Genomic DNA, 113,870 nt, shown 5'->3' with positions numbered 1-113,870 from the left:
TTTGACATGCAAAGTTTTGATACACTTTGTCTTGTTCTTCTTCATTAATCAGAGCATTAAGAAAAAGCTAGTTAACCCTAAAACTTGTAAGGTCTTGGACTGGAGTTGTGTTTTCATTTTCACAGAACATTATATTAGACAAACAGGCCATGACAGATACTTCTTTTGCAACAGGAGAATAATTCTGCACCTTGAAATGTCAGCTATTTCCTTTAGTGCTCTAAAGACCGGAAGAATCCAGGGCTTTGTGTGTGTAATTATATAATTTTATATTTAATTAGTTTTAATTGCCCCACCATCCGACTAGAGAAAACATAACTCTAAAAACTTGGCTTAGCAGGTTTTGGTTAGTTTTTAATTGAAGGCTTTGGCCCAGGAACCAAAAACATTTTGTTTTAGATGATAATGTTTGCTCAGTTGGATCAAGCTGTACGAAAAACAAATGTGGTCCATTAAAACATGCAGCGTAATTTATACAGTAAAATCTGTATTCAGACATAATTACCATATGATCACAAGTTGGGTGATATGCATTGGTTCCACAAACATGTAAGTTAGAGTCATTTATCTTATGGAGGAAGAGTATGTAGTTCTGGCATTTTATCTAAAATAGAAAATAAAAGTAAAATTTACATAGTGTAGTGGATTGCATCTGAAAATTTCCTGGTACCTCAGCAGCAAACAAACAAATCCAACAGACATAAATGAACTTGCTTTTACTTTGTTTATTAAAAAGAAGCTTGATACTGTAGCCATTTTCATTTTAGTAAATAACTTACAGGGGAAAACAGAAGTTCCAATCTTGTCCTTTCCTCTATGAATACATTCCAGTTGTCTTTCCTGTGTAGCAAACCAGTATTCCTAAAAGCCAAAAATACATGTAAGGTGGTATATCACAAATTTTTGCACCCCCACCCCCAAGTTATGTATAAAAAAGTCCCTAAATAATCCTAACTTTGAACCTACTGGGGTAAATAAGCATGTTTTTACATATCTCCATAACATGCAAGGCATAATAAATAACCTGAAGAGAGGTACTGCTCTGCTTAAAAAAGAAGATTCTGTGATAAAGTTTCAAGCCTTGAAATAGTAATACTTTTATACATTTAAAACCAGAACATTAAGTTCAAATTAAGAAAACCACAAGCAAAGTATCTTTTTAAAGAAGGTATGGGGAAAAAAAGAAACATTTTAATTTACCCTAGCTATTTCTCTAGAAATATTATTCAAGTCAAGAGCAAATACTGCATCTCTGCCTCCAACAAATAAAGTATTAGTTTCTTTATTCACAAGAAGAGTGGAAACATTGGATAATGATTCTTTCATAAAAGTGTTTATAATTCCAGCTGCAAAACACAGAATATAAGTTATTTTAAAAATATTTATCACTAGAATCACAGTGTTACATAATAAAAATTCCAGATTGCAAACAAATTGTAACAGAACAAAGGTAAAAGCTTGTACACATTTTCAGAACATTTTCTAAATAATACATAAGTATTTGAATAAATGCATAGGTATTCTTCTCCCAATTTATTACAGGAAACTAAACAAAGCTGTTATTATTATTTCCTATAAACCAGAACCTCCAGCTACAGCAATTACTGTTCAGGCATTCCTCACTGTCATTTGGATGAGTGCATCCGCAACATTTGAGGTGAAACAGTCCATAGCATTCTTTCTGTGCCTAATAAAAAATAAACTCCCAACACTGTGCTGTGTTTCTGCTTGTAAAATTCCTATTTTTCACTTACTTTGGTATTTTACTGTTTTTCTGTGAAGGAGTTCCCAACAGATGCTTTTGTCTCTTTTATTAATTGCAAAACAAGATAAAGGACAACCTCAGTGCTGCCCATTTTCAGAAATTCAACTAGAAATAAATTTCTCCCAGATTTTATTCCTTGCCATTAAATAACTACTGGCAGTAATTTCTTTACGGTACTTGAAAGTATCCTGCGAAGGCCCTCCAAACTAAGTTTCTGTAGTCTTCAAATGTTTTCTGAAACTTGTCAAAATCTCTTTCATTTTCCATTCAGTTAACCACTTCCAGCCATCCTAAAAATTAAAAGCAGTTTAAGTTCATTGTAATATTTGATAAGATAGGTAATATTTGGTATTCACTGTAGTATTTTTGTAAGAGTTGTACACATGCCCTTTTACAAGACTTTGTAGCTATTACCTATATTTATACTAATTAGAAGTAAGACACTATGACGGCAATTCCAAGCTATTACCAGCAAAACAAGCTTTCTGCTAGGTCTGCGATTCTCATTTGCAAGCAGTGATGTTTCAGATTTTCTGCAGGGTCACTAAGCACTATTTCACAAACAGTAAGAACAACTGGGAACATTTGCAGCAGTCAGCTATTTTAAGTATTTAAGAAACACCATAGCTAAACCCACTTTATTTACAGTAATTCACCAGGTTTTAGATATATGTTATATAAAAATAATATATATACATATTAAATCAACCATGTTAGGAAAGAAGAACTTCCATTAAGTTAATTAGAATCAGTTACTCTTACTCTTGGAATATTGGCAGTCCATCTAAATGAGCATGCCCTCCAGCCAATGCTAGAAAACTTAACAAAATTAAAGCTAGGTAGTTGTCATCTGCAATTACAGAAACCACAAAGCCAGATTCCAAATCTGCTTTCATAAAGAAGGGAATCTCTGCTCTTTCTGCACTTTCATCTGTAGGGAAAAGCCCACAGCTGAGGAAAGCATTTGCATAAGCCAAGTAAAATAGTGTTTGGGTTAGAATACTTTTAAATTACTGAATCAGGTCGGAAACTTCAGAAAACTATTGAGTAACTTGTTAGCCCCTGTACTGCAACCCAGGGTGTGAGTCTGTACAAACAGATGTTGCCCATGTGCCAAGACACTTTCTTGGCCAAGAGCACCTATACCCTAGGATGTATGATATTTGAGAACAGACTGTTTTGTTTTATACTCTTCTGTGACCAGCTCTGTTCACAGCATCTGGGACCACTGGTCCTGGCAACAACAGACACCAGGAGTTTGCAGCTATTCTGTCCCATCACATCTTTATTTCAGTGGACAAATCTTAATTCTGACCCTGGATTCCCACTGCACATTTTGCTTTAACCCATCCCCTGACGGGTGCTTTGGACTGCGCATGTGGTGCAGTGGAACAGAGGCGGCCCAGGCCTGAGGGACAGGAGGCATGCCCCTCACTCATGGCCCCAGGCTCCCCAAACGGCACCCCAACCCAGCATCACTCCCCTGAGCCCCCTCACCCCTCGGGGGGCAGCCCCCACACCCCCCCCACAGGACCCCACCAACCAACACCGCCATACCCCAGCCCGGCCACCAGCCCCACTCCCCTCAGCCCAAGCACTCTCAAAATGGTGGCGCCGCCCCAGCCCCACTCCCCTCAGCCCGCACACCCTCAAAATGGTGGCGCCTCCCTCAGCCCCAGGGTAGCACATGGTGCTGCCCACCGGGGCACGCAGGCCCTGCAGATAGGTGGAGCCACCCTGGGGCAGCAGGACAAAGACAACTCTGGTCCCGAGGGCAATGCCCCAGACTTTCCCCTGCCGGGGATGCCAGAAGCGGAGCCACGCACACCCCTGGGGGAAGGTCCATTCGGTGCCGGAGACTGGTGGGAGAGATGGGTGCTGTGAAACCCAGGTACCGATCTCCCCAGACTAGGGGCTGTGTTGAGATCTGAGGGGAAATGGGCACAAACACATTCTCCTTGTTTCATAGTAAAGTTTGTCACACCTGCTACCTGAGGGGAAACCGGTACAAAAATTCTTATTTCATAGGAAAGCCAGTCTCACCTGCTAACTGAGAGGAAATGGGTACAAAATGTCTCCTCTTTCATAGTAAAGCCCGTCTCAGTCGCTACCTGAGGGGAAATGGGTACAAAAATTCTCGTTTATAGTAAAGCCAGTCTCACTCGCTACCTGAGGGGAAATGGGTACAAAAATTCTCCTCATTTCATAGTAAAGTCTGTCACACTTGCTACGTGAGGGGAAATGGGTACAAAAATTCTCCTCATTTCATAGTAAAGTCTGTCACGCTTGCTACGTGAGGGGAAATGGGTACAAAAATTCTTGTTTCATAGTAAAACCCGTCTCACCCGCTACCTGAGGGGAAATGGGTACAAAATTTCGTTTCACAGTAAAGCCAGTCTCACTCGCTACCTGAGGGGAAATGGGTACAAAAATTCTCCTCATTTCATAGTAAAGTCCGTCACACTTGCTACGTGAGGGGAAATGGGTACAAAAATTCTCGCTTCACAGTAAGGCCCATCTCACCCACTGCCTGAGGGGAAATGGGCACAAACACATTCTCCTTGTTTATAGTAAAGTCTGTCACACCCACTACCTGAGGGGAAATGGGTACAAAAATTCTTGTTTCATAGGAAAGCCAGTCTTGCCCGCTACCTGAGGGCAAATGGGTACAAAAATTCTTGTTTCTAGAAAAGCCCATCTCACCCACTACCTGAGGGGAAATGGGTACAAAAATCCTTGTTTCACAGTAAAGCCAGTCTCACCTGCTACCTGAGGGGAAATGGATACAAAAACTATTGTTTCATAGTAAAGCCAGTCTCACCTGCTGAGGGGAAATGGTTACAAAAATTCTGCTTTATAGTAAAGCCCATCTCACCCGCTGACGGGAAATGGGCACAAACACATTCTCCTTAGTTCACAGTAAAGTCTGTCACACCCGTTACCTGAGGGGAAATGGGTACAAAAATTGTTTCATAGTAAAACCAGTCTCACCTGCTAACTAAGGGGAAATGGGTACAAAAATTCTGCTCTTTCATAGTAAAGCCCGTCTTACCCACTACCTGAGGGGAAATGGGCACAAACACATTCTCCTCGTTTATAGTAGTCTGCCACACACTCTACCTGAGGGGAAATGGGTACAAAAATTCTTGTTTCATAGGTAAGCCAGTCTTGCCTGCTACCTGAGGGCAAATGAGTACAAAAATTCTCCTCCTTCATAGTAAAGCCCGTCTCACCTGCTACCTGAGAGGAAATGGGTATAAAATTTCTTGTTTCACATTAGAGCCAGTCTCACTTGCTGAGGGGAAATGGGTACAAAAATTCTGCTTTATAGTAACGTCTGTCACACCCACTACCTAAAGGCAAATGGGTACAAAAATTGTCATTTCATAGTAAAGCCCATCTCACCTGCTACCTGAGGGGAAATGGGCACAAACCCATTCTCATATCATGGTAAAGGCCGCCTCACCCGCTACCTGTCCTAGCATTTGTCTCCTCTCTAGGTCATGGTGGCGGGACCAGCACAGGGAAGCTGCTGCCGGTGTTCGTCAGGAACGCTGGCTTTCTTGTGTCAAATGACACCCCTAAACAATGGACCATCTTTGTTGTTTATGTTTTTTGTGATTTAGGGGAAATGCATGTAAATTACACAGGCATGTGGGTGACAACTGATCTGCATCCTCTTAGGGACTTAAATTTAACAACCTGGATTGAACAGTAAAATAAACGAAGGGTTTTTCTGCTTGGTGTATGCAACAAATGGGAACTCTGCAGAACTCCCCTCCACTAACCTTCCTCCTGCTGACATCAGTAGGTAACGCACAGTAACTGGTAAGGCATCAAATAAATCCAGAAGTTACAGATTCTCTTTACATTTTTGTGTTGTGTGACCTCTTAATGGTCTCCCATTTTAGACTGTTTTTCAGAATTCTTATTTCTCATCCAGTAATAGTTCCGGTTTCTGAAATAGGTCTTGTAAACTGTTCAAAGATAGAACTTTTGTTAACCCCATGAATCAAACAGTCTACAGTGAACTTCTGCCAAAGGGGCAGCTGTTTTAAAAATTGGATTTTATTGCTTTGTGTTCACTGTTTTACTATTGCTTTATTACCTAGCGGCAGGATATGAAATACGATTTCCCCTTCAAAGCAAAGTCTTGCCTAGGAAATAATTTTCAAGGAAATTAGCACAACCTTCTAATGACATGAATTAGGCACAAAAAGCTGAAGAGAACACAGTGTGCTACCACTTTCTTAAACAGCAGTAACTTTATTGCCCACAGATAATGCAAACATTTTCCACACTTGCTGAAATTCAGCAAGTTACCTACTTAACAAGGTTCACAAAAACTATTTATTTCAGAAGTACCCTATTGTTCTTTTGAGCATATTCTCATTTAAGGTGTTTATTATTGCTCAAATCTACAGTCTGGTTGTGATTGGCCACTCAGTCGTGAGATATGCAGACTTAAAGATCATACAGGACTTTCAGGAATTTGTTTTTAATTAGAAAATACACCTGCCTATAGGATAGAAAACAATCCAAAATAACAATATTTGAATTTCTGAGTCCAGACTTTCTTTGGGCACAATACATCAGGATTAACTTTAAACCAGAACGGAGTATCAATAGAAAAAAATACTGTACATTGACTTTGAGAAATAACATCTCAGCACAGATTTAAGTGTTCACACTAAGGATGCTATAGTGTCTTCTAAAAAACCCAAAAAATAAATAGGAAAAACATCATTGGTATTACACCAAAGAAAAGTTTTGAAGGCAAAAAAAATGGAAACATCTCTATTAGTCCAACACAATTACTCCAAACAGTATATTATTGACTGTAGTTCTCTTACTCTGTTAGGGCACCTCCCCCAAAATGGGGATCTCCTCATTTCTCTCCAACGAGAGCAAATGTCCTTTCTTCTAGAACCAGGTCCTTAAGTATCGTAAATTTTTGAAGGAAAAGGAGGAAAAAGGTGTAGCCAGGGCTTGGACTTGCCTCTGTAAAACTTTTCCTAGCTGTCAATGTAAAAAGCAAGGGACAGGAGACCTGGCTGGTATCTTTCACAAACAAACACTCTCACTTTACCTCTGGATGGAAGGCAGCTGCACAAGTGTTAAATTTCAGTTTGTTGCAATTTCCCTCCTCATATCCTGTCTAAAAAAGGAATTTGAATTTAAAGGCAACAGTAAACCACACACATATGTAAAGAGAAAGTTTTGCTGTTCTAGTCAGTACACCAAGAAAATCAGAGAGACAACTAATTCCTGGGATATGGGAATAAAGGGTAAAATTCTTGCTTTCTGACTGGGGCACAACGGTTTTGACGTTCATGTGGAAAGTAACACTGTCGTGTATGGATTTAATGCACTAGAAGCCACATGAAGAAGTAACTAAGAAATGATTTAGTGGGTATTCTCAACAGAGACATTTAGCAGCACAGAAACAGAGGGACCTTCCTTCCCTCACACACTATAAAATCCTGCTTTACACTAATATAACACTGCGTAATCTCAATTCCACTTGTTAGTGCCATAATGATGCATATCTCTTACAAATGGCCAAATTCACAAGCAAAACATTTAAACCAGAAATTGTTTAGTTCTACATTTATTGCAGATATTAAAAGATTAACAATGCTAACATGTTTACTTACACTAAAAAGAAATGTCAGTTATCCAATAACATAAACATCTTATTGTTACTAGCTTAGCACTACTGCCAATTTGCACGGAACAGAAACTAGCAAATTGCTCTACAAGATTAATGGCAAAAAACAACCAAAAGACAGTAGACACACCACTGAAGTTAGTTAAAATGTTCACTGAAGCTTGCAGTCTTCATGGAAGAGAGCCTGGAACTAAAATAACAGAAAAGAAGCTAGTAAACTTTAAACAAGGCAATGTATCTGCATAACAAATGTTTCACATGTACAAGTATTTAAAATTTTCAAATCAGAGCTGCCTGCAAAAGCAGGTCAAAATAAAAGGAAATTCCTTTTGCAAAAGGAGTGTAAGGTCATCTCTTGGTAAAACAAGATAAAAGTGGCAAATGGTTACCCACTTGAGAGCAACACTGGAATCTCAGCACCAGTACTGCTCTGCTGATATCTTGTCCAAAATTAAAGTTTGGCACAAGAAAGACAGACCATACTACAGTCATCCAGGGTAGCAGATTAAGATTTTCCCAATGTTCACCTTTATTCTCAAGACAGCATTATACTCCAAATTGAATTGCACTCAGGAAGGACGGTACCATTTTCCAATCTGGGTACCAACAATTCTCCCAGATCAGGCGAGCAGGTGTTTAGCAAATGCACCCCGAATGGTACTAGGCCCAAAAAACTCCGGTTAAATCAGAGCAGCACAGAATGCTGATCTGGGTCCGAGAGAGTGGATTTCAACCTAGTGTGAAACTCCACTTCGCCTTGTGCCTTTCTGCAAATAGTGTATCATATGATCAAGAATCCTTGCAAAATGTAAATGTGAAAGAAGAGGTGAACTAGAAGTTTGCAGGGAAATAAAAATGGTGAACAGCAGCTTCATCACTGAAACTAAAAGAAAAGCTACACCCTTTTGAGTGGGTCTGAGAAATACATGAGAGGCCAACAGTATTGGTTCCAGAGTGCCATTCTAAACCAGACTGGGATTGATAGATCTCCTTTTCAAAAGGCTTGAGGTTTCACACTGTGTAACTGCTAATTAGGCACAGGAAAGAAAGAGGGGCAGCGAAGAATACACTCAAATAGGAACTTAACAGGTAAGCATACACTGCCACGCACTGTAATTGATGATCTTTCAAGTAGCCTGTGGTCCAAAATGTTTAAGGATTTTAAGCATCTCCAAGTAAAGCCTATGAGAAATGTCTGGGCTATCAGATGTCCTTAATCAAGTCTGACAACCAGATAAACTTGTTTGTCTATAGCCTTCATGCTTCAACTTCTTGTAATGTAAAGGTGAAGACACATGTGATGTTCATGGAAAAACAGAACTACCGGTGTATTTTTCTATACCTGCCATCGTGGTTTTATTTGGTGATTATGTGCTTCAAGGCAAGTAAAACACAAAATCACAAAAAAGTGATCAGAAAATTACACCACGACATGATTTTGTTTCTTACAGTTTCAAAGACCCATACAGTAAAGAAAAAAAATTGCATTCATAAACTAAAACTGATCGTTACAAGCAAGGAAAAGTTTGTTGCTATAGAATGAAAATGAAGACACTCCCTTTCAACCAGCAGGGTTTTTAATGGAGAAAGAATATAATTTTGTTCTTTAAACAGCAGGCACAGGCAAGTTGATAACTGAAGAACACACTTTCTTGCATAATTGTCAGTTAGGAACTTGAGATGCTGCCACGTTACTGTGGGGTGCTATTAGTGGTGTACTACAAGCTCTTTGCTCTACAAAGAAGCATGGTGCAGGATGGAAACATCAGCAAGACAGCACTCACTGCTAGTAAGCAGAACATGCGTCAGCTCAAGATCAGCTCTTTAAAAAGAACTTCAGTGAAGCAGGTTTTGGTACTGTAACATTCAAGTGAAGACTTCTGACTAGTTTTAGAAAGATAATGATGGAGAATGAGTACACTAAAAAGTGTGATATTAAATTCTGTCACTTTCGGTAACCCAATCACAGATCCCTTATTAACGTGCAAGTCAGAAAAAGATGAATGTTTATTTGTGGTAACACTACTAAATCTTTCATGTCTTCAGAGCTGCTTCACCAAGCAGTTAGGCAATGCTTTTTGTTGAAGTACAGTAGATGAATCCAGTCTTCTCTTTCATTAAGTTCTGGAATAGTCCCTTAAAAGTACAAGCTTTTTGTCTTGTTTCTTGGGATTTTTCAATAAAAGACCTTCTGCAAAGCAAGTATTTAATAGAAACAGAAATGACTCTCTAAACTGATGGTCTTATAAAACTGATGATCCACTTCCAGATGACTTCTGAATATCTGACTTCCAAGTGTTTTCTTCAGTATTTTCTGCAGACACATGAATTGCACCTGGTCATGGCTTGAACTTCATTGAGAAGAAAAGAAATTACTCAAGAATTTGTTGGAGAAGAGCTGCAAATTTGTGTAAAAACAAAAAGTACACTTAAAAGTATGTACTACTTGTTCATTACAATGAAAAACCTTAGCAGCCGAGGTTTTCAAGGAAGAGTTTAGTGTTCTCAGACTTGGATGAACTCAGTTATTCATCCTACACTTAAAAGTTTAGAATCCTATACAAAATAAGCATGCAGGCAGTGACTCTTCATCAAATTGGCATGTGGAGGAAAGGAAACTGCTTTATGCAGACTCCAGAAGTAGATCAGAAGATCAGCCCATCAACAACATGTAGTATAATAAAAATCTGGACTGCCTTGCAAGAAGATCTGAATTTGAGAAGATTCTTGGTTTCAGAAAGGATCAGAGCCAAACCAGGCTAGTCACGTTTTTCATGTTGCTTATTCCGTTTTTGGGTAAGCCATCTCATCACAAACCAGGCAAACTTGGCCAAAAAGAGAGGTAAACAGGCACTTCCGAGAACAAAATCAGTTGTTTCTTCCTCAGAAGATGACATCCAAGTTGTTAGCTTGCACAATTAAATACAAGACTAACTTTAATCTTGGAAAATGTTTTAATACATTAGTATTCAAGTCCACTACTATAGAACAAAATGTTCTTCATACTGGCATACTCTGCCGAAGATCTTTCACACAGCAGCCTTTGCATATCCGTGCACTTTCTAGCGAGCGAGTCTCTTATGTCAAACCTAGAAAGTAAGATTGGGGGTAATTCAGCAGTTCAGAGCAGTTCAACGTAGGTCTGGATTTTCATGAAATGTTAAGAAGCCAGATATACTCATGGAAACAGTACTATTTTCTTGGTAAAGGAAGACTTAAAAAGCCCTGGTATTTTAATGTTTGCAGGAATTCATAAACCAGACGTGTCCATTGCACATACCTATTTACTTGCTCTTTTCTGCCTGTACATTTGTATCATTCTTTGACGGAAAACATCAAATGCATCTTCTTTATTTTCTTCCCCTGCAACACCCAAGCCCTCCCCTGCAGAGGTAGCACCCCTAGGGAGTAAAATGAATAGTTAGAACACTCTGTTTCTGTTACATTTGACAATGTGCAGAAGAGATCTAAACAATAGCTTCCAACATAGACACAATTCAAGTGGAAAGGAATTCTGCTGCTTTTGGGGGAGAAGGGGAGCAGAGGCTTGGTATCTGGCATACCAGATCAACTATAAAACAATTCCCACCTCCCATTACACATGCAAATACCCACCAGAAGAAAATGCTCCTGTGATATTAAGGGAGCAGTGAAGATACAGTCATCTGACAGATAAAATTCTTACATGAACTTTAACCACTTCATTCATGGCAGATAGGATCCTCTGTCAAAAGATGGCAAAAACTGCCTCATTTCTTAAATTTCAAAAATGACAGAAGCCAGAAACTTCAAGGAATGAGTAGGAAACACCATGTAACTCTGGATAAAAGATAAAATTTTTACCAAGGGAACACAATGCTGCTTGATTAAAACTAGCACCCAAAGCAAGCTGAAGTCTGTAGGACACACACTATAGACAAAACCTGGAGCTTCTGCCCCTCCAAGAAAAATGAGTCATTAACTCATCTCTTCATCCAGACAAGCCAATAGAAGCAGACAGGCCTCAACAATATCAAAACAACTTTCTGGCCTGGAAGTAGATGGAGAGGATGACCCACAAGAATGCAGAGACATAAATAATTACAAACCATCTCTTTCTCCAGGCTATGTGCATAGAACATAGACACTACAAAGCTAAGAGTAATGAAACTTCTGCCACAGGAATGATCCTCTGTGCCAGTTTTATCCTCCAGGTCAGTTACATTAGTATTATCTAGTAAAGATTTCATTACATGAAGTACAAAATTTTTTTAGATTGCACCACATACTGAAATTGGGATTGCTATGCTATCAGGGTGAAATTTGAGGACCTAGAGTACAACAAAGAAAAATTATTCTTATCCAATTTCTGTAATGATAGGTCCACTTAAGCCAAGTAGCTTGTTGTGCAACTCTGAAATAACATTCACAGACTCTAAAAAGCAAATTCAACTTTACAGTCCACAGCAGAAATGGTGCTGTTTTCCAAAGACCTCCCAAACCTTTGCTTTTTTCCATCTTTTATAGTATGACCTGTTTGAAGCACACTCTCTTCACTTGCTGTTTTCATTACACAACAGTATGTTTTTTCTATTTACACCATAGTTTCTCTTCTAGATTACTTTCAGAATAAAAAACCCAATCAAAGACATGAGATTACTCAGAGGAGGGTCTGTCCCATACAACGTTCTGCCTTTGAGTGTGGGCTAGGTTTTTTGGTTTTTTTAAGCACTTTTTGAACGGTAAAATTGGTCAGACTCATAGCTGTGACAAATTAGTTCTCAAGACAGAGAACAGCTCAGAAGACTAACATGAATCTCCATTTAAAATTTCTGGACCCATCATTTCCATGAGTTGTCACCATGCGATTCACGTATTTTTTACAGTAACATAAATAAAAATCTCAAACCTGCAAATATGACTTGCTCTCACGCCAAAGACAAGTTTTAAGCTTTCCTAACAAAAAAGGGTCTCAAGTTTCTTTGTGTAACAACTGATGTGCCTGAATACATCAGTTTTCACCATCAGCGTTAGATAATGATGAAGGTATGCTCTACACTGGAACTGGAGTGTCTCCAATTATTAATCCATCCCCTTTTGCTCAGAGAATGAGATTAGACAGCATGTGGACTTTTAAACAAGTCATCAATAGAAGAGTTGGTAGTTTTCAAAAGGGGAGGAAGGAGTAGAGGCTACAGATTACTAAAAAAAAACCCCTGCAGTATCAAAGCAAATAACAAGAGAAAGCAAAATGTTAAATTGCACTGGTTTCAGCCTGAGATTGTTGCAAAGTATTGTCCAAAGAACAACTTTGATGGGAAAGTAAAGAAGTGCACACTGTGAAAATAATAATGGAGTTCTCTCTACATTACAGAAAAGGTCAACAAGTTTTTGTAAGAGGTACAGAAAGCAGTTCTTCACTACTCTTTGCAGGTGTCTTTACAAGAGTGACACAGCAATGGACTCAAGCTGAAAAAACTATATTACCACATATTAAAAATGCAGTTATTTGGCCAGAAACTATAGAATGTGGCAGGCCAAGTGTCAGATCAGATATAATTAAATAGCTCATGATCAGCTGTGCAGTGAAAGTTGTGCCAGGAGCTACAGAAACCAAAAAATTACTCATATATTTGGTCTCAGTAAGTTTTGGGGTTAAGAAACAAGATTCTAATGTAAGAGAGCTACAGGTGAGGTAAGTTGCTTTCTCATCCATTTGCTGCTAAGAAGGAAATACAGAAAATACAGTGATGGCCACTGGATCACAGGGAGCACTAACAAAAAAAGAAAGCAAACAACCAGAAGTATCCCACCAACTAAAATGACCAGTACTGTCCGAGACTTGAAGAGAACAAAGAAATCCCTGGAAAAAGAAGACTGTTAAACCACAGACTACAAGTGTGGACTAGAAAGCTTGTTATATGGGTTCAGAGACGAATAAATGGTTTCTGCCTCCTTATGCAGCCAGGGAGTTGAAGGAGGTAGTATCCAGTCTCTGTGCTGGCAGCAGTGGACACCGGATACAGCAACTTTAAAATACAAAATGAAGATTCAAAACCAAAACTATATTTTAAAGGAAAAAACACACTTACCTTCTGGCAGATGCACTTACCTCTTTCAGTATGCAATGGAATGAATCACATAATTAAGAGTGAAAATAAATTTGTTGCCTAAACCTAGGATACTGTGTACGGCATTCTCAAAGTCTATTTATATATTATGTACCTGGTGTGGTAGCAAGGAGATTCCCAGGATAATACTATGTGTTAGGTTTTTTTAAACCTAAATACACCAAACAACAAAAACCACCTCCTGAAGAACAGGGGCACCCATATATCTTTATATATATTTATATCTACACCATTCACGCTGCAGCCTTCAGTGATGTCAAACTGGATGGCAAGAAACAGCCACCTTCCACAGCAGACTGCCCAGCTTGGCCAGAAAAATGCGTGAAGTCTCCACGCTCAATTCTGCTGAGGCCAGAGACCAACGTCAAGACGGAAACAAAACATGGAACTAGCCACATCTAGGTGGGTCAGATAAACACAGTGACTATTAGAATCCCAGCCTTTGCCACAGCTGTCAAATTTCTGTAGTGTGTTCCCATTACATACACTTTTACAGGCTCTCTGATTCCTTTTCCTCGTGTACCAAGGCCATGTCCTTCTTGCCAGCCCATCTTCTGAAGCATCTGGAAACCCACATTCCTGTTTGTCAGTTTCTTGTGTGAAAATTCTAAATCTTTTGGTTTCTATGGTGAGGAAAAAACAGGAAAACAAAGGGGTTTTTTGTTATACAGGGAGATCATGTATTAAAAATCACTCAACCCCACGCACCACCCCCCAGCTAAGTGTGTTTGAATTTCTGGATACACAGAAATATCTTCTAAGCAGCACTTCATTAGCAACACAGAAAAAGTCTATCAAAGACTAAATACCTGACTTGTCAGGTTTTTTTTTTTAAAAAAGTATGTATTTCAGGTTCTAAAACTGTTTAACTACATTATCACAATAGCAAAAAGTACACCTTCATATTTTATAAGGCAGTTATGGTTTTTAATAACAAATATTGAATGATTTGATGACTGAATCCCTATTATAAATACAGAAGCAGTCTGTAACATCGTAGCAATTTTGGACAATTACAACATATTTTCCAGACACTGATTTCTTTATTATTATTTTAAAATAGAATACAAGATTAACACACAACTTTTCAACAGTGCTCCAATCACAAAATGTTTAATTTTGACACAGGTAGTTAAAAGACAACAGGAGCCACAGCTCTCCTCAGATTTAGCCCAGTCTTTTTCAGGATCAGACTCTTCAGGTCTTAATTGGATTTTATGACAATGACACATTTTCAGAGGCTGTCTCTTGTAAAGAAAGCTGATTCTCAGAATGCAATAGCAAACCAGAAGAGTTATTTACCTTCTTCTTCTTTGTAACTGGGCAACCACGAGGCCTATCATAAGCAATTCTGACAGGTTCATGCACTGCAAGTCAAATCAAAGACAAAATTCAGCTGTAAAGAAAAACAATTTTAATACAGAACGCCAAAAGCACATCTCAAGTGGGACTTTCAACTCAATGCCTTGGCCTAAAATCAGAAGCAACAACAAAAGATCAGAATAAAATAAAATAAAAAAAAAACCCCAAACGGTAAGACTTTTTTTTCCCCCTCCACCACAGAAAAGGTAATTACTACATGCATGTGTTTAGTTTTGGACATATCATACCAGCAACACACTGATGGGTGGTATAGTGTAAGGACTTCAGATTTTTCATTTCCCTGAGCTTCTGTAACACTCTGATACAAAATTCCGACTGGACTTAAATGAGGTTATTGTATATCATTTTTTTGTGATATTGTATATCACAAATTACAACCTTCACCAATAAAAATCATTATGCAGAGAAAAGACATTTGTTAAAGTAGCTGCAGAGAACATATAATCAGTTTTAAGCTACTTCTCTCTCAATTCTTAGAACATCATGACCTACTGCTGCTGTAGCCATACTGACAGGCCAATCCAAAGTCTAAATATATTTAGTCAAACACTCCAAATATATTCAGTGCTATACTTAAGTCTGTTAAACCTTCCATACACTGATAAAATAAACCCCACAACAACTACTACCATGAGTTTTTTAAGCAGCAGAGAGGGTAACATTCACATATACTTAGAGAATATCTGAGGAATGATGTTTGATGCAAGAAAATAGTTCAGGAATGATGTTTGATGCAAACTTTGCTATTGCACTGCAGTGCAAAGACCGTTACACAATTTACTCAGATTCTCCTTTGTCAGTTGAATGAACCCTTAAAGAGAATATTTTGTTCATTTTTATATTAAAAATTTTAATTCTTTTAGTCAGTAAGTCAGTAACAAAGTACATAAAAATCAGGAATTCTGTACTTACTGACACCTACAAAATATCTTTGAAGTAACACTCACCTTTTGGTTCTTCTATGAGGCAAATCCTTTTAGATGCAGGAATCATACCAACTTTCAGAGACTTGCTGCTGATTCGTTTGCGAGGAAACAGGGCACCAGGAGCAGGAGTTGATGCCTGTGTCGACAGATTTGGTATACCACCATCAGATGAGGTGGCTAGCTGCATTTCACCTGTTGAAATTTCCTCTCCTGTTTTGGAAATCATTTCTTCAGCTAGGTTTTCCACACTTCTACCTGCTGACATGTCATCCTCTTCTCCCTCCTCTGCTTGCTCCATTTCCATTTCTTCCAAAGGCTGGGAGATATCCTCCTCAAACTCGGCTTCCTCCTCATTATCTTCTTCCTCCTCTTCTTCTTCATCCTCTTCCTCTTCTGAAATATCCAAATTTCTCTCTTCAGGTTTAGCACTTTCCCCAGTATCAGTTGCTTCTGACACAGCACTGAAGTTAATAGATGGACATAACTCATAGACTTTCATTCGGTAAAATTTGAAAGCAGAACTGTTACGATCCTGTAGAAACCTGAGCAAAAATTACAGTGAAAGTAACATCAGAATTTATTTTTTTTTTTAGCTAGATTAGAAATAAATCTCTTTATTAATTTTAGAATGGTCATTCCAGGTGTTTTTGTAAAACTGCAGGATTTCCTGACAACATGTACTAGGAACACCAATCATTCTCAATTCTTACAGACTGCTTTTTACAACACAGTTTGAGAAGTCCTGATAAAGGATTCAGTACAATTATCTTCATTATATAGATGGAGAAACTAAGAACCTAGCTCTGGATGACCCAGAAGCAAACAGCAGACCCCAGAAGAGAATTTCGGGTCTTCCAAATTTGAGTCATGCAGTTTATGTGGAAATAGGTGTATTGATTCTGAGAGACAGAAGAGAGAACAGAGCTCCATTTTTGTTGGCACAGTATGACTAAAAGAGAAAAACCTGCTAATTTACACTGGAGCACTTAAAAAACCAACAAGATTGCAAATAGTTTGGCAGAACACTGTTTCAAGATGCAAGCTGATTACTTAGGATATGAAAAAAACAAAAAACCACCACGTATATCACCACCATATATATCAGTGCATGTATGCATTTGGGAGAAGTGTCTTTCTTTCTTGGGTATTTCAGATATTCACCATTAATGGAGGTGCTGAGCAGGACAACAGGCAGTATTGCTCAAAATCCTCTGTTCCTAAACACATTGAATAAAAGCATACATCTCAACAAACAATAAAAGGAAATACCTCCTTAGTAACTGTTTAGATGTATTTTGATTTTTCTTATCGGCCCATGTACAGAGATAAATGTGTGGGTTACTCACCAAAGGTCTGGGTTATCTGCACTGTTGTCTATGCTGAACTGCTCAATTTCTGGTCCTACCTGAGCAACAAACTTGGCAAGCTTCTCAGCAGTTTCCATTGTTTTAGCATCCACTGCAAGAAACAGAATGCTCGTCATCTACAGCTTCATACAAAATCTGCATTGCTGGAAGGTCAATACAGCTAAGAACTATCTTCTTTAGCAAAATAAATGATTTTTAAAATTTCCAGCAGAACATTCTATACAGTTCTTTTCTCATGTAATTTGCAATTGAAAAATCTAATGATGGATCTTCACTTACCGTCAGGAAACTGAGAGGACAATGGTGGGAAAAGTTCAGGCGGTGCTAATAAATCCTCGGAATCTGCCCTTTCTTCTGCTGGCAGAGAGACCTCTGAACTGGTAGCACATTGTGAGGATGAGGCTGTATCGAGGGAAGAGTTCTTCTCAGACAGGCTGGTTTCCGATACAGAAGGCTTTGACTGGACTGAACCTTGAAGATGCTTGTCTTGGTGCTTCAGCGCTGTACCAGCTGAAAGCACAGTCTGTGTCCCTATGGTTGCTCTCCTCACCCTCCTTCCTCGAATACCATGCTGTGTGAGAATTCCAAGCCTTTTTCTTTTAAATAGCCTTCTCTTAATACTTGCGACTTTCCTGGCATACAACATGGCCCTGACTGATTCTGTTGCAGATTCTTCTAGTGTTCTGCCCTCACCACCCGCTTCCTTTCCAGATGATGTCCGCCTTTGCATCTCTGATAACTTCAGTCTGTAATACTTGTATTCTAGACTATCTTCATCAGACAAGAACCTAAATAAAACCATATAAATAAAATGAAAGCCTAAGCTGAAAGCACCAACTAATCTCAAATTCTCAGATCAGAAACTCGGTAGCAATCGATCCTTTTTTCCAGGGGTATACATAAGTTGCTACATTAATGTTAGCCTGCACACGTTCTTCTCAGAATAACAGCCATCTCCACTTCTAAAGCAGTAAGTATGCCAAGCAAATAAATGATGGAGGGTTTTGACATAAATCATTTGTCTAGTAATTAATAAGCTACGCTGCAATTCACATGTGAGGACATACTGTCATATTAAAAGATCATTATGTTTGGAAGTGTCTCAGCTTTCCTTTTCCAACATTATTCCTAGAACGCAAGTTCCCTAAATCTGTTAACTTACTCTATGTTTATATCAACTACATGTGCTTACTATTTTCATCTCGTAAATGTAAATTGCTTTTAAGGTCTTGTATTTGGATTGACATAGAGTCATTATTGACAGATCAAAAGGAATGCGACCTATTAGACAAAAGAGAAGCAACAGGACGATTTCCAGGGATATCAGGAAGTATAATTAGCTTAGGAAACGTTTTCATAAAGTATGATTAAATATACAGTAGGCTTTGCTCTTACACCCATTGAATGAAATACTGAATTTAATTAAACCTATTCCAAATAACTTAATCAGAGAGTAGTGTTACAACATACTGTTCAAACACACCTACCAATATTCAGGACAGTTCTTTTGAGCATTTCTCTCTTTGGCAGACAAGGTTCCTGAAACAATGCTATTCACTAGCTGTTCAATTGTCTCTACGACTTTTCGATCAGCTCGCTGTGGGGCTGTAGGAAGAAACAAAAAGCAGTCATTGTATTATCCTCATCAACGGAGTATCAGTATGTTGCCTTTTTTATTCTTTGACACACTGACATTTGCAATTTTTCAACATATTAATACAAAATAGGCTGCACTTAATACTACAATAAATTAAGGAAACTTCAGAAACTCTGTTTTCTCAACTCAGCTTACATTCCAGAACAGTTTATAACAAGAAGCACCATGGTTTAAAAAACTTTGCCATCCTGGGCAAGTTAAGCCATCCTTTAAAAGGCAATTCCTTATTGCACCAAAAGGATTTTGTGCAAAGTAAGTCTGCTTGAACACTGCTCTGAAGGGGCGAGTTCCAAATTATTAGCTGTTCAGTGTCAGTGCTGCAAGACCGCCCTGCAAAAGTATCTGAGGTTCAAGCAGGAAACACCTGAGCAGTACAGTAATGAGTAAGAATGCTTTAGAGGGTGAACTAGATGGCCTAATACAGTGGAGGAGACAGTATTCCTATGGATGGTAGTATATAAACAACTTGAAAGAAATATGCCTGCAATCTGATATAAGTGCTAATGGTAACATCTCCAACTTTGCTTATATGCAAATACTTACTCTGTGATGTAGCCAGTTACAGCTGTGGTGCTGGCCTCCCTACCTCGAAGTTGTGAAGCCGGAGGGTAGGGCAGCTGACGCAGCCAAGGGCACAAGGTGAAAATCCTAGTTTTAAAGCATAAGCACGTGCAGGAGAGGGGAGGAAGGAGACATGCTTTCATCCACAAAACTGAAAGCGATTGCTACAACAGATATATTTACTACCTGCCTCAGCACTGCTAGGGGTTTACATGGAATTCCCAGAGTTAGGAATTCCTGACCTAATGAAACCATAAAAATGAAGACAAAACACTAGCAACAACTAAAGAAAGTATATACTGCAAAGTGCCTTACAAGTTCACTCACTTTTAACTTTTGTGTCAGGAGAGGGTTTTTTAAGCTGTGCTGTGGACTCTGGCTCAGTTTTTTTCATCTGAATTGGATATCCACTCTTCTCCAACCAAGCCTTCAAGTTTTCAATGTACTCTCTTCCAAACAAAGTTGAATCATCAAAGTTTGGGAACAGTGTTGGTGCTGGAGCCATTTCCTGGAGCCCTACAGCTTCAAGTATTTTCTCTTGCCTGAAAACAGATGCTAGAGCAAAGGTCTGACCCAGAAGAGCTAAGGACTTACGACACAGAGAAACAGTGGTCTCAAAAGCACTTGCCATTTCTCTTGGATTACCAAACCCACTTGTCTTAATGCTCAACTCATACGCATTGCAGGCCATAAGTAGCGGTGTAACACCTTTCAGTAGGCGGTCTTGTAGCCTCATTATGTATTTATCAAAAGGTTTTATTATTTCAAAGAAGCAGTTCTTTGTTTTCACAGCACCTTTGTCCAATAGCATATTTAAAAACTCATTGTCCACTTTGGGAGTTTTCAGAGCAGCATGTTGTAAACTCTTGATAGTAAAGAAACAATAATCTCTGTGTTCTGGCTTTAAGGAGCATTTGAACGAAGCAAGCATTTTTGCACACGTTTCTGTCTCTAGCTCGAAGAGAGCTCCGAAGAGCCGGGAAAATTCTGCATCGTTTTTTATTGCATGAAACCCAGCCCATTTTATAATTTCTATTCCAAATGTTGAAAAAATGTCTGATTTATCCACAAGGTCAAAACTGAGATTTCTGAAAACATGCGCGGGCTTTGGGAGCCTGAGGATAGGTCTCTGGGTTGTTATAGTTGGCCTCTGATTAGGTCGCGGAGGCAACTTTTGATTAGGGCGCTGGACAGTCACTGGCCTCTGGTTTGGTCGTTCAGCAGCTTCTGGCATTTGATCAGGTTGCATCGCTGGCTTCTGATCAAGGCTCGGTTGCAGTTTTTTAGTGTTCCATTTCTTTAGGGGAGTTTTGATCTCTCCTTTGAATACTTTAGTTTTAACGGCACCCCTTGTAATACGCTTTCCTCGCAGAGCTCTTCCCCTGCCAATGCTGCCCCTCCGTATTGGGGGTCGGAACTCACTGTCAGCTTGAATTCCAAAGTCTACATCATACTCCTGATTTTCCATGTTGCCATATTCATCTTCCATGAGTCCCGGTGATCTAAAATCACCTAAAATATCTGAAGAACTAAAATCAGTTTCATGTGGTCCAGTGGATTCCCAAGAGTCAGGAGGGCCATAGTCCTGGTCATGAGAAGCCAGGGCCCCATACTCCCGGTCATGGGAAGCTGGGCGTCCGTATTCCCGATCATGGGAGGCTGGGCGCCCATACTCCCTATCACGAGATGCTGGGCGCCCATACTCCCGATTATGTGAAGCAGGACGCCCATACTCCCGATCATGAGAAGCTGGATGCCCATACTCCCGGTCACGAGATGCTGGACGACCAAATTCCCGGTCACGAGACGCTGGGCGGCCGTACTGTTCATGGTAGTAGTTATCTTTCCTTATGAGAGGACTAGTAGATCTATAAGAAGGTCCTGGATAGTCATCTCTAGGGTCTTCAGTCCAGTCATCATGTGGATGGTGCTGGGCGTTGTCATGAGTGTATCTTCCATCATCATGAAAACTGTCTTCATATCTTGGTCTTGGGATTGGCCTTGAATGAGCTGCAATGATAAAAACATAAATACACCGAGGGATTGCAAGCGGTATTAAAAAAATTTTTAATAAACACATTTAGATACCTACAGGAGTCAACATATCATAACTTCTGAAGAACAGTACACATCTCTAATTTTAGGATATTCCCATTTGCTTTCTTACATACATTGAATAATTCATAATAAGTAAAAAGCAACAAATTATTAGCAATGCCTAAACCGACGTTACAAAAAAATTTATTAAAACTAACTCACTAAAGCTGAAACACCAGTTCCACTATAAACCCCATTTTATACTTGCTCACAACCTTCTCAGTCTAGGAAGACGCTAATGCTGTGCAAGTAATGCTTCCATTCAGATTTCTTGGATGCAAAAATATGGAAAGCATGCACTTTCTGTTTCCACACTGAATGGTGGAATTCCACAGTTGAACAGAAGACTGTATTTTCTGCAAACTCATACACAATTATCTAAGACAACGTTAAAGTCAGAGATACCAGAATTGCCTGCCAAGTATCCAAGATTCCCTATTCCCTAATTCCAGTTGTCAAATTCAGGAAGTACAGAATAGTTGAACAAATTAAGTACTTAAATAAATGATTTCTCCGGAGCTTATACAACATTAAAAAAACAGAAGAGACCCCATTTTAAAACTCTCAATTTCCTATGAATGTAATCCAAGTTATTTTTCTAGGCATTTTATATACCCAATATAGAAGATAAAAGAATTTGCAATCATGTTTTGTATATGTGCACCAAATTAAAGTCCTGCCTTCAGCTTTTCCTTCGAAACTAACACAAAATACAAAGCCTTCAGATGCACTCCTACACTTATTTAACTTATCAGGTATCAACAGAATTCCACCCTGCAGCGGTGCCTCTGGAGAGCTCCCTGAAATGGGACCCACTCCCCAGCGCAGCCTCAACAAAATTCCTTTGTCTGAAATTTGGGTTTTTTGCCTGGAATTTGCATTCCACATTGGAACAGCATCAGTCATACCAAGCTATTAGACTCTTCAATAAAAATGGACGTGGAAAAACACCGGCACAAGTCCACGTTTGTGGCAAACCCCGGGAAATGGAAGGCACGGAACGTGACAGAGCTGTCACCAGAAGGGCTAGTTTAACCCGCGGCACACCGCGCCCGGGTTTCCTTACCTTTGAAATGATGGATGGTGTCCTCTATAGCATCGCTGCGGTCCATGCGGTACCTCTTCACTTTGTCCTGCACCACAGCATCGAACGTCTCCCGTGTGATCCGCCGGGAGGCCATTTTCATCCTGTAGCACAACAGCACAATGCGGTCCCTGCCCGGAGCACGGCCGCCGGGGAGCGGCCCCCCGCTGCCGACACCTTCCCGGCCCCGGAGCCCCACCGGGGCTCGGCCCGGGCGGATCGCCGTGAGTGCGAGGCGGCGGTCAGCTCCCCCCTGTCCCGCGCCCGGCGGCCCGGCCTGAGGCGAGCGGCAGCGTGAGGGGCAGCCGCGCCCGCTGGCGCCCCCCGCCCCTCACCGGCCGCCCCCCGGCAGCCCGCCGCCCCCCGCTGCCACAGCCGCAGGCACCCACCGGCAGGAGGCGACGCCCCTGGCCCGCCCCGCGGCCCGCCCCCGCCGCGAGCCGGCCCTGCCCTCACCGAGGCGGCGCCCCCCGCCCCGGTCCCGCAGCCTCCCCGCCACACGGGAATCTCCCAGCAGCCCCCGCGGGACGCGGCTCGCCCCGCCCCCCAGCGCCGCGCCTGCGCACCGCGGGGGCTGCCGCCACGCACGCGCGGCCTCCCCAGCCCCCAGAGGCGGGCGGTGTCGGGGCAGCGCTGCCGTGACGGCTCGGTACTCACGGGGAGGGCGCGGGCCCCAGTCGACGGCGCGGTAAGCAGAACAGGAGCGGCTCGCTGCTTCCCGCGCCGTCGGCGGGGCCGCGGGGCACCCGCTACCGCGCAGGCCGGGCCCCGGAGCGTGCGGCGTAGTGCGCCTGCGCGGGAGGCGCGGCCGCATGCGCAGTTGGATGCGGCGGGATCTTTTTCGCGCCGCGTTTTTTGGAGTGAGGGGTGTTAGCGCGACTATTTGCACTGGCGCATGCGCACTGGGAGGGCTGGGTGGTGGAGGGCGGGGCCGTTCCCGCCCCCTGCGTACGGTGGCCGAGTGGTGCCAGCGCGGTGAGCCCACGGCTCTTTGTCAGGCGGGAGGAGCCCGTTGGGGAGCGGCGCTGCAGGCGGCGAGGGACCCAGGTGGGTCGTGACGAGAACCGAGGCCCGTTATACGCCCGGGAGCTCCCCCGCTACCTGCGTCCGGTTCCTGGGCCCTCTCTGCGGCAGAGCCTCCCCGAAAGGCCGGGGAACGGGACCCACCCGACCGGCTGGGCCTGCTGAGGGGGGTGCGGGGGCGGACCGGGCCCTGCTGTGGTAGGGGCTCGGGGCTAGGCCGGGGGGCGCAGGGCCGTGTTGGCCCTCGAGCCTGCAGTGTCTCAGGGCCCAGCGTGCCCGGGCAGGCCGCCCACCGTACCCCTGCGGCAAGCGAGGGGCAGCGGGAGCCCTGTCACGTTAACACACCTCTGCAGCAGAGCACTAGCAGCTTCCCCAGCCAGATCCTGGGCCTCTGAAATTTCTCCTTAGCTCTTTTAGTTGCTCTGTTTCTGCCCATTAAAAACCACCAAAACCACTTATCCCTGTGAACATGTATTTTTGGGTTTGAGTTCTTGCTTTTGTTTTGAAGCAGAGCAAGTCACTACCTTTGGTTCAGGTTAGCATTAGAAGGCTTTGCACCAAAACTAATTGTGGACTGTCTTAATGACAGGGTAAGGAGGCGGTTTATCCCATTCGAGTAAAATGGGATCGAAACAGATTGCGCAAGAAACGTTTGATGATGCAGTGCAAGAAAACATTACAGAATTTGAAATGGATCCAGAAGAAGCTGTGAGAGAAGCTGTGCAGCAGTTTGAGTCCCAAGGTATTGTAAATTCATCTGCTTCTGCAGTTGAGATTATTACAGGCTGAGGTTTTACATATCTTAACTGTTAGTAGAACCTGCATGCAAAGATTGATCCTCCCGTATTGAAAAGAAGCCTTTGTGAAGTGGAACATAGATACCATTAATGCTAACCTAGTTTTGTGGAGTAATTATGACTGAAAAAACTGCTTTGACTGAAACTGCAGGGTGCAGTTTGGTCAATGAAACTAAATGTTTGGGGTTTTTTTCCTTAGTTGACATTTAGCTAAACTGATGCTTTGTTCCAGGCGTATTTGACCATTACATTAGAGCTTTAGTAACATTTCAGCATCTTTGTGCATTGATCCATGCTTTGCAATAAGTTCATCTTTGTTTGCTGTGTTAACTTGACAATTTTTACCCAAGCTCCTGTAACTAATATTAATCTTGGTTTTGTTTTTCCTTTTAGGTGTTGATCTAAGCAATATTGTGAAAGCTGTGCGACAGCCTGCCTCTGAAAACGGTCAAAAGCAAAAGCACGAAATTTTGCTGGTAGGAGCACAAATTTCTGTTGTCTTCTAAGGATCACAGTTATATAATAGTTTAAGTAATAGACTAAGAATAATGAGATATCCCTTCTACTTCTGCCTCTGCCCCATTTCTCTGTGAGCTCTTCAACAAGCAGTTAATCCCATCTGTTTTGCAAACTAGCAGTAATATAAAAGTTCAGAGAGCTAGCTTGCGCTTTTCAGTGGAAGAATCGGTGTGAGTGCAGAGTGCCAGCAGAGACTGCCTTTTGTGACTTGGAAGCAGTTTCTGCTGTTACCAGGTAAACTCAAACGACAGAAGGACTTTAATGAAAGGCATACAAGTAAGCTAAGCGGTAGCTGTTAGCTAGCTCTTCTGAGGGTAGATGAGAAGATTGAATACAGTCCCTCGTCAGTAAGAACATAAAAATACTCATGCACACCACTGACCCCTGTGAAATGTGCTGGTTGGGCCCAGTTCACCCACTACTGGTCAGACTGGCATACAGAGGTGGCAGAAGTACAGAGAAGCCTCTGTTCCTCCAAGGGTCCTGTGCATGAAGACAAAATGCTGCTTTTTAAGACAGCTATTTCTTAAATATGTCAAACTAAATTTATAAGATGACAACCATTATAAATAAACAAGTTTGACTGTGAAGAACTGCTCTTGTTCCTGCACAGTTCAGATCAGAAGTTAACTCTCGTTCTCTTCTTTAGACTTTAGATTCCCTTGGGAGAGCTGTTGCTGACTCTGATCTCGCTGAGATGGCCGAGCAGCTAGTGGTCTTCACTGATCAGTGCAAAGAACAGCTGGCTTTCCGCTACCTGGCTGGGCAGAATGGTGCCTATTCTGTGGTGTTCTCTGCCTGCCAGTTGGCTTCAGGAGACAGAAATTTAATGCTGAAAGCCTTTTACACTCTGTCTGCCATCTTGGATGGGCAGCCAGACCTACTTGACTCTGCTGGCCAGGATCTGCTGTTACAAACTCTGCAAGAATATAGGGAGGATGCAGAAATGACACTGGCTGGGATCCGATGCATTCGGCATGCCTGTCTGAAACACGAGCAGAACCGTCAGGACTTCGTGAAAGGTGGAGTTCTGCCACTTCTGACTGGAGCTATAGTCCAGCACGGAGACAGTGCTGATGTTGTCCGAACAGCCTCCTCGGCGCTCAGGATCATGACGTTTGATGATGACATCCGTGTGCCCTTTGGTCATGCTCATGATCATGCTAAAATGATAGTGCTGGAAAATGATGGGTTAAGAGTCCTCATTGAAGCTGCAAAAGGTAAAATTAACCCCATAATTTTGAATCATCTGTGCCTTCTTATCTGAGAACTGTGCTTTGTCATAACCTGAAGCTCCCCAGAGATGATTCAGAAATTTGCTACTAAAATTATATTTAATTCTGTGATGAATTGTGCCCCGAGAAAGAAAAATATGACTGCTCCAGAGGCTATCAGCAGCACCAGGGTGGCAGTTATCAGAGCTATTTGTCAGTCTGTCAAGGGAGTGTTTTACAGCCCAGTGCAGGTTTACAAGCACTTTATTCCTGCTGAGGTACTTCGTTCTTGCCGAGAAAAGATACTGTATCAGTCTAGGTGGAGAATGCACAGAATGTCACCTGTGCTATTTTAATACAATAAATGTAATATACTGTTTGCTTTTTTTTTTTTTTAAACGAAGCAAAGTAAAGCACCTTGATTCTGCAGCACCCCTCCTTGCTTGTAGTCACTCCATTCATCATCTCTCCTCTACAGCATTCACAGATAACTCCAGTGTTCTCAGTGAACTGTGTGCCACCCTTTCTCGCCTTTCTGTCAGGAATGAATTCTGTCAAGAAATTGTGGACCTTGGCGGCTTAAATTTTATGGTGGCTCTGCTGGCTGACTGCATCGACCACCCGGTGAGCGATACAAAGTGTACTTGGGAGCGGAGGTAAAGCAGCAGGGCTTGCTTTTCATTTTGAAGTCCTGGCTGTGAATGGGCCTCGGACTGTGCATTATTCTAGGGGCAGTTGGGGTTGAAACCCAAACACTGATCCCCATTTACAGCCTTATATACAGAACTAGGTTATATGTGCTCTCTGGGGTAAGAATGTGTCCATTCTGAGCCCCTTGCTCACAGTTACGTCCTCAGTCCTCCATGAGCAGAGCTCTGCTTGCTCCTAGAAGAGCTGAGCTTCTGGTTTTCCACTATTCTAGCTAGAAGAGATTCAAGAGGATTTAGATTCAAGTCCCAGAGAGTTGATGTTTGATTCTTTAAGCTTCTTTAAAAACCTTGGCCAAATTAACAAGATTCCTTACTACTCTGTCTAGCAAGAAAGTATGACTGAGTATAGTGTTGGTCGTTGTAGTTGAGAATTACAGCTATTTGCATGAAGTTGCTGCTTGGCTTTCAGAAGTCTGTAAAACACTGCCCAGCTTTCTAAGCTGTTTTTTCTTGATGAACGCAGGATGTGGTGAAGCAGGTGCTGAGTGCCATCCGAGCAGTTGCTGGTAATGATGATGTGAAAGATGCCATTGTTAACGCTGGGGGAACCGACCTCATTGTGCTTGCTATAAGCCATCACCTTGCCAACGCTCAGGTATGCACCAAAGTGGCTGGTGAAGTGGCGCCAGGGCTGGGAATGGAGATCAGGTTTGGGCTGTATAATGTGGCAGCGTAACTTGTCTTGCTTGTGTGGGGGAACAACCCAGAGCGTTGCTCTGACCTATGTTAAACAGCTTATGCTAAGAGCAGATACGTTCTAAGTAGAGTTGTTAGATGATTGCAACTGAGCAGTGTATTAAACCTTTTAATACCTGGTTGTTGTAGAGGGGTTAAGTGCATGGTTTGGCAAAGATTTGTGTAAATTGAAAGGTATGTCCACTTTAATATATTAAGGGGTTTTCTTGTTCCCGAATCAGATGTGGGATACAGTGTTCTACACCTCTGGGGTGTAAAACTTGATTTACATGCTAGAGAAGCAGGATATGTCAGTGGAAGAAATCTTTAAAAAAAAAAATATTTTTTTTGAAATTGACAGAAAAAAGGACAGCCTTTTTTCCCTGAAAGCAACATTTTAAGCCAGTGAGTGTTTCTTCCCCTTTGTCTTGCAGATCTGTGAGCAGGGTTGTGCAGCCTTGTGCATGTTGGCTTTGCGCAAACCTGAGAACTGTAATGTCATCATGGAAGGTGGAGGGGCGTTGGCAGCTCTTCAGGCTATGAAAGCACACCCACGGGAAGTGGCTGTACAGGTATGTGCCTTGGAGTACTTGATTATTCAGGACTGATGTTGGCAGTGTTCACTGTTTCACTGGGCTTGTGTCCTTTACTTGACAAATACCAAAAGGTTCTGAGTGTGTTGGGAATGCAGCATCTAAACGCAGGACTCCCTACATGTGTCATCCTGATGGGATCAGAGCAAAACTTAGTTTGGGTTTTAAATCCACCTGAATTCAGGTTGAAGCAACTGTGGAATGCTGTGCTTCTCTTCTAGGCATTACTTTTCCTCCTCCTTGAAAGAGTGGGAGGAGGATAGGCTCTTTCAAACCCAGCCTGTGCTATGATGATATCTGTCCTATAGGAAACATTGCCATCTGTTCCCAGTGTTGAATAAAACACCTACATGGCAAGAAGTTAGCCTCTGGTTTTGCATGCGAGTCTTGGTAGATTCTGTGTCCACCTCTGTGCTCCCCTGAGCATTAAAATACTGTAGAAAATATTTTCTGAAAGCGTAGTTTAAGCTAAGTGCCAGGGAAGGTGGCCAGAACATCATACAAGGGTGTGGAAAGGTGGGTCTGCTCTAACTGGAGAATTCTGTCTTAGCATTATTTAAAGATTGGTGTTTGAGATTTGCTGGTCTTCTGACAGAAGCAGGAGGCTTGGTTGTATAAACTTCAGTGTGAAATAGCATCCATACTTTTGTCCATGGATTTTATACTTCCAGAAAATAATTTGTGGAGGTCTACAGCATCTCACATTGGCCCAGAAAATATTCTTTCAGTTGGAGCCATCTCTGCTTTGTGTGCGCCAGCATCCTACGCAGGTGGTATTTCCCAACAAAAGAAGCTAATATCTCTGATTTACCTCTTTCCTCAGAAACAGGCTTGCATGCTGATCCGCAACCTGGTCTCCCGGAGCCGGGACTTTTCTCAGCCCATCTTAGAGATGGGAGCTGAGAACCTAATCACAGAAGCTCGTGCAGCACACAAGGACTGCGATGATGTGGCCAAAGCTGCGCTGAGGGATCTTGGCTGTAAAGTGGAGCTCCGAGAGCTGTGGACAGGTCAGAAGGGAAGCCTAGCTCAGTGAATCGTCACTCCACTGAGCAGTGGAGCTTCAACACATCTATGTATGTGAAGTCTAAGGGGGGAAACCAAGTGGCGTGAATTAATTTGCAGTTACATTGAACTGAAATATCTGAAGCAAATGCCTGGCTTGTGAGGCTGCAGTGAACTTTGTATTGGGAGCTACAGCTGAAATGGCTTTATGCATTCGCAGGCTGCAAATCAACTCTGTGTAGTAACATTCCCCGAATCATCTAATGCCTGAAGATGATTTGCTTCCCCCTGTTGTTATGTATGTTCCCCATGTACAGAACGGGGTCGTTCCCACGTGCTCTACTCTATACAGTAAGAGCAAAAGTGGCTCTTTTCTGATAGGAGTTTGGTATGTACTGTGGCAGCTGGTTCAGATTTGTTCCTCTGCTCTCTGCCAACGGAGGCTAGCAGTCTGGTCTGGTAACAGGATGGATGAGGAGGAATCCCATCGCTTATGAATGTGTTCTGTCCTCTTGTACTGTTCTACTAACTGTCATTTACTGCTGACCATATTCTGTGTTGCTGCTTTGTTTTGGATTTTTCAACCAAGGTAACATTTTAAACAAAAGCAAAGTAAGGATTTCAGATAGTATGGGCCAAAGCAACATAACCTGATGATGTTGCTGTTTGCATCCAGGAGGAAAGTTCACGTTCCTCTTTCAGTGAGATGAGCATGCTGGGGACTGGTAGCGAGGATGGTAGTTTCAAAGCAGGGATAAATGGGCAGTGGTACCACACAGTGGGAATCCAGCATGGGGGAGCGCAGGCTTTGGCTATCTCTTAGCAGGGTTGCACTTCCCAGAATCCAAGAGTGCCGTAAATGTACAAGAAGGCTGTTCACCTCGTGGACTGAAGACAGCTATGGATTTGGGGGCGGAACAGGGGAAGTGAAACATCCAGAACGGTTCTGTAGTCTCAGTTAAAGGCTTCTGTGTGCCCCAGTTCCTTTGCTGGGCTGTGTTGTTACCAGCCCTCTCTGATGCTGAACCTTCCTCCTGCGCTGCTACTGATGTACTTGAGTGGATATTTTCTAATGTGATACTCTGTAGAAATGTTGACCCTATAAAACATAAAAGTGCTACAAGGGTGGTTGGCTCTTTACGGAGCCTTTTTGAGGCAGGAAAAGAAAGGTGGTGGAAATGCCTCTGTTGACTTTAAAGCCTCCTGCAGCCCTGCGCTATCTGCCAGCAGATAGCAAAGGTCATTGTGTTCTCCAAAGGCTTCTGACCCCGGAGAGTGTTTGTGCGATGAGAGGCTCCTGGGTCGCCTCCCTTCTTGCTGTGTGGAAGGCTCGGTGTGTTTGAGCAGTGCTCTGATCCGCCGGTGAAGGTGCCCCGCTCCTTTGTGGCAGAGCGGGCAAGAAGAGCTGGTGAAGAGCCCCTGAGGTCCCAAGCCCTGCGGGAGAGCCTGATGGCTCCGGGGAGTGTGTTTGGTGGAGCCTGGCTCACCCAGCTGGCTCGGGGGGGGGGGGGCGGTCAGAAGTGGCACTGAGGCTTAACGTGGTGCTGCGAGAGAATCAGAAGGGGGGGGGGGGGTCGCTCCACAGTGGCAGGAAAGCTTAGATTAATTTTCTTTCCATTTTAAACAAGCGGTAGTGTAATGCTGAGCTTCTCTGACCTGCAGCTGCCGGGGTTTAACCTCGGGTGGAGGCATGGGGAGCAGGCAGAGCGGGGCGCAGGGCACGCAGCCATGCGGGACGAGGCTGGGGCAGGGCACGCTGCCCCGGGGGACGCAGGTGGAGCCGGGCAGGGCCCTGCGCGGGCTTTGCGCGCTATCTGCGTGCCGCGCAGCGCCGGGCGCACCCCACCTTCCCCACCCACCCCACACAGACCCAGCGCTCCGCCCCCGGCCGCGCTGCCCTCCTCTTCCCCGGCACCGGTTGGCTGGTTTCCCCGTCTGTCTGCTGCTGCGCAGCCACTCCCCGCGCACGGTACTGCCCCTGGCGCGGCGATTGGCCAGCCGTCAGGGCGGGCGCCGCCTCCCGCGGGTGCAGCGAGGGAGGGGGAGGTCTGGCGGCCGCAGGGAGACAGCGGCTGAGGCGGCGCGGAGCGGAGCGGAGCCGGTGAGTGCGGGCCGGGCCCGGGCCCCGGGCGCCGCCGTGGGCAGGCACGGCCCCGCGCGCCCATCGCCGTGGCCTCGCGTCACAGGGCCGGGCGGCCCGGGCCGCGCTGTGTGTGCGGGGCCGGGTGACATTGCCGCGGCCTCCCGCGGGGTCACCGCCGCTTCGCCCTCCCCCCTGCCGCGCTGTCCCGGCGGGGCTCGGGCTCCTCCGCCCGCCGCCGCCCCCTCTGCCCGGCGGCTCGGGGGAGCGGCTGGAGCCGCGCCGGGGGCCGGGTGCCGTGCTCGCCGCCCGGCTGCGGCACAGCGCCGGAGGCCCGGCCCGCCCCGGGTCGTGCTGCCCCGCTGCCCGGCCCCTGCCTGCCTGCCCTGCCTGCTTGCCCGCCCCCTGTCTCCCTTCCCGGCCCCTGCCCGCCCCGCTGCCTGCCTGCCCTGCCTGCCTTCCCAGCCCCTGCCCGGTCCCTGTCTCCCTTCCCAGCCTCTGCCTGCCTTCCCGGCCCCTGCCCGCCTGTCCCGCTGCCCACCCCGCTGCCCGCCTGCTCTGCCTGCCCACGCTGTTGCCCACCTGGCCTGCCCTGCTGCCTGCCCTGCCTGTCTTCCCAGCCCCTGCCTGCCCGGCCCCTGGCCGCCTGCCCCACTGCTCACCCTGCTGCCTGCTTGCCCTGCTGCCTGCCTTGCCTTCCTTTCCAGCCCCTGCCCAGCCCCTGCCTGCCCACCCCGCTGCCCTGCCCGCCCTGCCTGCCTGCTCTGCTGCCTGCCTTCCCAGCCCCTGCCTGCCCACCCTGCTGCCCTACCTGCCCCACTACCTGCCCAGCCCCTGGCCATCTACCCCTCTGCCTGCCCTGGCTGCCTTCCCAGCCCTTACTTGCCTGCCCCGCTTCCCAGCCCCTGCCTGCCTGCTCCACTGCCCGCCCTGCCTGGCCACCCACCTGCCTTGCCACTTGTCCTGCTGCTCCTCTTGCCTGGCCCTGCCCCCCTGCTGCCCTGCCAGCCAGTCCTGCTTCTCAGGTTTGAGGCTGGTGTCTGTCGAGCGCAGCGGGCTCCTCTTCCCTTCCAAGTCTTTTGATCAAAGATGAGTGCGTGTGTCCAGGTGCGCCCTTAGGTGTGAGATGTGATTTTTGTTTAGTTTTTTTTAAGTTGATGTGAACCTGTGAGTAAGGCACACTTGCGTTCCTCTGCGGGGGGGTAGGTACCGGGGAGCGTGGAAGGTGTTAAATGCAGTTCCCTTGATGTCTTCTATCCTACTTCAGCGTAAGAAAAAAGTTGCAGAGCAGGGGTGACTTTCTTGCTTTACCTTCAAATGTGGAAATGGAAGAAGTGTCTCGTCTTGGGTTTAAATCATAACATAAAAAGACAGATGGAAAATGCTGGAAATTATTGTGCAGTATTAATAAACACAGTGCCACCTTCTCTGCTGTATGCAAACGTGTAACTTACTCACTGCAGGCGTAGCAGTTGGTGCTGCAATTGCTTTGTTGACCTTAAACCTGCACTGTCCTGAAGTTTGGAGGAGTCAAAGATCTGTTTGTTGACTGTGTTTTTCCTGTTGGCTGTTAATTTAGCAGACTGCATGGAGTGGGTTTGGAGCCTGCTGTCGCTTGGCTCTTTTTGTATTTGGTTCTTACGCTTCATGGTCACATTAACTGCAAAGCCTTTTCTGGAGGTTGTGTGCTCCTCCGGTGTTTTTCTGTGGTTTGATGACTTTAGAGAGTTTTGAAAACATTCTGGTTTTTAAATGACTCTAGTTTGGAAGAGGGGTGTGTGTGTAAAGGAACAGAAGAGATGTCTGTGGGTGTTGGAAAACAGCTGAGGGAAGAGGGACTGTGTAATAAGGGTACCAGAGGGTTGGTATAATCATACCAACAACCTGTGGGTGAATGTATTTTTAAAAAATCATGTGATTGGGCATCTAAAACACCAGGGCTGGATTCTAGGTAGCTCTGAGCATCCTTACATCCTTCTAGAGCTGTGGATGCTCACACTTTTTTTTTTTTCTTTCCCCCAGCATGTCAGAATCATTATTTAGGATATCTGAATGTTGGTCTTGAGGAGAGCTGCTGCGGAGGTGGGGACTGGGACTGCCCTTGGTGTTGGGTGTCAGCAGGAGCTCCCTGGCCCAGGTGATCCTTCAGGCTGGGGAATTTTAGCTCTTGATAGCACAGCGGTATGAGTCAGGAGCTGCGATAATTTCTTGTTCCTTGATCTGCAGCTGTAGCTAGTACACCGACTTGGGCAGTCCCCATTGCAAGTGCATGTTTCGGGCATAGCTGGTGTGTTAAACTTGGCTTCAGGAAGTTACATAAAACAAGATGAGCACCAACGCAGCCTTGAGTGTGTGGTTACCTGAAACGGATGGGCTTGGTACAGGTCAGACAGGTTTGCTGTTAGAAAAAAGCTCAGGAACCAGCAAGAGTCGTTTTCTTCTTAGTGACTTTGCTGCTGATTGTAGGAAGATGCATTCAGGTTTGTACTTCTCTTAGGTGAAACTGATACCAATGCTTCAACTTTGCAGTGTTGCTGTTTTCCAGGTGATAAGTAAGTATTCCAGGTGGCGTTACATTTTGTGTTGTATGGAAAGGTGAACTGAAATGCAAACAGCTTACTCCAGCTCACAGAATGAATGAGTGTTGGAGGAGTTCTTTGCATTCCAGTTGTGCTTTAAATCCGCTACTCCTTGCTGTTGTGCAGTTAATGATGAAGGTGTGTCTGTGCCATGTGTAAGTGCTGAGTTACCCTAAGGTAATCAAACTTAATTGAAATCTGCAATGCTTTGGCTAACCAGAGTTGGTGCTTAACTTTGCCTTAATTTTTGTGTGGCTCAGAGTGAGTACAACAGTGAGTGGAGTGGGCAGCTCACAGTCTAGCATGACTCCGTGCAGCCGAGGTGGAAAGTGTTGCTGTTAGGAGATGACACCTGCCTGGCACGCTTGTGGGTCGTTGTACTTAGTGATGGAAGGTTGTAGTTCTTTATTTTCCCTTTTTTTCTTTGTAGGCAATGTAAACTGCTGGGGTTTTAGAGCAGAAATTGTAATCATCCGTTACTGTGTTGGAACAGCTCCTGGCAAAGATTGCTCACGTATTGATTGGGGGTTGCTTGTGTTCCAAAGAACCTCAGTTTGCCATCAGAAATTTCACCCATGTTGGGATCTGTCACTTTGGGACCTGTGGTAGCATTCAGATGAATGTATCTGGGAACGACTGATGGGAGTTAACGGTTGGACTTTAAGATCTTAAAGGTCTTTTCCAATCTAAACGATTCTATGAATCTACAAAAGCTTATATTTCGTGTGCCTGTGGGAGGGCTGTTGTCCAAGAGGTCGTGTATAATATTTTCTTGTTGTGTCTTCCTCGTGACATTATCTTTGAGAAATATTTTTTTTGAGAGGAGTATTCAAGCTGGGAGGATGCTTGAATATGGTTGTTGATTTGTTTGGTTTTCTGCCTTCTGTTCCTAAGGGAGGTGATTGCTGCCTGGCCAAGGAGTGGGTTCGGCGGAGGCCCCTGTGATTCACTCCTCTTGTTGAAGTGCTCTGTTCTCCCTCAGATAAAGCTGTTATCTGTCTTGCAGATAAGAACTGGTCTTCAGTTTTTGGCTGTGGAAAGCATAGTTGAGGTGTTCCCAGCAACAGTCTTCTTTTAGCAGCTGAAGAATGAAGCACTGTTTTTTTCTTGCCAAGATTTTCTCTGTTCTGTGGCTCATGCCTGCCTTCCAAGCCTCGTTCAAAATGCAAGTCACCTGCACTCCTCTGAATAATACAGCTGGCTTTGCTAGCAGAGGTTTAGATTTAACCATTTCTCAGTGTTCGTTCAGCAACTGGCTTAATTAAAGTCAGATAATCTAAAAACCACGTGAAGAATTGTATCTTTATCCTCAGTTTTATTGGCAGACTTGAGTTATATCTGGCTGCAGGAGGCAGGAGGAGCGTTTATTTTGTACTTTGGAGCTAAGAAAGGATGTCAAAAAATTAAACTCTTCCAGATACTGTAATTTAGTGAGTGTTCTAGTCGGTGATTCTTTAAAATCACGCTAACAGTTTCTGTACAGACCTTTAAAGGAAGAAGTGCAATGCACTGTTCATAGCTAATATTTTGGGGTCGGATTTGTATGCAACCGAAAGATGAATGTGACTGAAGAGTTGAGTCTGCAGGGCATATCTGGTTTTGATTTTTAATGGCTTAATCAAACTGGAAGGCAAAGATGGACCTCAAGGGGCCATCTAGTTATAGTTCATCCCTCTGTGCTGAGTGTTTCAGCCCTTTTTTCTGTGATTTTCTGCGGTGCTTTTGCTCCCAGAGTGAATTTAAGGCTGCAGTAATCTCAGCATTTACCACATCTCTTTCTCTGTCAGGCTCAATTGCTCAGTTTAACAATAACAATTGAAGGAAACCTCATTGAGCAACTTCCCAGGGTACTGTTTCACTTCAGACTGCCTGGGAAAATGCATGAAAATTTTTGCAGGAACTCTCTTGGTTTTCTTTTTTCCTAATTTAATTATACACTTTCATCAGTGATGTTAACGACATAATAAAAAAAAAAAAAAGAATTAGGAACCAGCTAGCTGTTGACTAATGAGAGAAGCTGGCGTATCTGAATGGAGTTATACAAATGACTTTACCTGAATGAAATTGAAATTCTCCCCCAGAGGTGATCTGTGACTTCAGGTTTGTATCACAATAACGTCTGTGGGCTGTAAGTGTATGGTCAGTGCTGTACACAAATTTAGGGAATAAAAAAAGTCTTCTACGTTTCTGTGTTGTTTTCTCTTCTGCCTTTTGGTAATGATTAGAGAGAAGCTGGTAGCAGGACTGTTTCTTCAGCCTATCTTACGAACACAGCACGTCTTGTGGTCATCAAGTCACAGCAGCTCCTGCCTGCTCCAACACTGTGGCTTTGCCATTACCTGCCAGGGCTCTAAACTACTTTTATAATTACTCCTGGGGTTGTCCGAGGAAAAAGCAAACATTTCTCAGCAAATAGCTGCTGTTGCGTTCAGATCGCTGACGGTGCTGTTTGCTTTGCAGCGTGTCTGCTCTTCTTGCTGGGGAGATGATACTCTTTCAGAAATCTTAGTGTTTTGTGACAGGTCTAAATTCCAGTGGAGAATATCAGACAAACATGTTTTTCAGTCATCATAGAATTGTTTTGGTTGGAAAAGACCTTTCCAACTGTTCACCTCACGCTGCCAAGCCCACCACTAAGCCGTGTTACAAGCCTCCAGGGGTGGTGAGTCAACCACTGCCCTGGGCAGCCTGTTCCAGTGCTGGACAACCCCTTTCAGTGAAGAAATTTCTCCTGATAGCCAATCTAAACCTCCTCTGGTGCAATTTGAGGCTGTTTCCTATTGTCCTGTTGTTTGTTAATTGGGAGTGGAGATGACACCTCGCTACAGCCTCCATTCGGGCAGTCGAAGAGAGCCATCAGGTCTTCCCTGAGCTTCCTCCTCTCGCGGCTAAACCCCCTCAGCTCCCTCTGCTGCTTCTCACCAGGTGCCCCAGCCCCTTCCCCAGCTCTGTTGCCCTTTTCTGGACACACTCCAGCACCTCAACATCTTTCTTGTAGCGAGGGACCCAAAACTCAACAAGGTGTTTGAGGTGCAGCATTCCCGATGCCCAGTACCAGGGGACGATCACTGCCCTGGTCCTGCTGGCCACACTATTGCTGACACAAGCCAGGATGCCATTGGCCTTCTGGGCACGCTGCTGGCACTGGCTCATGTTCAGTCAGTTGTTGACCAGCACCCCCAGTCCCTTTCCCACCGGGCAGCTTCCCAAGCCTGCAGCGCTGCGTGGGACTGGTGTGACCCAGGAGCAGGACCTGGCATGGAGCCCTGTTGAACTTCACACAGTTGGCCTCAGCCCACCGGTCCTCAGGTAGTTGATAAAGATATTAAACAGAACTGGCCCCACTGGGGAGCACCATGTGTGACTAGCCACCCACTGAGCTGAACGGAGTTTTTCACCCAGCGAAGGGTATGCCCGTACCAGCCGTGAGCAGCCCATTTCCCCTGGAGATGCTGACAGAAAGCTTAGAAATAACTAGATTAATAGGATATGGAAAACTTAGAATAATTAAAACTCTCATTGTATGTACAAAATGAAGGTGAAAAGTTCAGAGCGAGGGAGACTACTAAGCCTTCATCCTCAACGACCACCACCAGGAGACAGTGCACAAGCACAAATGGGAGGAAACTTATGTTAATGACTTCTCGGTAGACTAATTATCCTAACCCAACCTATTCTCAGGCATCTACTGAATATGTATGAATGTATACTTGAAATCACACGTGCACAAAGAAGTCGGGACAGCAGGTGCTTTCGGAATTATCCACCCTGGTGCCCGCCGGTGAGTTAAACATACCTGGTTTATAACCTCTCCTGAGTTATAAAGTTTAATTCCGCACGTCAGCGCTGTGGGAAATGGTGTCAAAGGCTTTACTAAAGTCTAAGTAGACACCATCTGCAGCCTGCCCCCCATCCACTAAGCGGGTCGACTTGTCATGGAAGGAGACCAGGGCAGGCAGTGACTGACAGGTTGCGATGACACGTTGCAAGCCAGTCTCTGGGCTGGATGCCTGTTTGCTGCCTACACAGTCCCATGAAAACCCTGATGCCTGGGTCTGCTTTTGTGGTTAAAGTATTTTGATATTAACAGATAGTTTCTGGTCTCCCCAGGTGCTGGCATAATGGGAGTGGTTAGGATGCCAGGGAAGCCTGGAGAGGATGGGCAGTGTGATTCCTGCCTCCTGGAGCTGTGAGTGCTGTGCAAAACATTCCTCCTTCCCGCTGCTCTGGGAGGTTGGTGGTGGGGATCCACCTTGGGAAAGCACGTGTGTGGCTGGTAAAATACATGAAGGAGGGATTTCAGGCAGGCTGTGCTGTAATGATGTGAAGTCAAACTTTTAAATTAGGTCTAATTTTTAAATCTAGATAATAATCTGCAAGCCTTTACTTTAGCAATGTGATTTTAATTGTACACACCCTAGCTGGAGTATTTGTGCTTATTGCTTGGTTGTGACGCTGGTCTCTGAAACTCGTTGGCTCTTCTGCTGAAGATCTAATTATCTTAAGACTCTGTAACTTAACATATGTTCAAATGAAATAGCTGAAATACAGCGTCATGATTGGATTCGCAACTGGCTTGGACAGCCAGAGCTGTTTTTTCTCTGAACCCCCACTCCCCTTTGGGCAATGAACTGGCACCTGCCTGTAAGACATTCTTCCTAGCAGGATGCTTTTATCATCTGAATAACTTGATTCTGTCTCGCCTGTCCTTTTAATCAAAATCACCACCAAGAAAAGCAGAATGTCTGACTTGTCAGAGAGTCAATTTGACAGCTTGATTGAACTTGCTCAGGTATTCATTAAGTGCCGCTAGAGAGAGCTGGGAGAAAGGAAAGGAAAGACTAACAATGCTCTCGTTTTTAATGTGCAGAGCATATTTTGTGCGCCTCCTGGTATGCAGGGAATGAAACTTGCTGTAGCGCACAGATGTTTCTACAATTGCTAGAACACAGGCAGGTTACCTAGAAAGAGTCCCAGGACTCAAAGAATCATCACAAAACAAACCGCTGCAGCTAAATTCATCAGTTTAAGGTGCCACTGCCAGAAACAAAGGGTTGAGCTTCCCTGTTTCTCAACTTGGTAAATAATCATTGGTCTGTGACTGAATTAGCATGGCTGAGTTACAGGCAGTGTTTTCTGATGGAGTTGAAACTGGATGCTGGAGTAAGTGCTTTGTACTTTCAATAAACTAGCATGAATTTTGTTGAAAAAGCACAGCGTATGTTACTCATTAAACCTCTTTAACTTTTGAACTCGCCTTTGCCAGCAGTTTTGCTTTCTGATTACATATTCTCTTAGGGGAATGGTTTGCTCTACAGCGTGTAGTACTGAGGCGTCTGGATCCAGATGTGTGACAAGGACTTGGGTAACTACAGTATAAATAACACAGAAGTGTGTTATAAAAAAATAAATCTAATCCGCAGCTATTTCTTTCTTGTTGCCTGTGGCTTTGTAAACATAAGTAATGACTGTGTGCCGAGCTATACAAAATACAAGGATTTAAAAAATATCCAGCTGCTCCATGTTGGGTTTCAGTGGATTACTTAATGAGCGAGTCAGATTGCTGTATATGCAAAATAATGCCTGGCTTCTAATGGGCAGGCGCTCCAAATTCACAGCAAAACTTTAAAGCAAAGCTTTGTTCTCTGTGGCTTTGGTGTGCGTAACTGGTCATAACAGCCAGAATGTGGGTAATAACTCCCGGACATCAGAATCCAGTCCAGCTCCAAAATAAAATACGGATGCATTACTTTGCAGTGAGCAACGGGAACAAAAATAATAAACATTATTTTTACGTTTAAGCCTCTGCAAGTTTAGAGCCTATATTTATGTAGAGCATGTGGGCAGTTTTAATGTGTAAAACTGAGCATATAGACAGGTGTTTGTAAGATATGGGCATTCGGCACTAAAAATAAAAAAAGAACATGTCTGAACAGGATCAAAGAGAATATTGTTGAGTAAATGGGTATCATCTTTATGCATGTGCACGCTCTAAAATAAATCCAGGCTTAATAACATCAGTTTAGTTTTAAAAATTTCCTTTTAGTCATCTCTTTCTCAATCATCTTTCAAAATCACGTTTTAAAATAAAGTTGCATATTGCATTCCTAAGCTCTTTAGCATGATTTCTATTTTTGTGGGTTTATTTTTGGTAGAGATAAATCTGATATTGTGACCTACATTTCTTTATTTGAGACAGCTAGGGGTAATATCTCTACCTGCAATTTCTTTCATGCTTTTGCTGAAAGGCATTGTTTTACAGTAAGTCTTCCAGGTCCATAAGATAAGAAGGAAAAGAAGTAACTGCAGGTAGTAATTAGAAATAATAAACAGTCTGTCTTCTTCAAAATAATTTGATGAAGTGCTCTGCTCCGTAGTGTTATGAATCCTGTAAGGAGTAAGACCGTAAATACAAGGTGTTGTTCATGTGGTCTGATGTGACCAAGCTTCCATCACAGAACTTTTCAAGTGCAAACACCGATGCTGTTTAGGTCATGCTTTGGTCTATCAGATGCTGTCTTTCATTAAAATCTTGAGTTATTACTCCCTGAGCAATATCCTGCAATATCCTCCTTTTGCAAACACCCTCAGGAGTTGTAAACACATTGATATGTGTCTTCCCAAAGCTCTAGCGAGTGATGTCTGGCATTAAAGATACCAGGTGTGTTTGTCCTCCTTTGGACCGAGTGCGCGGGTCATGCATAGCTTCATCATCACAAATTGGTCATGCACGAATACAGACAAGGCTGATCTGCCTCTGGCTTTGCGTTAATATCTCTGCTGCAACCAAGGGGTTTGGAAAATGAAGTCTGGCACTAATTTATGAGAGCAATGTGGGGAGAAAAAAATAGGTCAGCAAGTATGAAAGGTGCTGACAAGCATATAATATCTAGAGAGTGTTAAAAACAAATAATAAAATCGTCTTCAGATGATCTTTCCAAGCTGTTGTGCCTGAGGTTTCCTAGGCATCGGAGGGTGGCAAAGGTGAAGGGACTTGCTGGGGAGCACATGAGAAGGCTGGGGCAGAACTGGGGACGAGTTTAGGAGTTCAGATTTCCTCACACTACATTGCTGGAAAGGAAGCTAACCGTGGAAGCGTGGTTCTTGGAGCAGGCTTGTTGCTTCGAAAACTGATCCTTGGACTTATGGACCCCATTTGTGAATAGATTCAGAACTCGGAGAGGCACCTAAAGTTTTTCAAACTTTAGCTCTTTCCTTTCTGCATATTTAAGGATGAAAAAAACCCCACATCATAAAAAGCAGAAACAATAGGAAATTAGATGCTAAAGTGACAGCTTCTCGATAGTCTGCAGCTAACATGAGACTGACCTTGCCTTTCATGAGGCAAGTGAGACCATGTGTCCCAGCAAGGGACATCTGTGCAAACTGCACTGCTCGCCAGCCACGAGCACGTCTGCGTTGCAACTGTGGAGAAAGGGAGTTCGGCAGTCACTGCTGTGCTGCTTTCAGTTGGATCGCTAGCGTCATCAAAATAGCCTTTATGGCACGTGTGAGGCATTGGATCTGGCTCTTTCCTAAAATAACCTCCAGTTGCTTGTGGCAGGCTTTCAGGACTTACTGCTGTGACTATTTTTTTCCATTTTCCAGGGCTGGGTTTTAAATTTCTGTATGCCTTCTCCGATATCTAGATGCTCAGTGGTCAGAGCTGAGTAGCAAGCAAAATCCTCACTGTAAGTGATGGCAGAGGTCAGAGCGGGATCTGGTTCTTCTCTCTAGAAACTGCAGATGTTTTGATGTTGTCACTTGCAGCTGAGTTCCCGGTGGGCTGAAAAGAGTGAATATGATTGATGCAGTTTTTAAATAGCACCAAAGTACACACACACGCACGCGTACGCTTGCACCTTGAAGGAGGGAAGTGGCACCAGGATCCTGGAAATGCTCCTCACCTGGGAACTTGGGAGAGGGGTTTTCATCCTGAAAATGGCCCTGGGAATAGGTCGCTCCCCCTTCCTCTACAAACTTCTTATTTCCTGCGTATTTCCTACTTTTGACACTAACTCTTGCTTTGTTCTTGTTTGCAATTTAGGAGCTGTAGCTCTTCTGCCCACTTGCAAGTGCAACTGGTATGGGTAATGGTGTGAGAGAAGGTCAAGTGGATTTCAAACAGCAGGATGTGGAGCCAGTTACATCGACCCGTCTTCCGTCAGAGGTAAGAGCAGATCGGTGGGTGTGTGCAGTGGCTTTGAGGGAAGAGCTGCCTGGCTGCCGTCCAAAGGAAGCATCTCAATGGGATTTGAGCTGCGGAGTCCTGAAAGAGTTGCAGTGTATGTGCAAGGTACATAACGTGGAACTTTTGCTTTCTCTGAGGACAGCCAAGCAGTTCCAGCCCTCTGGGAAGGGTTGGGCATCACTCACAGCTGACAGGCAGGCAGGGCTGCGTTCCTTGTTCAAGGTTATGTCTTGTTATGTCTTTTGTGGCAGGGCTGGGAAGAGAGCCATAAGTCTTGGTTTCTCTGCTCTTGCTGGAGTCTTGTCAGAAACGCTGGAAGAGAAGGTGACACTGAACCTTGGCCTGATTTAGACCAAAACGCAGGCTGAAGTTCACACAGCACTAGCGCTGCCTTTGCATGGCTACCCTTGCGTTTAGCACCCGACAGGCAGAGACTGGAAAGGAAAATTGAACCGAAGCACGTATTTTGGTAATAAACATTAACTTCTTAGTTGTGAAACATTCCAACAAAAAAAAAAAAAAAGTTAACTTCTCCATGAAAACACAAAGCATATCAAAAGTTAACATTCTTAAGCCTTGTCTTGACTTGTCTTTCAGAATGTAACCTTCACGGTGTTAGATTTCAAGTCATTTACTTGCTTTCTGCCCATGTGTTATAAGAAGATAGCTGCTTTATAAATATGAGCTGTGGCAGGAATGTCGATAACAAAAATACTTCCATTTATCGTAGTAGGAAACCTGCCTTGTTTTATTCTTGCAATCTTGGGAACATTGTGGGAATAGGGCTTGTGTGTTACTGGAAGGGCAAGAAAGCGGCTTACCTTCTCTACACGCCTAAATCATGAGGAAGTAGTGGCTTAGCCTTTAGAAGTCTTAATAGGGAGAAGACAGTACATGTGAGAGGTGGCAGACCTTGGAATTTTGCCTCTTGGCAGCCAAGTCTACTCTTTGTGCTTCGTGATCTGACCAGGAATTTACTGTGTTTAAAATTTTGAAGATAATTTTGACCCAAGTCCTTGAGAGGGGGTAAATGCTGCAGCAAAGGTAAAATATTACAACTTTAATTTAGGATTGACTGTGTTGTACTGAACAAAGCTTTGTTCCAGGATAACCAGGAGAAAAAGAAAGTACTCAACTCCCTGATGTCTGGTGCATTGGCTGGTGCTGTTGCTAAAACTGCAGTAGCTCCACTGGATAGGACAAAAATCATGTTTCAAGGTGAGTCCCAGCGGCTTTTGCAAAATGCTCTTATTGTTAGCAGAATCCAAAACAGCTTCTCTGATGTGCTCAGCCAGCCTGTTCTCCAGTGCACTGCCCTCCTTCAGCCTACAGAGACCTGGCAGGGTGCAGACAAAATAGTGATGTTACCATGATGAATCGAGCCTAAAAACCTATTGTTTGATTCTGGGTGGGATTATTGCAGGTGTCAATCAGCTGTGCATCTGGCCCGTACTCTTGGACCCAAGTCTCATGGTAGTCAGCAAGAGTTTTTCAGTCTCAGTGTAATGCAGATACACGTATTGCTGGTTAGAGACGATGCCTCGTGGCTCGTGAACTTTGGCTGGCCGTGTGTGTTCTGCAACATCAGGGAGAGTTTTGGTGTGCAAAGTAAATCGATGCCGTAAGGACAGGGATGGTTGGCAACACTCCCCATTTCTGTGTCTGTTCAGTTTGGAAAAATAAGGTGGGGAAAAGAGCAATATGAGGAGATGTGGTGACACTGGAGGGAGGTAATTGAGCTGTTTGAGTTTCTTGCTGAAGGCTGAATGCCAGGCCGTGCCTGCTCGAATGCATGCAGTCTTTTTTACTGAGGGTTGCATTGTATTGCAGCTGAATTGTTTTGGTTGGAGTTGAAGTCGAGGATGAAAAGTACCGCAGGAGGCATTGACGCTGGTGTACCTGGCTTTGTATTACACAGCTGCCCTTTCCGGAACCTGTAAAGTGTGTAACTGGAAACTAAATTCATCTAATTGGAACTGAAAATTCTCACTTGTTTAGTGGGATTTGGGATTCAGCCCCATCATGAGCTCTGTTCCGTTCCCCCGTTTCAGTGCAGGAACTGTCAGCCGCGCTAATTGTCCCAAAGGGAAGCATGCAGACTGCTAATACAGTAGACATTTTGTGAAGCCAAGAATTTTAAATCTGGTTGATGTCCCAGATTAAATGAATTGGGGAGGTTTAATCTAATCCCTGGATGACATTTAATTTTGAATTGACTTTCATTTGACATGATTTTCATTCTCGGCATAGCAGGGGCTGAGGCCTGGAATAGCAGGGATATAGATCAGGGAGTTCAGGCTGTAGGGAGCTAAAGCCTGGGCTGGCTGCAGGCTGGGATCGCATCTGTGACCAGATGCTTGTGCAGCAATGAGGACGTGCTGTGCTTTCTCACCAGAACAAACACTGGAGTTCATCTAAGGTTGGAAATGTCAGGACCAGAGGTGAGCTGGAAACTGCAGAACTGGCGTGAGTCAACAGCTGTCCGTATAAATCACCTTTAATTTGTACGGGCGTACATTTAGAAAAAGACCTGTTTGGTTTGGCCCATTAAACTTGATGCAAAGGATATGACTAAAATGTGCCCGTGCTGACCAATTTCGTAGGATCTAGCTCTCCTGAAGGTTTTTACTGTGGGGCCTCTTCCCTGGCTGTGAAAAGGGAAAGCATCTCTGGGTCGTGTGAGTGTAGGAAGGTTGTCCCTCAAACTAGAGACTGAAGAATTTTCCTGTGGGAGAGAGAAAGAGCTCTTTTCTGTTGCAGAGCCAGCTGCAATTGGTTATTGAGGTGTTGTTATTTCTTTAAAAAAAAAAAAATGTTGAATTGCATAAAGGAGCAGTGCGGTGAAAACGTATTTGCATGTGATTGTTTGATACACTTGAGAGGTTACAAGTCTCAAAGGAGTTTGAAAGAAACTGCAATAGACACTTAATTGGAACCATATTTCACTAGCGTTGCTGTTCAGGTTTTAGCCTGGGTTTCCTTCCTGCTGTAGGAATGTTACAAAACAGAGCTGCTGTATGCCAAATAAATCTTGCTTCCAAATGCCTTGTGTATTACATAGTTAAAGAGATGCTGTCAGTTTGAATGGATGCAAGAAAAGAAACGGAGTGTTCGTTTGAGTTTTGCTAGGATGAAACCATTCTTGCGTGGAGCCTCGCTAAACAGACCCGTTCTTTGCTGGATTCTGGCATTAGTCTGGAACCTGTGCACAGAAGTGGTCTACTAAAATCAGCGGTTGGTGCAGTTTTGATTTTTGTAAAATGTATTTTTGATTTATTCATTTCTGTTTAGTGCTTTAAAGTAAGAAGCATGACACAAACTGAGTGTTTTTGTAACAGTAGGTGGAAAAACAAACTTAGGTGCTAAAGAGAGTTTGGGAGCACTTACCAGTGGAAAGTCTTTGTTTATGATAAAGAATCTCTATTTTCTCTTGCATTAATTCTTTTGCTTCTGTCTTTATCCCTTAGATAAAATGCCTGTATGGTTTATTTGATCCATCTAAATGTATTGCAAGACCTAATGCTCATTTTTTCTTTTTAGTGTCTTCAAAAAGATTTTCTGCCAAGGTGAGATGATATGTGTGTCTCCTGTTGACCTGAAGTGTTTGATTAATGGCCGTAATAGCCCTAACAGCATCTTTTGTTTGTATTTATTTAACTTTCTTGCTTGGATTTTATTGGCAGCACTAATAGTGAAGGAGCACGGAGGGGAAAGACTGGAAACAGTGTTGTTTATAATACTCCTTAGGACAGCGCTCTTTCATGTTCATGTTCTGGCCCAGTGCCTGGCACAGAGGGGTCTCAGTCCTCGTTCGTACTCCAGGTTCTACCTGTGACATGGCAGTAAATGTTGTGGCATCGTTCAGGGGTTTGTTTCCCTGGGCCCGCTCCTTCAGCGGTTGCTTTCTTCCCCCCCAACCACACTGGAGTTGTTTCAGAGTATATAGGACATTTGAATTTGGGAGCTGGTGGCTGTCCCGGCTTGCTGAATGTTTTCATGCATGTGCATTGCGGCTGCTTCATGCGTGCTGTGCTAATGTGTGCAATCCGGGCGTTTCTGCCTTACACTAAGAAGATTTATTTGGGTGGAGAAATGGTCTGTGCAAACAGCAGTCCAGCTCTGTGCCTTGCCCTCGGAGGGAAAATGAAGATGTCTTGAATCTAAAACTCTGGTTTCCTGACTCTGGTTCTTTTTTGCTTTAATGTATCTGATTCGGTCTCCCCAGAGAGGACGTTTTAGTTGTCTTATTGTGGAGTCAGGGTCGCGAGCATAAACAGCTGATAGCAGATCACTGTGGCTGGGGTGGGAAGGAGGATTTGGAGAGGTTAAGCTATAGGGTCACCTTTTCCCCCTCTATTGTTCGGACTTCCTCTTATCATGATCTCCCCATCTGACCTTTGATCCATTGCCTGCAGGAAGCCTACAGGCTGATTTATCGCACCTACCTCAATGAAGGCTTCTGGAGTCTCTGGCGAGGGAACTCAGCCACCATGGTCCGTGTGATCCCTTACGCTGCCATTCAGTTCTGCGCGCACGAAGAGTACAAGCAGCTCCTGGGGAGTTACTACGGCTTCCAGGGAAAGTAAGATGCAGTGTGGCTTTGGTCCTTGCAGAGGAGGACAGAGCAGTTTGTGGGACCAGAGATGTAGGGAGGGAGCACGTTTCCCTGCGTTGTGCAGGCCTGCTGAGTTGAGAGCTCCGTGGGTACCGAGGTGTGCTGGCCCCTCTCATGATGCCTAGGCAGAACGGGATGGGCGAGGGGGCTGAGCAAAGGGCCGGGCTCCTCATCTTGCACAGGGGAAAGCTTTGTGAGAAGGTGACCCTATCTTCTAGAGGCGTGAGCAAGAAGTGGCCTAGACACTGAGTTAGCGCTTCCCTGTGCCGAGAGCGGGCAGGCAAAACAAAGAGCTTTTCTTTGCAGGAGAAGCAACAAGATCCAGCCTTGCGCTGTTACCTGAGCCATGCGCGTGGCCTGAGCCTCTTGCTCTTGGGCATGTAGAGTCTGAGACACCCCCAGTCAGCCTTGCTGCCCTCGACAGAGGTTTTCTCAAAGCCTCCTCCTTGAACGGCTGTGGCAAACCACAGCTGCTCCAACCCCCACCCACCCACCTCTCTTCAGTACACAGGCAGGGAAGGGATTCGGTAGCAGATAGAGTAGAGCCATGCTCAAAAGCCACGTAGTATTTCCATCTCCAGGTGATCTGTTTGGTCTCTTCTCTCACCTTACTTTAGAGCGCTGACACCCTTTCCTCGATTCATTGCTGGCTCTCTGGCAGGCACAACGGCTGCCATGTTAACCTACCCCTTGGATATGGTCCGTGCTCGAATGGCTGTCACGCCGAAGGAGATGTAAGTGCCTAACAAAAGCAAGTACAAGCACCCCGAACAAACACAGAACTTTCTTTTTAAGGTCAGATGATTTTGTTCCCATTTTCTGGGTCACTTCTTGCTCGGAGCCTTTGGTGTAATAAACCTCTTACTGCTGGGGTCTGAGCACTGATTAAATGACCAGAGCCCTGGTCAGTCCAGGGGCTGGAAGGAGATCGATACTGAAAGACCTCACTAGTAAAACCTGCGTGTTGGTTCTTGAGGAGGCCAGCTGGCACGGTGCCTCCGCGAGAGATGGAACAGCCAGGATAGCATGTGGCGATAGGGCTGTAGGAGAGCTGGTGACTGGCTTCTCCGGACTGAAATCCCTTCTGAGCTGTTTGCTGAGCTCAGAGCCCAAATAATTAACTGTTGATCCTTCAGAAAGTCCTGTTGGAATTATTACTGGTGTGTGCAGTCACTAACCAGCGCAGATTTGGTTTTCCTGTGTCCGCATGCTAGGTACAGCAATATTGTTCACGTCTTCATACGAATATCCCGAGAGGAAGGATTGAAGACATTGTATAGGGGATTTACGCCGACCATCCTTGGAGTGATTCCATATGCTGGGCTTAGCTTCTTCACCTATGAGACGTTGAAGAAACTGCATGCAGGTAAAGGCAACTTGGTTTGCTTTCGAATGAAACGGTGTAGGCTTTTGGCCGGTTCCAGATGTTTGAATTCAGCGGTACAAGTCCTTTGCCTGGCCTTGAAGCCAATTGCAAAGTTCTGTGCTGGTGGAGCCTGTGCCTCTGTCTCTCTGATTCCAGGCTATGACGAAGGCAAGCCGCAGATAAGCAGTATCTCAGTCTTGCAGAGGAACAAGGGGGTGCAAGTCCTGGGTGCAGAAGGGCTGGGTTACATACCGAGTCAGCTAACAACCAAATTGGGTACAAAATCTCAGGAGCTCAGGCACTCAGCACTCCCTTTGGTTCTCTGCCCACTTGCCCTGAGTCACGTGTTTATGATGAGAAGCTTTCTGCCCTCTGCTACTTTCTCTTTCCCAGATCACAGTGGGAAATTGCAGCCATCCCCTCCGGAGCGGCTTTTGTTTGGTGCCTGTGCAGGCTTGATCGGCCAGTCAGCCTCTTACCCCCTGGATGTGGTTCGCCGACGCATGCAGACAGCGGGGGTTATGGGACACACGTACAGTTCCATCCTTCTCACCATGCAGGAGATTATAAGAGAAGAGGGACTAATCCGTGGCTTGTACAAAGGACTCAGCATGAACTGGGTCAAAGGTCCGATTGCAGTGGGAATAAGCTTCACAACCTTTGACCTGACGCAGATCCTTCTCCGTAAATTACAGCACAGCACTAATGTTGAAAGGTAGTAGCTTAATCCCCACAGCCCTTGCTGGGGAAAAGTACAACAACGTGTAGAAAGAGCAATGCTAGCGTCCCCTCACATTGTACATGCTCTCCTGCAGCTGAGAACTTTGTTTGTTCTGTTGTTGTAATTTTTTTCTTTTGAATGAGCCTCTGAGTTTTATGGAAACCTCGACCTGAAACTAACTCTTTCCTGAACAAAATTCTTACGGTTCTGCAGAACTGAGTCCTCTAAAGCAGCTGCCTCACCCTTCTGTTTTACTCTTTGATACCGGGAGTGGAGCCTCTCAAACAAACACGTGCTGCTGCTGGCTCCTCACCTGGGCTCTGTGGGCAGATGAAGCGGTGGATGATGAAAGAGAGGACTCGGTGCTGTTGGAATGAACCCCTGGATCTGGGAAGTGACTGCTGCTCCTGGTAGGCAGTTTTGAGTTACTGAACATGTGTTAGCTGGAGGCAGCGTGCCAAGTGCAATATTCCATTTAGTCTGTCGGGAGTTGCAGATTCCTCTGACCTGTAAGCATCCGTCTCCATAAAACAGGACGCAACAGGATTTAACAGGTCCAGGTCACTCCTTTTGTTCTGGAAGTTGAATGTGAGCTCCGGCTAGAAATGCTGCCCTTTTCCCAACGTTCTTCTCGTTTCTGGGTTGAGTTGCGTAAAATCTCGCTTGCTTGCAATGTTCCTCTGAGATTACCAAAGACTGTAGACAGCAGGGGAGGAAAGTTCTGAGCAGTTTTGCAAATCCAATTCTCATGTTTGTTGTCAGTGTTACTGAGCAGGGGCTGTGCCCGGATTCACGAACAGGATTGAATCGAACTGCAGAGATGCTTTCGGGCTCCCCGAACCCTTCCATTGTTGTCACGGTCTTCAAGGCAGCGTTTTTGGGGGGATTTGGCAGGCTGTAGCGTTGATGCACTAGAAAAGGAGGCGTCGCGTAAAGTTGAAGCAGTTTTATCCTTCAGTATTATTGTCGCTGCTTTCTGCACAATGTGAGAACAAACGTCCCGCAGGTGCACGCGTGACACAAGCGGCGCCATCCTGCAAGGCATGTTCGCGTCTGGTGGATACAGCCTAGTAGTTGACTCAAGCTTCTGGCCCTGCTTCGGAACAACTTGGTTGTCCTTTGGTGCCTGCTGTGTAGGTTGTGTCACCTCTGTTTATTAGTCCACACCTAAGCCTACTTGCTTTTATTCCTAGAGTTCTTCTGGACCGACTGGGTCCTTGGGAGAATGGGCAGCACAGCTGGTATGGACCCTGCAGAAATTATATCTAGTGCCAATCATTTCTAGTTGCAAGTTGAAAATGAATGGGGAAGCACCTTTCAGCGTTTCTGTTTCAAGTGGGTTTTCAGGGAAAAGGAGATTTGAGGGTGGTTTCGGTTTATGTTCCATTCCTCTGTTAAATTGGGAGTGCAAGAGAGGTCAGAGAAGCTTGAGAGTTCTCTGAGATTCGGATTACATAAACCAAGATTAAAAATCCCTTTCCAGCTGATATAGTCTGTAATGTATGAAAGGAAAATAAGGTATAATTTAAAAGCTGTCCTTTCCTGGTGTACGTAGTTTAGCCGTTGTAGTTCGAGCTTTGTGTCATGGCTTTGTTAATGGGAATGGAGGGAATTGCACAATTGGTAGAAATAGCTTTCTCCTTTCTTTTGTCTTTGCACTTGTTCTTTGGAGCATAACTTGCTTCTAATGCCAAATATTTCCCTAGGAATTGAGCACCTACACTTCCATTTTGTGGACACGGCAGAGAGCCAGCGTACTGAAGTATTAGCATGCGTGTTGTTCCCGGAACACGTGCGATACTGTCATGGTTGTGGCTGGGCGGGGTATTAACCTCAGTAATTTCTGCCTCCAAGCCCACAAATGATGATTTCCGTTGTGAAACTTGACTGCAGTTGCCGATTTACCTTGTAATTAAAGCAATGTTAGGTGGTGGTGTTTGAAGAGTCTTTAGAAACGATAGCCATGAGTTCTCTATATTTTTTGCTCCATTGCTAATGGAAGATGATCAGTTGTTCTCTTCGTTGGGGTGAAATTCTGTTGAGTCCTTTGCGAGAGCTCTGATTTCTTTTCTCCAATGGAGAAGCCAATTACTTCTGCTCTTGTCTTTATCCCGTCTGGCCCAGTGAGGAAATACGAAGCCAGTTGCATCCTACCACTGGGGTGAGGTGCAGAGCAGCAGCTAGGTGTGCCCGCAGCCGACGGCGCGGACCTGACCGTGCGTACAATGCGTAGCGAGTTCTCTTGCAGCTTGAAGGGTGCCGGTTCAGAGCGCGGCCCTTTCTGCACAGCCGGTGGGTACTACCTGAGGATGGTCTCCCTGGCTCCATAGCACGGTAGGTCCTCTCGGAGGCGAGCACAGCAGAGCTTGTCTTACGAGGTGCTGAGCATTGCTGAACCCCTGTGGCAACGGAGGTGGCTTGATGCCTCCTGGGTCCCAACTGGGAAGGGATTTACACTGGATATGACTAACCGCTTGGTTGGGACCGAACGGGAGGGCACAGGGTGCCGTCTGCCGTGTCAGGGGTGCAGCTGGTATAGTACCTGGACAAGGAGAAGTCTGTGGAGGAGGCAGCTTCTGGTTGGCTGGCCCTGGCATCGCCCACCGTGCAGCCAGAGCCTGGCAACTCCGAGGTGAGAAACAGGACCTGAAGCACAGCCAGACTTGGAAGCACTGGGCTCAGATAAGTTGTTCCTTAATTAGCAGCTGTACCTGATTATAATTCAGTGGAGTTTTAACCAAACACGTTTTTCCAAGTTTTGCAGGCTGAGTGTTTGTTCAGAGACAGATCTTTGAATTCAGTCTGTAATGGTTTTGGTGCTTTTGTTTCTTGGACAAAAGTGTTCAGAGTAACTATGTGTTACTGCTTTGGGTTGGTTTAAATAGCTTTTTTTCTTTTTTTCTTCTCTGGTTTGAATGTAGAAAAGGAGAAAACAGAGTGTTCTCTTCCCTTCTCTTAATCCTTGCATGAATTGAGGCATGTTCCAGATCTCTCTGCTGCCTGGAATGAGTGCCCAAGGAGTTTGGGCACACTGGTTTGGAAAGGGAGGGTGTCTGTGTGCTGGCCAGGAAGGTCTGTTGCCTTTAGCTCTGAGAACAGAGACAAGTCTAACAGGAATATTCTCTAGTCCTTTATTTCTTTAGAACTTCTTTACTACCACAGATTCTCCTATTTTTCATCTTATTCTTCTCAGATTCCTTGCTTTTATTTTTAAGTCATTGTTCCTTAATGCGTTACCGCCAAACATTAATTTGTGCTTCCCCCCCCCCTTGTCTGCTCTCCCTCCCTTCCTGCTTCTGCACCTTTAGTCCTGCACTAGCACTTCGAGAAAATCGGGTCCGATGAAATGCATTCAGAATTACAAACCCGCAGCTTTGAGAGCGATACCCAACCAGGCATCCCACTCACAGGCGGGGATGCTTATGGCATGGGGCAAGAACTTAAAGGCATTAGGTGATGGGGCAGAAGGGTTTTTGAAAGGTTCTTGAACTACTTGTCCAGCCTAGCGCCGTCGCTTCTCCTAGCTCCTTTTCTTCCCAAGCTGTGAAACGCTGCTGCTTCTCGCCGTTCCCTCTTTGGGCACCTCCGCGTGATGCCCGCTCTCTCCGTGGAAGTGGCTGCTGGCTTGGGCAGGTGGTTCTGGGAGAGCTGGTCCTTCTGGGATGCTCAGTTAGGGGACTTGCACGTGAAAGGTGGGATCTGAGCTGGCGTCTTGCAAACCTGTTTGCAAACAGGCCTCTGCCAGTTCCCCGGGAAGGTGCCAGTGGTTGGCAGGACTGTGGTGGAAGGATCAGGAGAGGGGTCCCAGGCTCCTGAGGCATGAAGTCCCTGGAAGCCCTGGGGTGGGATCAGGAGAGGGGTCCCTGGAAGTCCTGGGGTGGGCATCGGTACTCCACGGGAGCTCTCCGAAAGCAGTTTTGTAGCTTCTGTGGGAAAACAGCGGTACTTCTGGTAACTTCTTGCCACCGTCCACCTGGAAGGACGCGAGCACTGTTGTCTTTTTACACAAAAAGCAGATGAAAGGAAACCTTGAGCAGAAGCACTGTGGCAACCCCGAGCGAGTGTGGTGCCAGGCCTGGGCGGGCAGGAGGGGAAGGAATGCGGTGTGGAATACTTCCCATGCCCTTCTCCCAGTGCCTGACTGGGTGCTTGGACCCTGCAGGGAGCCCAGGGTGCGCTACGGACCCCCCCTACCTGGACTGGGCCAGAGGAGGAGGTGGCCTTCCTACAAACCAGCCTTTTTTTATTATTATTTTTAATTGTAGGGGCTGATTCCTCCCGCTACCCCCGTCTCCCCCGTAAATGCCGTGTGCTGCAGGGTTTCCCAGCACTGTTCACTGCCTGTGTGGTCTATGCATATATTAGCACAAACACTGTTAAATGCCTTTTGTCCAGACGTGTCCTCACCATCGATGTGTGTGTGTATGCGTGTGTGTCAGTTTGGAACTGCTTTTCTTGGATCTGGAGTTCTATTTTATTGCAGTGAAGACACTTTGTTATATAATGTTTATATATTTTAAGATTTGTGCCAAGAGAGGATGTATATTTAATAAAAAATATAATTGACTTTGCAGGCTCTCTGAGGGTGTCTCCTGTTCTACGTTGCTCATAAGAGAGGGGGGTCTGGCACATCCGGATGGGTTTATCGAGGGGCTAAATATGGGGGAGGTGGGGGCTGTGGCTTGGGGGGTGCCTTTTGTGGGGCTCACGGTGCCCCCAACCACTGTGCACGGGTCATCGCTTGGAGCTTGGCGTAGATGCTGGGAGAAGCTTGAAGGATGGCAAGCAAACTGGGGCTGGCTGGAAGTCTGTGGTCCCTCCGGAGGCGGGCAGCGTTGTCCCCGTCCCCAGCGCCGCACTGGGGGACAGGGACGGGTGTGCAATGGCAGCAGGTGGCACTGTCGGCTCAGGCATGGCCCGGCAGCTTCCCCGAAGTTGGGGACCCCCAGCTGCTGCTCCGCTCTTGGGGCTCTCGGCGCTTGCAGCTGCGATCCTGGTCTGGTGCGGATGCGATGCTGCGATGCCCTGCAAGGTGGGAAGGTCTCAGCAGCGAGGACAGGGCCAGTGCAGTGACCCCCCCTGTAGCCCACTACGGGCACGCTGGGGCGGAGCTGATGTCCTGGCTGTACCCCAAGGGAAACTGAGGCCCAGAGGCTGAGACTTGCACTAAACCTTGCAGGAAGAGCGTGGCAGAGCTGGGCAGCGGTCCCTGTCCCCCTCCCCTGGACCAGCTGCCTCTGGACCCTGCCAGCTGAGGGTCAGCATCCTTGCCTTGGCCTTTCTGCCTCCCTCTGCACCAGGGACCACCCCCCCGGGTTCCTTTGGGCTGCCAGCCACGGAGAGAGCTGCGAGTAGGAATGTCCTGCTGTTCCAAGCAGGAGCAGCTCTGTGGGATGCAGGACGGCAAGGGGGGGGTGTGCCATTTTGGATGGAAGTGGGGTGGGAAGGCAGGGCTCATGCTTCCCCCCCTGCCAGGGCACGAGGAAAGAACCCCAGCCCTCAGGTTCTCGCCAAGCACGGCTCGGCGGGAGCAGAGGTGGGTGTGCAGTCAGTGGGCACAGGCGATGCTGCGCCAGAGCTGGGTCATCGCAGGAATTCCCGGTGCCAGGCCGAATCCTGGTGCCAGTGGAGCCTCTGCAGTGACAAAACCTCTTGGTCCCAGCTGCTCCCCTCTCTGCAGAGAGCACGGCCCTTGGCAGAGCCCTGCCCATACTGTCTTCTAAAATAAAGCAACAGAAATAATTCCGGGCTGAGGAAGATGGGGGGGCCCTTTCACTTTATTTGATGTGGCCCAATTTCAGTGCCTGTGGATCTGTCTCCTGCTCTTGGCTAGTCTATCAGTCATTGTCCCCGCCTGAGAGGGTCACGTCTGGGCAGATCTCAGGGGAGGAACTGTCTGCATGTCTGAATGCAGCACAACCCCTGGCCCTAGCAACCATCCTGCCTCCGCACAGGCTTCCCCCAGCTCAGCCCCCGGCTGCTCCTCCGCATGCTCCGGGAAAATTAGATAAATGAGCCATCAAGGCAGTCGGACTGGCTTCTAATGGGACGGCGCAGGCTGGAACAAGTCCCTCTCTGTCCTGGTCCTGCGGGAATCGCTTCTTCCTTGCACTTTTCCACCCGTGTCTTGGGGACAGTGCTGCTGGAGCCAAATTCTTCCCAGCCCTGGGCTGGTTAATGGTGCTGCTCTGGTTTCCCCAGCTGTTGGCAAGAGGGGAATTCCCCTGTCATTTTTTTTGGCAAAAGGGCTTTTACTGCATCCACAGCTTGGGTGACTCGGGAGGGCTGTCCGGATTAGCCCTGTTAACACCAGGCAAAGGGCTGCCTTCTCGCCTCAGCCCTTAGCAAGAGGGAATTAAGACCATTACAAGGCTATCAAAAAGGATCAGAGCCCCTCTCCCTTTCTCTAAGCAGCCCAGACCTGCTAATCCTTTTTCATGCAGCCAGACTAGCACCCACCGTGCGGTGGGGAAGAGCTCGGCTGAGCTGGATGAGGGGCTGCGTACCCCGTGTGTCCCCCCCCTGCAGCCACCATTGGGCTGAGCACTGTGTTACCAGTCCAGGTGCGATCCCAGGGGGAGGAAGGGCCGGGAACAGGCACCAAGTCAGACTGCGATGGGGCAAACGCCAGGTCTGCTCTCGAACGCAGTGAAGCCCGACGGCGGGGTCTGTGCAGGTGCTCAGCCCCTTCCCCTTGCTGCAGTTACAGGGGGCTTTGCTGCTCGCCCCCCTGCCCCAAGGCAGCCACCCTCGCACCATTGGACCCCCTGCCCTGCTCCAGGAGCTCCAGGGCCACAAAGCACAAAGTAGCTGCTTTTAGAGCAGCAAACTACTCTGGGGTACTTCTTTATTTCTGAAACAGCCAACAGCCAGGGCTGCTGAGCCTGAGGATTTCACACGAAGCAGAGGGATGACCCCAAGGAGCTCCATCCCAGCTGGCTGGAGCAGCGACCCTACAAAAACACCCTTGCCTGCAGCTGGTGGGGGCAAACGCTAGGCAAAGCAACCCCCAAATCTGTGCTGGAGAGCTGCGCCACCACTCCAACCCGGCCATGAGCTCTGCACCACGGAGGGGCGATCCCCACCGGGTCCCCTGCCCGGCACGGACTGCCTGGGCTAGCAGGAGCTGCCGCCCTCCAGGGAAACACGGCGGCAGCGTGGTGTCCCTGTGTCCTCAAAGGAAACACAGTGGCAGAGTGTCCCCGTGTCAGCTCAGAGCAGGCAGCACTGAACCCAGCCATGGCACTTCAGCTCCTCCATCACTGTCCGGGGCCAGGAACGGGAGGAGGGGCTGGAGCGGCGGCAGGGTGAGAGCAGGCACGGTGGTGATGGGCGGCAGGAGCGGGTGATGCCCGCGCTGGCCCAGACACATAAAACCTATAATGCCAAGACCTGGAGGCAGAAATATCCCCACGTGCGTGTCCATGTGTGCCACCAGCACGTGCAAAGGGAGAAACCAGCCAAGGCAGGAGCAAAGGGACCAGCAGCCAGGGCACCAGCTGTGCCCCAAGGCACATCCCAGCTACCTCCCAGTCAGGAGGCTGCCAGGTACTGGTGGAAGTAGAGGCCGAAGAGGCTGGTGACAACCTGGCAGGCAGCCACCCACCAGGTGAGGAAGGCGAAGAGTCCACGGAAGAAGAGAGGGGTGAAGATGGCACCCAAGATGCTGGTGATCTGCTCCACCGCAGCACGCACATCCTCCCTGTCCTCGCCGCTGGGACGTGGCGGTGCTGCGGTCGCTGCCGGAGGGAGGGGAAGGGGGTCTGGGTACAGCCCCCACGAGTGGTGCCCTGTGTGACAGAGGGGACAGGTCCGTGGGGGGCCGGTCCCCGTGCTGCAGCCTCATCCCTGTGCTACAGCTGTGCTGGTGGCAGAGTCCCAGCATTGCTGCGTGCATTCAGGTCGTGCCAACTGCAAACTGTGTCTTGAGAGCCTGGGGACGCCTTGGATACTGATGGCTTGACGATGACTTGCCGGTCTCATCCTGCCCCTCCTGAGCCCCCCTGTTCCCCCCACCGCCTCCTTACCCAGCGTCTTGAGGAGCAGCGTGCAGTGGAGGGTGAGGATGATGGGCCCCAGGTACTGCAGGCTGACCACGGAGACGTAGCAGTAAATCCTCGTGATCTGTGGGCAGTGGGGATCAGCAGGAGGCCGGCGGCCGTGCCCGCACCCCCGCTCCTATCCCAGCTCTCGCATCCGGACCTTGCGCTGGATCTCCAGGATGGTGATGCGCCCGGCTTCCTTCCTCATCTGCTCCACCCAGCGCTCGGCCAGGCCCAGGTATGCCTGGAGGTGATGGCGAGTGACAGCCAGGCGCAGCAGGCAGAGGCCGACGATGGTCCAGAGGCGCGCGGTGTTGTAGGCAGAGTCTGACATGCTGGGGCAAGAGGAGGGGGCTGTCAGGGAGATCTCAGGGTCCAGAACTCCCCTGTACCCCAGAAGGTAATTGATGGAACAGGGTGTGGTGGTGGTGGTGAGGATGGGGGTGCTACTGGTGGTGGAGGAGGTGGACTGGTGTGCCCATGCCTCCGTTTCCCCTCAGGGCAAGGATGCCAGGGCACAGAGTCAGACCCGCTGCCAGTGCCCCACTTACATCTGCACCGTCTGCTTGCCCATGGGCGCGTGGAGCAGGAATTCCCGTGAGATGGGCTTGATCCACATCACCACCACGAGGACAGGCGCCAGGAAACTCACGTGGAGCAGGACCCTGTGGCAGAGCCATCAGAGACCCCCACGCAGCCTGGTGCCCCCCCTGGGCAGGGACCGATCCTCACCTATGCCCCCTTCACCCTCTCCCATCACCAAACCTCCTCACTGCCCTGCAGCTGCAGAGCCAGGGGGTCCCAGCCCCAAGACACCTGCACCGACCCCCCCGCCTCCTTCCCCACCCATAGATTTCACCCAACTGGGTCAGGGGCTTGTCGGCTGCCATCCGGAGAGCATCAAGGTGTGTCTGGGCCAGGCGCAGCCCCGGGAAGGTCAGGCAGGCACCCAGGAAGGAGCACAGGGCCACCAGCCCCAGCTTGAAAGCCAGCTTGGCGAGGGGCAGCCTGTGGAGAGAGAAGGTAGCACAGAGGGAACATGGGCTGGCCCCATCCCTGGTGGTCCCCGGAGGGGTTCCCCACCCAGACCTCCAAAAAACCTCCCCAAAACCTCCATTTTCCTCCCTGCCCAGTCATCAACTCACGTCCACTCCCAGCCCCGCTGCTTCAGGATGCTCTCCAGGTTGCTAGTGACACTGGCCAGCCCTGTGGGGAGCGACCCCACCCATCAGTGGGGTGCACACAGCCCTCAGGGACCCCCTGCCCACCCACCTCTCCCCATGCCCCCTCACCCACCGGGCTCGAGGCCGAACTCCAGGTAGTCCTCGCGGATGACCAGGGCCACCATGGCGAGGAGGAGGAAGAAGAAGGCGAAGGTGAGGCAGACGGAGCGCTCACCTCCCTCCTCTGAGCGGAAGTAATGGCGCATCACCATGAAGAAAACCTTGCTGCGGGCGAGGGACGGCTGTCAAGGAAACCAGGGACTTCGGGGTGTCCCCCGACACTTGTGGGCCCCCCCTGCTCATTAGCACCTTGTAAAGCATCTGCATCATTAGGCCACCGCCTCCTTCTCTGGGGGGAAGGCTCTCATCAGGCACCTTTACAGCTCATCAGCGAGTGGCTTATAAATCCGTAAATTTAAGATTTCCACCACAGCTGGGTTTTAATGGGGAAAAACAAAGGATGGCGGGTTCCTTCTCCGGCAGCCTGGACCTGGCGGGTTGTGGCAATTGCACCCGGCAGAAGGATACACGGAGAAGATGACTGTCAGCAGGCACCAGAGCACCCCGATGTTCGTCTCCTTCTGGGGGTCCGCCAGGCAGTAGTAGCCCTCGGTGAAGATGTACACGGCGGTGGAGTAGACGGCAAAATCCACAAACCACTGGTAGTCCAGGAAATAACGCAGCACTGGTGTGACAGAGGGACACGTCACCGTGCTATGGAGATGGACAGCGGGGGTCCTGGGCACAGCCAAGGGTCCTGAGTCCAGGGCAATGGTGGGTGCTGCGTGCGGAGGGAGCGGAGGGTGCACAGGGGTTACCGAGAGCATCCACGGCGGTGATGGGGCTGGTGTCCAGGCGGAGGTCGATGTCCCGGGGCACAGAGAGGGGCTTGTCATCCGTCACGCCATTCATCCTCCTGCAAGGGAAACCCAGGCTGGGGACGGTGGCCAACGAGCTACTTGTCCCCTGCGCCCCATGGTGCCAACAGCCCTGCGCACGGCCCCAACTGTCAGTGCCTCACATCCCCAGAGGCGACCCACAGCACTCTGCCATGACTTCCATTATCACCAAACCAAGATATTGATCATTTGAAGTCCCTCCTGCCCGCCGAAGCCGCGAGCTGAGCTGACCTGTCCCGCCGGGCCCTGGGGCGCTGCTTCCCTGCCAGGGCGCAGAGCTCCTCGTCCGAGGGGTGCTTGTAGCGGTGCAGGCTGGAAGGGAGCCGTCGGCTGTCAACGGTGCCGGGGGGTGTCCCCAAGGCCCCCCCGGGAACAAGCAGGGAGGGACGGGCCACGTACCTGCCGTTGCAGAGGAGCCAGCGAGCAAAGGAGCAGTGTGGGGCCATCTTCTGCATGACGCTGGCTGCCAGCAGGCTCAGCACCACCTGCACCCCCATCACCGCCTGCACCGGGGGCACCCGCAGGGGCTGACCCTCGCACCCCAGCTCCCAGAGCTGGGGGGAGCTGCGGACACCCCCCCAGCCTGCAACGCCGGGGCTTTCTGCTTCCCCCAGCCCCTGTCCCTGCTATGGGACAGCCTGGGGGTGCATCCCTGAGGCAGGCACCCTCCGGACATGTCCCCCCCCCGGGTGTGCAACCCCTGGGACATGCTGGGCGTGCACCCCCCGGCAGGCACCCTCCAGGCACGCACACCCCTGGGACAGCCCAGGAATGACCACTCGGGCACGCACCCCCCCGGCAGGCACCCACATGCATGCACCCTCCCCCAGTCGTGCAACCCCCCGGAACACCCCCGGGCATGCACCCCCCCGGGCATGCACCCTCTGGCCTTGGACACCCCGGGACACTCCGGGCATGCACCCCAGAGCATGCACACACCCGCCGGGCTTGCACCCCCCTGGGCTTGCACCCCCCGGCACAGCCCGTGCATGCACCCCCCCGGGCTGACCCCCTCCCGGACAGCCTGGACACGCACACCCCAGGACAGCCCCCCCCGGGCAGGGACCCCCGGCCCGCGCTCACCATGCCGGGGTCAGTGCAAAGGCGGCCGCAGGAAGCCTGGCCGCCGCCACCGTCCCGTGCCGGCCAATCCGCCGCAGCTCTCCCTCTGATTGGCAGCTAAGCGACCAATGGACAGGCGGAGTTGGGCGGGGGCGGGCCCTTGACGGCGCCCTGATTCCGCTGGCGCTGCCTCCTGGGAGCTGTGGTCCCGGCGCGCCCTGGGACGGCGTGTCCGAGTCCCGGCTGCGCACGGATGGGGGGGCGGATGATGTATCATATACATGGATGTGTATGCCTGAGCCTGGCTGGACCCCAGGTGCCCACCAGAGCCGCTCTGTCAATGCCCTCCTCAGCTGGACAGGGGAGAGAAAACACAGCAAAAGGCTCGTGGGCTGAGGTGAGGACAGGGACATCACTCGGCAGTTACCGTCACAGGCAAAACAGACTCGACTTGGGGACATCAGTTTAATTTATTACCGTTGAAATCAGAGTAGGGTAATGAGAAATAAATGCAAAACTTAAAAACACCTTCCCCCACCCCCCTGCTTCTTCCCAGGCACAACTTCACTCCCGATTTCTCTCCCTCCTCCCCACCAGCAGCGCAGGGGACAGGGAATGGGGCTGCGGTCAGTTCATCGCACATCTCTGCTGCTCCTTCCTCCACAGGGACAGGGCTCCTCACGCTGTCCCTGCTCCAGCGTGGGGTCCCTCCCACGGGAGACTCCTCCACCAGCTTCTCCAACATGAGGAGTCCTCCAGTGGGCAGTGGTTCTTCCTGAGCTGCTCCAGTGGGGGTCCCCGGGGGGTCCCCAGCCTGGGCTCCTCCCCACGGGGCCACAGGTCCTGCTGGGAGCTGCTGCAGCGTGGGCTGCCCACGGGTCACAGCCCCCTGCCCCGGCATGGGGTCCTGCCTGGGCTGTGGGGGGGAAACTGCTCCCCGGTGGGCTCCATGGGCTGGGGGCACAGCCTGCCTCGCCGGGGGCTTCCCCTTGGGCTGCCGGGGAGCCTCTGCTCCGGTGCCTGGAGCCCCCCCGGCCCTCCTTCCTCACTGACCTGGGTGCCTGCAGAGCTGCTGCTCTCGCATATTCTCCCTCCTCTCTTGCACTGTTGCAGGTTTTTTCCCCTTCTTAATACTCTATCCCAGAGGCACTTCCACCATCGCTGATGGGCTCATCCTTGGCCAGCAACGGGTCTATCTGGAGCCGGCTGGCATTGGCTCCATTGGACATGGGGGCAGCTTCTGGCATCGTCTCACAGAAGCCACTCCTGTAGCCCCCAGCCACCAAACCCTTGCCACACAAACCCAGTACGAGCCCCTATGTACATAGGCACATGCATGTGGGTGTGCGTTTGCACCTGACAGGCCCCTTCAAGCTGAGGCTGTGCGATGCCCACCCCTGCACCCAGCCCCCGGGCACTGTACTTTGGGGACAAAGGAGGGCACAGGGGTTTGGGTGGCAGCAGCTCCATCCCTGTGGCCTCCCCATCCTCCTCCACCCTGGCCCGGGGCTGGCTAAGCTGGGACCTTCCCCTCCCTGTGCACTCCCTGGAGCGACGATGCCACAGGGCTGTAACCATCCCACATGCCGTGTCCTTTTGCCCATGTCTTCCTTGCAGGATAAATGGGATCCTCTCCTGCATTTCTCCCCCTGTTGCTGCCCGGCTGCATCTCCCTGTGAGCACCAGAGGAGCTGAAGCTGGATGAGGCCAGGGCAGAGCCCACCGGGTGCAGCATGTCCAAGGTGACGGTGGATGGTGGATAAGGGGCTTCGGTGCCCACCACGGTGCCAGCACCTGCATCATGGTGGGGGTCTGCAGGCTTCGCAGCTGAGCTCAGAGATATTTAGGCTGTGCCAGCCCTGTCCTGCAAGGAGCACCCACTCACCCTGACTGGGGGCTCTGCCGGGTGCTGGTGGGTGTCCTGGTCCAGGCAGGGTGCTGGTGGCCCCGAGGGGTTGCCATGGATATCGATCTCCCAGGTGACGGGATGCACTTCCCGCTAGATGTCGCTTCGGCCTGTGCCCTGAGCATCCCCCGCGGGTTGGGGTACACAGGCTTGGGGTGCCACATCCTCCCCCATCCCCAGGCACCCCTGGAGCGGCCTGGGCATGCAGCCCCCTGTGCCCCCTGTACCAGCCTCAGCCAGGAGCTGAGCAGCCCCTCCACCACCAGCAGGGAGAACTCAGGGGCTGGGATGCCAAAAAGTCCCCCCAGTTCCCCCAAAGTGGCCCAATTCTGGCTGCCAGGTGCCCACAGCTGAGCCAAGCCAGGGTTGGAGGGAGAAACCTGCTCCATCACCTTTGCTGGCTGGGCATACCTCATGACCTGCCCACCACCACCCCAAACCCCCAGGGCCCCCCAGCCGTTGCACTGGGGTACAGCACTGGCCACAGGGGCTGCACAAACTGGTAGCTGTGCCTCTCTGGAACAAATACTGGGCCCCAGGATCCTCGCAGCCCCCACAGCGTCAGCTTTCAGCTCCACCGAGACACAAAAAAAAAGGAGGGAAAGGTGGAAGATGGATGCTTGGAGCACCCCCAGCCCGGCTGCCCTCCCCCAGGACACAAAAGCCCCTTTGAGGACTGATTTTACACCGCTCCTGCCGGGATGCTCGAATTAGCATCAGCAAAGGGAGCTGCCGCGACGGGTGGTTGGCGATGCTCCTGTAAAGTCATCAAATTAACGGGGTCCCCGGTCCCGTGCCCGGTGAGGGGGTGCCAGGCCCAGCATGGTCCCCGTAAACACTGGGGGACGTTTCCTCGGTGCTGGGGCTTGGCAGCCACAGGGCACCCACCGAGCTGGAACCCATCCCATCCCGTGCTGCCGCCGGTCCCGCAGCTGGGAGACCCCATGGGCACCGCAGCCGGGGGGCGAGCTGGGGGACCCGCCACCTCTGGGCGATGCTGGGGGCAGCTGGCATGCCAGGAGCCGCTCGGTGCCCATTCCTCCCCCAGAAGTTTCCCATTTTGCACAAAGGCGGCGGCGGGCGGCGGCGGGCATTGTCCGGGCTGCATCGCATTACCCAGGGCTCCCGGAGAAATCACTTGTATTTCACGCTCCATTGAGCAGCTGCCTGTATATATTTTCTGTGTTGCACTTTTAGCATGACAAAAGGAGAGGGCCTGTGAACTCCTTGCTCTTCAGACCTCTCCGACATGTCCCCTGAGCGGAGCCCCCCTCGGTTAGCATAACAAACTGCCACGCTCCCTCCAACGTGCTCCGGCTCCCTCCCAGGCCCTTTCCCCCCGGGTAATTTAATGTATAGCTCAATATTTGGGCGTCTGGGTCGCTGGCAGCGGCGGGCGAGCGCGTGCGGGGGGAGCTGGGAGGCAGGGGTGTCGGCAAGGGCATCCTTCCGCGCATCCTCAGGGAAGCCAGCCTGGCCCCACGACACCTACAGCGTGCGTAACTGGTCACCAGCAACACCAGTGGGACCTCACAGCGCTCCCTGGGGAGAGGGCTGAGCCCCACTGGACCCAGCACTGGCTCCCTGGCTCGGGCATCCCGATGCCAAGTGAGCAACCAGAGTCCCCAGCCTGTGCCGTGGCGCTGTCACTGTCCCCTCTCTGTCTGCTGCTGGCGCTGCAGATCTCCAGGCTCTATTTTTGCCTTGAAATTTGATTTAAAAGACAGAAAAATGGGGGCTGCGGGGCTGGAGTGAGTCTGGGGACCAGACCCGCAGCACTGGAGCAACCAGTCAGTGTGCTGGGAGCTGGTGGTGTTGGCTTGGTGTTTGTCCCTCCCGTCTCCCCCTTTCCCCAACCTGTCCCACTTGTCCCCTGCCAGGGCCACCCGTGGGGAGCCCTGCGGACCAGCAAAGCAGGGCCAGACCCAGTTCCCAGTCTGGGGTGGAAACAAGGAGAGGAAGAGGGAGGGAGGGCAAGGTGAGACGTGCCTGTCCCCACGCTGGCCAAGCCTGAAGCTGAGCTGCTCCTGTCTCCCCCCAGCCCAGAGGGGACAGGACATCACCCCCCCAGGCCTGAGATCCCCTCCCCTCCTGCTGCTGGGAAGGGGAAGGTTGGCCAGGCAAAAAGCTTGACCTGCTGGGAAGGAGACACACACTGGACACCGGGTCTTGCAGGGATTTGGGGGGTCCTCCAAGAAAAAGGGGCAAAATTCTTCTCAGACACCAGTGGCACATGTGGCTGCGACACAGCTGGGGGCTTTGAACACCTTTAATGCACATAATTTTTTTTTCTCTTTCGCCTCGTTGAGCTGCAGACCTCGTCCTCCCAATGCCTCGGGCTCGGCATGAGCAGCTCTGGGTCTTTCCAGCTTCCTGGAATGCCATCTCACGGTCCGTGCACCTCGTCTGGCAGCAAGGTTGGGGGGGACCCCCAAGTGTGACGTCCTGGGCACGTCTGGCTTCAGCCTTGGGGCTGCTTAGATGGGAAAGGAGGGAGCAAGCCCTTACCCCGGGGGTGGGAAGGGCATCCGCACAGATCCTGCCCGCGCTTCGAACCGAGCCTTGGCTTTTCTCCAGCCTTCCTGGCCACCCGGCCCCCACGGCATCCGCTCACATCACCTGTTAATGGGAGAAACTGGTGTGAGCCCAGTCCCAATCCGGTGAGCATTGGTGCTGAGTCCCTACGGGACGGCCGGGAGGTGACTGTCACGACCATGCCAGCTCCCTGCCCCAGGGATTCCTGCTGTCCCCACAACCACAGTCCCCAGCCCGCCGGGCACCTGGGGGTTTCTACAGGGCTCCGACTCCAGACTCCAGCAGAGGGGACAGGCAGGACTTTGGGATCAGTCTGTATTTAAGTGGCCGGTGACACCTTGGGACATCCTGAAAGAGGGCAGGTGACAGCAGGAGCGGGAAAAATGAGTGTCTAATGGGGAGAAGAGCCCCTACGCGGGTGGGAAAGGGGGTTGTGTCCTGCAAAACTCATGCAAGACCTTTAAGGCCATGCTCCCAAAGCAGTGAGTGCCTGGGGGGCACCTGGGCACTGCTGTGGGGTTCACGGGGTCCCCACCTCCCCCATTCCCACCCGCTTCTCCAAAACATCCTCACCGAGCCAGGCTTTGTGCCAGGTCTCTTGGGAACAGGCTGACCCTCACGCCGTCCCCGGGGCACGCGCTGGCACCTCTTCACTCACCTCCTTGTTGCAGCCGGTTGGTTGTAGGGGGTTCCAACACCCTGGCTGTGGGGTGCAGCCCACAGAGCCCCCACTGCGCTGCCGGGCAGCTGCCTGCGGATGAACATAGACGGCGTTAGCTGCTGTCTGCACCGGGGCTTCCCCGCCACATCACCCTGCATTCACCCCTTCCCTTATTCCAGTCTCCTCCTGCATTTTTCCTCTTCCCCAGGGCTGTACCCCTCCCCCCACCCCGCCCCTCCAGCCTTCCCCCCTCACAGCTTTGCAGGGTCTGAGCCTGAATTTGCTCATTAATTGGCCAGTCGGGGCATCCTTGTGTTCTCCCTTCACGTTCAGCCGTCGGTGTTGCTTTATGGGGTGCTAAAGCTGCGCTGACAAGTGCTGCATGGCATAAATCCCAGAGAAGTGCCTGTTCTCGCTGGCTCACCCAGCCCTGATCCCCTGCCAGGGCTCTGTCAGCTTTGGGGGTTCAGGTCCATCCGCCTCCGTGGGGTGGGGAATCAGTGCAGGTCCTGACATTTCCCCCAGCCCCTCAGACCCTGAGCCCACCGATGTCCTCGGTGCACCATACCACGTGCATGGGTGCCCACACAGGGCTGGGGAATGCGTGAGCGTGTTTGCACGTGCCGAAGTTGCCTGATGCTCCAGCATGAATGTCACTCTTAGAAGATCTCCTCCCCAATGCTTTTATGCTTGGGTTTTGCCAGAGCCTGGCTGGGCAACCATCTCTGGGATGCCAGAGCCCAGTTGGGCAACCATCCCTGGGATGCTGCAAAGCCACTGGGGCGCAGGGAAGTTGCTCACTGCTGGAGGGGTCTGCTGCAAGGCCAGGCTCCCAGCAAACCCACCACAATCCCATGTCAGACCCTCTTCCCAGATCTCCCTCACCCCTTCCCTGCGCCAACAGTGCCATGCCTGCGCCCCACCTCAGAGAAGCCTTGCACGGGGGATGCAGGTGCTCCCAATCCCCCTTTCCCGGGGGGCTGCACTGCTGCCTTACGGGATCGGGGGCACACACAGAGGCTGCCCGCACTTTCCGGGAGTTTGGGGTTCACTATGGTGCTGGCTCTGCCTCCATGTAGCCAAGGGGGTCCCCATCTGCCCCCCACGTCCCCTCTCTTGTGGGGTGAGACCACTGGAGCTGAGTGAGCATCTGTGCAGTGCCCGGCGCAGGGATGGCCGGGGCTGGGATGAGGAGCTCAGCAGCTCATTCCATGCGATGGGAATGGGAAGGGCCCAATCCTGCTGCAGCACACAGTGAGTTTGCCGTGCGCAGTGAGAACCACCGGCATTTTCTCCTTGCTCCAACATGGGGGCAAGACACGAGTGACCCCCGGGGAGTCCTGGGGCAATTTATGAGCCCAAACCTGGGTTTGTGGCACAGCTCAGCACCACTGGGGCCACTGCCTGGGGGATATAACCTCCCTGAGATGGGGCTGTAAGGGGAGAATTGGGGTGCCCAGGGGGTCCTCCCTCCTCCCCTGGCTGCCCTGCCCTCACCAGGCTGGGAACAGCTTGAGTGTCCAGGCAGGGAATTCATTTAAATAAATTTCCATAGGGATTAATTTTGCCCCTTCTCCAGCAGTGTGGTGGAGGCGAGCACACGTGTGTGTGCATGAGAAAAGCTGAGCCTGTTTTGGGGGAGCTGGGGAAACGAGGAAGATGGGGGGTACCATCCTCTCCCCACAGCCCCATCCACCCTCACTGCCCTTCATCCCTTCATCCCCAGCTCCAGGAAGGTTTTCAGCCCATCCTCACCCACAGGCAAGCCCAGCCCAGCGGGTGCTCGGTGCCAGAGCTGCTGGTCCTGAGCAGGGGGGAACATTGCCTACAAATCATCCAGCACCCCAAAATTCAAAACTTTCCAAACAGAGCTACAGCGAGCCAGGAGTCAGCATTGGGTGGCCCAAAATACCATCAGGAAGAGAGATTTTGGCTGTGCGTGAAGAAAATCCACAGGATTTTCTCCCACCAGAAGCCCATGATGCCCCCCCCAGCACCAGGAGCCTTGTCCTGGCTGCAGCTGGGTGCTGGGTTTGCCCTGTGGGTGCCTGACTTGGGTCCTTCTACACCAAAATTCGACATTTTTGCTTTTTGTTGCTCCCTGAGCAGTGCACAGGGAGGCCAGGCACAAACCCCTGGCAGGGCAGGGATGAGGAGGGATGCAGCGGGGGCTAATCTGGCACAGGGCAGAGGGGGTGCCCCAGGGTGCCACCCAAAATTCTGCTGCCGAAGGCTCCCGCACCACTGAGTAATTCTGCCCACAGGTCCCCCTGAGCTCTGCCCACCCGCAGCCCCGGCAGCTCCCCCCCCCCAGCCAACGGGGATATCTACGCTGGGAAAAGCACTCCTGGAGCGGCCGCACAGTCTGGATGCTTGGAAATCCCAGGAGCCAATAATCTCATGATGCTTTTCAGCTTTTTCCAGCCCTCCCCAGGACCCCTGACACGGGGAACACTCTTTCAGCGAGGAGAAATTATAAACACCCCCCCCTCCCCGTTAAATGAGCGCAAGAGCATCTAAATGACAGATGCGGGTTTTTTTCCATTCTGCTTAGGATTTGGGATTCAAAGCATGAGACGGATTCAAATAACCGGGGGAAATAAATCAGGGCTAGTAAACACTTGGAAACAAGCAGAGCAATAGCTATTTTTGGCTGTCAAATTTGGGAGGTTTTAAGGCTCCTTCAGGGCACGAACTGCTGCAAGAATTCGTTAGCGCTGCAGCAAAATAAAAGCACGGCGAGAAGGGAGAGTTTCCTTTCTCCTCCCAGGGAGATGGAGACGGGCAAAACCAGCAATTCCAGGTCTGCCGGGAGGCTCGCACTACAGAAATGCTGCTTTTGGGCTCTGGGGTGGAAAACAGGGACCCTGGGAGATTCCTGGAGGGAATGTGGCCGTGGAGGGTCTGTCCCAGGAACCTGCCATCTCTCCCAAGCCAAGTTTTTTTCCATTGAGGCTGGAGGGAGCAGAATTAAACCAATTTCTTTGAAAATGCCAAGCGGAGCGCAGAACATCACGGGGATTGTTTGAAAATGAAACAATCCCCTTTCAATTTGGATTTTCCACCGGAATCCCAATTTTTCAGTAACTCACACGTGCCTTTGGGAAAGCGAGGCTGCTGGAAGGGCAGCTCTCGCCATACGGTGCCAGCCCCCGCTGCCTTGGGCTCTAAAGCACCCACCTTTGGTGCTGCAGCACCCACCAGCACCCAGCACTGCCCCAGCATCCTGCACCTCGTTTGCTTGAGTTCCTTAAGGCTCGGAGATTCAGGGAAGCAAGGAAAGCCCTCAGACCTGCTGGCGGCTGGGCTCGTTAGTGTAATTTTGGAAGCCTGGGCTGCCCCACAGCTGGGCACAGCTCTGCCTTTAAACTCCAGGAGCTCCAAAGCTGGGCTTGTAGGGGATGGGGGTGAGATTTTTGGGGTGTGCAGTGTACCCCAAGCTCTTTATTTTTTTTTTTTTTCTTTTTCTTTCCTCAAGAGACCCTGCATGCTGCACACCTCCTGTTCCCAGGTAAACTGACCTTGCTTTGTGTCCCCAGCCTGGCTGGGAACCCAGAATGGGCACCCACTGTCCATCCCAGAGTGGGCAGCCCCTGTGAGTGCTGGGTACCTGGCCCACGGGGCAGCACCCAAATAAATTGAGCTGAATTATAGTTTAAGGCAAAGCTCAGCATCAGCATGGAAGTTCTCTGCTCTTTGCCATGGAAACAAGCGTTGCTAAGGGATTGCTTAATAAGGAGTAAAATATTCTAAAAATCTAAGTTTATGTGGCAGCAGGATTGAACCCCCCGTCCTGGGCAGGGGATGGGGCTGTCGGGGGCTGCCCTTGCAGCAGCTGCCACGCACAGCCAAACGCTCCAGTTCTCCATCCATATGGAGAAACTCCTGGCACAGGGAGAACCAGGCACAGGACAGGGGTGCTGGGTGATTTGGAGTGAGCACAGGCTTCCCAGCCGTGGTGGCATGGCCCTGGGGTCACTCCAGCACGGAGCTGGGGATGTCAAGTCTGCCATCCTTTAGAACAAGCCTATATGTTATCAAATACACTCACAAAAGGGGGCCCCAAGGGATAAAGGCACCAGCACTGCCCCCTCAGAGCAGGGGCGATGCTCTGCTCTTGCACTGTGCCTCAGTTTCCCCTCCTGCATGAGCAACGCGGTTGCTGCCATCAACACCTGAGCTGGCGATACTCAGTTAACTTTATTAATTTTATGGGCATGAGGAAAGGGGCCGGGGGGGTGGGAATAATACAGGCAGGGGCCACCTCTGACCTTGACCCCTGTCCTGGCTCCCTGCGGCAGCTGGGCCGTCGCGCCTCCGCCGACAGCTCAATGGGCGCTTTGTCCGCGCCCGCCGGCCCTGCGCAGCCCCGTCACCCCCAATAATATTTATGGAGTTGGCAGTCACCTTCTCCCCTGCTCCCTGCATCTCAATAACAGCCAGGCTGGTGAGATCCAGGGAATCGGGGAATTTATAGTCTGGAGAGTTGCTGCTCTTTAGCCCCGTGGGGTGCAGAGCGGTGGATCCTGCCCCTTGCAGAGCATGTGCATGAATAATGTGCCCCGGCTTGGTTCTGGGTACTGTTTGCAGCCCTTCAGCTTTTTTTTTTCTTCCTTTCTTTCCCATAAACCCAGCCTGTTTAAAAGCAAACAGGTGGGGCTATTTTCTCACTTTTCCCAAGTCTTGCAAAGCTGCTTTGCTCCCAAACCAGCTTTGGGGGGGTAGAGGAGGTGGTACAAGTGCAACGCTGATTTATTTTACTGTGTTTCTGCTCATGGCCCTGATTCCTCTATCAATTAAAACAACTGAAAGCTCCTTTTCAAAGCTCCAGCATTTAAGATCCTTCTGCCAGAGATGCTGTGGATGGGTGCAGCCCCAGTACCCCCGGGCATGGGGGTGTTCGGGGAGTGCCCTGAGCCCATCAAAGTCCTGGGAAGCCCCCTCAGCATCCCAGGCTCCAAAGCAGATGGTTTAAGCAAAAGTGTTTATTCAGGAAGGGATCAACCAGGGAAACCTGAACATGTGGGGCAGAAAGAGGAGGATTGGTGAAAACAATGATCCCAGTTTCCTGGGATTTGGAAAATCCTAGTAAAAGGTGATTTCTCCTTGATGGGTGATTCTGGGCAGGAAGGGGTGGGACATGAATCCAAGTTCCTGCAGAGTTATTCCAAACCTTACCAAAACCAGGGCTGAAGCAGTGGATCTCTGCGAGTGGGAAACTGGGCCAGTGTGGGCATCCCAGGATGCTCCAGCTGCACAGAAATTGGTCAGTTGAGTCGGATGCTACTGCTGCTGTTCCCACATGGATAAGAGTGAGAGCCTCTTGGCACGGATCAGATCCTGAGCGATGGGGAATTGCCAAGGCTCACATCCTTCCCTGCTTCTTGGGGGAAAAGCCAGCCCAGAAAGGATCCAGCAGATCCCCCAGATGACTCGCCAGACACCCAGGGACTGACACTGATGGCTCTTCCAACCGCCAGGCTGGATCTTCAGGAGCCCTAAATCCCCCCCGCAATGTGGAGCTGCTCCCACGTGCTGTCCCCAAAGGCATGTGCTTCTCCGTCCTGCAGGAGCTTGATTTTGGGGCTGTTTCAACGGACTTTGGGAGATGCCCCAGCATAAATGAACCAAACTGGTCCTTTCCCAGCTTTGCCATGATCTTCTGATAAATCCTGTAGTTCGGAGCAAACTAGCCCCTGGCTGACGGTGCAGAGCGGAGCAATCCTCCAGTGCCGACGCGTGTTTCCCTGCTGGTTTGTTGCTTCCTTCTGTTAATCAAGCTGGGACGTAACAGGCAGAAAGGACCGGGATGCTGGGTACGTCCACAACCCCCCCTGCATGGAAAATCCGTTTTTGGGGCTCTTTAACCCCAAAGCTGCAGGTACCGCTGTGCTTCAGGCAGGGTTTTCCTGGGGCTGGGGGGTGTGTGGCTCATCCTGACACCCAAATGGCACATGGGAGAGAGGAGGAGGAGGAGGAAGGATGCTGGGGAAAGCAGAGTCATGATTTCCACACACGCTGAACTTCTTTATAGCCAGTCCATCAGGGGAACAGCTACAGCCTTGATCCCCTGTTCCCATCGCACTGGGGCACCCTAAGGAAACACGAGCATCCCCCAGCACTACCCTGTGAGCCAGAGCAGCTTCCAGCCTATTTAAAAAAAGGAAACCAATTTATCTTCCTCCTCCTCCACTGGATGCAGGTTGGATGGCGCCGTGGAGCATCCTGCCACCGCTCGATGCTGAGCCATGTCTGCACAGCCTGGAGCTGCCACTTCCCAAGGCCACAGCGCAGGGGCTGGTCCTCACTGCACCACAGAGCATCTCCCGTCGGCCTCGCGCGCATGCGGCTTCTTCCCATTCCCCTTCCCCAGGGCTCGTTCAGAGAAATGCTGCATGACACCGGCCCTTGAGCATTGGCGGCTGGAGATGAATCTGGAGTGTCACCTCCTGCCACCGCCCTCGTTCCCAGCCCGCGGAGCAGATGCATGGGAGATAACACACCCCTGCAAAGAGCAGGGTGAGCAGAGGAGGATGGGAAAGTCCTGAGAGGCAAATATAAACTGATTTTTGTGAAGCTGGAGCGCCGGAGCTCCTTTATGCAAAGGGTTTGTGTTGTTCTCCATGCAGGGCAAGAGCTGCAGGGTGCTGATGGAGCTGGGCAAGACGGTTTCTGGAGATGCCTCAGGCACTTCAGGCTTAGTCTGGGTGGGAAGTGGGGGTTTAGCTGCAAGAGGAGGGTATGGGTTGGGGTACAGGGAGAGCAGGGGGCAGCTCGTCAAGGGATGCCCAAGCTATGGCTGCCACCAAGCCACAAAGCAGCTTGCAAAGGGCTGGACCCACCGGGAGGGGGTCTGACCGCGGCCCCTCGCCAGCCTTGTGCCCCCTTCCCAACCGGCGCAGCCCTCCCGGGAGCCAGCTACCGGTGGGCGTCGGAGGGTGGTTGTAACAAGCATCATTGCCGGCTTGCTGAGCTAGGCATAATTGTTGCAAAACCGCTGCGCACATGCTGAGCTTCATAATTATCAGGCTTGTCTGCCAGGCTCTCCCTTCCCCCAGCACAACGGCACACTTGATTATGATTATGGTGGCTAATTTTGTCTGGTGCATCTTAGGCATATGGGCCCCCACCTGCTCTGAATATGCAAACGCCGCTGATTTGCTCCTCGGTGGCCGGGCCAGTGGGCAGGCGGGGAGGGGGAACCTGCCCAGCGCCACGAACAAAGAAACCCCACGCAGCGGCGCGGGCACAAAGAGCCACCGGCACCGGAGCTGCCCACGGCATGGCGGTGCCCAAGCCTCCGGCTCTGCTTCCCATGGGCGAGATGGAGCATCTGTGAGCAGCGAAAGCGCGGGGCACGTCGGGCACGTCTAGGGCAGTGTGCACACGCACACCCCTATATAATCAACACCCTACAGACAACCCCTGCCATGCAACCCCTGGTGTTTGCTGGCTCCAGCCCGCCTTTCCCACATCCGCATCCCGCAGCCTTGCAGAACCTTCCCTGCCCACCAGAACATATTGTTTGGTGACATGTAGGAGGGGGGTTTTCGCTCGCGTGTCGGTAACGCTCATAAAAGCATCCGTGCAATGGGGAAGGGCAGCTGAGGTGGTCTCACGTCTGCCTTGCCGGGACTGCTGTCAGGGGGGCTTTGCCATGCTAATGGATAATTAGATAGGCAGACAGACTGACAAGGATCCAGATGGATGGATAGATGCCACGAGGATCTGGTGACAGATAAATAGGCAGATGCTAATGGGCAGCGCAAACAACAGCTCAGACTCCTGCTAATTCCCACTGTAATTTTTAAGCTGTCTCCATCCTCCCCCCTATCTTCCCCAGTGCAGAGCTCTCACCAGTGCATCCATCACATTATTTTTCTAAAAAAATTATTTTTTTTTTGCACAGAAGTAGCATAAATGGTCTATAAAGGCTCTAAAGAATAACGAGCAGCAGTGAGCTGAGGTGGGCGTCGTATGGGAGCTCAGGGAGGTGACACCCTTGGGGTTACCCTGGGACCAGCCAGAGCCAGGCTCGGCTGTTGGGAAGTCTCCATCCCTCCTTCCCCGGCGCTGCCACCATCTCCTCGATTTATTTTCCCAGTAAAAAAAAAAAAAGAAAAAAAAAGGTTTGTCCCTTTTCTTCCACTGTGGAGGTGGGAAGAAAATTGTGAATGAAGGGGAGGAGGCCGAGGCAGATTAGAGCCAGAGAGCCGCGGCGGAGCGGGTGGTGGAGACAAAAGAAAGCATCTTCGCTTGTTTTCCCTTGCCGCGGGGAATCCACGTGGCGGTTGCGGGAAGGCGGGGAAAGTGGGAAGGGGAGATAAATCCTGCTGGAAAGCTTTCGGCGGCGCCCACACTGCGCGGGAGATTTATAGCCCTGCGCTTCACAGCCACCTGCCTGCGATGGGTGCTGCTCACCTGCTCGGCTGGGCCGGGCTCATTAGCTGGGAACCCTGGTTAATGAGATATGGGGTTGCTCATAGACCTTTGGGTCTTTCCAGTCTGGCAGGGACATCGCTGCTACCGTTGCCACCCTGCTGCTCCAGCCTCGGAGGGGCTGAGCCCTGGTGTGAGCCGCAGCCTCGAGCATCCTCTCATGGGTACCAGCCCAGCTCTGCCTCCTGCTAGCGCTGTCTGGGCTCCTCTGTCTTATCTGCCCATCTCCCGCTTTATCACCTCTCCCTGATTTGTCCCTCAGCCCATCACTCTGTTATCTGCTCTTTTCTTCCACTCTGCCCCTTTTGCTTCCATATTTTTTATTATTTCTCCTATATTTCTCTCTCACACTGGCTTCTTTCCTCCCTTGCTCTATAGATTTCCCTCCTTTTTCTTACCCTCTCCCTTCTCCTGCTCCTTTTCCCTCTCTCCAGTGTATTTTCTCCCCCCTCTGCCATCCCAGGAGCGGTCGGCAGGACTGTGGCCGTGGGGACGAGCACGCTGGTGCTGGCCTCCCCATGAAGGTGGGTCCTTGGGCTGCCAGGTCTCCTGGTCCTATTCCAGGCTGAGCTAGGAAATACATCTCAGGAGCAGGCCAGAGCCTGGTCCGGGATGAGGAAGAGCCCGGGAACTGGTCCCCAAAGGCACCCAGAGCATCACTGCCAGAGCTGGGTGTGAGCGCCCTGTGCCTGCCCTGAGGAAGGAGCTGGAGGAGAAAATCATCATTTCTCCCTTATTTCACCCAAACTGAGGCCAAGGGGGAGGCTGGGGATGTGGAAGGGCCCTGGCCACCCCGTGTTGGTCATCACGGGCACGCCAGCCGTGGGGAGTGGGTGTCCACGGGGGGGCTGGGGGGGGCGCATCCAGCACCCACGATGTAGGTCAGAGCCAGCTCTGTGGGGGAGCGCAGGGGCCCCCAGCCCCAGGATCGCCCCCGCCTGCCGCCAAGCTGCCGGCTGGGATTATACCCCTGGGAGCCTCTTACCAGCACCACAGATAGATACACCCCCCCATCGATGTGTGTATCTAGACGTATCATCTCAGCCTTTTCCTGGGTTTGGGTGGAAGCAGCTTGCCGGTACAATTAGAAGTTTTACCAGAAATGACCCTGTTGCAAATATTCCAGTTTTTAAAGAAGCTGATTCGCATTCTCAGCAACTTGCTGAGAAAGTGCCTGGGGGCTTTTCTGACGAGCTCCCGCAGGTATTCCCAATTTCCTTCGCTTGCTTTATGAGGTAAATGGAAAAAAAGAGAAATATTTTCCTTATAAATATAGATAGATGTATAAAAAATATTCCAGGGAATTTTTTTTTTCCCTGTGCAGATCCCATTTTCCAGGAGCTTTCTGGTCTCTGCACCATCACCTGGCTCAGGTGGATAAAGACCCAGCAGTTACGGGTCAGGGTGAGTGGATGGATGCTATTAGGAAATGTAGGAATGGGAAAAGGTTTAATTCCCAATTTAAAAAATAAATCATTTTCTGGGCACGGAGGTTGGAAGCTCCTTCAATTCTTGATTCTTTTCCTTCCCATCACAAAATACCCTGGAGAAATCCCAGCTTCACCTATCCCAGTGCATCAGCCAAGGGCAGCACATGGGTGACACCAGGACCCCCACAGCACATAAGGAAAAAAAAAGACAATATTGGAAATGTCAAGATCAGAGAGGCTTAAAATACCACCCAACTTTTGGGGAATTAATTTTGGACCCACTTCTTGCTGTGGCCATCACCGGCCAAAACCCCACTTCTCCTTCTGGGTAGTCACCTGCATCCCTCTGTGAGCACCGGGCTTTTTTGGGGGGATAGACGGGCACCCCCAGGGTTCAGACATGGCTCTTGACCAAGAGGGACAGGATCTAGCACGGGAAAGGGGGCAATGATGGCATTGCCTAGACGAGGCGTTTAATTAAGATGCAGGAGCGGTACTTTGGGTGCAAAAAGCGGAGGGGGAAGGGTTAAGGGGCGGCGGGAGAGAGGGGTGAGAAGAAAGCCCGAAGAAAAGAAGGGACCTCATAGCACCCGGCAGGGCTTGATGGCTTAATTACCATATTCAAATCTAATTAATTCCCCTTTGCATAAAAAGGCCACGGCGGGCGTGGGACCAGCCTTGCAGATGGCGTCTCATGCTCAGCACCATTTTGGGGCCGCCGGCCATCTTAGAGCGAGGAGGAGGAGGAGGAGGATGGCTTTTGCCCGCGGCACCGAGCATCTGCTCAGGGCACCCATCGGGCACAGCGCTGCGCCGGGTGCCGGCACCAAGCCCCACCGACCATCATTAATATCGCTTTGAGGAAGAAGAGGGTATTTAAAAGCAAAGGGGAGAAGGAACGAAGCAACAATGAATGGGGAGGGGAGTTCAAAGACATGGGGCGTCATAATTTGGGGGTATTAGTATGCCCCTCGCCCTTGGTTGGGGCTCCTCACTCCATCCCTGCACCTCGGGGTCTCCAGATGGGACAGCGCCGGTCTCCGCGGATGGAGATTGACGGTCGATGTGGGGATTAGTATCCCCAGAGGTATTTGCTGGAGGGGGTGGGCGATGGGGAGCGAGGCGTGGCCGCAGCCCCCTAAAAAGCAGCACTGACACAGCCCTGTGCCATGGGAGCATCCCAGACACATCTCCAGAGGGTGAACCCACAGGGATGCACCCCACATCCCCCTTGGGGTGCCAGCCAGCAGGAAAACCAAGAAAATCCAGCCTCAACAAGGAGATACTCAAAAGCCTTCCTGCGCAGGCATTGTTTTGGGGGAAAACGGGATAATATTCCTTATCTCCCCATTGTGCAACTGGGAGTGAACCAAATCCCTGCCAGAAAACCAGCCCCGAGAGCGTGGGCTGCCCACGGGCATCACGGCAGCACCCGCACCGGCTGCCAGGCTCACGCTGGGAAAGGTGAAAGTTATTTTTTCTAATGTTTCGGACAGCTTTGCCGTCACGTGAAAAAACCTGGAGGAGTGAGGACTGCAGGGGATGTGGGTTTTATCCCTTGACTGACTCCCAGGGATGCTATGCTGCTGCTGTTGCTGCTGCGGGGCTGTGCACCTGCCCACCCCCTTCCCCAGAGATGCTGGGGGCTGGGGTGAAACCGTCACCCCAAAAGAGGCTCCCAGAAGGAGCTGGGAGTCACTTGGGAGGCGAAATCCAGTGTCTGCCAGCAGACAAATGGGATTTGGGGGGTTTGGATGGGGCAGAGCATGAGGATCTGTGGGTGGTGTGGGAGGCTGCCCACCCAGCTGGGGGCAAAGCAAGAGGCAAGGGGGGAAGATTCCCCCTTATGCCATTTAGTCATAGAAAAGGATGTTTTTGAGTCATAAAGATTTTTAGATGTACATTAGAGAGGAAATAGGGGAAAAGTCAATTATTTTGCAATCAAAAGCTGTTACCATTAGCCCAGCCCTCCACCAGCTGGAGGTGGGGGGTGGGGGGAATTTAAATGTTTTCAAAAAGAACTATAAATAAAATGGGGATAATAAGTGGGGGTTTTTTTCCCAAAAAACAATGAGAAATAAACCAGCATGGCACCTCCCAGCCTGGCAATTGCAGCCGCTCACCTGGCCCCGACGGCGAGGAGCAATGCAGCCGCTCACAGAGCTGTCGTGGGTGCCCCTGCTTCTGCAGCGCTGCTCCCTGGACCCCCAAATCCCTGGCTGGAGAGAGCCTGGCAGGAGGTTGTGCGGGGAAAACCCAATGCCGGCGGGCTGGTCTTGCAGGAAGAGAAAGGAAAGCAAGAAAATCCCAAACTTACCCCATTCAGGAGAGACAGAGGGGTATCGAGCATCCTCAGGGCAGCGCAGCTAGCTTCCCGTGCCTGGCTCCGTGGGCGCTGCGCTCACCGTGCAGGGATGTGACCAAACCAGCCCGTCCCCAACAGCCACGTCCAACTTTGCTGCTGCAAACCCATGGCAGGAGCAACCTTCTCCCGGTCTGGTGGCTCCCAAGGGCAGGAAAGCTCAGTCCACAGCACCCCACAGGGCTCCTCTCTCTTTTGATTTCTAGGGTGCTGCGGGGTGGGTGGTCTCCCCATCTCTCTGGCCGCTTCGCCCCATGCCCGTCACCGGTGAGGGATGCTGCTGGACCGTGGTGATCCAAGCAACGCGGGGGTTTCTCCTCTGCAAAAAATAAAACAAGCAACGCTGTCACGTCCAAACCCAAACCGATCACCTCCAACCCCCGCCTCCCAATCTCACACTACTCATCAACCGAGCCATCTTACCCAGCCCAGCCGCCGCGCCGGGCAGGCCCATGTGGCCAAATGATGCTTTAAGGGGATCGCAAAGGTTTCTCCTGGCACTGCCAGAGCCTGGCGAAGGACCTCAAGGTCTCCACACCCGCCCCCATGTACAAACCCCACATGGCAATTGGGCTCTGGCCACCTGCATGGGTCCAGAGGGAGGGTCTGTCACCCCATGGATCACACCCCGCACCGCATCCCACATCCCGTTTTGCAGGCGGGATGGCATTGGCAAGGGAGAGGAGCCAAACCCTCCTGGGAGCCTGTGGGAAGGGAAACCCTTCCGATTCAGATGATGGGGGCAAACATCCTCCAGATGTGCCCTTGTCACCTCCCCCATCCCCCCAGCCCCCACCGCCGGTGAGGGGGTGCCTGGGTCTGCCCCAAATCAGCCTTTTTATTACCATCATGGGATGGGGAGGCGAGGACTTCCACCCTCGCTGGCCCCAGCACCCGTGTTCACCCTGCACAACCCTGCTGGGGGAGGGGGGGGGGGGGGCACCCATCAGCCCATTCATTTTACTCCCAAAAACTCGACCGCTCCAACACCCCTCAACATCCTGAGGGTATCCAATGGGAAGAGAGGACCCCAAAAAGACTGGAGACAGGGTGGGTTGACAGCGCTGCCCCAGATGGGTGGTGGGAGCTGGGGAAGGAGGGGGACACACACCAAGGGGATGCCCAAGGGGACGGGGGGGGCTCAGACACAATGCTGCCATTGAGGGGGCCACACCGTGGGTCCCGGCCCTTCCTGCCCAGACACAATAGGGGCGGCCCCGCGCGCCACTTGTGCGCATTGTGCGGCGGCTGCCCCCCCTCCGGCCCCTCCTTTCTGTCCCCCATCAGATAATGGATCTGCTTTGTGTGCTTGGCTGGACAAGGACTTTGTGGCGGAGAAAGAACCGATGTTTGTCTGTCAGAAGAGATCGGCCAAGAAAGGGACGGGGAGGAGTGGTGGCTGCAGCAGGGCAACATCCCTCGTCCTTCCTGCAGCATTGGCCTTGCACGGCCCCGTGCCATCAGCAGGATTCCCAGCGGTGCCGGGTGGGGGGAAAGTCCTCGCTGGGAACTCAGGGTGGCACAGCCTGGTGACTGTGGTGCTGCCAGACCTGTCACTCAAACCCCATCCCTGGTCTCGGTGAGCATCCCAGCCAGCATTCCAGTGAGCATCCCAGCCAGCATCCCAGTGAGCATCCCAGCCAGCATCCCCATGAGCATCCCACCAAACATCCCACAAAACAGCAGCTCCCCTCCCCAAGCCCAACACAAATCCACAGTGGCAGAGGGTCCATGTCCCCCTGACCAGCTCTGGCCCCCTAACCCCTCTGAGCCCCCCGCCCCGGCCACCGTTCCTGATGGAATCAGCAAAACCTACAGGAGATTAGTTCTTCGGCTGCCTCTCTCTTCCTGTACCGGTGTGCGGGGAGGCAGATGGGATAATCCCCGACTTCAGCATAGCCAGAGCCGCAAAGAGCAGGATTAATAAGAACTAGGCTTTCATTTCGGCAGCCCTGAACAGGTCCCTTTTCCTGCAGCATCCCCAGTTCCAGCACATCAGACAATTAAGGGACAGGGGAGCTCTGCAGCCGGTGGCCACATCCTAGCTGCTCCAGGAGAGGAAAGCCAGCCCTGGCATCATCCAGCTGGGAAAACTGCCCGATTTCACCCCAACCGAGCAGCCAGCATTGCATGTGCAGGTACATGCGTGTGTCCGCTGGTACACGCTACTGCCATGTGTGCACTGCACAGCCCCGCACGTTCCCGGGAACCAGGGCAGGGTCCTTCCAGCAGCAAAACCTGCACAAAGCCAGGCTGAAAACTGGGATTATTTCCTGTTAAACCAGTTCAGGAAACGGCGCAATTTATCCTGTTGGTTGGGGCAGGTTTTTCAATTGCTGAAATTCTGTTTTTTTGCAATCAGATCTGTGCAAATGCTGGCGTTTAAGGAAAAAATGGACTTCTGTTTCCCAAAATTTTAGCTTGATCATTGGTTTCTCGCTGGGCTGCTGGGTCTGTGCTTGCTGCTGGGCACTTGTGGGACATCTGCCAGCCCAGACCCTTCCCGAGGGGGCCAAGGCCAGGACGTAACTTCAGGAAAAACCCAAACCCCATGGCACCGGGAGTGGGTTCATCCCACCCATGCTTCCTCAGCACGGTGGCAGTGGCATTGCCAGCCCAGGCTCAGCATCCCAAGACTCCCACCCCGCACCCCACACATGGGTGGCATTTTGAGGTGACAACAGCCATGGGGCTGGGGGTGGCAGCTCAGCAGCACATCCCCCTTCCCCGGTATATTTTGCTGCTGGTGTTCGGGGTCCGGATACCCGCAGAGGGTGAGCATCTCCAACAGCATCACCCGAGGGGACCTCAAACCTGCATCCCAGGTGCTCTGGGGCCGAGCCGGGTGGCTCATCGCCCGGCAGGGAAAGCGGCTGGGCCGACAGGATGATTAGGGTGGCCTGTGGAGTAATTATCTCATTGGGCAACTAATACCCTTTCAGCAGGAGTGGGGTGGGGAAGTATTGTTCGGGCTTAGGGATTACATCAACCCGGCTGGAGCAGACAATGTGCTCCCCCTGGGAAGAGGCAGCTCAGCCCCAGGGGAAGAGGAGGGAGGCAGGGGCTGGAGCTGTCTCAATTAGTGAGTGTCCCAGTGAGGAAGAGGGTGGTGGGGGCTCATGGCGGGACGTGGGGAGTTTAGCGAGGAAGGAAAGCACCCTTAACCCTTCATGCTCCTCTTGTGAAGGGACTCGGTCCTTTACCCTTGCGTGAAGCCACTCAGGGACAAGGAGATGCCAGAAGAGCTGAATGCATCCCCTCCTCCCCAGGAAAGCAAAACACAGCCAGTTTTCTCCTTTTTTCTTCTTTTTTTTTTTTTTTTTCCTTTTTGACAGCCCAATGCCAGCCCTTCCCAGCCTCCCTGCACAGCAGCAGCATGTCAGCCACTTCGTCCTTGTATTGGGGACAGGCAGCGCTCTGCCAGCCACGGCCACCCGAGGGGCCAGCCAGGCGGCAAGCAGGGCATGTCCCCCTCCCCAACCCCAAAAAGCAGTGCCAGGGAGGAGGGAGATGCCAAATCCATGCACCTCCACCCAGCACCACACAGCACGGGGCACAGCAGGTCTTTGGCATCCCCCTGAAGCTCCAGCTCGGAGCCCACCCGGCATGGCCACCCGGCGCTGGCTGCCGTGGGGTTGGGGTTAGTTTTGGCTGGGGTCGTGGTAAATCAGGCGTGAGGCCGGCGGGCCGGCGGCAGCCACCACACCAGGTTACCGGCTGAGCAAGGGGCTGGCTCCACCTAGCCCTCGCCATCCGTGGGGTGATTAAACACGGGGCTCCCAGCTGCCATACATTTTTAAATAAATGAATAATACATAGTGGGGTGATAAATAAATAACGGCCATACATTTGAACTTAGCCTCTGAGAAAATCCTTTTAGTTCAAAAGGACCGGGGCGCTTGGAAAGGGGAGCCCATGCATTTTGAATGGGCTGCCATCAAGTGTCAGGGCTTGGCAAGGGAGACGAGGGGGGAGGGATAAAACCAGCCTCTACACAAGCCGGGGGGGGGGGGACAGGGATGAGGGTCCTTGGCCATCGCCAAGGGCAGCTTTGGTGGGAGCAAGCAACGACGGCAGCCAGGGCTGCGGATGCCCCGATGCTGGGCACCAAAAGCCCAGTGTGCCCCAACCCCCTGGGAAGGAGGAGGACGAGGATGGAGGGTGCTGCAGCAGGAGGTGAAGGGCAGCCCCTGAGAAAGGCGAGCGGCACATGAAAGGTCCTGTCCCGCTAACCCCAACTGTGCCGAGGAGGAGTCCCTCTTTAGCGGAGCAAAGGCAGCGTTTACTTAGCAGTGGCCCTATAAAGAGGTGGGTGGCCCTGGAAGGCGGCCCAGACAAATACGAGGGGATTAGACAAGTGAAAGGTGTGAGCGGAGGGGTGAAGGGGAGGAGGATGCTCAGGGAAAGCTGTTAGTGGGGGCATAACGAAGCGCCCTGAGCAGGGAGGGGGCGGCAAGGCAGAGGTGGGTGGGAGCTGGATGGGGGGGAACGGTATTGTTGCCTTTTTGGGGAGGAATCCAGAGAGACCCCATGTCAGAGGAGCTGGCATGGGCTGGCATTAGCTCTGAGGTTGCCCCAAGCCCCTGCACAGGGTGGCTGACAGCACATGCCTGCCCTAACATGTGTCCCTGCCATGTACATGTGTGTTCAGGCCATGCACAGCCATGCACATGCATGTCTGGGCTGTGCACCACCATGACACATGCACCCCAGCCATGCACAGCCATGTACACACATGTCCTGGCCGTGCGCACGTGTCTTGGCTGCACACAGCCATATACACACATATCCTGGCCATGCATACGCATGTTCTAGTCACACACAGCCATGCACACACGTGTCCTAGCCATGCACATGCATGTCCCAAGACAGGGTCCTGCTGGGACTCGCTCCTTTGCCCTTCATGAAGCCCGAGAGCCACAGAGGCAACTTTAATTCTTTGCACAAACTGCTCCCGCTCGCTTGCATCGTTAAGTGGGTATTGATTTATTAGGCTGTAATTTAAGGCAGAACGTTTTAAAATGAACTCACACACCAAGCCCAGGCACGAGAATAAACAAGACCTGATTTATTTGCGGCCCGTCTCTCAGCAGATGCCGGGCTGGGCCGGCAGCACAGCAGGGCGAACAGGGACAGGAGTCCCTGCAATCGGATCCTGGCTTGGGAAGACCAGGAGAGGAGCATCCCCCTCACCCCCTGCACATCCCCCTGACAGGACGGCGGAGCAGCCTCGCATGCACACATCCTGCACCCTCCAGTATCCCCATGCAATGTCCCCCAGACCCCCCCGAGTGCTGGGGTGCACAGGATGGGGACGGTGGCAGCGAGGGTAGGGGCAGGACCTGCCAGACCCATGGGACAGCAGGTGGGATGGGGCCATCACCCATGGCCTGCACCGGTGGCATCGTATCAGGACTGGTGAGATCCCACAGGCAGCACCGGAGCTCCCGGGATCACGCCTCGTTCAGGCTCTGGAAACTGCAAGCTGGGGGGGAGGGGGGGGTTGAACCAATCCTTTAACTTGGCCCCAGAAAAGCCGCACAACTTCACACCACCCCCACCACCCCCGACAAGCAGCCGCAAGGCCAGACCTCCACCGGCATCAATCAGCCACGCTCCCCTGAATGCACAGCACTGGGATGGCGGGGGGGTCGTTTCACCACCCCTCCCAGGCTCAGCATCCCCCATCCGCCTCCACCAGCTGAGTCCCGGGTGTCAAAACCCCGCCAGGTCCCATCTGCGAGACCTGGCTACTGCGGCACATTCCTGCGAGCCGGCCCTGGAGCAGCAGCTGCCGGACAGAGCCGATCGCTGCCGCCACGACGCGGGCAGCTCGTCTTGACCTTGCCAGTCAGGTGTTGGGGGGGAGGGGGGGGCGGGAATTATTACAAAAAAAAAGAAAAAAAAACCAAACAACCCACCCTGGGTGCCGCCAGCCGTCGCCGGGGCACGGGGAGGGTTTAATGCAGCGGGGACCATAATGGGGCCGTCTGGGGGAGCGAGGGCGAGGAGAAATTAGTGTCAGTGTGTGTGTGCCTTAAACAAACCTGCGCCGGGGTGACGTGAATGAGGGCACAGCCTGTGTATATATTAGTGATGGGATCTGACCTCGCTGGGAGGGCTCCTTCCCTCGCTCCGCTCCTCTGGGCGTGGGAAAAAGGCCTGGGCTCTTTTCACAGCTGTTCTCGCTGCTGCACTGAGCTAATGGAGGGGCTGCCCGGCTCCCTCCTCCCCCCGCCGCCTTTTCAGTCCTTCAGCAAAAACCCCCCTTTCACAGTCCCTTAAAAACACACCTCATTGTTCCCGCCTGGATTGCATTGAAATGCCACTCGCACCCCGTCTCCTGGAGCAGCCGGCCCCAACTCCGGCTCAGCTGCGCGTGCACACGCGTGTGCAAGCCCGGGTGTGCGTGGGAGCACACGTGTGCCTGTCTCAGGTTTATGCATTGCTGCTGGTGCAGAGTTTCATCCCTAAAGTCTGCTCTGGAAGGGGTGTCTGGCAAGGGAGGAGAAATGCAGAGCCAAGGGGGCTTTCCACGCCCTGGGCAGCCAAGCCAGTGTTAATGTCCCCGGCCTGGACCCCTCCCATCTCTCCCTTTTATCCATCTGCTTTGATTTTGATATAAAAAATAAGCCAAAAGGTACCAGCACCCATCCCTGATTTGCAAACCCAGAGGCACAGCAAGCAGAGGGGACGCATGGCTGGTGGTCACACCCCCAGCCCACAGCACAGCCGTGGGGACTGCCGGGGACCCCAAAGACACCAGCATCACCCTGAGCTCCTCCTGGTCCAGGTTTCACCACCAGTCTTTGATGCTCTGGGAGCAAATACTCCCCACCTGACACACGAAGGGATGGGATTCCCCAGGGCTGGGGCGGTTCAGGCGCATCACACCTCGATTTCCCCCACCATGAAGCCCACAGGTTGCCCAAAAGTCTGCTCCAAGCTCTAGAAATCCAAGATTTATAGAAAATAATAAACAGCCATGCAAGGATCAGCCCTCGCCTGGTTTCCCAGGGAATTAGGGCAGAGAAAGTCTGGGCTCAGCCTCTCAGGGAGCTCCAGGGATGGCGGAGCCGGGGGTCTCACTCCTCACACAGCCGCCGCAGGGGGGGGACCAGCCCTCAAAGGCAGCGGCAGCGGCACAGGCACAGCCCCCCCTGCCCCCAGCCCCACCATCATCCCTTGTTTGCCAAGGCCCAGCCCCAGAATAGCACCGGGATCGTGCTTTTCATTAAAAATAAATAAATACATTTCTGGTGGCAGCGGAGGAAAGCATGAAAACACCATCCCCAAAGGCTCGAAAACCAGAAGGCAAAGGCAGCGAAACCCACAGTTATTATTTTTTGAAGCAGCTGGGATTTTTTAAGCTAATCTCCTGCTGTCCTTGTGGGGAGGGGGGGGCATCACTGGCTGGCGTTCGCAGCAGGGCAGACAGACCGACAGGACAGCATCCTCGGGGCCGCTCGTGCCTCCCCGCGTGCTTTTCCCGCTGACCTTTCCCCGCTGCTCTGATAGATACTTTCTGACAAAAGCGGGGACATCGCACACCTTCCGTCCTTGCTCCGTGCCCAGCGCAGGGACATCGCCACTAGCAAGTCCCTGTCACCGGCTATTAGGGGGAGAAGGTCTCCGCCGCCACCGTGCTCTTTCCGCATGAGTGCCAGTGCCGGTGCCAGGCAGGGGGGTACCCCCAGCCCCCCAGTACACAACACACGTGCCCCATGTTCACCGTTTAGAAATGCAAATCTGTTTAACAGCCACACGCGGGTTTGTTATCGGCAAGGATGAGCCTGAGCTCTTTGAAGTCAACATATGTATATGATGATGCACATATGTGCGTGACCTACATTCGGAGCAGTAGCGCTTCCCTGGGGTGGGCGATGCCCACACGTGCCCGCAGCAAGGGGGCTTGGCCAACCCTCTCCCACTGAAGCACCATCAGTTCCCAAGGGGCTTTCCCTGCACCAGGAAGATTTCTGATGTGGGGAAGGGGAAAGGCTTCAGCAAACGCAGCTCTCTTGGAGCATCCTGAAAAACCGCTTGCCGAAGAGCCCAAGCGAAGCGTTTGGCTTTGGCAGCAGTGACAAAGCGCAGCCACCAAGGCCACATCCTCAGCACCCTGAGCATCACCTACATGCTGGTCCCCCCACACCCCACACCTGCCCCCTACCCCAGTCCCCACATCCCAGTGCAAGTGAGCACCCACCCTGCTCTGCTCGCTTTCAAATATTGCCATTTCCATGGATGGTTTTGACTTCTCCACCCAGCTCAGCCATGGGTTTCCATAGAAACATGATGATATTAAACTGTAAATAATAATTTCTCCATAAAAAAAAAAAAATGGGGGAGAGAAAGCAAGGCTCCAGTGGAGTTGGTGGACTGGGAACAGACCCCAACATCCTGGGCACCTGGCCCCACACGTGAGGTCTTATCTCACCCCCCGAGGCTGGGTCCCATGGGTGGAGGTCCCACGCGCACCCCTCCGGCACCAAGGAGGGCTGAGTGCTCTCGCACCACTCCGTCCGCTGCCGGCACCTGATTTATCCATGTCGGAGACTTCAGCCTGACATCTATAAAAATTAGCAGCTAAAGCCCCAGCCAGGCCATCCTCCACCGGCTCTGGGTAAATAAACAGGAGCTTGGCCGCCGCAGTGACACATACCTGATGGGGAGGAATTGTTATTTACTGTTGCCTCTTCAATGGTTATTTTTAAATAGCCTAAAGTTAAACACATCACTGTTTTTCATTTTCTCCTGCTCGGGGATATGGTTTTGTCTGGGGCTTTTACCCTTTCTGTCTATTTAAGTGATACTTTTTATCATAAATTACTTTTTTTTTTCCCCCTCCTTGCTATCAAGTTGGAAAATCACCAGTGTGCGGCGGGAGGAGGTGGCGGGGCTGGGGGAGCAGGCATGGGGACTCTCTCACCCAGGGACAAGGACATTTGGGTTTAACGACCTCCAGGCACACGTGTGCGATGCCGGCAGCCAGGATGGCTGCGAACACGGCTCCCGACACCCGTCCCCAGTTAAAACCCCAACACCGCGCTGCTGGCAGCAAGAGGCAATCTTGGGCGGCGTTATTTTTAGGGCTCTGGCAGGCGAGGTGCCGGCCCTGCCATTTCGTGTTTCTCGGCTGAGTTTGGCGCTGTGGGGTGGAGGTGGAGCTGCCTCCTGGCTCCTCTCAGCACCCTGACGCCCGGTATCCCCCCAGCTCCCTCCATCCCTCACAGCACAAAGGGCTCCATCCCATCCATCCCCCTGCCAAGCCCAGGGATGGATTCTGACCACCCGAGCTGGCACGGCACGGCGGCACCATCCCAGCATCCCAACAGTTCTCGCTATTCCCATCTCCACAGCTGGGCCAGGGTTTTGGGGAGCACCCCATTGCCCCGGCTCGTTCTGCCCTGCCAGCACTGGGATGCTCAGCCTGGCTTCTTGCTCAGCACCAGGGACCAGGACCCCTGGGGCTGGCCGGGCTCAGCCCAGGGCTGCTGCTCCCCCCCGCCCAAAGTAGCTGGGCTGAGCGCCCCAGCAGCGCCGGGATTATCCTCAGCGTAACATCCCCTGGGAACAAGATTGCAGCTTAGGGCCTAATGGAAAAGAGGAGAGAGATGGGATTAAAAGGAAAATAATGACTATTTCTTTAGCGAGGCTGGGGAAATGAGACGGGGATTAGCGTCCTCTTTACCAGCGGTCCCCAATCCCACTGGGCGGTCCTGGATCCAGCCAAGGCAGCCAGAGATGCCTGTGCTCAGCATCGCTCCGGAGGGTAACATAGGGGTGGCAGCGTCAACCCCAGCGGGATGGATCCAGCCGTCCCCAGCATGAGGCCGAATTGCCAGTACCAGCTCCAGCCCCATCACCCACTGCATCCCTCTGCCACCGCTTCTGCCCATGCACAGGCGGCACAAAAAGAAGGCGATTTTGCAAATATTTGCCAGCGCGGTGATTTTCCTCTCCCTGCAGATTTGCTGGGAGAAATTATAAAATATTCTGCAAGGAATAAAACATTGAAAATTAAAACTTCACTTGCAAAGGCACAAGCCCGAGAATAAACCTGAAAGGCTCCTTTCTCTCGCCTTCGGTTGCACACACCGCGCGGTGCAATTGGCTGCTTCCCTGGAATAGATTCAGTTGCTATGATACCAAGTTTGCTTTTAACGAACCCCAGAAAATTAATGGTATTCAGCAGATAAGTCCTTAAAGTGGAACCTATTTTAAGAAATTCTTGCTAAATGGTTTACAAGTAGTCAGGAGGGAGGAGAAGCTTTCCCAAGCGTGGCAGAACCTGCGCTGGTTCCCCTCTGCTCCCAGCCAGGATAGCAAGGTGCGTAGTGGTGTGTTTTGGGGTACCCTTCAGCCTGGGACCATGAGCAGCAAGGGAAGGATGGATGCACAGCACCTACTCCCTGCACTGTGCACCGTGCATCCCTCCTGCCGCCGCTTTGCATCCTCCCAGCTGTCCCCACGCGGCCTCGCTGCTGCTGCACCGCTGCTCCCACCAGCCAGCAGCTTCCTCCGCCTATGCTGCAGAAACACGGGCAGGTCGGTGCAGGAAGCCTCTGCCCAAATCCTGCCCAAACCCACACAAAGCTCCAGCATTCACTGCTGGTCCACATCCTGGAGAGATGCTTGAAGGGATGTAAGCGGGTCTGACATGGAAAGCCTGCTCCAACAGCAACCTGACGTCCGTTGGAGGAGCTCAGGACAAATGACTGAGGAGCAGGGGAAGGTTTTCATTCCCCCAGCACAGTGGCCCATCCATCCAGCCCCGCAAGCAGAGCACAGGGTGGCATCAGCCATCAGACGGAGCACATTTGCCCCAGGGACCTGTGTCTCCACCAAGGAGACAAGCTGGTGCCTCTGGATGCCGCAGCGGCCCCACGTTGTGCTGCAGCAAAGGTCCTCACCCGGCTCAGCACCACCACAGCAAAAACACCTGCGCTTCTGTCCCCATCCCCAGACTCCAGGTAGAGCAGCTCCATGGGGCACAGCGTGTACAAGGAACCATCTTCTCTTTATCCCACACCATATTTTGGGGTGTACAGAGGCCATCCCTGCTTTATCCCACACTACATATAGGGTCCACATCCTCCCTGACCAGAAAAAGGCCCAAATTGGGTGAGCCCAGGCTGTGAGTGCAGGCTGGGGGTGCAGGATCAGTGCCAGGGATCACAGGGATCCAGGACAAGGAATCTGCCCCTCTCCTGCCTGAACAAAGCCAGATCTATCGGGAGGGAGGAAGGTGCACCCCTGCCTCCCACACCCCAGATTCCTGCTCTGCTGCAGACTCCAGCAATGCCAGGTGAAAGAGGAGGCACAACCCCACCTAGAAGCCAGGATGTGCAGGGCAGGGACAGGCTGATGGAGCGAGGGATCAAGGTGTTGAGATTTAATATTTGGAGCTGATGCTCTTCCCCTTCTCGTTTCTCGGCACTGACCCAGCCAGGGAATTGGTGCACCACAGACCCGAGTGGCGAGGGGACCAGCAGCCATGCCCTGGTGCCACCACCCTGCTGGGGCTGCTGTGCCCCTCGCGCCGGGCCTGCCTCCAGTGGGACAGCGGTAGATGGTGCAGCATGGCCAGGGCCTGATCCTGTGATGGTTTAAACACATGGGTGCCCGGGTCCACCTGCAGAGCATCCCTGCTGACCACTGCCAAATGCCCGAGAGCGCAGGGCCAGACTCTGTGGCCGTGGAGGGGCCTCCCTCTGCTGCCCACTCCAAGCTACACCCTGAACCAGGCACCTGAAAACACCTTCCCTGAGCTTCCCCAGAATAACTGGAGACCGCTCAGCCTTCAGGGTCACCACTTACAGCCTTTCCCCTCTTCCAACATCCGTCATCGGGGCCAGATCCAGTGCTCCCGCTCCTGCACGGTCCCTGCAGCCCCTGGGCAACCCAGGCTCAGCCCCATGTCCCTTGCACCGGAAAGTCTCCCCGGGTGCTGCGGGGACTGAGAGGAGCCGGAGGGAGCAGGAGGGAAAGAGGGAGCTGGCTGCATGCAACACCCCAACCCACGGGCAGCAAGGGACAGCACGGAGGGGTGTGGGAGGGAGCAGGGGGATGCTGAGCCCAGAGCACCCTTGGAGCGATGCTCCCAAATCTCCCTCTCCAAAGAACAAAGCTGCAATCTCTCTGCAGATGCAGAATAACCAACAGGCGACAATGATTTATTTCTCTTCCCCAGTAGATAAATCGGCCTCGGAAACATGTTTGCGCTAAATTACAATTTGCATGTGGTAATATATTTAAGCAACTTTCCTTCTACTTCGTTATAAACAGGGTTTCTCTGGGGGTTATTTCTGAGCTGGCCCCGTTTAATTTATCTCCGGCACACCCAGCACAAGCAAGCTTAATTGTCGACGTGGAAATTAAAACCACAGTGGAAAAAAAAAAAATAAATAAAATCAAGGTGCTGGGTTTGTAGGTAGCCTGAGGAAGCCCAGGTTGGAATCAAAATAATCACCCCGGCACAGGCACTAGCTCTGGGCCTCAATAAAAATGATTAAAGACAAAACCCCGCTGAAATTTCCACTCCACAGCCACGTTTGGCTTCCAGCCGCTTTCCCCCTTGCAAAGGCACCAGGGCCAGTGCTTCGGGGGGGCCAGCGGCCACTGAGCCCCTCTCCTGCCGGGAGGGCAGGGCTCTTCTCCCGGAGAATAGCGAGCGGGTTTTTACATTCGGTTCTCTAGCTTTATGATATCACATACACTCATACAGCTAGATAACCAAAGAGAAAAACCCACCCAGGTCTTTACCAAATGGGCCTCAGCCGCGCCGTGCACCCGGGGGTGTTTTGCTCCCACATCAGAGCCCCCCAGGGTGGTTGTGATCCACATCCCCTCGCTGCCAATAATGAAGAAACCCCAATGGTTTCGGTGGGAGACCAAGAATCTGCCCCGGCATCTTGGGATGCAACATGCAACCCCAGCCTCACCAATGCCTGCCCGAGCACCCCAGGTCGACGTCTGCACCCCAAAAGGGACTTGCACCCTGAAGTGGGCTCAGCCCCACGCAGCCCCCCACGGCCCAGGGGCCATCGCAGGGCAGGATGCTCCCCCAGGATCCATCCCCATTGACTGCGGCCCAAGGATCTGCCTCTTTCCCAACCCAAATTTGCCCCCAGACCTACCCCGGAGCCCGCTCCCACTTTATAATTACTGGCATGGAACTGCTGAGTCATGAGAGTGGCTGGGGAAGGGACGGCCCCAGCCAAAAAGGGCCCCCCGGGGGTTTCCACCGCACCCCCACTCTGCTCTCCTCTTCCTTGCCTTTCTCCCTCACCCGCTCCCTGCAGCCGGGCCCTGCAAACCCGAGAAGGACCCCGCAGATCCTGGGGGCCCCGGACCGTGAACCTTCCGGGGGGTGGACGACACCCTGCACCCCCCGGGGCGGCCCTGTGCTCTCCCACCCTTGTCGGCAGGGACCCGGCACCGCCGGGAGGCTTCAGGCACCAGCACTGGGCACCAAGCACCGGCGGGGGATGCTCCCGGGGGGCTGCCCAAACCGGGGGGCTCCGGCCGTGCGGATGCTCGGAGGGAAACTCGGCGGAGCGGCTGCCCCCGGCCCTGTCGGGGGACGGGGAGAGGACGGGGGATCCCGGGAGGCGGTCCCGGGGAGGGGGTCCCGGGGAGGGAGTACCTGCTCGCCCCGCGGGGCTGGTGCTGCCCACGGTCGCCGTCAGCTCCGGGTCGCCGCATCCTTCCCAGGCTGGCAGGGTGGGGAGGGGGCTTGGCCCGGGATGGAGCCTGGATGCTCCCTCCCGGTGCCGGTGCGGGTACAGGTCCCGCTCCCGCTCCCCGGCGCCTCCGGGACCTGCCTCTAAAGTTGAGGCAGAGCCGGCGGCGGAGGGATGGCTGGAGGGCGGGGGAGGGCGGGAGGAGGGACGGGGCGGCCGGCGGGGACAAAGCCCGAGCGGCGGGGCTGGGACAGCCCGGGCGTGGGGCCGGGGCAGGGGTCACCCCCCCCCGGGGGGCAGCGCCATTCGCCACGGCTGCCGCTCTCCCCGGGGGCCGGCCCGTCTGCTCGCCCCGGGCCCCCCCCCCGGCCCCGGACCCAGCCTCCCGCAGCAGCCGGCCCGCCCCGTCGGGGAGGCGGCTGTGTCCCGGGGGTAACCCCGCTCGGGCAGGGCTGTGGCGGAGCCGCCCCCTGCCCCCCCCCCCCCCCCCCCGGCAAAGGCAGGGGTCAAACCCGACATGCCCGGGGCTGGGAAGCGGCCGGCGCGGGGAGCGGCCGGACCCTCCCGTCGAAGCTGCGCTCACGGACCGCGGTTGCAAAGGGGAAATGTTGCCGCTGCTCGAGAGTAAAACCGGCTGGAACTCCCCGTCCCGTCCTGGGTGATAGCAGGGTCCCCCGACGGGCCCGGCGTCGGCTCTGCCCCCCCACTGGGGAGGGTCCCCCCGGGCCCGGGACAAAGCGGGGGCCGCGGCTCGGCGGGGCGGCGGGGCAGAGCCTGGGGCGCGGTGCCGAGGTCCGGCTCCACGTCCCCCCCGTGCGGCCACCCGGAGCCGGTCCCGGCCGGCTCTGCCCGGTGTAGGGGACCCGCTCTGCTCTCCCGGTAACGGCGGGGCAGCACCGGCCAGGGGCGGGGAGGTAGCGGCCTTTCCCTGCCCCCCCCTTCCAGCCGCCTCACACCGGGATCGCACCGGCGGGCACAGCCGTGACCCCCGCGTGCATACACCCACCCAGGGGCGCCCGGGCACCGGTGCACCCACCCGGGAGCACACGCAGGTGCCCCCCACCCCCGGCTCCCGGTCCCGGTGCACACCCAGGAGCGCTCACACCGATACACGCACACGCCCGGCTGGCGCACACTGACGGTCACACGCGTCCTGAAGCACGCACGGCCCCGCACGCGCAGCCCTGCCCCCCCACCCCCACGCACAGACCCACGCAGGACACTCGGGATCTCCCCAGCCCCCTCCAAGCCCCCGGCCCCCCCAGCCTTGCCCCGGCCCAGCGGGCTCCACAACCCTCCCGGGGCCCCCTCGTCGCACCTCGCTCCGGTGAAACGGCTGAAAAACGAAACCCACAGGCGGCCCGGGCATAGCAGCGGCCTGGGGCACAGCACCGTGCCGGTGCCCCGGCGGTGGGTAGCCCCGACGGGGCTCCGCTGCCAGAGGGGACCGGGAGCGGCGGGGCGGGGCGGGCGGCGGGGCCCGGATCCCGCTCACCGCGCTCCCTGTTTCGGGGAGGAGGCGTGGATCCGTCCCGGGCCCCGCTGCCCACACCCGACCTTTCATATATATGATATATATACATATATATCCACACACCTACATCTATCGAATATATAATATATATGAATATCTGCCTTTGAAGGGGCCGGGAGCCACGCACGGCGGCACTTGCGGAGATGCCAATCCGCAAGCACTGGGAGCTCCCCGGGAGCAAGGGGGCTTTCTGCCCCGCACCGGAGACTCCCGGGGCAGGGCACCTTTTGTCAGAGGCGCCCCCCCCTCCTCCCCCCCCCCCAGCGGGGCTGCAGCATGGCGAGGCGCGGGCCGAGCAGCCTCCCGCCGGCACCGGGCACCGGGCACCGGCACCGGCACCGCCGCTCTCCGTGGTGCTGAACCGCCGCCGCCGCGCCCCGGGGCCGTGCGGGGTCGTGCCTGCTCCGTCCTTCTCTTTCCAAGCCGCCACTAATTAATGATTAGTATTGCTATTAATTATTATCGTTATCATCCCTGAGGTCCCCGCCGCTCCGGTGCACCGCGGCACGGCCAGCCGTTCCGAGCAGGAGGATGGTGCCAGCGAGGCAGCCGGTTGCCACATTAACGGTTCGTCCCCCGCACACCCCTGGTAGCTGCCGCCCGCGTTGCCCTCCGTGGGTCCGCACCCGTGTGGGCCCAGCCGGTGCCGTTACCTCCGCAGCCGGGCTCCGAAATGCTTCTCCCGCCCGGCCCCGGGCGGCGGCGGCCCCGGCGGGCTCGGCCCCGCTGCCGTCCACAGCGCCCGGGGCACCGCCGGTCCCGGCCTCGCTCCGCCGTCCCGGTGGGTCCCGTTACCGAACCGCTCGTTCCTTGGGTGAGCCCGGCCGCTGTCCTTCCCCAAAGGGTAAAAACCCCAGCAACGACCGCGGCCCCGCAGCTCCGCCGAGGGAACGAACGGGACCGGCGGAGATTCGCCGCCGCCCCGGGACCACCCTGCAGCCCGGGCCCGGCTGGAGGAAGGGCCGCTCCGGGCACCGGCAGGTCGGGGCGTAGCATCCGCGCCAGCCCCGGGCCCCCGCCGCCCCCGGGCCCGGTAGCCTACGCGCAGGGCCCGGGCGGGCCGCAGCGGCTCGGTTCGCCCCCACCGGTTGCCGGTCTCCGCTACCCACGGCTCCCTGCCCCGGGTGCGGCGGGGGCGGCTTGGCAGCGCCCACACGGGAAAGGCGGCCGCCCCACGCGTGTCCGCGGCGGGGGCTCTACGGGGCCCGCCCGGCCTCGCGCCTCCCCGCCACTTACCGGGGGGTCTCCCGCCTGCACCCCTCGCCCCGGTGGCTACGGGCACTGGCTCCGGCCCCGGCGCCTCTCGTCGCCCCTTCTTCCCCTCGCCTACACCCTCGTGTGAATCAAATACCTTCACTACAGCAGCCATGTTGGGCTCCGGTGCGAGCACGGAGCTCGCCGCAGGAACCGCCGGCCGCCTCGGCGGGAGGCAGCGCGGCCGGGCTCGGCTCCGAGAGGCGCGGGGACCCCGGTTCCCACCGGCGAACCGGAGCCCGGGCAGCCCGCCGGCCCGCCGGTCCCTTTCTCCCACCGCGCCGAGGGATGCCGCCGCTCCCCGCCAGCCCGGTAACTTCCCACCGTTACCAGTAACGCCGCTAACTGCGGGTCCCGCACCTGCCCCTCATCCCTCCGGTAGAACCGGTCGTATCCCGGGGCTGCCTTTGGAAAAGAGGGGTGGGGGAGTGGGGGGAGCCGCCGTTACCTCCGCCTCGCCCGTGTGCCGGTCCCCCGCGGCGCCGCTCGGCCGAGCCCACCTGGGGAGGGAAAGAGAGAGAAGAGGCGTCAGGAGGAGCCGCCGTCGCCGCCGCCATCGCTCCAACTTGGAGCAACTTTCCCGGCGAGGCTGGCAGCGGGGGCGGGGGGTGGGCGGTGCTGGAGCCCCTGCCCGGTCAACCGGGGTCGGTCCCACCGGCAGGCTGAGCGTGGGCTGCCCCAAAGCCGGTCCCTTCCACCCGTGGAGTGGGGGCACCCGCACCAAGAGCCCCGGCCCTGCCCACGGGGCCAAGCCGGGACACGGCCTCTGCTGCCGGGGAAATGCAGGGGACCCTGGAGGAGGGGCAGCCCCACGGATGGATGGGTGAGTGGGTGGGTGGCTTTACTGGGCGGGGGGCGGCCCAGCTTCCCCGCACCGTGGGCACCGGAGCCTCCCCCGGGCACCGGAGCCACGCACCTGGCAGCAGCCGCCGCTCCCCGGGCACCAGAGCTTCTCGCCCGCCCGGCCCGGCGCCCCTCGAAAGCAGATTTTTTTCAGCTGGTTTGTTTTTCTTTTTTTCCTTCTTTCCCTCCCACCGAGATTTTTGTCCCCCTTTTTTCTTTTCCCTTTCCCGCCCCATAATTATTTCCCCCCCTCGTTTGATTCCAACGTTGTCGCTGGAAATTATTTGCATTTAAAACACAACGAACCGTTCCCCTGCACATCTCCTCGCAGCTCAATTCAAGCAGTACCGCAGAGGGGGGGGATGACCCCGAGGAAAAGGGGTCCCCAAACCCCCGGTCAAATCCACCCGAATTCCTGCCCGGCTGGAAATATCGATGTGTGCGAAACCCAAAGATTTAACAGATTTTGATGATTTTCTTTCCGCAGCCGCTGTCACCCAAAGGTGTTGTGGCAACAAAGAGCGGGAGGGGATTTGACGCTCGTATTTTTGGCCTGTTCCCGTGCAGAAATATTCCCCCAAAGCCCCGCACGCTTTGCAAAGATTGATCTCTCTAAAAACAATCATCTCCTGCCCTGCAAAGTGCTTCACAAGAAAATTTGATTTTATATTTCTCTCCCGCTGCTAAACCTGTCGGAGGACACACACGCGCGGCACCCGCTGAAACTAATAGGGAGGAGGGGGACTGGAAATCATGCCACCAACCTTCCCAGTCCAAACTGGGGGCGAACCGTTTCCCCCTGTGCAGGGCAGAGATTTCCCCGCTCGGGAAACAACGGCATGGAAATCCCCCCGTGCCTGCTCGGGCAGAGCCGGGCGCTGCAGCACGGGAACAACCCCAGTGACTTTTTAAGTGGGGGAGAGGATAATAATAAAAGATGATAATTCTCTTTATTTATTTTTTCCTTTCTCCAGAAATGCCGAATTCAGCCCCGACCCTTTGCGTGGGGATTTTTTTTTCTGCTTTGCCTTTTTTTTTTTTTTTTTTGGTGGCTGGGATACAGCCTGGCATCAACGCAGGGCTGAGAGAGGGATGCCCACACGACACATACTCCCAGCTCAACAGCCCCAAACACCCGGGTCCCTGCTCCTCCTTTTTTCCCCAAAAACCTCCCACATCCACCCCCAAAAAAATAAAAAATAGCTGCACACACCGCAACTTCGCTCCGGCAGCCCCTTACCTCGGGCACCGGGCAGGGCAGGGCAGTCGGTCCGACCGGCCCGGGGCTCTAAACCCCGGGGGTGGCTTTTGTGAGTTTGCCGGAGTTTCCCCGGGCTGTCCCCTTTTGTGTCCCATTGCCATCTAGAGGCCCCGATTAATTAATTTCACACCGGAGCTCGGGAGAAAATTTTCCCACAAAACAAGTGGCCGAGGAGATGTGAAACCCCAAAGAAAAGGAGTCAACATCAAGTTCAACAGCATGCGGGAAAGGCCTATTTCCATCACAATCGCGTCTGAGCGGGGGCCGGGCGGGGGGCAGCGGGCGGCGGCCCCCGCGCCCCCTCCGCGCGTTCCCAGGCTCGGAACAATCGCGCTCTGTTTGCCTCGCACATGCCGGCGTTTGGGCACGGAGGCTGCCTTGGGATAACAGGAATAATGAGGGGGGGGGGGGGGGGAGGGGGGGGGAAGGCGGGGGGGTGTTGGTGGAGTGATGGAGGGGTGGGAAAAGGGAGCGGGGCGGCGTGGAGGGGGGGAGCGGAGCAGCGCGCACCTGGGGACTGTCCGGTACCGACCTGTTGATCCCCGGTCGGGAGCACCCGGTGGAGTTTGCGGGAAAAGCCGGGATGGGCAAGAGAGAATCGGCGGGGCAGGGGGGGGGTCCCCAAAGGCAGGAGGGGACAGAGCCGCCCCTCGGGGTCGGGGGTGGGTGGGAGACACACACACACTTTTCCCGAAGTTTTCCGGCCCTCCATCCCCGGCCACGCGTTTTCCCACAGCCCCGGGGGAGCAGGGGGTGCCTGCCCCAGGGGAGCGGGGGGCCGGGGCCCGGGGTGGCCGAGGCGGTGGTGGACGTGTCCTGCAACCCAAGCAGCTCGGCTCCGCCGGGCATTGTCCCCACGGAGCCCGTGGCCATTGTTCCCGGCGCTGCGGGAGCCGGAGGGAGGGCAGCTTTCCACGCCTCGTCCCCGTCCCCCCCCAACCCCGACACTCACACCGAGCTGCCGGGACCCGCAGCCCCTCATCGGGGGGAGGAGGCAAAAAACACCGCACCCACCCCCCTAAAAAAAAAAAAAAAAAGCTGGAGGGGGGGAGGCGCGGGGTCCCCCCTCGCAGAGTTCCTCCAAGTTGGGAGAAGCGGGAGGGGGAGCGGGGCGGCCGCCGGTGCCCGCCCAGCCCTACCCCTCCGGTGGGCAGCACCGGCCGCTGCCCCGGCCCAGGGAGTCCGGTGCGGGGCAGGGAGAGGGGAAACCAGCGCCAAAAAAATAAAATAAAAAAAAAGGAGTGGGGGTTGGGGGGGGAGGGGGGGCGGGGGTGGCGATTATTTACCTCCCTCCGTATATCTGCATCCATTAATGACTTGGCCACAGCGTGAGCCCAGCGCCGCCGGGACAGCGGCAGCCCCCGGGCCGGGGGCGGGGGGGCGCGGAGCCCGGGGCCATCCAGGCGGTGCGGAGCGCGGCGGAGCCGGGCTGCGGCTGCCGCCCAGAGCTGCCAGGAGCAGCAGGGCTGTGGGAAGCGGAGCCCCCCGCGATCACGTTGCCTTTACGTGGGGTTAAACAGATAACGTCTTCCCGGGGCTTTAACGCCAGGAGCCCCCCGACCGGGCCCGGGCAGCCCCGGCCCGCCAGGCCCTGGGGTGGGGTGGGGGCTTGTGGGGGCGGATTCCGCCCAAACATCCATTTTGTCCCTTTTGGAAATGGAGATGGGAGAGAGGAGGGAAAAATGCTTTTTTTTTTTTTTTTTTTTCCCCTGCTTTCTCCATATTTTACTACGTAAGGCATGACGTCCTCACGTCGGGAGCAGGATAGGTTAGCCTTGCGCTGGGGGGATGCACCGGGCTGAGGGGGGGGCGCGGGGGCGGGGGCGGCTCTGCCAGCAGAACCTAAAAATAACGGGGATTGTATTATTTAAAAAATAATAATAATCATAAGAATCCCGGTGACCCCGCGGATGCGGCACCGCACGGGCAGTGGGGAGGCAGGGCCGGAGCCGGATCCCCAGCCCCCACCCCCGCGCCTCCGCCCGGGACCGTCAGGGCTCGGGGCACCCCCGGGGCGCGGGGGGAGCGGGGCCCGATGCGGAGCGGAGGCGAAGGCTGGGGGGTCCTTCTGCCTTAACCCCCCCTCCCGGCGCTGGGGCAGAGACTGCGGCAGGAGGTGGCGGGCGAGCAGGGTCACCCCGCGCCCCGGCCGGTGCAGGATTATTCCGTGGAAATGAAGCAGAAATCGGCTATTTTTTATTAATTAAACCAACAAACGCCCCACAGTCGTGTCGTGTCGTCCCTTCCCCACCCCCCCGCCCCGGCCCCGGGTCTTAACACCTCCAAGGTCCGAAGTGGCTGGGAGCGGAGTCCCCCCTTGCTCCGCCGCACCGGGATTTTCAGAGCGCGTTAAAAATCGCTGGCGGTAAAGGCGGTTCCGCGCAGCGCCCGGCGGGGTTTGTGCCCCAGATTTGTCCCCCGGGGGGGTTGGGTGAGCGCACACCCCCGCAGACACCGAGCCGCAGAGCCGGGCTGGGGTGGGCCGAGGTTGCTGCAGCCACCGGCACGACCGGGGTGCGCGTCCCCCCGCGGACCCGGGCCCGGGCCGGGAGCGGGGGCTGCCCCGGTGCCCCCCCGCAAGCTCTGCCCGCCCCCGGTAGGGGCAGCCCCCGGCCTGCTGCTGCCGGGGAGGCCGCCGGCTCCCTGCTCTCCCCTAATGAGCTCCGCTTATGCATTTCCCCATCAACGAATATTCCCCCCGGCGGGGCTGGGGGGTGCCGGGACGTGCTGCCCCGGCTGCCCACCGCCCGTCCCGTCTAACCGGGACTTCACGGGGGTTCGGCCGGTCCCTCCCGGTCCGGGGGACAGCAGGAGGCCGGGGTTGCACGTCGACCACCCCAAACCCTGCCTCCGGCCCCGGAATAACCGTGCCCCGCGGCGGGGTGCGACCCCCGAGCTGCCCGGCCCCGCGAAAGGCCCCTCCGGCTGGGCCCGGCTCCTCCAGCCCCCCGGTACCACCGGGGCCGGTCGTGTCCCCCCGCGATGGTGGGGGTTTAGGGAGGGGGGGCGGCTTATTTTGGCTCCTTGATAACGTTTTGATCAAAAATTCATTAAGAGGCGCTCGGCGCAGCGCCATGAATATTTCAGGGGTTTTGCAAAACAACAAAGTGGGTGTTTGGGGGAGGATACACGGGGGGGAGGGGGGGTGGGGAGCAGCCCCCGGTGTCCGGCTCGGCCCCGGTTTGCTGCGGCGGCGAGGCAAGGAGGGGCCGGGCACCCCCGTGCTCTCGGGTCTGTGCCCGTGCCCGCTTGCCCCCGGCCCGGGGCTCGTTCCCGTCCCGTTATAAGGCGTGAAAGGGCTCCGGGAGCGGAGACCGGCCCCCAGCTGGAGCGGGCGGCCCGTCCCGTCCCGTCGAGTGGCGGCAGGGACAGGCAGCGCCCAGCCCCCTGAGCCCCGGCCCTGCCCGCGCCCCCAGGGCTGCTCTGCGGGCACGCGTGGCTGGGGGCTCCGAGGGGGCGCATCTCCCCCGCCACCCGTGGCCCGGGACCGCCTCGGTGCTCTCCCGGCGGGGGCAGAGCCGTCTGGGTGGAGGCAGTGGCGAGACCCCCATCCACAGCCGAGATGTCCCCTCGGTAGCACCACAACCCCGAGGGACACGAACCACTAGCCCGCACATCCCCCCCCCGGGGCTGGGATGTGACACCACTGCGCTGCTCCACGGCTCTGGGGAGGGGACTGTCCCTCCAACAGCAACCTGTCCACCAGCCCCCCCCGATCTGGGGGTCCACGGCCCCGCAAATAGGGGTGCAGAGCCCTGACAGCACATCCCCTCGGCAGCAGAGGGAGAGGTGCTGGCACCGACTGGGAAACAAAGCCCCACCGGTTCCGCAGCCGCAAGCACTGGAGCCCAGCATCCTCCCGGAGAAGCACAGCCCCCTGCCATGCTGGGCCTGCAGGTAACTGGGCTTTACTGGGGCAGCTCTCTGGCCAGCTGGGAAGGGGACAAGGAGCCATAGAGGTGGGGAGATGGCTCAGACCCCTCCGCTGTGGACCAGGACCCCCGCAGGGTGGATTAGGTGCCAGACAGCAAGCGCAGGTGCTCTGTCTCTTCCCAGTGTCATCCCAATCACTGTCCCCCCCCAACAAAGCTGGGGGTCCCTGGGTGCCACCTTTGGGTCCAGTGCAACGGGGCATCCCACTGTTTCCGCCACGCTGGGGGGATGCTCAGCAGGTAGGCAGGGGCATGGCCAAGGGCAGAGGGTGAGAAGGGCCTCCCTGCAAGACAAAAATGGGGCTGGGGGCACCCCAGGCCCCCCCCCCCCCCTAGTCACAATGGGGCGTTACTGGACCTGCAGGCGGCCGGGGGGATGCGTTGCTCCAGTCGGCTCCCAGGTCTCCTGCTGCTGCCCTCCGGGTCCCACCAGCCGTTCCCGTGTCCCCACGGTGGGATGCGGAGAGTCTCCCCAGCAGCCCCAGCCCCTCCCCGGGGCTCACCTCGCCCTGACATTTCCTGGCGCTCCTTCCATGCCAGCGGGTTGCCATAGCAAATCTAAATCTTACAAACAAAACGAGGAGAAAAGCCTTATTAGCATATATTCAAATGAGCCATGCAATAATGCAAACCATAAATCATGCAGTCATTGCTATTCAATCAGTGTCTCTTACCCCAGCCCCCACACTTTCACCGGGTGTCTTGCCTCCCCTTGCCATGCAGAAGCCCCTTCCCAGCCCAAGGGTGGCCCGGGAGGGGACCCGCCAGCCAGGGGGGACTGGGCCCAGGCTGGATCCGTCCCTGGGCTGCCACGGCTGCAGACAGCCCCTAATCCTGCCTGGTATTTATGTCACTTGCCGGGCTCTATTAAACGGGGCAAACTCTTCCCAGGATTAATCTTCCGCCCATGTTTTAATCTCGGGGCTCAGCCACCAGTAATCCACCCCCACCCTCCGCGGGAAGGGGCCCAGTTCAGTGCTGGTGAGCAGCCAGTGTGGTGGGACCCTCATCCCTCCCTGATCCCAATCTGGCAGTGCCAACCCCCCCCTACCCCAAAACCAGGGGACAATGGGCACTGCCAGACCCTGGTCCCCCCCTCCTTGCCCACCTCTCAGCAGCGTGGCCAGAGCCATGGCCATGGTGATGGCCATGGCTAGCACGTCGCAGGCCCCAGGGGATGCTCCCCCACCCCAGGGAGCAGCAGAAACCCCCGCCCCAGCCCAGCCCTGAGCTATAAGGGACACAGCTCAGCTGGGCCTGTTCCACCCCCCCCCTTAAACCCCCACTTGCCCCCCTCCCTGTCGATTTTAAGGGTACAGAAGGGGTTTTTCCTCCTCCCACCCGTTGGCAGCACAGGGCTGTGGCACTTGAGACTTTATGACCAGCTTTTTGGGGTCTCCCAGGGGGCCAAGGGGTGGGAGCAGCACAGCTGGGCCCCAGGGACCTGGTCAGAGACAGGGGTGACCCAGCTGTCACCCACCTTGCTGGTGGGTGACCCTGGACAGGTGGCTTGGGGGGGACATTGGGGACAGCAATGCTAAGCCAAAGGGAATCAGGGCATGGGCCACTTCTCCCCTTGGGGACATCAATGACCTGCCACCTTGTTAGCCCCCCCGAGGCATGCTGCCTGACCCCAAGAAGCTCACACCAGACACCCCGACACCCCCAGCTCTTTATTGGTGAGAAGATAATAAATAGAAAAGAGCCCCTGGGCCGGGGGAGCAGCACCCACCACCCCCAGCTGCCTCCCTCTGTCCTTCCCTGCTGCCTCGCTGCGGGACCCCAGCAGCCCCCCCCGCCCCGGTTGGGTGCAGGATTAGACCGGGGTGTGCAGGGTTGGACCAGCTGCTGGTGCTCTCAGTCCTGCTGCCACCCCGTGGCACTTGTCAGGCATTCCCGCTCGCTGGGGACATGCCGGTGCAGGGACGGACGGACGGACTGACGGATGGATGGATGGATGGGGATGTACAGCGTCCGGCACTGGACAGGGGAGCGGGGTGGTGCTCCTCGCCCGTGGGGTCCTGGCCTTGCGGGGGGCTGGGGGTCAGAGCTGCAGGGAGGGGGGGCCAGCGCCATGTGGGGGGAACCGGGGTGTGGAGGTGGTTTGCCACCCTGGGGGACCAGGACCCCATGGGAAGCCCTTTGGCACCACTGACTCCCCTGGCAGCATTGCAAAGGGCATGGGGGGCTTCCTGGGGGTCCAAGGATGGGGGAAAAGCGGGGCCTGCTCCCCCAGGCTCTCCCCCCCCAACTCCACCCTGCACCCCATCAGCCTCGCTATCTCTGCCAAGCGTCCATGGCCTGCGCCCGCCGGGTGGGGATGGGGGCCCGCTGCTCCTCTGCCAGTGGCCGGGGGGGCCCCAGGGGGTAGGGGTACCCCTTGGCATAGTCATCCCGTGGCTGCGGGTCTCCAGGGCCTTGGGAGGCTTCGCTCAGAGAGGCCAGGCTGGCTGGGGGGGGCTGGGGGGTGCCCGAGGGACAGCCCAGCCCTGGGGAGACCCGCTCCGACTTGATGCTGATGGCTTGGTGCTGCGGGGGGGTGCTGGGGGCCGGAGCTGGCTCTTCGCTGGAGACAATCCGGCTGCTGACCCTGGGGTAAGAGGGGAGGAGGAGTGAGGCCGGGTCTCCCTGCATCCCCTGCCGAGGTGCACAGGGTCAGGAGAGGCTGAGAGCATCCCCTGTTCCCTCTCTAGAGGGGCTGAGACCCCCCAAACTCCCCCCACATACCAGCTCTGACCCAGGCAGGCAGCGGGCAGCTGCCCACCCAGCTGCTGGGAGCTTGGTGTGTGATGGGGGGGTGGGGCATGGGGACCAGGTCCCCTGGGAAAATCTGATTGGAAATCGGCTCCACCAACAGCAGCGGGTGGGGGGCATTCTGGGGTGACCACATGTGCCCCAGTTTTGAGGTGAAGCTGGACAGAATCCAGCACAGCGGCTGGTGGGCTGCACCTTGGGTACCAGCAGCACCCATGGCTGGGAGGTGGCACCCATGGGTGCAGAGCTCCCCATGAATGGCCTTATCCCTAACCCGTGCCCCACTGTCCCCCACTCCGTGGCCGTCACCCATCCTTACCCCAGTGCTGCCATGTCCCGTGGGTGCTGCCACGCTGTGGGGCCGGGCTGCAGGAAGCCAGGGGGTGGCGGGGCCTCGCCAGCCCCAAACTCTGCTGGGCAGGATGCCAAGAGTGAGCAGGAGCTGGGGGGTCCGTGTTGTGTCAGGGCCAAGGGGCCAGGACTTACCTGCTTGGGCTGGGGCGAGGAAGGAGAAGCCAGTGAGGCCGTGGCTCGGGACACTGGAGCTGCCCGGGGTGAGCACAGGGCTCAGGGGCTGCAAAGTGGGGTACAGCGGCCGCTGCAGGAAAGCGGGGTGCCCCCTGTCAGGCTTTGTACTGCCATCTCCCTGGGGGCCCCATGATGTAGCATCTCCCCCCCTGCCCCAGCTCCTTCCCCTGCCCCCCAGCAAAGCCCTGCTGCTAGGCTGAGGAAGGGGAGGGGGAGCAGATCGGAGGAGCTCCTTGCTGAATTTGGGGAGGGGGCATCTGTGTGGCCCTGGGGACACCAGGCATGGTGACTTGCTGGGAAATGCCTAGCTGCAGGGAGCTGGGGGACACACCCATCACTATCTGCCCTGCTGCCCTCTCCCACAGTGTCACTGCCGGTGACAGGGTGCCCAAGGCCACCAAGCATCCTGCTGGCACCAACCCCCATGGGAACCCCATGGCCAGGGGGTCCAACCCCCTGCCCTGGCATCAGAGGCACCCCAGGGACCCAAAGCCAGCCCACCCCGGGGGGCTACATATTTGGGGCGGCCTTGCCTCACATGCAGGGGACATGTCCCAGTGATGGGGCCAGTAGCACTGTCCCCGCATGCCAGATGGTACCACAGAGCCGGGGTGTCCCCCCTCCATGGCACTCACCGCTGTGCTGCCACCACTCCGGCCACTCGCCAAGCTACCATGGGCTTCGCCACGTCGGCCCTCTGCCCCCAGGTACAGTGGTGGGGGTGTCTTGGTGGCCAGGGCTCGGTTCAGGTTGCCAGCAGAGAAGAGTGGGTAGCCAATACCTGGATGGAGAGAGGACAGAAGGATGCTGGGGATGGCCCTGAGGGATGCGGGGGTCCCAGGGGCTCTGGTCCTCGAGGGGATCCCCATGGCTGTGGCTGGTGGCCCTGGTGCCCTTGTCACCACAGGCGGCCGTGCGTGCCTGCACGGTGCCGTGCTCCGGCAAACCCACTTCCTGCACGAGGCCGTCAGCGCACCTGGGCCGCGGTGGCTGCCCCCAACCCCGCGGCAGCCGCACGCTGCGAGCGGAAACGGCGTGCAAAGGCGGTGGCTGGATCCAGCCCTGGGGCCAGCAGGCTGCAAACCTCCCCAGCCAGACCCTACCATGGGGAGCACCCTCACCCCAGCTCCCCACGAGCAGCCGGGACCTCCTGCAGGGCTGTCCAGCATGCCTGAGGCCACCATGCCATCCCCATCCATGGGAATAGGGATGCTGCACACCTGCATCCTGCACTGGGAATATTGCCCGGCTGGCCCCATACCAACTCCCACCCACCTGGGGGATTTCTGCTGGTCAAGCCCCAGCACCATTTTTTCCAGCTGCTTTTCTGCTGCGTGGCCCTGGAGGCACCCAAGTCCCTGTCACCACCCAATGTCTGCCGTCCAGCTGGGCAGGATGAGCCCCTCAGGCCAGCTCTGAGCTGTGCCACACGCGAGGGAGCTGTGGATGCAGGGTGTGGGGGCCAGCTGGGTGCTGGGTGCTGGCAGGGTGCAGGAAGCAGCTGGAGGGAGGCAGGCAACGGTGTTTCCACAGCTGCAGTGGCACTACCTGCCCACGCACCCGCCCCAGCCCCGCTCCCGGTAAGTCCCCGTGAGATGCTGCGAGAAGAGCTTTGCATGCGGCTCCTGGCTGGGAAAATCCCCGCGGGGCCAGTGAGGACATGGTGCCCACAGTAAGGACAGGGTGCCCATGGAGAGGATGGAGTACCCACGGTGAGGACAGGGTGCCCACAGTGAGGACAGGGTGCTCATGGCAGTGACCTTCTCCCCAGCAGCCGGCTCCCTGCAGCACCCCTGCATGATGTGTCCGAGCCTACCTGGGGGCAGTGGCCCTGGTGAGCGTCCTGGTGGCTTTGGTGCTGTTGGCTTGAAGGTGGGTGGGCGGCCCTGGCCCTGAGGGGAGCTGCTGGCGCTGCCCAGGGCTGTGTCAGTGGCTGGTGGGGAGCTGCCGTAGGCTGCCTCGGGCAGGGGCACTGGGCTCTGCAGGGCAAAGCGGAGGTCAGGGACAGGGAGGGGATGGAGACCCTCGGGGACCCCCCACACCACGGGACACCCATGACTCACATAAAACTTGGGCCGTGCCACCGACAGGTCCATGCCCTCGCTCAGCCTTCGCGCCTTCTCCCCAGGATCAGGCCCCTCATCCAGCTCCAGCTCATGGCTCTCCAGCCCCAGCCCCTTGCGCTTCAGCGTCTGCGGGGAGCAGGATGGTGAAGAGGGTCCTGCACCCACCCTGAGCCCCCCTGGCCACCCTGCGCCGCTACCTCAAGGATGTCGGAGTTGGTGCGGCTCTCGTGGGGCTCACTGTACTCCGTGTACTTGAGCAGCACCTTGTCCATGTCGGTGCTGGCATACTGGAAGAGGCGGTTGGTGCTGTTGAAGATGATGAGGGCGATCTCGCAGTCGCACAGGACGCTCAGCTCGTACGCCTTCTTCATCAGCCCAAATTTCCGCTTGGTGAAGGTCACCTGCAGAGCGGGGAGGGGGGATGGGATGCTGTCGTCAGGCTCCAAACCCTCCTCCTGGGTCCCCAACCCCCCCTGGTTCCAGAGGACCCAACACCCTGGAACAAGGACCAGGAAGGTGGGAGCAGAGCAGCTTTGCCTCCCTTGGTGGCCTCATGGCTCCCCATCCCCCTTGTCCCCACCTCACCCCCGAGCGGCTCCTACCTGACGGTTCCGCTGATCCAGTATTCGGCTGATCTGTATTTTTTTCCGGCCCATTTTCACCTTCTACACTTGAGGGTGGGCTGGAAGAGACCAAGAAGCCCCTGAGCCCCTGCAACCCGGGGCCGGCCCAAGCAAGGATCCACCCCGGCACCGCACGCATCTCCTCACCCCTCCAGCTGCCAAAAGTCACTTTTGCTGAAAAAAAAAAGTTTTCGGAGGAAGTTCCAGCATTTTTTTTTATCAGCAAAGACAGTGGCAAACTGAAAAATGAAAAAAGAAATAAAAATTGGGAAATTCTGCTGGGGCGGGGGGGGGTAAATCTTCTTAGCCAGTTCTGCCACCCCGGCTCCATCACCCCCACCCCGGCCCCAGGGACGCGAGCACCTGCTGGCTGGAAAGCCACCGTGCCACGATGCCAGGTCCCTCGCCGGGAGCACGGGATCAGCCTTTGCATCCCCAAACGCACACCCGAAGCTGCGGGAGCTGCTCCAACCCTGTCCCGTGCACTGATGGGGTCCGTCGGATGGGGAGGGCGGTTATAAGGGAGGCCGGGCTGGCTGCGGGGAGGGTCCATAAAACAAAAGGGCTGGTTTTAGGTTCACTTTTTAAATTTTTTTTTGTCTAACATGAACAGACTAAATTTGACCTCCGCCATTCGCAGGTCAGGAAGTGGCTGTATGAGGAGACAGCAAAGCGAAACCACCCACCTCTTTGAGCCACGTGAGCTAGTGGTGGGAAGGACGAGGGGTCTGTCTGGGGACCCCACATCCCACCGCGGTTGCAGGGTGCCAGCACCCATCGCGGCCTGATGCTGGGCTGTGACACCCCCCGTGACATCCCCTTGTTGTTGCCGGGACCCAACTCTTGCTCTTCTTGCTGTCACCCAGCACCAGTCACCCCAAAACCCCTCTGGAATGCACCGGTGCCACCACAGTCTGGTGCAGAGCCATGGGTAGCATCAAGACGCTCCCAACGGGACCCTCGCACCCAGCCTCACACAAACTGGTGTGCCAGTTTGGGTGCAGACTTGGCCCAGCTCGGTCCTTGCTGTCCCCAAGCCATGGCCATAGGGCAAGAGCTAAGCTAGGAAGCCAGTGGGGCTGGGAGCTCTGTGTTGTGGTTCCCTGGGGATGGCAGGCACCACAGGAGGCCCCCAAGCCCATCCAGCAGCACCCCCCCCATCACAGGGATGCACCCTGGGGGTGCAGGTTGGGGACTGGCCAACCATTTTGCTCCCCCAATGCCCCAGCTTGTCCCGCTTCCCCCTCTCAAGCACGTTGCCATTTACCATCTTGCTCAGCTGCTATATTTAGCTGATCAAAACTAATTTTAATTTATGGAAGGAAATTGCGCTGCCGTTCCCACGGTCCTGCTGCCACCCTGTGTCCCGGGGCCCACGCACGACACCAAGGTACAGGGGGTGCCGAGACCACCCCAGCTCCACCGGAAAAAGCCAACAATTCCCTGGTGACAAAGCAGAGGTTTTCCCAACGATTGTCACTGCTTATGCAGGGCCAGGGATGTTCCTGCCATCCCAGCGCTGACACCTGTGGCACGGCATCGGGCCAGGGCATACCTGGGGCTGCCCAGAGGGGTCAGCTCTTGCCTACCCCCATCCCATGGTCTTCAATTTGGGGTGCAGAAACAGGAGCTGTTCCACAAGGGGCTGTGGCTCACAGCTGGGTTTGGCCTGTTGGGGTCAGAGGATGCTCACCCAGCTGTGGGTCCCCGCATAGCTTCACCCTGAGACAGGTTTTAAAGGCTGCAGGGGGCTGGGGGTGAAAGACATGTCCCCCCATCTGCAGCAGGGACACAAAATGCTGCCAAGTGGCCTCTCAGCTGGAGCCAGCACCCCCAGCTCCTTGGGTGCTGTGGCACCACAATGCCCTGCTCTAGCACCCCCGTTTCCAGATGTATGGGAAGTGCAGAGGGAGATGGGCCCTATGCCGGGACTGATCGTGCAAGCCCAATGCCTGGCTCTCTGTCCTCCCCTCCTTGCTGCTCCAGGGCAGGGGACAGGGGACAGCAGCCATCCCCAGGTACCAGCACAGCTCCGCACCCCAGAAAGCTGCATCTGCCTGTCCACCCAGGCAGGGTGCTCTGGGAGTACCAGCACCCATGGGACAATGCTGCAGGGGTCCTGGGGGGTACTGGCACCCACAGGGTGATGTCATTGGGGTCCTGGGGGGTATGGCACCCACGAGGCAATGCTGTGGGGATTTGGGGTGGGTACTGGCACCCAACAGGGTGATACTGTGGGGGTCCTGGTGGGTACTGGTACCCACGAGGCAATGCTGTCGGGGTCTGGGGTGGGTCCTGGCACCCACAGGGGGAGGCTGCAGGGGTCCTGGAGGGTACGGGAACCCACAGGGAGATGCCATGGGGGCCCTGATGAGGTGCCAGCACCCACAGGGTGATGCTGTGGGGTCTGGGGAGGGTACTGGCACCCACAGTGGGATGCCGTGGGGGTCCTGGCACCCACAGGAGGATGCCGTGGGGGTCCTGAAGGGGTACTGGCACCCACAGGGGGACACTGCAGGGGTCCTGGGAGGGTACTGGTACCCACAAGGCGATGCTGTGAGAGTCCCAGGGGGGTACCGGCACCCACAGGGTGATGCTGCAGGGGGGGGGCAGCCCAGAATAGCAGGCCGGGGTGGAAGGCAAGAGGAAGCAGCCGCCATAGCACCGTCAGGCCGAGGGAGCTGGGGACCCACCGTGGCCAGACTCAACGACACACTCACCATGGGCTGGGCTGGCCGTGGGGCGGCTCGTCCCGCACAGGGGAAACCGTCTGAGGCCTCGTGCAACACACAGGGTGGTTTCATCAGCCACCTCCATCAGCAGCTCATTATAGCTCCACTCCTCCTGGGGCATCGCCTCGCTGCCCAGCCACCGCCGGCTATGTGGGACCCGCGGGGACATGTGCAGCCTCGGTCAGGCCACCGCTGCCACCGGCACCATGCCACGTGCCAGGGTCTTGCAGGATGGGTGCAGGGTTCGCAGGGCAGGGGAGGGATGCTGGCTGGAAGGAGGGTATGAGGTATCATGGCTTGCTGTTTTCATGAGTCCTGGTGCCTCGACCACCGCAGTGCGGCAGGGCACCGGCGCTCAGCTCCCCCCGGACAGGTATTAAGGGCTGGGAGGGGAGGGGGGGACTTTTACGCTGGATTTTAATTGCTGTGCCAGGCGATAAGGCGATAAGCAGCATTATGGCTGCAGGCGATTATTGCAGCTGGCGGTGATGGGCACAATGGGGTGGCTCTGCCCAGCGTTGCCACCTCCATCCCCTGCTCCGGCAAGGTGGCATCTCCCACCTTGTCCCCACAGACAGGGACAGCATCGAGCGAGCAGCCTGGCTCCTGTCAGGGTCTGGCAAGGGTGCGTAGCTGGGGACCCCCGAGCAGGAGGGAGCAGGACTGGGATGCTGGCCCTGGAGGAACCTCGCAGCCCCTTGTTGTGTTAGTCTCCACCAGGTCCCACCTCACACAAACAGCTCCTTGTTAGCATCGCTGTGATGGGAACTGATGACATGGCCCTGCCGCAGGGATGAAGCACCCTTCAGCATTGTCATTACTGATGAGGCCAACAAAACCCACCGAAAGCAAAGCTCTCAAACCTTCCAAACCTTTCCGAGAGGAGACGCTTTCCCTGCCCGCGCTGGGCAGAGGCTCCCGTGCTGCCTGGCATCCCGCCGGCCTCCGCTCCCTCCCACGCGTGCTTATCTTTAGCCTGGGCTCTCTGCTCGCTCGCACGCACCGGGCTCGCTTCCACACCCAGGCACAGCCCCTCGCCCCGCCGCCCCTTCGCCAGCCCCTCACGCTGGCCCCTGGGCTGCAGCACGGTTTATAATGAACTCGCCGGATCCTGTACATCTTTAAGGGTCATTTGCATCACGCCCGAGCATGTAAACTCCCTATCCCAGCTCCTAATTAGCACACTGAGGTGAAACGAACCCCTCGAGAGCGACGTGTTTTTCTATGTGCCGCAGCCCTGGCACGGTGTGGGACACTCGGTGCGGTACTGGGGGGTCCCAGTGCTGCCTTTGACACCTTTACATCCTTTACATCCCTTAATCAGCCCAGAAATGTTAAATCCACCGAGTTTATCCTAAAGTCAAAGCGGGTGGGTTATGAGGGGAGCACCCGGACCCTGGGGTGGCGGAAGCTGCTCTGGGATCTGGGCAGTCCCCTAATAACCCCAGGTCAGAGTCTCACAGCTCCCCAGGGTTTCATCCTCCCACCTCTCCCATCCCCATGGGACAAAGTAGCATTGACGTAGAAACTGGGGGAAAAGGCCATTTTCACCAGCTTATTGGGATTTTGCTGCAAATCTGAAAGCTGGGGGTGGCTGAGTAGAAGGGGGGGGGCGGGAAGAAGCCAGCAAGTACCCACTGTTGGCATTCATCAGCTTTCAACAAGTGTTTTGTTGGAGAAAATTATTAAAGTGGGAGAAAGGGTTTCCATCTCATTTTTTACAGGGAGAAGAAGTGAGCTTGGCCGGGAGGGGAAAATCTGAGCCAGGAGCAGTGAAATCCCAGGGGAGGAAAGGCCAGATCCTGCATCGCTGGGACCGGGGTGGGCATGGGCTTAAAACAGGGCTTTAAGGACCACCCGTCATGGGGAGACACAGTGCTGTGACCACCATGGGCCGCATCCATCCCTGGCTGGGGATATGGCCCTGGATCTCACTGGTCCCAGGGGAACAGCAGAGCGGGGGCCTCACGGTGTGAGCAGCATCCCAAGCCCGGCATAGGGAAAAGTCAAAGTTGACCGGGGTTTCTGCTGGCGGTTGACAGGCCCTTCTGCTTTTTATAGGTTGTTTAAACAACTAACCAGTACAAACCAGAGTGGGGTTGGCAGCGCGGGAAGGGGAGCGGGGAAGGCAGAAGGAGCCTTCTGGGAAGCAGGGGAAAGGAGAGCCTGTCGGGGATGGGGTGCTGCGGGGGCTTGAGGACCACTGGGGCGCTGAGGGCACATCAAGGCACTGAGGACAAGGTGGCTGCCTCTGCTAACCACCTTCCTCCATCTCACAAGCATCACCCCAGCACCCAGCGAAATCCCTGGGGGCAATTATAATTCATCTATTCACACCCATCCCAGCATGGGGCCCAGCCATGGCATTGCCCTGTGCCCCCCCCAGAGCCAAATCCAGGCTTCAGCTGGGCTCCAGGGGACCCAGCCACCATCCATCCCATCCTGGCTCCATCCCGCTTGGGGTGACACAGACTGAAAGTCCCGGCAGCACCCGGCACTGCCACGGCCCGGTGCTGCTGGGTGAAGGGCGGCAATGGGTGGAGGCTTTTCGGTTCCAGAATGACTGTGTGGAGGGAGGAAAGATTGAAACATCCCCCAAAAATGAGGCAGCTCTTGCCCTTGGGAAGATGGACAGACACACAGACCCCCGCTGTGGCCCAGACCAGCTTTTTTGCTTGTCAGCAACACGCCTGGCAGCAACCAAGGGAAGAAACATGCTGTTCCCATGGGGCTGGGCTGCCCCACACTGCAGCTGGGCATTAATATGGGAAATGATGCTCGCTTGCTGCTGGAGGGTTTGCTGGGGGCTGTCAGAAGTTGCTGGTGGCTGGCCTGAGCCCATCCCCGTGGCATTAGGGCTGCGTGGCTTACAAGCCTGGTTTGCTCCTGGACAATCCTCCTGTAATTCTTGTGAAGAGGAGGGAAATTCAAGGGTCTTAAATACATTCATTCCCCCTGTCCCGATCTTTCGGGGCTCCCCCACGGCAGCATGCCATGCTGGACTCTCCAGTCCCCTTGCTGCCAGGATGCTTCTCCCAGGTGTCAGCAGGAATTCTCATCCCCTTGCACCACGCAGTTTCCCTACCCCGCTTTCCTTCCCTGCTGTTGGGCTGACGGGCTCTCAGCACCAAAGTATCATCAGTGCCCCAGGTTCAGAGGCAAGTGGGAACATTTGACATCCTAAACCAAACCTGAGGCCTGCATCTACACCCCAAATCCCCCTCCCGCTCCCCGAGCTGCCACAGGTTTCCCCCCACACGTCACCCACGTGTGATATGTCCAGCTGGCAGCCAGGAACATGGAAAAGGGCCGGGATCTGGCTCCCCAGCCGGGTCACCCACGCTCCCTTCCCAACTGGTACCCAATGCCCCAAGGGATGCGAGTGGACCAAGGGGGCACAACCCATCCTCTCCCCAGCGCAGATCCTGCCTTTCAGCTCATCCACCAGCTGCCACGTTAATTCATTATCTGCAAAACCCCATCTCCAGAGCCAGCAGCTCTGGGAAACTTTCTCTCATTAAAAGAGTAAAGCCCCAGGGACAGGGACTCGCTGGCAATCGGCTGAGCGGGCAGGAGGATCCGGCACAGGATCCACCTGGCTCTCGCCACAGGGACCACGATGGAGGGAGACTCAGTGCACGGGACACGCTGGAGATGCGCTGCGCTGGCAAGAGCCGTGGACAGGTCACATCCCCACCCAGGTGCTGTAAGGAACCGGCTGCAATTTAGCTGCCAGCCCGGCGTGACACCCCAGTGAAGCTACAGCGACATCAGGCCCCGGCCCTGTGGCGGAGTGTCCCGGTGCTGCGTCACAACTTACTCCACGTCGAGCCAACAGCCCGGCGGCGCCGTGCCTCAGTTTCCCCCCTGCGCAGCGGGCTCAGCCCCAGCACCCCGGGGGCTCGGCGGGCCCGGGGGCGGAGGGGAGGCGCCCGGGGGGGCCGGGGCAGGGCGGCTGCCATCCAGGCTGCACTTTTGGGTTAAACCCGGGCGTTCCTCCCTGCACAGACACGAGTAAAAATAACCGCCCCGAGCGCGGCGCAAACCACAGGCTTTTTATAGCCCGCCATCCCTAGACGGCGGGGCGGGGGCCGGGGCTCCGCCGGGGCCAGGCCAGCCCGTGGGGCGCCGGGCCGGCCGCACCGGCACCTCCCCGGGCCGGCCCCGCTCCCCCAGCCCGTGCGCCCCGACGGCGCGGCCGCCCGCCTGCCTGGGGCCTCCCGCCGCAGAGGGAAGCCCCGGCGGGGCAGAGGGACGGGTCGTGGAGAGCGCGGCTGCCACTGCCCCCGCCCCACTCCCCCCTCCCCCATCCGGTAGCGGCGACACCGGAGCGTGGCTGAGCCCCGGTGAGCCCGGGACCCTTCTCCCCACCCCGGGACACACACCTGGACACCGGCTCTTCCTCCTCGGCAACTCCCCGCCGGGTCGGCCGCCCGTGCCCGGCACTGTCAGCGCAGCCGGCCCGGCCCTGGTGCGGCCCCGCCGCTGTCCGGTCCCGGTGCCGGTGCCGGTCCGGTGCCGGTGCGCGTCCCCGAAGCAGCGCGCTGCCCGCCGCCTGCCCGAGCCGCGCCGGCAACATTTGCATAGCACCGCCCACCCCGCCGAGATATTTGCATAGCGCTGCCGGGCTCGCGCACCATTGGCTACCACCACAGGATTGGTTTGCATAGCCCCACCTCTGCCGGGAAGAGGGGCGGGGCGGAGTTGAAGGGGCGGGGTGGGAGAGCCAGGGGGCTGGGGGACCCGGAGGGGCGGGATAGGGGTGAGGCTGGGGGGGTAGGATGGGGGTCCTGGGGGAGCCGGATGGAGGTGAGGCTAGGGGCGCTGGAATAAGGGATTTGGCAGGGGAGGACATGGGTGAGTTTGTGGAAATTTGGGGGGCTGGGATGGGGGTGAAGTTTGGGGCGTCCCAGGGGATGCTGTGCCCTTGCCCGTGGGGACAGTCTGGGGCTGAGATAGAGAGGTCCTGGGTGCAGGTTCAGGGCCAGGCTCTGGGTTTGGTCCATGCCAGATGCCCGGGGCCCCCCTCTTGGTTTCAGGGCACCCCCTCAGCACTGCCAACCCCTTTGGCCCCAGGGTTGGGGGCTGCTGCGCCCCCCCCCCCGCCCCCCCCCCCCATCCCCAGGGTCACTGAGCAAAACCACAGCACAAACACCTCATCAGCTCGAAACCACTTTGCAGCTCTGGAAGGAGACTCCCAACGTGCTCCCTCTTTATTTTTGTAAATGAAGTGACCTGTGCCGGGGGGGCTGCCCTGTGCTCCTGCCACCAGCTTGTCCCCGTGCTGCGAGCAAGGCCACCCCACAGTGGGTGGCCCTGGGACCCCACGCGGGGGCCCCTCAACCACGGTGACATAACACAAGGGAGGCTGTGAGGACGTGCTAGGG

At 53.7% G+C, this 113,870-nt stretch overlaps 7 protein-coding genes and 1 long non-coding RNA gene across 19 annotated transcripts; 3 read left to right on the top strand and 5 right to left on the bottom strand.

Annotated features, from left to right (window-relative positions):
- Positions 1-589: 589 nt before the first annotated feature.
- On the bottom strand, positions 590-23,179 carry SUGP2 (SURP and G-patch domain containing 2). Of its 6 annotated transcripts, XR_008731845.1 has the most exons (12): positions 23,078-23,179; positions 22,604-22,725; positions 19,768-21,450; positions 18,710-18,827; positions 17,502-18,010; positions 17,202-17,313; positions 15,877-16,397; positions 14,849-14,913; positions 14,033-14,169; positions 1,201-1,346; positions 780-861; positions 590-604 (listed from the first exon to the last, which is right to left on the bottom strand). XR_008731845.1 is itself a non-coding variant. In XM_055707963.1 (11 exons), exons 2-10 carry the CDS (start codon positions 22,722-22,724, stop codon positions 10,717-10,719), a joined length of 3,387 nt encoding a protein of 1,128 aa, XP_055563938.1. In that variant the 5' UTR covers position 22,725; positions 23,078-23,179; the 3' UTR covers positions 6,001-10,525. The 6 variants fall into 6 exon arrangements, 4 of the variants coding, with proteins under 4 accessions (XP_055563939.1, XP_055563938.1, XP_055563937.1 ...); XM_055707963.1 differs by lacking the exons at positions 590-604; positions 780-861; positions 1,201-1,346 and adding exons at positions 6,001-10,525; positions 10,717-10,837; XM_055707962.1 differs by lacking the exons at positions 590-604; positions 780-861; positions 1,201-1,346 and adding exons at positions 6,001-7,626; positions 10,717-10,837.
- A 121-nt stretch (positions 23,180-23,300) lies between these two features.
- ARMC6 (armadillo repeat containing 6) lies at positions 23,301-29,708 on the top strand. Its single transcript, XM_014284223.3, has 8 exons — positions 23,301-23,668; positions 24,234-24,386; positions 24,835-24,917; positions 25,610-26,180; positions 26,653-26,798; positions 27,348-27,479; positions 27,994-28,131; positions 28,976-29,708. The coding sequence occupies exons 2-8, from the start codon at positions 24,266-24,268 to the stop codon at positions 29,186-29,188; spliced, it is 1,404 nt and encodes a 467-aa protein (XP_014139698.2). The 5' UTR covers positions 23,301-23,668; positions 24,234-24,265; the 3' UTR covers positions 29,189-29,708.
- Positions 29,709-30,885: 1,177 nt separating this feature from the next.
- LOC129735810 (basic proline-rich protein-like) lies at positions 30,886-40,701 on the top strand. The gene is made up of 2 exons (XM_055706708.1): positions 30,886-30,931; positions 31,264-40,701. The coding sequence occupies exons 1-2, from the start codon at positions 30,886-30,888 to the stop codon at positions 32,328-32,330; spliced, it is 1,113 nt and encodes a 370-aa protein (XP_055562683.1). The 3' UTR covers positions 32,331-40,701.
- SLC25A42 (solute carrier family 25 member 42) lies at positions 31,149-53,280 on the top strand. Of its 3 annotated transcripts, XM_055708024.1 has the most exons (8): positions 31,149-31,258; positions 41,864-41,986; positions 43,114-43,225; positions 45,548-45,573; positions 46,423-46,589; positions 47,240-47,356; positions 47,837-47,988; positions 48,382-53,280. In XM_055708024.1, the coding sequence occupies exons 2-8, from the start codon at positions 41,903-41,905 to the stop codon at positions 48,705-48,707; spliced, it is 984 nt and encodes a 327-aa protein (XP_055563999.1). In that variant the 5' UTR covers positions 31,149-31,258; positions 41,864-41,902; the 3' UTR covers positions 48,708-53,280. The 3 variants fall into 3 exon arrangements, with proteins under 3 accessions (XP_055563999.1, XP_055564000.1, XP_027668472.1); XM_055708025.1 differs by lacking the exon at positions 47,240-47,356; XM_027812671.2 differs by lacking the exon at positions 31,149-31,258 and having other exon boundaries at positions 41,863-41,986; positions 43,103-43,225.
- Positions 53,281-55,542: 2,262 nt separating this feature from the next.
- TMEM161A (transmembrane protein 161A) lies at positions 55,543-60,680 on the bottom strand. Its single transcript, XM_055706707.1, is given in 14 exon segments — positions 55,543-56,499; positions 56,737-56,833; positions 56,912-57,086; positions 57,303-57,416; positions 57,616-57,759; positions 57,897-57,957; positions 58,048-58,199; positions 58,503-58,659; positions 58,793-58,890; positions 59,105-59,185; positions 59,273-59,376; positions 59,957-60,090; positions 60,093-60,288; positions 60,618-60,680. Coding segments are annotated over 14 exon segments (1,833 nt in total). The 3' UTR covers positions 55,543-56,242.
- A 3,276-nt stretch (positions 60,681-63,956) lies between these two features.
- Positions 63,957-100,781, bottom strand: LOC114017302 (uncharacterized). Of its 3 annotated transcripts, none has more exons than XR_008731855.1 (6): positions 100,455-100,781; positions 100,139-100,344; positions 94,105-94,244; positions 77,224-77,587; positions 65,035-65,127; positions 63,957-64,460 (listed from the first exon to the last, which is right to left on the bottom strand). It is a non-coding gene; the product is annotated as an uncharacterized LOC114017302 (long non-coding RNA). The 3 variants fall into 3 exon arrangements; XR_008731854.1 differs by having other exon boundaries at positions 63,958-64,460; positions 64,950-65,127; positions 94,193-94,244; positions 100,455-100,780; XR_008731853.1 differs by having other exon boundaries at positions 63,962-64,460; positions 94,193-94,244; positions 100,455-100,777.
- LOC129735904 (basic proline-rich protein-like) lies at positions 92,594-94,096 on the bottom strand. The gene is made up of 2 exons (XM_055708030.1): positions 93,144-94,096; positions 92,594-92,919 (listed from the first exon to the last, which is right to left on the bottom strand). Exons 1-2 carry the CDS (start codon positions 93,857-93,859, stop codon positions 92,721-92,723), a joined length of 915 nt encoding a protein of 304 aa, XP_055564005.1. The 5' UTR covers positions 93,860-94,096; the 3' UTR covers positions 92,594-92,720.
- Positions 100,782-101,098: 317 nt separating the features above from the next.
- Positions 101,099-113,049, bottom strand: MEF2B (myocyte enhancer factor 2B). 3 transcript variants are annotated; one of them, XM_055708004.1, is made up of 10 exons: positions 112,869-113,049; positions 106,115-106,287; positions 105,731-105,810; positions 105,326-105,529; positions 105,126-105,254; positions 104,879-105,041; positions 103,698-103,843; positions 103,021-103,132; positions 102,854-102,947; positions 101,099-102,370 (listed from the first exon to the last, which is right to left on the bottom strand). In XM_055708004.1, the coding sequence occupies exons 3-10, from the start codon at positions 105,782-105,784 to the stop codon at positions 102,058-102,060; spliced, it is 1,215 nt and encodes a 404-aa protein (XP_055563979.1). In that variant the 5' UTR covers positions 105,785-105,810; positions 106,115-106,287; positions 112,869-113,049; the 3' UTR covers positions 101,099-102,057. The 3 variants fall into 3 exon arrangements, with proteins under 3 accessions (XP_055563979.1, XP_055563980.1, XP_055563978.1); XM_055708005.1 differs by having other exon boundaries at positions 101,100-102,370; positions 102,854-102,944; XM_055708003.1 differs by lacking the exon at positions 106,115-106,287 and having other exon boundaries at positions 101,100-102,370.
- Positions 113,050-113,870: the final 821 nt, after the last annotated feature.

Source organism: Falco cherrug, chromosome 4, assembly GCF_023634085.1.
Source record: "Falco cherrug isolate bFalChe1 chromosome 4, bFalChe1.pri, whole genome shotgun sequence".
In the NCBI taxonomy this organism is placed as follows: domain Eukaryota; kingdom Metazoa; phylum Chordata; class Aves; order Falconiformes; family Falconidae; genus Falco; species Falco cherrug.
The sequence above is the reverse complement of the archived record's forward strand: the minus strand, read 5'-3'. Positions and strand labels throughout refer to the sequence as shown.

Excerpts from the sequence above, each read along its gene's own strand:
- SUGP2 (XM_055707963.1), bottom strand. The coding sequence starts at position 22,724 with ATGAAAATGGCCTCCCGGCGGATCACACGGGAGACGTTCGATGCTGTG. Across the intron at positions 16,398-17,201 it reads GCAGATAACCCAGACCTTTG|GTTTCTACAGGATCGTAACA; the intron begins GTGAGTAACCCA and ends ATTTTTGCTCAG. Across the intron at positions 14,914-15,876 it reads CCTCATAGAAGAACCAAAAG|TGCATGAACCTGTCAGAATT; the intron begins GTGAGTGTTACT and ends TTTGACTTGCAG.
- SLC25A42 (XM_055708024.1), top strand. The coding sequence starts at position 41,903 with ATGGGTAATGGTGTGAGAGAAGGTCAAGTGGATTTCAAACAGCAGGAT. Across the intron at positions 45,574-46,422 it reads CAAAAAGATTTTCTGCCAAG|GAAGCCTACAGGCTGATTTA; the intron begins GTGAGATGATAT and ends CATTGCCTGCAG. Across the intron at positions 47,989-48,381 it reads GTTGAAGAAACTGCATGCAG|ATCACAGTGGGAAATTGCAG; the intron begins GTAAAGGCAACT and ends TCTCTTTCCCAG.
- LOC129735904 (XM_055708030.1), bottom strand. The coding sequence starts at position 93,859 with ATGGCTGCTGTAGTGAAGGTATTTGATTCACACGAGGGTGTAGGCGAG. Across the intron at positions 92,920-93,143 it reads TTCGGAGCCCGGCTGCGGAG|TGGCGGCTTGGAAAGAGAAG; the intron begins GTAACGGCACCG and ends ATCATTAATTAG.
- MEF2B (XM_055708004.1), bottom strand. The coding sequence starts at position 105,784 with ATGGGCCGGAAAAAAATACAGATCAGCCGAATACTGGATCAGCGGAAC. Across the intron at positions 105,530-105,730 it reads TGGATCAGCGGAACCGTCAG|GTGACCTTCACCAAGCGGAA; the intron begins GTAGGAGCCGCT and ends CCCGCTCTGCAG. Across the intron at positions 105,042-105,125 it reads TGGCACGGCCCAAGTTTTAT|AGCCCAGTGCCCCTGCCCGA; the intron begins GTGAGTCATGGG and ends TTTGCCCTGCAG.
- ARMC6 (XM_014284223.3), top strand. The coding sequence starts at position 24,266 with ATGGGATCGAAACAGATTGCGCAAGAAACGTTTGATGATGCAGTGCAA. Across the intron at positions 24,387-24,834 it reads GCAGCAGTTTGAGTCCCAAG|GTGTTGATCTAAGCAATATT; the intron begins GTATTGTAAATT and ends TTTTCCTTTTAG. Across the intron at positions 24,918-25,609 it reads AAAAGCACGAAATTTTGCTG|ACTTTAGATTCCCTTGGGAG; the intron begins GTAGGAGCACAA and ends TCTCTTCTTTAG.
- LOC129735810 (XM_055706708.1), top strand. The coding sequence starts at position 30,886 with ATGCGGGACGAGGCTGGGGCAGGGCACGCTGCCCCGGGGGACGCAG. Across the intron at positions 30,932-31,263 it reads CGCTGCCCCGGGGGACGCAG|TGCGGGCCGGGCCCGGGCCC; the intron begins GTGGAGCCGGGC and ends GGAGCCGGTGAG.